This window comes from Zingiber officinale, chromosome 3B (genome assembly GCF_018446385.1).
Source record: "Zingiber officinale cultivar Zhangliang chromosome 3B, Zo_v1.1, whole genome shotgun sequence".
NCBI lineage: Eukaryota > Viridiplantae > Streptophyta > Magnoliopsida > Zingiberales > Zingiberaceae > Zingiber > Zingiber officinale.
Window position 1 is genome coordinate 36,694,843 of NC_055991.1, and position 144,179 is coordinate 36,839,021.

At 39.7% G+C, this 144,179-nt stretch overlaps 4 protein-coding genes across 5 annotated transcripts; 1 reads left to right on the forward strand and 3 right to left on the reverse strand.

Moving 5' to 3' along the window:
* The first annotated feature begins 65,805 nt into the window (after positions 1-65,805).
* LOC121968210 lies at positions 65,806-66,926 on the forward strand. Its single transcript, XM_042518677.1, has 2 exons — positions 65,806-65,982; positions 66,061-66,926. Exons 1-2 carry the CDS (start codon positions 65,890-65,892, stop codon positions 66,751-66,753), a joined length of 786 nt encoding a protein of 261 aa, XP_042374611.1. The 5' UTR covers positions 65,806-65,889; the 3' UTR covers positions 66,754-66,926.
* Positions 66,927-100,581: 33,655 nt separating this feature from the next.
* On the reverse strand, positions 100,582-105,303 carry LOC122056377 (NADH--cytochrome b5 reductase 1-like). Its single transcript, XM_042618300.1, has 9 exons — positions 104,691-105,303; positions 104,018-104,159; positions 103,854-103,944; positions 103,241-103,318; positions 101,894-101,974; positions 101,720-101,809; positions 101,482-101,547; positions 101,229-101,315; positions 100,582-100,911 (listed from the first exon to the last, which is right to left on the reverse strand). The coding sequence occupies exons 1-9, from the start codon at positions 104,794-104,796 to the stop codon at positions 100,819-100,821; spliced, it is 834 nt and encodes a 277-aa protein (XP_042474234.1). The 5' UTR covers positions 104,797-105,303; the 3' UTR covers positions 100,582-100,818.
* Positions 105,304-106,174: 871 nt separating this feature from the next.
* LOC122056378 (phospholipid-transporting ATPase 1-like) lies at positions 106,175-111,906 on the reverse strand. Of its 2 annotated transcripts, none has more exons than XM_042618301.1 (6): positions 109,903-111,905; positions 107,776-108,481; positions 107,555-107,678; positions 107,246-107,465; positions 106,659-107,117; positions 106,175-106,593 (listed from the first exon to the last, which is right to left on the reverse strand). In XM_042618301.1, the coding sequence occupies exons 1-6, from the start codon at positions 111,738-111,740 to the stop codon at positions 106,383-106,385; spliced, it is 3,558 nt and encodes a 1,185-aa protein (XP_042474235.1). In that variant the 5' UTR covers positions 111,741-111,905; the 3' UTR covers positions 106,175-106,382. The 2 variants fall into 2 exon arrangements, with proteins under 2 accessions (XP_042474235.1, XP_042474236.1); XM_042618302.1 differs by lacking the exon at positions 106,175-106,593 and having other exon boundaries at positions 106,839-107,016; positions 107,090-107,117; positions 109,903-111,906.
* An 811-nt stretch (positions 111,907-112,717) lies between these two features.
* LOC122056379 (thioredoxin-like 1-2, chloroplastic) lies at positions 112,718-114,365 on the reverse strand. Its single transcript, XM_042618303.1, has 4 exons — positions 114,021-114,365; positions 113,661-113,837; positions 113,405-113,569; positions 112,718-113,318 (listed from the first exon to the last, which is right to left on the reverse strand). Exons 1-4 carry the CDS (start codon positions 114,258-114,260, stop codon positions 113,052-113,054), a joined length of 849 nt encoding a protein of 282 aa, XP_042474237.1. The 5' UTR covers positions 114,261-114,365; the 3' UTR covers positions 112,718-113,051.
* Between the last annotated feature and the right edge of the window lie 29,814 nt (positions 114,366-144,179).

Consider the following 144,179-nt stretch of genomic DNA (forward strand, 5'->3'; position numbering starts at 1 on the left):
CGTTCTAGTGAGTGAAGCTAGGTGGTGTAAGTCATAGTGAGTGAAGCTAGATGGTGGACATCCTGGTGAGTGAAGTTAGGCTGTGAAATCCCTAGTGAGTGAAGCTAGGTAGTGAAATCCCTAGTGAGTGAAGCTAGGTAATGGAAAACTCTAGGGGAAGATAACCTTAGGTAATGAGAAGTCTTGGAGAAAGTGAACTCTAAGCATGTGTGGTCGACTAAATCAACGAATCTTGAAAGCTACTAACATTGCTTTACCTTATTGTTTTATATCTATTATGTTAACTCAATATTGCAGGTAAATCTTAGTCGATTAGGTTGATCAAACACTTAGCAAGACCAAAAAAAGTCCAAATAGGTCTAGAGGATTAAATATTTAGTAGGTAAGGCCAAGTAAACAATTAGAGAAGAGAGACTCAATGAGGATGAGTTCCAGTGGGACTGTAGGCGTTGTTCCAATTTAGGTCCATTTTAGAAATCTAGGTTGAGATCAAGACTAGATCCTATTCTTGGTAAGACAAGATCTATCTCATAAATTTATTTTATTTTATGTGTTAACTCTATTTTGTAGGTTATTTTTTTGCTAGTTGAACTAACATATTTTTACAAGAGTTAAGTGCAAAAAATACCCTCGATGAACAGTGCTCGAGGCACCTCGAGCCTCAACTGAGGAGTTGAAGGCACCCTTGTGTAGATAAGTTTCATATATAAAGTTTTGGCTAATGGAGACATGTCGGAGGTGATTAGAGGTGCCTCAGATCTGATGGAGGCGCCTCTGAGCTGTTGGAGATGCCTTCAAGTTGATAGAAGTCGAAGTTTGCAAATCATATAAGCATCATTGGAGGTACCCTAAACTATTGGAGGTGCTTCCATTGGTATATAAAAGGAGGGTTTGGCCAAGAGCAATAAATAATTTTTCTACAAGCTTCCAAGTTGATTCAACTGCACTGTCTTTGTGCTACTACTCTGTTGTAACTCTGCTACACCCAATTGCTATAGTTAAAGTGACACCGACCTCAAGCTACGAACTACAACTATCACTACTATTGATAAAAGTGTATTTTGGATAATTATTATACTTGCATAGGAAAGTGTAAGTTGCTACACTTTCCTCTTTTATGTATTTGTCTTCTATGTCTGAAAGTTTTTCGAAGGAGATTTTAATGGATTGCCCAATCAACACGGTCCTACAAATCGTGGCTCTTGGAGTAGGAGCCATCAAAGACTTTGAACAAAGTAAAACCAACTTGCATACTTTCATTGTTTTTCTTATAATTGTTTCTGTTTCCGCTATGACTAGATAAGTTTTTAAAATCAAAAAAGAAAATTTTTTAAAAACGTGATTTACCCCCCAACCCCCCTTAACGTTCTTTTTGATCCTTCATATACTCTTGTAGACTTAGCAACTCATGATGTCTCACTTTTTAATCTTGGTTCAAGTTAATCTGACCACTCATTTCTGAGTAGTTTTGATAGTGATACTCCTCGTCATATGCTTTCTCTAAGAGATTTTTGCATGATGTTCACTAGTCTCCACCTCGTTATTCTCTTCCAGGTGCTTTAATTGCTTCTTCAAATTTTATTGAACCGACTTGCTTTACACAGATAGACAAAGACCCAAATTGACATGCTACAATAGCTACAAAGTTTGATGCTCTTCTTTGCAATGAAATATGGAATCTGGTTTCTCATACCTGGTTGATAAATATTGAACGCCTTATTAAGAAAGGCTCTAGTCAACAATTAGGTATTAACTTCAATGCTACTTTTAGTTCTGTTGTTAAAATTACAATTATATATTTGTTGCTATTAGCTCCAATTGGTTGATACGATAATTAGATGTCTCAAATGCTTTACTTCTCGTCAATGGTTTCATCATTTCCTCCTGTGTAGAAAAATTATACAATTTATATTTTATACACAATTACTAAAGCTAATTAATCATTATTAAAGATTAAATATAATAAAGTTAATACTTCAAACCCCAATGTTCTTAGATCGAACATTAACATATGTGTTATCCTTTCTCTGGTGAGTCTTGAGAAAGATCTCCAGACAAGTGGGTTATTTTTCTAAAGAACACTCCTGCATACACAAATAAGTTTGGCCAAAATTATGCACGTTTGTTAATAAATAAAAATTTGATTCATATAACTTTAAATTACACTCACCAGATTCATAGCGTGATCAACAATAGATCGGGATCTTGATGTATGCCGAGTGGATCCGGTACTCGGGCCACCTGGCTCTGTATTCCTATTTTCTCAAACTTTTTGAGACTTTGTCTGCCATCTTTATGTAGACAAGTGGTCGTCCATGCACCCCAGATCTCGTCAGATACATAACCTGGCCTTATGTCATCCTTTCTCACATAATATAATAGGTCTTTGTATAGCTCGACACAATAAATATTCCAGGTCACTACAAATTTTGTCTTGTACCCATCCTCCCACGTATATTTTTTCTGCAATTAAAAATTAAAAATTTAGTATATTAAAGGATAAATATATTGTACATATTCAATTTACTTATCACAAATTCTTTATAATAAAAATTCTGAGTCTCACTGTCTACATGTCTCCATGTAGTACTAGAAATACAGACTCTTTTTTTAAATTTCCTACTAATATATGTCGATACTCGATGACCATCAGGAGTAAACCTACATATACACAATATTAAGACATAAGATATATGTTATAAATAAAGAACTTGAATTACTAATAATAAAAAAAATACTTATGACTCTCGAACAACCCTAAGGACTGTAGATCCACGGAGTGGTGCTGGATGATCTGCCATGATATATGATATCTACAAAATAATATTACAGCACATCATAATAAAGTTTACTAACATGATAAATAAGCAACAAAATATGATTGAAGATAACTAACTTGATGAATAATAATGCTAAAATTTAATCAATGCTAGACTCTGGAAGCATTTCTACTCAACATTAATAGTTTATAAGACGTCGTCACTAGACTTTGTTAGTTCAGGAAAATCCTCACTGATGGATATCTCTCCATCATCTATCTCCTCGTTAGTGGCATTAACATCTACAAGTAATTGTGATATAGATTGGAGTTGTGAATCAACTGAATGTCTCTCTAGTCCGTCATTCTGAAATGCATCATAGTTTTGAGCAGTAATGGTGTTCGTCATTTCTATGGTTGAACGAGGCTTCATTCGACAAACAGACAACCATTCACTAGCTCTTCTTCTCTTCGAAGGATATTCAAGATAAAAAACTTGACTTGCTTGTATTGCAAAAATAAAAGGTTCAAACTTATTGAACCTTCCGTTTGCATTAACCTCAACTAAATTATAATTTGGATGTATTTTAATATCTGTTCTTGGGGTCAGATCATACCTTGAACATTTGAACAACACACACCTTTTTATAGGTAATGCAAGATATTCAACCTCTATAATTTCCTCAAGTCTACCATAGTAATTAAACTTAGTGTTATTGGTGTTGATAGATCCTTTAACGCAAACACCAGAATTATAAGTTAATCTTTGTGAATCTCGTTGTGTCACATGAAATTTGAGACCATTAACATAGTAACCAGAATAGACCATTATTTGGCGAAGGGGTCCTGATGCAAGATTTAATATTTTATCATCTTGCACATTTGATATTCTACGGTCTTTCAGCTATCAAAATAGTGATGATATAAATTAGGACCAAACTTAATTTAATGAAGAATTATGAAAATTTCTCTAACTTACATATATTTAAAATTATAATGCAAATTCGGTGTCTAACTTTTCAGCAACCTCACTTGCACTCATTAATGAATTTTGTAGATATAATTATTGTTCATACAAGCTGTGAAAGAGGGTAATTTTAAGACAACTAGGATATTAAGCAAACAAATACAATGAAATAAAAGTTTGATTAGAAAAGTTAATTTACTCTATGTATGGTTTGCCCTCATCATAGTTTAAGAGTATGTATGTTCTTGCAGCATGGTATTCTTGTTGAGTTAACCATCTAGAAATAGATGCACCCATTGGTTTACTAGAAAATTTGAAAATAGAAAACATCGATGGATCTATATTCTGAGTATCATCGAAATTTCTAGGACATTGTGATGTTTAGTTTTAACATTATCAGCAAAATAATAAGAGCAGAAGGAAGATGCTTCCTCAACCAAATAACCATTACATATTGACCCTTCAACTCTTGCTTTATTACTAACATTATTCTTTAATTTTCTCAAAACCCGTTCAAATGGATACATCCATCTGTACTACATAGGACCAGCTATTTGTGCCTCATATAGTAAATGTACTGGTAGATATTCCATTCAATCAAAAAAACTAATTGGAAATATGCGCTCCAGCTTACAAAGTATAAGAGGAATGTCAATTTCTAACCGAAGCATATTGACCGTCATAATACACCTCACTGTCAAATCTCTGAAAAAAAGACTCAACTCTGTAAGTGCTTGCCAACATTATTAAGAAGTAAATCATGAAAAGCTATTGGAATAAGTTTTTGCATGAACACATGACAATCATGACTCTTCATTCCAAATATCTTTAACTTGTTCATATTAACGCATCGAGCTATATTCGAAGCATATCCATCTGGGAATTTGATTGCTTTTAACCAACTACATAAAGCTAGTTTACCATATTTGTCCAATGTATAACAAGCTTTTGGAAACTTATTAGTTGTTTCATTCTGATGTAACTCTGGTCTGTTGACTAGTTCTTTTAATTTCTCACGTGATTTTGCAGTGCCCCTAGTTCTTCTAGGTACATTCATCACAGTGTTGAAGATATTATCAAAGAAATTTTTCTCAATATGCATCACATCTATATTATGTCGAATGAGTAGATACTTCCAATAAGGAAGCTCCCAAAAAATACTCATTTTCTTCCAACTACACTTGCACTTCCTAACAAGATATTTATTTATCTCATTAGAATTAGGCTGAGATATTGGTGTTGATGTAGGAAGCATCCGACGATTGAACCTATGTTTTGATTATGTCAAAGGGTTTAAGTTAAATTGTTTTATTATTTAACGAGCTTGAATGAGCTTTGCAGGAAAGTCCAAAGTGTTCTTAGACAAAAGTCCTAGCTGCGGTTAGGCAGGTGAAAAATCCTAGGGGGTGGTAACCCTAGGTTCTAGGGGATGATAACCCTAGGTGGTGGAAATCCCTAAGGGGTGATGTAACCTTAAGTCCTAGGGGGTGGTAACCCTAGGTGGAAGAAAATCCTAAGGGGTGGCAACCTTAGTTCCTATGGGGTGATAACCCTAGGTGGAAGAAAATCCTAAGGGGTGGCAACCTTAGGTCCTATGGGGTGATAACCCTAGGTGGAGGAAAATCCTAAGGGGGGGGTAACCTTAGGTCTTAGGGGGAGGTAACCCTAGATGGTGAAAAACCATAGGGGGTGGTAACCCTAGGTCTCAGGGGGTGGTAACCCTAGGCAAAAAGTCCAGTCGCTCTGGAGGACTGGACTGACATCAGGTATGCTCTCCTGAGTGGAGTAGATGAGGACACGTTCCCCGCGGAGGGAATAGTAGGCGTCGGTTTGACCTAAGGTTTCCGGTCGGAAATCCGAAGTCAGAACCGGACAGTCCGGTGATTGTCAAATGTTCTTGTTCATGTTATTTATGTGCTAACTTTGTTTTGTAGGATATATTGTTATTTTGTGGACTAACCTATCTTGCAGGGAGAGCACATTATGCCTCAGATGAATAGTACCCGAGGCGCCCTCCATGGAGCTTGGAGGCGCCTCGGGTGCAAGGCAGAAGCTGCGCAGGAAGCCACATTGGAGGCGCCCTCATGGAGGCTTGAGGTGCCTCGGACGGCAAGCTGGAGGCACCCTCATGGTGGCTTGAGGCACCTCAGACAGCATTGGAGGCGCCTTCAAGGTGTATGGAGGTGCCTTCAAGAGGATAGGCGAAGACTTCTTCTCAGCTTATCCACGCACGGCTAACTTGGCGAATGGAGGCACCCTCAAGGGACTTTGAGGCACCTCCAACAGCCTTTATATGAAGGTTTCGACCAGCAGCTTAGATAATTCAATACCAAGCGATTCTTCTTTCGTGTGTTGCTCAAGAAACGATCCAGAAGTGCTGTAGCAACACCCCGATGACCAGGAGCTTCAAATCTAGTATTTCTGTTGCCGGTATAATTTAGTTATTGTTGTACTTATACTTCATACTTGTTACTGTTGGTTGCTACTCGGAAAACCTATAGGTTCCACTGTACAAAAATTTTGTACAAAGGTCTGAACCTTTTCCTAGCTACCATGTGTTCTTTTAAATTAAATTTTGGATCGCCTGCGGAACTTAACACGTTTGATCCAAAACTTAATCTATTTGTTCTTTTAGGTTTTGACTTGGATCTCCTGCGGAACTTAACACGTTCGACCCAAGTCTCCTTAAGTTATTAATTCCATTAAATATTAATTTCCATAAAAGGTTCCCAGTACTGACGTGGCGAGGCACATGGCCTTCTTGGATATGGGAGCAACCACCACCGACTAGACAAAACCTTTAATAGAAAGCTAATATTTAATTTCCTAAAATAACTTTAGGTTAACCAAAGAGAACAATCAAATCACAAGGAAAAGAAAGAAACAAAAGAACACAACTTCGAAAAAACATATTCGAAATTCTAGAACGTAAGCCTCTTGTATTTGGTATTATTTCCATAAATAACTAGCATGATGCGGAAATAAAATTTACTAGTTATACCTTGTAGAAAAACCTCTTGATCTTCTACCGTATTCCTCTTCTAACCTCGGACGTTGTGTGGGCAACGATCTTCCGAGATGAGAAACCACCAAGCACCTTCTTCTTCTCCTAGCTAGGTTCGGCCAATCACAAAGAAGCTTCACCAAGGACGAAGAACAAAACACCAACCAAACTCCAAGGGATACAAGCTTTCTCTCCTTCTTCTTCTTCTTCTCCAAGTAGTATCCGGCCACCAACAAGAACTCCAACAAGAAGATAGGTTTCGGCCAACAAGAGGAGAAGAGAGAAAGGGAAGGGCCGGCCACCACACCAAGGAAAAGAGGGAGGAAAAATAATAGAGGTTGTTCCCATGAAGGCACCCTCACCTCTTCTTTTATATTCCTTGGCCTAGGCAAATTAGGAAATTTATTTACAAAATTTCCTTAATTCTTTTGCCATGTAAAGAAAAATTATTTTAATTAAAACAATTTTCTTCTTTTAAACACAATGGCCGGCCACTTTAAAAAACAAAACAAGGAGAGTTTTAATTAATTAAAACTTCCTAATTTGTCTCCAGAAATTTTATAAAAAATTTCTCCAATAATTTTTATCCCTTTTATGATTGGTTTATAAAAAGAAATTTCTATAATTTTAATTTTTCAACATGTGAATAATTTATAAAGAAGAGAAATAAAATATCCTTTCTAATCTACAAATAAGGAAAGAGATTTAATCTCTTTCTTTAATCTTTTGTAGAGACTTATAAAAGAGATATTTTAATTTTTAATCTCTTCAATAAATTATATCTTTCACATAAGAAAATTTTAAAATTAAAATTCTTTTTAAATTAAATAGGGCCGGCCACCTAAGCTTGGGTTTAAGCTAGGGCCGGCCACCCATGAACCAATGGTTTGGCCGGCCCTAGCTTGATCCTCAAGCTAGCTTGGTCTGCCCCTATAACATGGGTATGAAGGTGGGTATAGGTGGGTATAGTACTCTATAAATAAGAGGCTACGATAGGGACCGAGAGGAGGAATTGGTTTTGGTCTCCCGATAAAATTAAGCATCCCGTGTTCGCCCCGAACACACAACTTAATTTTATCAATAATAATTCATTCCACTAGAGAACTATTATTGAACTACCGCACCAATCCCAAATTACATTTTGGGCTCCTTCTTATTATGAGCGTGTTAGTCTCCCTATGTTTAAGATATCGAATGTCCACTAATTAAGTGAGTTACTGACAACTCATTTAATTAATATCTAAGTCCAAGAGTAGTACCACTCATCCTTATTATCATGTCGGACTAAGTCCACCTGCAGGGTTTAACATGACAATCTTTATGAGCTCCTCTTGAGGACATTATCAACCTAGTATCTCTAGGACACAGTTTCCTTCTATAATCAACAACACACACTATAAGTGATATCATTTCCCAACTTATCGGGCTTATTGATTTATCGAACTAAATCTCACCCATTGATAAATTAAAGAAATAAATATCAAATATATGTGCTTGTTATTATATTAGGATTAAGAGTACACACTTCCATAATAACCGAGGTCTTTGTTTCCATATAAAGCCAGTATAAAAGAAACGACCTCAAATGGTCCTACTCAATACACTCTAAGTGTACTAGTGTAATTATATAGTTAAGATAAACTAATACCTAATTACACTACGACCTTCCAATGGTTTGTTCCTTTCCATTATGGTCGTGAGTTACTGTTTATAATTTATAAGGTACTGATAACATGATCCTCTGTGTGTGACACCACACACCATGTTATCTACAATATAAATTAATTGAACAACTACATTTATCATAAATGTAGATATTTGACCAATGTGATTCTTATTTCTAGATAAATGTTTATACCAAAAGCTAGGCTTTTAGTATACACTCTAACAATCTCCCACTTATACTAAAAGACTAAGCTGCCATATCTGCTGCCATACATCTGATTCCCAACCCTTCAACATGTCCATCAAAAGCTCTCGCCTTAAGGACCTTAGTGAAAAGATCTATAGGTCATCATCTGATGCATTCTAGGCAGCAACAACTTCTCCTCGTTTATACGATTTCTCGTATTGGGTGGTACTTGCGCTCTATTGTGTTTACTTGCCTTTATAGACTTATGGTTTCTTCGAGTTTGCTACTGCACCAATATTATTACAATAAATTGTAATAATCTTTGGACAAACCAGAAATCATATCTAAGTCTATCTTGAGGTTATTGAGTCATTCAGCTTTTATGGCTACCTCAGAGGCTTGCCATATACTAAACTTCTATGGTGGAGTCCAGAAAAACACCTATGCTTATCACTCTTCCATAGTTATGACTTTACCTCCTAAAGTAAACACAAAACCCCGAGGTTGACTTATTATTGTCCCTATCCGATTGGAAGTCAAAATCCATGCAACCCACAAGGACCAAATTAACTGCCTTGTAAGCTATCATATATTCTCTAGTGCCTCTAAGGTACTTCAATATATGCTTTACTACAATCCACTGTCCTTGTCTAGGGTTATTTTGATATCTGCTAACTATGCCCTTGGCAAAACAGATTTCTGATCTCGTGCATAGCATACATTAGGCTTCTGACAGTCGAAGCATAAAGAACTGCCTTTATTTCCTTTATCTCCTTTGATGTCTACAGAGACATATCTTTAGATAAAGTTACTCCATCCTGAAAAGTTATGAAACCTTTCTTGGAGTTTTGCATGCTTAAAACGAGCAAGGATTTTTCTGATATATGAAGCTTGGGATAAGTAAAATATTCTTTTCTTACGATCACTTATTACTTTGATCTCAAGAATATATACATTTTCCCAAGTCCTTTATATCGAATTATTTGGACAACCATACCCCTACTTCTGACAACATTTTGATATTGTTTCCAACTACCAAAAATGTTATCTACGTATAGTACAAGAAATACCACCACGTTTCCATCACATCTTTTGTTATCCGTTTACTCAATAAATCCATAGGTGTGGATTACTTTGATAAACTAGATGTTCCAAGACCTTGAAGCTTTGTATCAGTCCATAGACTGATTGAGCTTGCACACAAGATGCTCTTAGCACTTTGTAATGAACCCTTCTGGTTGCTTTATATGGATGCTTTCTTCAAGACTTCCATTAAGGAATGCTGTCTTGACATCCACTTGCCAAATAGATAAAAGAATCCGGATAGACTTAAGCATGGCTACCAGTGAAAAAAGTTTCCTTTTTCATCAAGCCTTGCTTTGAAGGTTTCAACCTTCCTGTCTATCCCTCTTTTCCTATTACAGACCTTTTACACCCAAAGGCTTTTACACCACTTGGTGGTTCTATAAGCTTCCAGATTTTATTAGAATACATATATTCTAATTCTATTATTCATTACTCTTTGCCAAGATGCTGCATATTTATCTTGGAGTGCTTCGTCATATGTCCGGAGATCAGGTTTATGTCCTTCAGGGATCGAGTCCAAAAACTCTCCCAAAACATGAACCTATTTAGGTTGCCTAACAACCCTCCCACTATGACAAGACACTTTATGCAATTGTGTATCATTTGTGATACGTGTTGCAGTTTTCTTGTGGTATCTCATCTTGTACAGTTGGTACTAATTTAGACATGTCCTTTATTATTTCCTTAAGAACAAATTTACTTATGAGCACGTGGTTCATTATATAGTCCTTTTCTAAAAATCAGTCATTGATGCTAACAATGACCTTCTGATTTTTAAGACTATAAACCTACTTTTGTTTATCTAGGATAACTTACAAACAAGTGAACTCCTATCCAACTTATCATTGTCTCTCTTTAACATATGTGCTGGATTACCCGAATCCGAATATGCTTCAAAATAGGTTTTCACCTATTCAGCAATTCTATATGAGTAGAGAGTTCTAACTTGGAAGGTACTATGTTCACTTTCGTTTTCAGAGTTTATCCTTAAAATAAATTTGGTAATTTTCTGAATAACTCATCATCTATCTAATTATTCCATAAGAGTCTTTTACCTTCTTTCTACTACACCATTCTGTTGGGGTGTACCAGATGCAGTTAGTTGGGATTGAAATCCAACTTCTGATAAGTGACTCCTAAAATCTCTCAAGAGGTACTTGCCACTACGATCTTCCATAGTGACTTTTTACTTTAACATTTCTCCGCATCAACCTTGTACTCTTTGAACTAATCAAAGTACTTAGTCTTGCGGTACATTAAGTAAATTTATTTGTATCTTGAATAGTTGTCTATTAAATAGACAAAATATTCAATACTACCTCTTGTCTGGATAGTCATAGGATCACACAAATCAGAATGAACAATTTTCAACATATCTTTGACTCCATACCCCTTAGACTTAAAAGCTTCTTGGTTATTTTCCTTCCAAGTAAGACTCGTAGGTTGGAAAGATTTCCACTACCAATGAACCCAAAAGTTCATCAGCTACCAATGAATCCTACTCAAGTATAACCTAGCTTTAGATGCCAAAGATATAATTGGTTCATTTCCGAAGGTTGCTTTCTCTTAAAATTAGAAGATGTGTTACTAATTTCCATTTGTTGCATCGTGGAAGTTTATTGGATTATAAATTGTCAACCATCATACCAGAATAGATAACTTTCCTATTTTTCTTGATAACAACTTTGTTATCAAAATAGACATAATATCTATAATAGTTTAGAAACTGAAATCAGGTTCTTTCTAAACTTGGTACGTAAAGACAATTACTTAAAATCCATATTTTATTCTTATCAAAGGATAAACATCTCCCATTGCAACAGTTACCACTTTTACAGTAGTGCCCATGTGGATGGTGATTTACCTTTCATTTAGTTGTCGGGTTTCCTGGAACCCTGCAATGAATTGCAGACATGATTAATGGCATCTTGTATCTACACTCCAGGTTCTGGTAGATAACACCACTAGACATGTTTCAACTAATGAATTAAATACACCTAAATTGTTCTTAGTTCTAAGAAGACAGTCTACCTTAATGTCCAAGTCCTATTTCCAATCATTGCAATTGGGACTACTAAGTCTTTTTCTATAGTATGACTACTAGGGATTGACAAACATCCTAAGAATCACAAAAACATTTGGTCAAGATCAACTCCTTAAAATCTCCATGAATTTTGTGTATACAAAATCGAAGAGGAGATTTTATTCATTAATTTTATTATCTCGTCAACTTTACTTTATGACGAATAAAATTAATAGTTGATCTATCTTTGATCAAATATTTGGTCAAAACTCTTTGAATTTAAAATAACATTGATTCCTCAAACAATATTATTTAAATTTACCAACACCTCAAACACCGTGAATTTTGCATGCCACGTTAGTGTGGACGTATACAAATTCAACATTTGTAAAAGGAGGGTTTTACCCATTAACTATCTTGTCAACGTATCTTTATGACAAATAAAATTATCTCAAACACCGTTAATTTTGTATGCCACGTTAGTGTGGACGTATACAAAATCAATCATTTGTAAGAGGGGTTTTAACCCTTTAATTTTATTATCTTGTCAACCTAGTTTTATGACAAATTAATAGTTGGTTTCATTTGGTCACACAAATAATAGCAGTGACTCCGATGGGGAGGATACTATTAGATATGTCTAAGTGTATACCATTACTTGACACTAAGTCCATTAATAAGATTATGCCCCTTCCGTTGGGGAAGATCACACGCTCTTAATTAACTTCCTATAGTCATCCAAAAATGGAAGTCTGTTCTAGTGATCCACAAACAAGCTCATCCGTTATGGAGGAAGGCACTCAGAGCCAACGCGCAAGCTTGTTTGCATCACTTACAAACCAGTAATGGAGACCATGGGATTTACTTAAAAATCCCTCTCCCACTTAGTTATTTATAAATGAGGAATTTTAACTATGCTAGCCTACTAAATATGTAAACCAACATGCACACAATATAAAAGCAATAAATAGAAAATCTAATTTTCAACTATTATGGCTTTTATCTCTAGTTGTCCTCCGTGTGTTGTCATCCCAAGCTGCTGCCATATTTGGCCACCGCTACCGGGTCTAGCTGTCGCATCCATCTTGCTCCTAGTTCCGCTGCGCCTCTGGTCCTCAGAAGGTTCCATGCTTTGCAAGATTAGATCCGCGACATAAATAGAATTTTACATTTTTGATCCTATATTCCATAAAAGGAATGTACATGTATCTAGATCAAAAATAAAATCCTAATAAAACTAAATACAGCTCCTGCTGTATTTTATAATACAATCATGCACACACAATAAAATGCCCTTGACATGTCCAAGGGTCCAATCACACACATAATAACTATAAGCCATAATAGTTGGATCCTGCATCCACAAAGTTAGCACATCCTACTATTAACCTGCCTAAATTATGTATGACATGTGCATAATTAAACTAATACCAAATACACAGAGGCAAAACCCTAGCTCTGATACCAATTGTTGTACTTATACTTCATACTTGTTACTTTGCGCTATTATAGTTGTTTCCCAAAGTAAACGCTCAACGAGCGTGGACCTTGGAGTATGAGTCGCCTTAGGCTCCGAACCAAGTAAATATTGGTGTGCTTCTGCGTGTGTGTGTTTTGTTTTAGTTTTCGCTGCTTAACTCGATATGTTTTCGAATACGATAAGTGAAAACCACGAGCGCTATTCACCTCCCCCCCCTCCTCTAGCGCTTCTCGATCCAACAATTGAGAGAAATCCATAACTATCTATTTGTTTAATGATTTCTTCACCTGAAACATGGACTATTGGGGGAGGTTTTCTGACTACAACATTCTTTAGAAAATTTCCTTATTTAGCCTAAAAGGGTGATCAACTGGTAAAAATTTACGGTGATTATCAAACCAAGATACCTTCCCACTAAAAGGTAATGAAAATGCATCAAACTTTATCATGCAATGTGGGCATGCTAATTTACTAGCCATGCTCCATCCCGACAACAATGATTATGCTGAAAAATCACTGATTGTTCATAATAAGGCTGCATGCAATGTAAAATTAGTTTTACTTGCAACATCATAAGTTACCGACCCTACATTCCATAATTCATTCAGCTCGGCAATTAGAGGTTGCAAGAAAACATCTATCTTATCTTTGGGATTGGTCGGATCATGAATAAGCACAGTAAGGAATATAAATTCTTCTTTCATGCACACCTATGGCGATAAGTTGTACGATGTTAATATAACTGACCAAGATGAATATTATTGCCCCGACTGACCAAATGATTGAAATCTATCTACAGAAAGTCTCAATCTCATATTACGTGGTTCCATTGCAAAAGAGAGAAACACAATATCAAGATGTTTCCATGCAGGAGAATCACAAGGATGACACATTAGACCTCCTTCGTGGTCATGCTCATGATGTCACATCATGTGGCAAGCTGTAGCTGCAGATGCATACAAGCGTTGAAGTCTAGCAGTTAATGGAAAATAATACATCACTTCCCAAGCAATATTTTTCCTCTTCTTCCTTGGTATGCGAGTACGATACTTAAAATGAGAGTGAATACAGATTTTACATTCATTCAGATCGCTGTCTTCATTCTAAAATATCATGCAATTGTTTATACAATAATCAATCTTCTCTACAGGTAAATCTAACCTCTGATCAATTTCTTTATTTCATAGAAGCTATCAGTCATTATGTTATCAACAGGGAACAACTCTGACATTAATTGACAGATGTCATCGTAACATCTATCAGAAAAATGATGTTCTGCTTTCATATTCAATAACCTTGCAGTAACTGATAGTTGAGAATGACTAGAAGGAATGCCTTCCCACAATTATCTTTCACTAGCTTTTAACATTTCATATAGTTGCTGATATTCAAGTGTTGATATTTAATCTATATTGAAATAATCAACTGCATTCATCGCATCATGAACCATTGATTGCATTGAAATATTAATATTATTTGATGCTTCAGGAGCAGTAATAGTAGTCCCAGAAGACGAACCACCAGAAGGCCCAATTGGTTCATATAAATAAGGCTCTCCGTGACAATATCAATTGTAGTAATTTGGTACAAAATCATTTCTACATATATGTATTTTTACAGTATCCTCATCACGGAAAGCTCTATTTCGATATTTTTTATGATTGCACGGATACCGTAACTCAGCACCATTCATACTTTCTGGATGACTTTTAGAAAAGTTCACAAACTGTTCAACTTCAGCAATAAAATCATCTCTGATAAATCCATTTTCTAATCGATTGTACATCCAAGTTTTGTTCATATACATTGTTACCTAATGAGAATATAATTTGAAACATTATTAAACTTGTATCACTTGAAATAAGCTTAAATAAAACATTATGAGATCAATTCATGTCACGATCTTCGTATCATATTATCGAAAATCTCCTCTACACTAAAGCAAAGGAATGATAAACTTAAAATATCATGGTATAATTATAAACTTAGAATATAATGGTATTGCTTAGGGAATTATTATAAATTTAGACTTTCTAATAAACACATGTTGTTGCTTAGAGCATCATTAAATGAAATAACAATACATATAATGAAACTAGCTATAATAAACAAAAGATAATGCAAGTAAAACAAATCTAATTTATAGAACAATGGACATGCAAACTATCAAATCCACCTGAACATCACATCTAAGTTTTGTTTATCTCAGATATTTGAGATCCTCTGCATGAGTTTAAATAGGTTCAAACAAATAGATATTAGCCACAAATATGGAATGAAACAATTAAGAATTTTTACGACTGAGCAAGCGCCTACAACTGGTCGTGAGCAACCCCTGCGGTGGTCAGTCGTGGCCACGAGCTGACTCCTGCGGTAGCTGGCATAAGACGTGAGCAGGCCCCTGCGGCCAACCGCGAGCAGGCGCCTAAAGCGGTCCGTCAGCCACGAGTAGGCATCTAGGCCGACCGGCTGGCCCCGAGCAGGTGCCTGGGGTGGTCAACCGACCACGACCAGGACCCTGCGGGGGCCGCGAGCATGCCCTTGCGGCCAGCTACGAGTAGGACGCGAGCAGGCACTTGCTGCGGCGGGCTTGCGACGGCTGGCCTACCGCAAGAAAACGCCTACGGCAACTGGCCGACCTGCCACGAGCAAGCGCCTACAGCGACCGACCTGTCGTGAGAAGCCGCCTGGGGCTGGCAGCTGGCCACGAGTAGGCCGCGGCGGGCGTCGTGCGCGTGAAACGGAAGAGACGAGGGAGGAGAGGAGCATACTTAAGTCGCCGGTTGCCGATCGCGGAGAACGGGAGAGAACACGAGGCTGTTGGACGCAGAGAGGAGAGGAGATAGCCGAGAGAGAAAGCCGAGAAAATCACCGAGAGAGAAAGCAAAGTTCGTGCGGAGAGGAGAGGGAGGTCGCGTACCCTAATTCTCATCGGGGTGACCGATGAAATTAATATTCCATCGGTAATTACCGACGGAATTCTATTTCCGTCGATAATTACCGATGGAATTCTATTTTCGTCGGTAGATGCCGATGGAATCTAAAAAATTCCGTCAGTAAACTATTCAGCCCAAACCCGTTAACTTCAAAACCCGTAAACCAAAGGTAGTTATTGACGGAATCAATTTTCCATCGGTAATTACAGACGGAAAATTAATTCCGTCGGTAATATCCTAAACCCGTTAACCCGAAGCTTCTAGACCCGTTGACCCAAAGGGTCGATTTGCCGATTGAATAACCATTTCCGTCGATATCTTCTGACTGAATTTGTTTCAGTCGGTATTTTCCGACTGATATTTTAAAATCGTCGATAATTACTGACAGAAATGGTTATTGTGGGGATTCCCGACTGAAACAAATTCAGTCGGTAAATACCGATTGAATTAAAATCTCTTGGTAATTACCGACTGAATGTTATTCAGTTGGGGATTCCGTCGTTATTTGCAAGATATTTTTTAGTGATTATTTTTCTCTTATTTTCTCATTAATTTCTTAGAAATAGAATAATTTATATTATGCTCGGCATCATAAACTTAATGCGAAAAGCATTTGCAATTTTTAATTCGTGAGCGCGTACAGATATTAACTTAACAATCCAAAAATATCGATAAGAAAAGATTCAAAATCCACTTTCTTGGAGAGGCCCATTGTAAGAAGCGTCAGTTTAATTGGATGCAACCCTAAAATGAATTGAGTTTCACATTCACAAGCTGTAATGAAAAAACACTTTAGAGAGCAGACGAGAATAACAAAAGAAACAAGAAAACGAACGGATCTGAAATGTTATGTGGCTGGACAACAATTTTATGTAAAATAATTAGTATATGAAGTAATTAGATATTAAATTATGACAACATAATATGATGAACTAGTATGGCATACCGTAGGCCCTTTCACTGACATGTAGTCACCAGCTTTCATTTCACGGAAATGATGAGATATTCTTCCTTGAGGATACATTCGTAATTGTGCAAATTAATGGACCATTTACACACTCAGGTAAAAGATTATATGGTTCATTTAGCATGTATCACAAAATCACGGACAATCGGTTTGTGAAATCAAAACCAATTCAATGAGCCAACTCACTTGAGGCCACAACTAAAACCCAAAATCCACTTCTAGTGCAAATTGATGGAAGATGCCCCCTATGACCTAACTCTTCATCTTCCTATTTCTACACCACTTATAGCAAGCCCGTGATTTGAGAAACTCAATAAGGTCATCTTGTAAATATTTCCTTCCTAAAAATATTTAATAATTTTGAATAATAATGTTTTGAAGCGAAGTGATGAGAGGTAAAATCAAGCAATAACGTCGAGTTCAATTTGTGTAAACTTGTTAATTTAAATTGTATTTTACTTTTTATTTTATCTTTGTATTTGTGTGTATCTTGATCATGAATCAGTTGTAAGAAACTTCTCCATCTCCAAAAGGTATCCGAGAATGAGAAGATAGTGGTGATAGTCGTTAGGATTAAGCCTTGGACGTAGGTGCCTAGGGAGGCGGTGAACCAAGTAAAACCAACGATGTTGTGCATGTGACGTTATGTTTGATTCAAATTTTTCATTGCATATTCAAACGACGAGCATGCAATTAAGACGAAGCGATCAAAGTTATTCACCCCTCTAACTCATATTGGTCCTAACAATTCTCAGCAAGTATAAAATGTCTTATTAGATATCTAACCTCCCTGGTATAAAAGATTGATATACTAAGGTAAAATATTTTTCATAATTTATCTGACTATATTTAACCGGGAGATCCATAATACTGAACCGCACATTATGACCTTTTAATCCAATAATCCATTAGAGTTTCTAAATTTGATTCCTTATAATGGACTGTATTGTATGAAACTCTAACCTTATTCTTTTATTATTATCCTCGGAACGAATGCTAATATATTTTAAAAAATATATCAAAGGTTCAACGAAGTGACAAATTTTTGCCACACTAAATATACTTGGGTAAAATATGGTACCCCAAATATAAATTAAATAATAAAGTTAAATAGATGAATAACCTTAAAGGAATTTTCTAGAATTTTTAGAAATTTTATGGAAATTTTTCGGAGGCCGTATGATGTAGGTTATGGGGATAAATATTAGGGGTAGGGGGAAATCTGTTTAAGCTACCCCATTTATGCGAGGAAAAGTTTAATTTTTCCTTTTGCTTTTTCTCTCCTCACATGCCCTAGCCGACGTCGTTTCCTTCTCCTCTTCCTCTTCCCCTCGTGCCGACTTCCTCTCCCGATCCTCACCCATCTTCTCCTCTTCTTCTCACGTGATCGACGCAGACACCACCCCGTGCCCTTCATCTTCCCCCAATCGACGCCGCCCTCCCGATCCTCTCCTCCCTCTCTCTCTCTCTCTCACACCTCTATGCCTCTTCGTCTTGCAAGACACCAGTGTCAGCACAACTCGCTGGCCTTGGGGGATCTGTCACCGACCGATTTTCCTTCCTCGCGTCTTCATCACCGCTGGCATCTGAGTATCACCCGAGCCTTCGCCCCTTCCTCGCGATCTCATTAGAAGCCAAGCACCTCCCCTCTGCCTAGCGTCGATTCCCTAGCTCCTGATCCACCGCCGATTGATCGTCGTCCTTGTCGCAGCACCTGGGCGCCACACGCCTCCGACTATTCGACTACCCTAGGACCAGTGCTGGACATTCCTCCCGTGCGCCGGCCACGAGGAAGACACAAATCCGAAGCAGAAAGCTCCCCTTTCTCATAGTTGGGTTGGGGATCTTCTAACCATCACAGTAGCGATCGGATTTGGGTGAGTTTTTGGATTGGTCTTGGTATATCCGAAATCTAAAGCTATGTTTAGGTTTTAATACTTTTGGTGCTTGATGGAATTCTCTGTTTTCATAGCTTTGGTTGACAGTGTTGTTTCCGTCCATCTTCCCGACAATAAGGGATTTTCTAGAAATGGGTTGATTCAAAAGCAAACGGATAAGGGTAAGTTTAGTGGTGATTATTGAATAAGCTAAATTGAATTTAGTTGTACAATGGTTGGGATTTATCATAATTCATTATAGTGGCGATATGTTACTAGATGAATTAAACATGGTTATTTAATCGGAATAGGATTAGGATTTTTGTTTAGTTATTTTATTTATAATAAAATTTAGCTATATTGTGCATAATATATGCAAGACGTTGATTCGAGACGGGCGTCTCGACGTAGGATTTCTGGATACGATCTCCATTTTTGAGACGGGTACCTTGACTTATCTTTAGATATTGTCATTTGATATGAATAGTAGATTTTAACGAGTAATAATGATTATGTTCATATCTGTGTCGGTATGTCACTACTTGTTACCTGTTACATGCTTGATTTTGCTTATCTATTTTGCATTTATTACCCTCTTGATTATTTATGGTCATAGTAGTAGTGACATACCATGCCTTATGATATATCGGACTAGACATTTACCATATCTGATACGTGTACCTAGACTTTCTTATTTGAGTCATTTATTTTGGTACATGTTTTATGGAGGTAGATATGGTCAGGATTTTCATATTTAGTATCATGTACCATCTTGCATAATTGCATGCTGAGCGATTGGTAGCCCCATTATTGTTGAGCTCATCGCTAGTTACATGGATCTGCACACACAACCACTCATGGGTTAGTGGTATATCAGGCAGGGTGTGTGACAGTTTTGCATTGTCAGTGCTCCGCTGGTCCACTCATGGGTAGCGTGACGCAGCGTGGTAACACGTCAGGGATCCCTCCTCTGGATTGTCTCAGGGAGATGAGAGCATTGTGCTCCCCCCACTTATGATTTTGGGTAGGAGGATAGGTGTACTCTGATAGCATCCTGTCCACTCGGTCACTCATCAGGAGTAGTGATGGCAGAGTGCACAGTTGTCATAGCCCTACCCACTCGGTCTTGCTATCGTGTGTGAGATGGCTGACTGACGTCAGGGGTGACCATGTCATATGCATGATTGCATTTATTGCTTGTCTTTGCTGCACTTTATTTGCTGCATATTGGATGGATGCATATAATTGACATACATACAGGGACATGTTATTTACGGTCTGACGACCTTATTATCTTGATAGGAGGTCCCGGTGAGTACAACTTCTCCCTTTTCTTTCAGTTTTACATTTTTCATTACTTCAGGAGACTGTACACATATTTGTTACTGTTGGTTATTATTTACTATGCATGTCAGCCCGGTATCCGCTGAGTTCTTGGACTCACCCCATGGTTTTATTTTTTTTATTTCAGGTTGAGGCCATCAGGAGGTTCCAGTCGCTAGTCCCCGACCACTTGTCACGACGAATTTCAGATATTTGGGCTTTTTGATTTACTTGTTATGTATTTTTATATACTTGTGATGTAGGATTGTACTCGAGGATTTTTATTGAGTTTTGGTCTACTGCCTTTATTTTCCGTTGCGTTGGTTTTTCTATTTTGGGTTTAGTTTTCCGTCGTTGTAGTGGAGTATGGCTTATTTAAATAAACTGTGTGGTTATGTCAGCCAGAGGCTGAGTTAATATAAACTGCGTGAATTGTTTGTTTATCTTTATTATTATTGTTCTGACCGTGTTGGCTGAGGTTTGTGTGGCCCAGAGGGCTTGTGGTAATGTTCAGATTGTCACCGGTATAGGAGAGTATTGCCAAAATTTCTTCGATAGGGACTATCCTGGGACGTGACAACTTGAATGACTAAAGACTAAAGGATGTCGTCGCAGCCGCCTAGATGAGATGCCATGGCAAATGTAAAAATGAACCAGGCGGGCAGTTGAGTTTTCAAATTCTATATATTGCGAGTCATTTGTAGTAATTCTCTACAACTTGCATGGAATCAACAAGACGAGGAGTTTTTGGTTAGAATATTAATTGTATGCATGTCGACGACGAAGTCCGTGGAACTTGTCCTCCATAATGGTCAGACGGCGACAGAGCCCATTCCATTCTTCGATCATGATTGATGCATGATAGTAGGGTCGGATAGCAGACGTGGTTGGAAGTCAAGCCCACGGGGCGGTTAGAAGTCAAGCCCACGAGGCGGTCAAAAGTCAAGCCCATGTGACGGTCAGAAGTCAAGACTACGTGGTGGTCAAAGATCCAGCCTACGTGGTGGTCAGAAGTCCAGATTACAGGACGGTCCAGGTTGGACATAAGTGACATTTAGGGGTTAGGCCTACATGGTGAGTAGGTAAGATGTACGATCCAGGACTTACGGGATACATGTCAGGACTTACAGACATGCAGAACATGATATACAGACCAGGACGTACAAGTCGGGATATACGGACCAGGTCGTACAGGTCGGGATATGCGGATTAAGACTTACAGGTCAGGATTTACAAGACGAGACAGGCAGAACAGAAAATGTGGGCCAAGATTTACGATTCAGGACTTACGGGATACAGGTCAGGACTTACAGACATGCAGAACAGGATATATGGATCAGGACGTACAGGTCGGGATATACGAACCAGGTCGTACAAGTCAGGATATGCGGACTAAGGCTTATAGGTCAGGATTTACAGGACGAGATAGGCAGAACAGGAAATGAGGGTCAAGACATACGATTCAGGACGTACAAGATAAAATACGGAGCAGGGCTGTGCATATGGGACGAGACTTGAGGAGTGACAAGCGAAGGCCTCCATTGGCAAGGTGGTAGGCGTAGGTCTGGATCTACCAGGATAGACCGAATGACAAATACAGGGCGAGACATACAGATCTGGATTTACGGGACAACAAACACAAGCCAGGGAATGCGCCAGGGAATGCAGGTCTGTGCCTACAGGTCAAGATTTGTAGGTACGAGGACCCAGTCTAAGGTCAATAGACCGGCGCGGACATGCACTATACGACTTAACAGACCGGGGCGAGCATACACTATACGACTTAACAGACCGGGGCAAGCATACACTATACGACAATCAAGCCAGGGAATCGTAACAACCCGTCATAGAATAATCACTGCATGTCAGGGAATATGCTAATGGTTTAGGGCTCATTGCCCGCCAATTCCTCCTTAAACCTATAGGAAGATGCCATGTGTCATTCACTGCCAGACAAATCCTGACACCCGACATTCCCTGACACTCGTCAGACTCCAGAAGTACCCACTGCCATATAAAAAGGGAGGTTTTGTCTCTACGCAGGTACGCTCACTCATCTTTTCACACTCGTCTTTTACTTTTCATCCTTTCACTGTACTTTTGGGGAAAAAGTACCTGACTTGAGCATCGGAGGGCCTGGCCTGGGGACTTTTTCCCTGGTTCTTGGTCTCTAACGACCTGGGTGCTTGTTTGAGTGTGTGCAGAACCCTCGGCTCATCGTCCCAGTCATCACCCCCCGTCATCCACCTGTGGGAACCCTTCCCGTAGGTACCAGATCAACTAGGCGTCACCACGACTTTCCGTCAACAGTGAGGACAATGCGGCCAGCCTCTGTCCGACTCAGCTTCCGCATGTGATCAAATTTGGCGTCATCTGTGGGAACACATTTACCTGTTCCGGAACGTGAAAATGGAGGACTCTGTTCGAATCAACGTAACCATGACAGCTGGAGAATATGGACTATTCAAAGAAGCCAAAAGACGGGCGGCCTCTGAAAAGTAAACTATCGCGTCCTGATTGCGAAAGTTGCCGAAAGCTTCCAAAGAGCCGACCCATGCCTCGGATCGAGGTTCTAAGAGGAAGCAACCCATGGAATTTCCCCCGACCTTCTACATGGAGCTCGACCAAGGTTATTATCAGCCAGAGCCGGGATGCTACAACCACAAGGAGCAACCACAAGTTTCTATGGCAGAAAGCTCTCTGCCTAAGGATTCGAAAAGGGGAAAGGCTACCATCCTCTGCGAAGAACGTCGGGTGGAGCTAGAAGAAAAAGTGTCCTTCTCCGCTAAAATATTGGAGGAAAAGCTTCCAAAAGGATACAGGCCCCAGCTTTTGGGGAATATGATGGCAACAAAGATCCTGAAGATCACCTCCGCAAGTTTAGAAACGCGACCCTGCTACACCAGTATAGTGATGTCGTTAAATGCCGGTTATTCTTGAATACCCTATCGGGTTCTGCCCAGAAGTGGTTCGAGGACTACCGCACGGGTCTATCACTTGTTTCTTAGATTTCAAGACTGCATTCCTGCGCCACTTCGCCTGCAATAGGAAATATCAAAAGACTGACCACTGCCTGTTCGCTCTCAAAGAGGGGCCCTCTGAGCCGTTAAGAAGGTATATCAAACACTTCAACCAAGTGGCCCAGGATGCCCCCGCAGCCACATCAGAAATACTTATGAGCGTCTTCTCTCATGGTCTGACAAAAGGAGAATTCTTTAGAGACCTCATCAGAAATCCCGTAAGGAATTTTGATGAGATGCTGGAGAAAGCCGCTAGCTACATCAATGTGGAAGAAGTGCAGGCGGCTCGAAGGAAGGCAGACAAACCGCCCTCCTCTGCCAATAAGCCGGAGAGAAGAGTACCCCAATCGCCTGCTCAACCTCTCCCACACACTAGGGAAGCCCGACCTACCTTCCACCCCGGTCAGGATGTTCGTTTGATCCCGCGCGTAGCTGCAGTCCATGCCCGCGACCTGGGCCTTGGGGGTCACGCTATTGCACTTATCATCGGTCACATACGCATGCCACCAGCGATTATTTTAAATTCGCCCAAGATTCTCGTTGTGGCTCCTCAAGTCCAAAGAATGATGGAGGAGCGGTGTGAGGCAGCGGGACAGGCGAGCAGACTTAGGGCAGATCAGGGGGGCCTGGCGTGTAGCAACAAGGACGCGCCGGGGAGCAAGGAGAAGCTCGCGAAGCTGAGAATAGGGGCAATGCAGCCATCCGGGACATAGGCATGATCTCTGGAGGGCCTACTGATGGAGATTTGGGCAGGGCGCGCAAATCCCACGAACACCGGTTGGAGATTCACGCTGTTGGATGCAAACAGGAGGAGGCTGTTGGCCCTGTCATCAGCTTCAGACCACAAGACTTGGAGGGACTGGAGCTACCTCATGATGATGCCCTCATCATCAAAGTTGTCATAGCCAATAGCCGCGTGGCCAGGGTCTTCGTTGACACCGGGAGCTCTGTCAACGTATTGTTTAGGACTGCTTTTGAAAAAATGCAGATCGACGCCAGCGAGCTCCAACCGGTGGCTACTTCTTTATATGGTTTTACTGGTAACGAGGTAAAACCCATGGGCCAGATCAAGTTGGTCATATCTTTGGGAAGCAAACCATTAGTAAGAACCAGGAGGAGCACCTTCATTGTGGTAGATTCACCCTCTTCTTATAACGTCATTTTGGGTCGGCCAACTCTGCATGAATTTCGAGCTGCTGTCTCTACCTTCCACTAGAAAATCAAGTTCCCTATGGGAGAGTAGGTCGGGGAAGTTAAAGGAGAACAACGAGTTTCTCGATGATGTTATATTGACATGGTTAAAGTGGAGGCTCACAAGGCGCAAAGGACTCAGGACGGGGTCGTTCATGCTATTCAAGAAGAACCTATGCCTATGGCAGAAGAGCCCATCCCCTGGGAGGAAGTCCAGCTATATCCTGAGCGCCCGGAGAGTCTCACTCGTATAGCCGGTGACCTATCACCCGAGCTTAAAGAAGAATTGATCCCGTGCTTGACCCTCTACAGGGATGTCTTTGCCTGGTCTGCGGCAGAATTACCAGGGGTTAGGCCCGAAATAGCAGAGCATAAGTTACATCTCTTGCCTGACACCCGACTAGTCAAGCAGAAGAAGTGGAATTTCTCGACCAATCAAAATAAAATTATCCGAGCTGAAGTGAATCAGCTCAGGAAAGTGGGCCACGTTAGAGATGTACAATTCCTGTCCTGGCTCTCCAATGTGGTCCTGGTGACGAACCCCAATAATAAGTGGAGAGTGTGCATAGACTTCCGGGGTCTCAACTACGCCAGCCCTAAAGATTGTTATCCTCTTCCCAGAATTGACCAGCTGGTAGATTCAACCACCGACTGTGAGAGGATATGCATGCTGGATGCTTATCAGGGGCACTATCTGTTGGAACCCTAAGGTTATTTTGGTGTGATCAACAAGTTAAGTTAAGTCCTGTTTGTTTCTAACTTTGTGTTTAAGTGTGCAGGAGCTTAGGAGCACAGGTAGTCGAGCGGAAGACGCAGCTAGCGAGAAGGACGGCAGTCCGAGGGACGAGGTGTTGCAGAAGAGTACACCGGTGGACGAGAAGGAAGCGTGCGGTGGTTCCGAGGGACGAAAGATGGAGTAGAAGATTGCTCGGGGAGCAAGAAACGCAGCTAGCGAGAAGGACGTCACGCGGTGCGTCTGAGGGACGAAGACTGCGGATGAGTACGCCGGCGGATGAGAAGGAAACACACGGCGATTCAGAGGGACTGGAAGCCGGAGGGAAGCTCGCTCGAGAAGACCGGAAGTTGGGCTCGGGTGAGCCCTTTTCCGGATGGCATAGATCACCCAAGCGAGCGGAACCTGAGTTGAAGACCCGGACCGAGGTGAAAAAAGTCAACCGGAGTTGACTTAGGGTCCGAGGCGTCCGGAACTGTCCGGGGCGCCCGGATCAGCCCGAGGCGCCCGGAACCCTTCCGGGCGCCCGGAGATTGAATTTTGACCAGATTGAGTCAAATCTCGATCTAAATGTTGGGGGATAAAATTTATCCCCCCAAGGCGCCCAGAACCCTTCCAGGCGCCCCGACCAAGGCTATAAATATAGACTTGGTCCAGAAGCTTAGAATTAGTTCAGAAATTGTAACAACGCTTGTGCTCTTTCCACTGTTTAGATTAGCTTCTTTCTTTTTGTGCTTCAACGCTGTAAGAGGCTTCTCCGCCTGAAGGAGATTGATAGTGCGCTTCATCCTTTCCTTGGATTAACAACCTCCCCGATTGTAACCAAGTAAACAATTGTGCCTCTTTCTTTTCTGCTTTTAATTTACTGCTTTGATTATTTTACAAGTGTTGGTTTGAAAAGTCGGGAAGGATTTTTGTTTATTTTTTACAGGGCTATTCAACCCCCTCCCCCTTCTTGCCGGCCCAACGGTCCTACAAGTGGTATCAGAGCTGAGGCGCTTAAGGAGGACTAACCCCCGAACGAAGCAATGAGATGGCCGGACCAAGCATCCACCCGCCGAAATACGAAGGGGACTTCGCCACCTGGAAAAAATTGATGCAGGTATTTTTTACAACAGATTTTGAATTAGTTTTAACAATGGAATCTGGCTTTGTAGCTCCAGAAGATAAGGAAAAATGTCAATGGAGGAAAAAGGAGCAGGCTGAATACGTGGTGAACGGCAAAGCAGAATACCATCTGCTAAGCGTTCTTCCACCTCAAGAAGTCAACAGGATCGGGCACTACAACTCGGCAAAGGAACTTTGGGAGAAGTTCCTCGAGCTACACGAAGGGACGTCCGAAGCCAAGCTCGCCAGAAGAGATCTGCTTCGCAATCAGCTGACCAGCCTGCGACTTGGGGAAGATGAGACAGTCGCGTATCTGCACTCGAGAATAAAAGAAATCATTACCGGACTTTCGAATCTCGGAGAAAAGGTAAGTAACCGAGATTCGCTCAGGTACGCACTGAATTCATTTCCTAGAAATACCAAATGGGCATCATTAGTAGATACATTTTACATTTCTAAGGATTTAGAAAAAATTTCGTTAGAAGATTTCTTTTCAACATTTGAAGTGCATGAGTCAAGATGTGCAGGAATGAAGGAGCCCAAGAACAACGTCGCCCTCAAAGCTTCGAGAGACGAACCAGAGTCGGAATCTTCTCTCGGCGACGAGGAAATGGTAATGATGGTAAGAAGATTCAAGAAACTTTGTAAATCCAGATCTACTAGCCATCCGCAGGGGAAGAAGAAAAGGATGATCCGCTGCTACCACTACGATGAAGAAGGGCACGTCAAGGACAACTGCCCCAAGCTGAAGATCAAGGAAAAGGAGAAGGGTAAGAAGCCTATCCAAAAGCGAAAGGCCCTAAAGGCGACGTGGGACGATACGTCGTCTGAATCGGAAGTCGAAGCATTCTCCGGACTCGCACTGATGGCGAGTCATCAAGACGACGATTGCGATTCAAGCTCTTCCGAGATGAGCATCGATGAAGGGGGAGCTTCGTCAGAAGAAAGCAGCAGTTCAGGGGGAAACACGGACAACGAACTCGACATGGTAAGGCAGGTACGTTCTCTTCCTCTCGATAAACTTTTTAAGTTCGTTAAGTTATTAACTAAAGACTGCTGTAAATTAGAAAAGGAAAAAAAAAATTTAAAAATAATTTTGGCTAAATCTTGTCCCTTAGAAGAATTAGACAAATCAAAATTGGAAAGTGAAAAATTGAAATTTGAAAATCAAAATTTGAAACTTCAAATAGATAACTTGAAAAATTATGCATGTTCATCTAAAACCAATCTTAGAAGATCCAATAAGTTAAATTGGTACTTTAGATATCACCCAGGACAAATTAGGAACATTTCAAGAAAGTATGTCCCTAAAAACTTGTTAGTTAATCCAGTAGGATGGAACCTTTATTGGGTTCCTAAATCTTGCTTAGTCTAAATTTTAAAATTAAAATTAGCGCTTTCCAGTAAGAAAATTAAACAATGAATTTCTCTATGAGGCTTTATCTAAGGAAGTGGTTGTTACTCCAATAACCAAGAAGGCATAGTATCTCGCCACGACCTGAAAGTCAAAATATTGAAATAAATATTTAATTAACCTTCTGTCAAAGCATTAAAATTAGAATTAATTAATGCTTTCAAAGTTTTTCAAACATTTTTTTCTCTCAAAATTTTTTTATACTTAGAAAAATGCTTTTTGAAATTGACTTAGAAATTTAATTACTTAGAAAAATTTTCAAAGATTTAAGAAAATCTTTTGTCAAAAATATTTATAAAAAATATTTTTGCAAAACTGTTTAAGTTCTTATAATTTCACTTAGAAAATTTTATTAATTTTTTTTGAGACTGTTTATGTGGAAATTATTGCAAATTTTTAAAGATCTCAAAATTTTCTTAGTCTTTGACCCGTAGATTTTTTGAAACTCCATTTTTTTGTGATCAAAGGGGGAGAAGGATTAGTATAAGTCTAGGGGAGGTAGACCAAAATTTAACTTGCTTTATTTTTTGCACTTAAATAAAAATTTAGTTAAGGATATTTAATGTCTATTTTTACCCTAGCTTAACTTGGGTTGCTCACACCAAAAAGGGGGAGATTGTTGGAACCCCAAGGTTGTTTTGGTGTGATCAAAAAGTTAAGATAGGTCCTGTTTGTTTCTAACCTTGTGTCTAAATGTGCAGGAGTTTAGGAGCACAGGTAGTCGAGCGGAAGACGCAGCTAGCGAGAAGGATGGTAGTCCGAGGGACGAGGTGCTGCGGAAGAGTATACCGGCGGACGAGAAGGAAGTGTGCGATGGTTCCGAGGGACGAAAGCCGGAGTGGAAGATTGCTCGGGGAGCAAGAGACGCAGCTAGCGAGAAGGACGTCACACGGTGCGTCCGAGGGACGAAGACTACGGATGAGTACGCCGACTGACGAGAAGGAAACACGCGGCGATTCCGAGGGACGAGAAGCCGGAGGGAAGCCCGCTCGAGAAGACCGGAAGTTAGGTTCGGGTGAGCCCTTTTCTGGATGACAGAGATCACCCAAGCGAACAAACTGGAGTTGAAGACCCGGACCGAGGTGCAAAAAGTCAACCGAAGTTGACTTAGGGTCCGGGGCACCAGAAACAGCCCGGGGCGCCCGAACCAGCCCGGGGCGCCCGGAACCCTTCCGAGCGCCCGGAGATTGAATTTTGACCAGATCTAGTCAAATCTCGATCTGAACGTTGGGGGATTAAATTTATCCCCGAGGGCGCCCGGAACCCTTCCAGGCGCCTCGACCAAGGCTATAAATATAGTCTTGGTCCAGAAGCTTAGAATCAGTTCAGAAATTGTAACAACGCTTGTGCACTTTCCACTATTTAGATTAACTTCTTTCTTTTTGTGCTTCAACGTTGTAAGAGGTTTCTCCGCCTGAAGGAGATTGATAGTGCGCTTCATCTTTCCTTGGATTAACAACCTCCCCGATTATAACCAAGTAAACAATTGTGCCTCTTTCTTTTATGCTTTTATAGAAGGGTTTTTGTTTATTTTTTATAGGGCTATTCAACCCCCCTTCTAGCCGGTCCAACGGTCCTACACCATCAAATCCCCTTGGCCATAGAAGATCAAGAGAATGTCAGTGTAAGATATCAGAAAATTAAAATAAATAGGGTTATTTGAGAAATAGCTTTATAATATTTTTCCAGAATTTTTAGAAATTTTTAAGAATTTTTCGGAACTTGTACAACGGGTTTCGAGAGGACGAATTTACGGGTCCAGATAAAGCCTGTTTGGGAAACCCGTTTAAGTGAGAAAAAGTTTTAAATATAAATACTTTTCTTTTTCTTATTCTTCCCCTAAACCTATCGTCGAACCCAAACTGCTCTTCCCCGACTCTTCTCTCTTCTTCTCTCGCGGACGAATCGAAGCTGACGGATCTTCGGCGATCGTCAACGTCGCCGGAGGAGCACGTCGTCGGAGCTTGCCGGAGATCAATCAAGGAGGCCTGGATCATCTTGATCTCCTCTTCGCAACCCTCCCCCATGCATTTCTTCCACAGTTGCCGACTCCTCTTCCCCGACGCCGACACCAAGGGAGATGATCGCCGGCATGAAGAGGCAATTAGGACTCCAAGTGTAAGATAGCTTTGATTCCTCTTCTTTGGATTTTCTCCGATTTGTGCCCTAGAACGGTCTGTAATTCCCCCATCGACGCCAATGGATTGAGCCGTGCCATCCGATCGCAGACGTGGAAGAGCAATTAGGGCTTCAAGGGTAAGCAACCGAACCTTATTCCTTCTATTTCTCTGATTTGTGCCCTAGCTTCGAGCCTTACTCTTCAATTCTTCCTATTGACGTCGCTGGATCAGATCTTCGACTTTCCCTTCCTTGCTGTGATTGAGGTCACGATTGAAGGTAAGATTGGGTTTTCAGAATTAGGTTGTTGATTGAATTAGTGATCTCCACTTCTTGATGTTGTCTTAATCCGGTCCAGTTAGGAGGAATTCCAAAGAGGTCTTGCTGTGGTGTTCTTTGATCCAGTAACAGTACCTTGTGTGGATCAACAGAAGGGAGGGCTGAGCTTGAGGTATGGTGTAGGGTTTTTGATCTTGTTGTAGAACGGTTAATTTAGGTTTATGTGTTGAATTGGAGATGATATGGATTACAAGATGGTTAGTATATCATTAGTTGATACATGTTGTAATTAGTTGCTAAATTGTGTGTAGATTTATTTGCTTAGATTAATCTAATGGAATGATTAGGGTTAAGATAATTAATCCTAGTCAACTATTAGATTTAATTTAAGTTTAGATTACTAATCTAATTGGTGATTAGGGATTATGTAACTAACCCTAATTTACCGTTAGATTTAATTAGGTAGGTTGTGATTGTGTTTGATTAGGGTTTTGCCTTAATTTAGCTTTTAGGGATTTTATTTAGCTATTCACTTGGATTTAGCTAAATAATATATATATATATATTGTTTAACGTAGGACTTTGATTCGAGACGAGCGTTTCGACGTCGGATTTGGATTGCTTGATTGTATTTTCTATTTGAGGTGTGTACCCTTTGACTTATCTCTTGATAGTGTTTTATGATATGCGTAGTTTACATATAACTAATAGTAATTGGTAGATTAAGCACTTCCCTGGTTTTAGCTTAGATGATACCTAATACATGCTTCTACTGTTATATGCTACACATTAGTCTGGTATACTTTTATTTCTTGCCATGCGTATCTGTGTTCATAGAGATAGATGTATTTATAGTGCTTCACTATACTGGATTAGTTGTTTTACACGTTTGATATATGTCCATGGATTCATGATACTTATATCATTGTTATATGTGATGTTCTTGGATTTATGCTGCTTATATCATGGTTATATATATATGCGTTTACCTTTTTGGCACACACGTATATGGAGGAGGCTATGTTCAGGTATGACATGCTGTAGCCGCTTGCACCATCTCGCATGATTGCATGCTGGGTGATTGACGATTCCATTATTGTTGAGCTCGTCGGCCGGTTACATGGGCCTGCACACAACGTGGCCACTGCATTGTTAGAGTGTATACTAAAAGCCTAGCTTTTGTATAAACATTTATAAGAATCACATTGGTCAAGTGTCTACATTTATATATACCAAATGTAGATGTTCAATTAATTTATATTGTAGATAACATAGTGTGTGGTGTCACACACAGAAGATAGTGTTATCGGTTCTTTATAAATTAAAAACAGTAGCTCACGACCAAGATGGAAAGGAACAAACCATTGGAAGGTCATAGTGTAATTAGATATTAGTTTATCTTAACTATATAATTACACTAGTATACTTAGAGTGTATTGAGCAGGACCATTTAGAGGTCGTTTCTTTTATACTGACATTGTAAAGGAACAAAGACATCAGTTATTATGGAAGTGTGTGCTCTTAATCCTAATATAATAACAAGACATATATTTGATATTTATTTCTTTAATTTATCAATGGGTGAGATTTAGTTCGATAAATCAATAAGCTCGATAAGTTGGGAAATGATATCACTTATAGTGTGTGTTGTTAATTATAGAAGGAAGCTGTGTCCTAGTGATCTAGGTTGATAATGTCTCCAAGAGGAGCTCATAAGGATTGTCATGTTAAACCCTGCAGGTGGACTTAGTCCGACATGATGATAAGGTTGAGTGGTACTACTCTTGGACTAAGATATTAATTAAATGAGTTGTCAGTAACTCACTTAATTAGTGGACATTTGACATCTTAAACACAGGGAGACTAACACACTCATAATAAGAAGGAGCCCAAAATGTAATTTGGGATTGGTGCGGTAGTTCAATAATAGTTCTTTAGTGGAATGAATTATTATTGATGAAATTAAGTTATGTGTTCGGGGCGAACACGGGATGCTTAATTTCATCGGGAGACCAAAACCAATTCCTCTTCTCGGTCCCTATCGTAGCCTCTTGTATATAGAGATTTATACCCACCATATACCCACCTTCTTACCCAACCAATAGGGGCCGGCCAAGCTAAGCTTGAAGCTCAAGCTTATGGCCGACCAAGCCTAAAGGTTGAGCCTTAAGGTGGCCGGCCAATAGCTTGGAGCCCAAGCTTAGGTGGCCGGCCACATCATATTAAAAAGGTTTTTTTATTAAAATTATTTCTTATGTGGATATCATGGTTTTAAAAGAGAGTTTGAAATTTAAATCTTTCCTTTTATAGCTTTCTACAAAAGATTAAGAAAAGATTTGAAATCTTTCCTTATTTGTAGATTGATAGGTAGATTTTAATTTTGAGAAAACTTTCCTTTTTTAACCGTATTCATGATTTAAAAGAGAGTTTAAAAATTATATATTCTCTTTTATAAGTTTCTACAAAAGATTAAGAAAAGATTTGATATCTTTCCTTATTTGTAGATTAAAAAGAGATTTTAATTTTTAGAGATAACTTTCCTTTTTGGAAATCATCCACATGTTTAAAAGAAAGATTTTAATTTATAAAATTTCTTTTTTATAATCCACCATGAAGGGAAAATTTATTGGAGAAATTTTAGAAATTTCCGGAGACAAATTAGGAAGTTTTAATTCTTGTGTTAATTAAAACTTTCCTTATTTTGGAGATTAGTGGCCGGCCATTATTTTAATGAGAATAAAATTGGTTTTTAATTAAAATAAATTTTCCTTTTCATGGCAAAAGAATTAAGGAAGTTTTATTAAAATTTCCTTATTTGCCAAGACCAAGGATTATAAAAGAGGGGGTAGAGGTGCCTTCATAGTTAATAACTCTATTATTCTTTTCCTTCCTCTCTTCCTTGGTGTGGTGGCAGACCTCTTCCTCTTCTCTCTTCTCCTTCTTGTGGCCGAACTATCTTGTTCTCTTGGAGTCCTTGTGGTGGCCGGATCTAGCTTGGAGAAAAGGAGAGAAAGGAAGTTTCGTTCTTGCATCCCTTGGAGCTTGGTGGTGGTGGCCGAACCTCATCCTCTCTTGGAGTCTTATGGTGGCCGAACCTTGCAAAGAAGAAGAAGGTGCTTGGTGGTTCTCATCTCAGAAAATCGTTGCCCACACAACGTCCGAGGTTAGAAGAGGAATACGGTAGAAGATCAAGAGGTTAATTTTGCTTACAAAGAAAGGTATAATTAGTAATTGTTTTCCGCATCATACTAGTTTTCTTTGTATTGTTATTTTTGGAAATACCAAACACAAGAGGCATATGATTCTAGAGTTTTCGAAATAGTATTTTTTTGAGTTTGTGTTTTCTTCTTTTTCGAATTTGTGATTCGATTGTTCTTTTTGGTTAACCTAAAGTTATTTAAGGAAATAAATATTAGCTTTCCTTAAAAGGCTTTGCCTAGGCGGTGGTGGTTGCTCCCATATCCAAGAAGGCCATGTGCCTCGCCATGCAGTCCTGGAAGCCAATTTTGGAAATTAATATTTATGGAATTAATAATTTAGGTAGATTTGAATCAATAGTGTTAAGTTCCGCTTGCGATTAAAATCTAAACCATTAAGAACAGATAAGTTAAATTTGGAATCAAAGATATTAAGTTCCGTCTACGATTCCTGATTTAATTTCTAAAGAACACAATAGGTTATTTAAGGAAAGGTTTGACACTTGTACAAAAATTTTTTTACAGTGGAACCGGTACGTTTTCTTAGGATTAACCAACAATTGGTATCAGAGCTAGGATTTGCCTCTGTGTATTTTTAGAATTCAAATAGGTTATGCACATATCATGCATAATTTAGGCAGGAAAATAGTAGGATGTGCTAACTCTTTGGTTGCAGGCTCCAACTATTATGACTTATTGATATTGTGTGTGATTGGATCCTTGGACATGTCAAGGGCATTATTTGTGTGCATGATTGTATGTATAAAATATAGCAGGAGCTGTATTATTTTTAGAATTTTATTTTTGTTTGATCTAGAATACATGTGCATTCCCTCGTGGAATATAGGATCGACATATGTAAAATTCTATTTTTGTTGCGGATCGGATTCTTGCGAGGCGAGGTACTTTCGGAGCACCAGAGGCGCAGCGGAATAAGAAGCAAGAAGGATGCGACAACTCGACCCGATGGCGGTGGCTAAAGATGGCAGCAGCTAAGGTTGGAGCATACTGAAGACAGTGATGGAAAAGGCCATAATAATTGAAAAATTAATTTCCAAATTTATTGCTTTTATTTAATAGTGATGGAATTTGTGATTCGATTGTTCTTTTTGGTTAATCTAGAGTTATTTAAGGAAATAAATATTAGCTTTCCTTAAAAGGCTTTGCCTAGGCGGTGGTGGTTGCTCCCATATCCAAGAAAGCCATGTGCCTCGCCATGCAGTCCTGGAAGCCAATTTTGGAAATTAATATTTATGGAATTAATAACTTAGGTGGATTTGAATCAATAGTGTTAAGTTCCGCTTGTGATTCAAATCTAAACCATTAAGAACAGATAAGTTAAATTTGGAATCAATGATGTTAAGTTCCATCTGCGATTCCTAATTTAACTTCTAAAGAACATAATAGGTTATTTAAGAAAAGATTCGACACTTGTACAAAATTTTTGTACAGTGGAGCCGGTACGATTTTCCTAGGACTAACCAACATGCATGGGTAGTGGCACAACACTCAGGGTGTGTATGGTAGGTTGCTCGGTGGTGCTCCGCTGGGATGCTCATGGGTAGTGTGACTGCAGCGTGGTAGCAAGCCGGGATCCCTCCCAGTCATTACGTACAGGGAGATGAGAGTATTGCGCTCCCTCACTAAGTTTGAGGTAGGAGGATAGCTGTACTCCGACAGCATCCTGTCCACTCGGTCACTCTTCAGGGGTAGTGATGGCAGAGTGCACGGTGTCACAACCCTACCCATTCGGTCTCACCATCGTGTGTGAGATGGCTGACTGGCGACAGGGGTGACCAGGACATGTCATTTGTATCATATGCACAGTTACATTTATTGTGATTGTTGCATATTGGATGATGTATTTGGGTGACTTCATACGATTGACATGCATACAGGATACATGCTTATTTACTCTGACTATTTTTATCTGTGTATGTTCACAGTCATATGCTCAAGCCTCGCAGGTGAGTACAGTTTATTTCAGTTATGCAGTTCTTATTATTCTTATTGTAGACTGTATTACATGCTTACTATTAGTTACTACAGTTTATTCAGCTATGCATACCTGTTATACTGTTAGGAGACTGTACTATAGGTTCTATAATTTAGGAGATTGAACCATAGGTTATTACTGGTGGTTATATGTTGTTGTACATATCTATTGGTTACCTACTGAGTTCTTAGACTCACACCATTATATTACTACTTTTCAGGTTGAGGCCGTCGGGAGATTCCAGTCGCTAGCCCCCATTGTTGCGACGACTTTCGGTTGTAGATGTTTTGTATTTGTTCTATGTTGTTATATACCGGTGATGTGGGTTCTTGTATTGTGGACTTTATATCGACTATTTGGGTTTGCTACTCTTATTTTCCACTGCGGATATTTCATTAGTTCGTGGATTTCATTCTTCGTTGGAGTGGAGTAGGATTTACATATATCTGTGATGATTTCTAGATTGTCTTTCCTTTTTATAAATTTTGTTGACAGCCGAAGGCTGTATATTATACTACGTGGATTGTTATAGTACTTGTATTGTATTGTTCCGGCCGTGTGGCATGATGGATTGATATATGTATTCTGAGATTCATATTGTCACCCGTACAGGAGAGATGCTGCCGAAATTTCTTCTGGCAGGGACTACCTGGGGCATGACAGTCAGTTTTATCATGGCGGATGGTACTTTCTGTTACACTGTCATGCCTTTTGGTCTCAGGAATGCTGGAGCCACTTACCAAAGGATGATGGATAAAATCTTCCGGGAGCAGGCCGGGCGTAATGTGGAAGTCTATGTAGATGATATACTCATCAAATCCCCTTCAGCCGCAAACCTGATAGCTGATGTGGAGGAGACTTGTGGCACCCTTCGACAGTACGGGTTAAAATTGAATCCCTTGAAGTGTTTGTTCGGAGCCAAAGGAGGGAAATTCTTGGGATACTTGGTGACGGAGCGGGGAATTGAAGCCAACCCTGAGAAGGTCCAAGCACTCCGGGACATGAAGGCTCCCCAAAACTTGAAGGAGACTCAGAAGTTGGTGGGTAGGATAATAGCCTTGTCCAGATTTATCTCCTGATCAGTAGACAAAGCAGCACCCTTCTTTAAAGTGCTCAGGAAAGCTTCCAAATTCCAGTGGGGCGAGGAATGCACATGGGCTTTTGAAGAGCTAAAAAAGTATTTGGAGACTTTACCTTCTTTATTCAAGCCTATTACAGGAGAGCCGCTCTGGGTCTACCTGTCAACCACCCCTGAGGCCGTGGGGGTAGTGCTGGTAAAAGAACAAGACAATGTACAGCGGCTAGTGTACTTTTTTAGTCATCTACTGAAGGGGGTTGAATCTAGATACACAACTTTGGAAAAGTTGGTTTACGGACTGGTGCTCATGGCCCGATGTCTAAGGCCTTATTTTCTGGCATATCCCATCATGGTCTTGACCAATAGAACCATGGGTAAAGCCCTTACCAATGTGGAGGTTGTTGGTCGGCTTATCAAGTGGGCGATAGAATTCGGAGAGTATAATATAGTTTATCAACCTCGTACGATTATTAAAGCGCAGGCCTTGGCTGATTTCTTGGCCGAGATTCATCAAACTGATTCCGAAGAAACTTGGAAGGTATATGTGGATGGATCGGCCACACAGCAGGGAAATGGCGTCAGAGTTCTTCTGATATCCCCTCAAGAAGACATCTTGCAGCTAGTCGTGCGGTTGAACTTCAGAGCCACTAATAACGAGGCAGAGTAGGAGGCTTTATTGGCAGGGCTGCAGACAACCCGGCATGTGGGAGCTGCCCGAGTAATCATCTACTCGGATTCTCAATTAGTAACCCAGTAGGTAGCAGGCAACTTCGAGGTCAATAGTGATAAGCTGCAGGTATACCGAGAGGCTTATGAGAAAATGAAAGAAGAGTTCAAGGAGGTCACGGTGAGCAAGATTCCCAAAACAGAGAATGGCCAAGCTGACAAGTTAGCCAAAATGGCCAATTCTCTGACCACATGGGTCTTGGATAGGTCAATAGCATAGACGTTTCTCATAGCCCAGATAAATCTTCAAAATAACGTAGAGGAGCTTATTGATTGGAGAACCCCAATGATTAGTTATCTTCAACAAGGTATCCTACCAACCGACCTGGAGGAAGCGCGACTGGTTAGGAAAAAAGCTCACGCCTACACCATGATAGGGGATCAGTTATATAAGCAGGCACTTTCCAGGCATTTACTCAAGTGTTTAAGCATGGAAGAGGCAGAGCATGCCTTACAAGAAATACATCGAGGGTGTTGCGGTAGTCATGCTGGAGGCAGAACATTAGCTCGCAGGGTGTTGTTGGCCGGCTATTTCTGGTCTACTTTATAGAAGGATGCTCAGCAGTTGGTGAACACTTGCTTATCTTGCTAGAAACATCAGAATTTGACACATATACCTCCCTCAATCCTAAAGACGTCCATAGTTTCTTGCCCCTTTGATCAGTGGGGTATGGATATTGTAGGACCATTCCCTATGGCGCTCAGTCAAAAGTGATTTCTGCTTGTGGCAGTGGACTACTTTTCCAAATGGGTAGAAGTCGAAGCCTTGGCCAGAATTACAGAGGCAGCAGTTATTAAGTTTTTGTGGAAAAACATCCTGTGCAGATTCGGCATACCCCATAAACTGGTATCGGATAACGGAAGACAGTTTCAAGGCCGGAAGATCTAGGCCTAGAGTCAAGGGTTCGACATTATACAAGCTTTCACATCCGTGGCATACCCACAAAGTAATGGTCAAACAGAAGTTATTAACCGAGAAATTATACTGGGACTGAAGGTTAAGTTGGATCATGTTGGAGGAGATTGGGTGGAAGAATTGCAAAGTATTCTCTGGACCTACCATACAATGCCCCGGGAGAGCACAGGCCTTACCCGGTTTCATCTAGTCTACGACAATGAGGCAGTGGTACCTATAGAGATCAGGGTGCCTTCAACTAGGAGAATGCTATACGATGAGGAGAATTTCGAGCGACGACTTGCAGAGCTAGACTTTATTAGTGAAACTCGCGAGCAGACGACAGCTAGGCTAGCGGCTTACCGACAAAGGATGAGGCAGAATTATGATAGAAGGATGGTTCCTCGTTTCTTCAGAGAAGGGGACCTGGTCTGAAAGCAAGCAAAGCCTGTCGGGGATGTAGCCAAACTAGCACCCCAATGGAATGTGCCTTATACAATTGTTAAAAAGTTGGCATCCGGTGCCTATTACCTGTAGGACGGTTGGGGTAAGAAGCTAAACCGACCTTGGAGTGCTAACTATCTACGACCTTATCACACATAGATAACTTTATTTTTTTACAAAGTTTAAACCCGATAAGTGTGGATCTGATGGAGGCAAGATAAGTCAGGTCGAGAATACTGGCCCGATAAGTCAGGTTAGGAATAATGGCCCGACCAGTTAGTAAAAATGTTTGCCTGGTCAGGATTGTTATGTCCATACTCTTCGTAAATTATCAGACTCATTCAAGATAGATAACAATAGACGGGATGGAAAATTAAGCATAGAATTGTTTGGTTTACATAGTTTACAAACACAAATTACTTAAAGGCGGAGAAGACTTCATCAGGTATTTTTTTTTAAAAATATGACTGTGATCTAAGAAGTCTTCGGGGGGAGCGGAATTAAGGTATCCTTGTTCATATAGTTGCCGCAAGGCCCCTGCCGCACCGTAAGCTATGGAGGTCACGAAGTGATCCCCTACTTGGGCACCAAACTCCCTGGAATGGAGGTAGGCCTCTCGGCTCAACCTACAGCGCTCATTTTCTCCTGCCCGATATATTTCCAGAGCTGTGGTGACTCCAGAAGAAGCAGAGCGGGCTTGGGCTAATTCAGCCTGCATCGCGCGCAATTCTGCTGCTTGAGATTCTAGAGTTTTGCTCTGCTCCTGTAATAACGCCTCCTTGGATTGCAGCTCCTTATTCAATTGGTCCATGATCTGCTGATGAAGAATCCCGGCCTGGCTCTTTTCCGCCTGAAGACCCTTGATTTCCTGATCTGCTTCCCTCAGGGATTGTCTATGGAGGGCATTCGCTCTCTTTTGGGTTTCTATCTCAGCCCTCAGGATGTGGTTAGCTGTCGTTGGGTCATTTAATTGGAGTTCCACCTCAACTACCCTGTCCTTCATAGCTTTATTCTCTTGATATAGGGCGGACAGGGTTTAACTCATGGTCAAGGATTCGGCATGGCTCTACAGAGAGACAGGTATAAGGGATGATAGGAATTAGGGCAGAAAATAATAAAGGAAGCTTACAGCTATAGCTCCTTCCGCGATTAGGTCCAACTGGGCTGGTACTTGAAAGAAATGTATCTTCTCCATATGTTATTGCCAGCTGTCTGATAGTAGTCCTCTTAAAGTGATGCGGCTGGTAGGGGCATCTTCTTGACGCTGCAGGTGTTGCTCTGAAGGTAAAGTGGCTCTGAAATATGAGTAGGTTGGACGTCGTGAGCTAGAAGGTCCGGCTTCACCTCCAGTCGCAGGACCATGAGTTGAAGGTCCTGCAGCCGCATTGGGGGCCTCTGGAGGATCGGGCGTATAGGACGAAGATGCCGGAGGAGATGCAGGCGTCGAAGCAGGACCCATGGGAGGTAGGTGAGATGCGCTTCGGACTTCTTAAGAGATAATCGGGGGCATCCCTCGAGGAGTTCTCTCTGGGATCTCTAAAGGAGGCACATAGGTACTCGGGAATCCTGATCTTGAGGCGGCCGTCGGAGATGAGGAGGAAGGTTGAGCAGCAAGTGGATCAGTAGATACAGGGTCAATAACTCTATGTCATAATCGGAGTATCAAGGGTTGATCGTCCGAATCTAAATCTTCATGCGAAGGTCGAGATCGACGAGCAGAAAGAGGTGCAGCATTTCGACTTGTGGGATCAACAGCAGAACGCGCCTGCTGGGCTGCACGAGAAGCCGCTCGGAAAGAGGGACTGGCAGGAGGTATAACCGACCTGGAGGGTGGTCGGGGAGCTGGTTGGAAAGCAAGTTCAGGAGCCGCTCGGGGGGCAGATAGGGGAGTTGTTTGAGGGGTCGACTGAGGAATTGCAATTGTAGCCGCTCTTAACTAGGTAGGGGCAGAATATGAAAGGGGTCTTCTTTCTAATATGATTCTGTCTCTATGCATTATTTCCTGGTCGCTAAAGGGGAGAGGTTGGACGTCTGAGGCACAGAGCAGGGTGTTGGCTGCACGGGGAAACTAGAGTTGTAGTAACAATACCAAAAAACCAGGGTGAAGTAATTCAAGGTCAGGTAAAACTCACCCAGGGAGCAAGGCAGCTCGGCAGAAGAAATTCGGCTCAGCCAGAAAAAGGATAGCACACCCTCGGATAGCAGTCTCGTTAAGTCTAGTCTCCAGCATCTTAGTTGAGCTAGAGCTTCTGTGAAAAGGGGATCAGTACTAAAGTCCCCCACATAAGGTGCTACAGGAAGCACTCGTTGCCACCTAGTGGGCCATTCCACAGCGGAGGAAAACTTAAGGAAAAAATATTTATCCTTCCAATTAGGTTCGGAGGAGGGAATAGGACAAAAGAAAGTAGTACGGGTGCAGGTCTGGAAACGAAACAAGCCCTCACTTTGCTGGTGAGGAGTAAAGAAATAATGGAACAAGCGAGCAGACCAGGATATGTCATAAACTTCACACAGACCACGAATCCGCATAGGATCCTTATAGAATTGGGAGTAAGTTGGCCCAGAGAAATCCTGAAGTAGCAGCTTACGTCAGAGAATAGGGGCTGAATGGGGAAACGAAGCCCCGCGACAAATTGCTCCTCATAAAAAGTGACATATCCTTCTGGAGGAGAGGAGGCCCGGTACAACAAGTTAGAGATAATGATATGTGATACGATGCATGATAGTAGGGTCGGATAGATGACGTGGTCAAAAGTCAAGCCCACAAGGCGGTCAGAAGTCAAGCCCACGTGAGAGTCAGAAGTCATGCCTACATGGTGGTCAAAAGTCTGGCCTTTGTGGTGGTCAGAGGTTTAGGTTATAGGATGGTCCCGGTCAGGCATAAGTGGCATTCAGGGGTTAGGCCTACATGGCGAGTAGGAACTCGGAAGGTAGGACATACAGGTCAGGATACGCGGACCAAAGACGTACAGGTCGGGATACGCGGGCCAAAGACGTACAGGTCAGGATATGTGGACCAAGGCTTACAGGTCGGGATTTACAGGATGAGATACGCAGAACAGGATACGCTGACCAAAGACGTACAGGTCAGGATATGCGGACTAAGGCTTACAGGTCGAGATTTACAGGACGAGATAGGCAGAACAGGATGCGCGGACCAAGACATACAGGTCAGGATATGCGGACTAAGGCTTACAAGTCAGGATTTACAGGATAAGATGTGTAGAACAAGATATACGGATCAAGACGTACAGGTCCGGATATGCGGACTAAGGCTTACAGGTTGGACTTACGGGATAAGACTCGTAGAACAAGATACGCGGACCAAGACATACAGGTCAGGATAAAATATAGAACAGGGCTGTGCATACTGGACGAGACTTAAGGAACAATAAGCGAAGGTCTTGACTAGCAGGGCGGTAAGCGTTGTAGGTGGAGCGGAGGCCGGCAAGAGGGGGGGGTGAATTGCTTCTGAAAAATTAAAACAACCCTCCTCGGATCTTTCAACTCAAAAATAGAAACACTAAAATAAAACAATTTAGCAAAAAGAAATAGAGAAGACCCGGAATTAACTTGGTTACAACCAAGACGGTTGTTAATCCAAGGCGATGAAAAGCACAGTAAGAAAACTCCTTCTCTGAAGGCGGAGAAGCTTTTTACACACTTAGAAAGCTCAACAGTTGCTAGGAAATCTAATACTGAGTTGAATGAATATTTCCTAGGTCCAGGGGCCTTTATATAGCTCCTAGAAGTTCTATCCCGAGGGTCCAAGGCGCCTCCAACAAGGTTTAATGCGCCTCCAGCTTGGTCAGCGGATAAAATTTTATCCGCAATGCAAACGGTCAAATCTGACCTGTTGAAGGCGCCTTCATCAAGCTTGAAGGCGCCTTCATGTTGAGGGTGCCTTCATGCTTCATGAAGGCACCTTCAAGCTGGATTTCCAGCTAGTGCTTCTTTTCCAGCTCCATTGCGTTGGCTTCCGATGCTCCGATAGTTTGGGTGATTCGGCCAACCGAAATAGGGCTCACCCGAACCCAATTTCCGACCTTCCTCGAGCAGCCTTCCTCCCCGGCTTAACGTTCCTCGAATGTCGCGCACGTTCTTCTCGTCGACTGGTGTACTCTTCCGCAACTCTCTCGTCCTTCGGACGCACCGAGCTCGTCGTCTCCCTTCCCGTGTCGTCCTTCTCGCTAGCTGCGTCTTCCGCTCAACTTCCTACGCTCCTAAGCTCCTACACACTCAGACACAGGGATCAAACATAATGCAAGACCTAACCAACTTAGTTAATTACATCAAAACACCCACGGGGTCCAATAATCTCCCCCTTTTTGTTGTATATCGACCCAAGTTCAAGTTAGGGTTAAAATAGACAAAAAGTAATTTTAAAGAAAACTACTAAACTAACATGTTAAGCATAAATTTGCAATTAATAAAATTGCAACTCTGTTTAGAAAAAATATTTTAAAAATTTTAATTTTCCATTTTCCTAACTCCCCCTAAACTTGTACCTTTTTCTCTCCCTTTTGATCACAACAAAAACGGGGTAACAATAATATTTAGCAAATTCTTAAGTCAAAAAAAATTTCTGAATAACAAAAAAATTTCTAAGTAAACTGTAGAAATTTTTTAAAAAATTCTAAGTGAACTGACTTTTTGAAAAAAAAAATTCTAATCAAGAATGAATTTTTAGAATTTTCCAAGAAAATGTTTAAAACCAACTTTCAAAGCATAATTTCTATTCTAACTTTAATTCTTTTACCAGAAAGTTAATTAAACCTTTCATTTCTATATTTGGCTTACAGTTAGTGGCGAGGCACTAGACCTTCTTGGTTATTGGAGCAACAACCACTTTCTAGTCAAAGCCGCATAAGGAAATTTTCTGTTTAATTTTCTTCTCTGAAAAGCACTAAGTCTAATTAACATTTCAATTTAAATCAAAATTCTCTATGGTTTTTAAATTTCTATTTTAGCTTCTCATAATTTCTCAAATCACAGTTTTTTATAATTGTAGCGAAAAATATTGAGCATGCAAAAAATTGTATATATTCTATTGTTAGTTTATCGAAATCTCTTAATTGACAAATTGTGTCTTTTAACTCAATATTCTTTAATAGTTTTTCAGTTTTTAATTCAAAATATTCTTTCGACAAAATAATTCGTAATTCACGAAAATCTTTCGGTAATATTTCAATTGAATCAATTAATTTGCCAAGAGGTGTAGACCATACCTGACTTACCTTGTCGGTGGTTGATTCTCCCCCTGTTGAGTTATTTTCTTCCGCAGATTCTCCCCCTTCATCGATGCTCATTTGTGATGAGCATTCTAGGTCTTCAAGTTCGAGTTCGGTTGCTTGTTCTGTCTCGGCACTTACCTCAATTTCGGACTCTTCTGACGTCGGATCAGTGTCCATCGAGGGGTCGGATTCAACTTCAATTGGTTCTTCGTGGAGTTTTAAGAACTTTTCCCAAAGTTCTTTTGCACTTCGGTAGTCGCCAATTCTGTCGAAGTCTTTATCTGGCAGTATGCTTAGGAGGTGAAATTCAGCTCAAGCGTTTGTCATAGACTCGTCACTTTGCTTATTGTTCCAGAAGTGTATCTCGAGTTCTTCTCCATTCATTGTCTTTGGTGCTTCATATCCAAATTTCATTATTGATAAAATATTAAATTCTGTGTTAAGATATACCTCCATTTGTTGTTTCCACGTCGCGAAGTCTCCATCAAACTTCAGGGGATCAATGCTTGTTTCGACCATCGTCTTGATCTTCGTGCTTCAGTTGGCGGTTAGTCCTTCTGAGGCAGTCAGGCTCTGATACCAATTGTAGGTGGAGCGGAGGCCGACAAGAGGGGGGTGAATTGCTTCTGAAAAATTAAAACAACCCTCCTCGGATCTTTCAACTCAAAAATAGCAACACTAAAATATAACAATTAAGCAGAAAGAAACAGAGAAGACCCGGAATTAACTTGGTTACAACCAAGACGGTTGTTAATCAAAGGTGATGAAAAGCGCAGTAAGAAAACTCCTTCTCTGAAGGCGGAGAAGCCTTTTACACACTTAGAAAGCTCAACAGTTGCTAGGAAATCTAATACTGAGTTGAATGAATATTTCCTAGGTCCAGGGGCCTTTATATAGCTCATGGAAGTTCTATCCCGAGGGTTCAAGGTGCCTCCAACAAGGTTTAAGGCGCCTCCAGCTCGGTCAGTGGATAAAATTTTATCCGCAGCGCAAACGGTCAAATCTGACCTATTGAAGGAGCCTTCATCAAGCTTGAAGGCACCTTCATGTTGAGGGCGCCTTCATGCTTCATGAAGGCGCCTTCAAGTTGGTTTTCCAGCTAGTGCTTCTTTTCCAGCTCCATTGCGTTGGCTTCCGATGCTCCGATAGTCTGGGTGATTTGGCCAACCGAAATAGGGCTCATCCGAACCCAATTTTTGGCCTTCCTCGAGCAGCCTTCCTCTCCAGCTTAACGTCCCTCAAGCGCCGCGCACGTTCTTTTCACCCACCGATGTACTCTTCCGCAGCTCTCTCGTCCTTCGGACGCACCGAGCACGTCGTCTCCCTTCCCGTGCCGTCCTTCTCGCTAGCTGCGTCTTCCGCTCGACTTCCTATGCTCCTAAGCTCCTGCACACTCAGACACAGGGATCAAACACAAAGCAGGACCTAACCAACTTAGTTGATCACATCAAAACACCCATGGGGTCTAACAAGCGCAGGTCAGGATTTGCTGGAATCTATTGAATGGCAAATGGAGGGCTGGATGTACAGATCTGGATTTATGGGGCGATAAACATAAGCAAGGGAATGTGCCAGGAAATGTGCCAGGGAATGCAGGTCTGTGCCCACAGGTCAAGATTTGCATGTATAAGGATCCAGTCCAGGGTTAACAAACTGGGGCAGGTGCACACTATACGACAATCAAGCTAGGGAATCGTAACAACCTGTTAGAGAATAATTACCGCATGTCAGGAAATATGCTAACGGTCTAGGGCTCATTGCACACCAATCCCTCCTTAGACCTATAAGAAGATGTCATGTGTCATTCACCGCCAGACAAATCCTGACACCCGACATTCCCTAACACTTGTCAGACTCCAAAAGTACCCACTGCCATATAAAAAGGGAGGCTTTGTCTCTACACAAGGATGCTCATGTTGGAACCCCAAGATGTTTTGATGTGATCAAACAAATTAAGTTAGGTCCTATTTTATCTAACCCTTGTGTCTAAGTGTGCAGGAACTTAGGAGCACAGAAAGTCGAGCGGAAGACGTGGCTAGCGAGAAGGACGACATGGGGAGAGAGCCGACGGGCGCGGTGCGTCCGAGAGACGAGGTGACCACGGAAGAGTACACCGGTGGATGAGAAGAACGTATGCGACATTCGAGGGATGAGAAACCGGGAAGGAAGGCTGCTTGAGGAGTAGGCCGGAACTTGGGTTCGGGTGAGCCCTATTCCGATTGGCCGAGATCACCCAAGCTAGTGGAGCCGAAGTTGAAGACCCGGACCGAGACGAGCTGAACCGAAGCAGAGCTACCGGACAGAAAAAGTCAACAAGAGTTGACTTTTGGGTCGGGGCGCCCAGAGCTGACCGGGGCGCCTGGAGCCCTCCGGGGCGCCCGGAACGTACCAAGGCGCCCGAAACGTACCGGGGCGCCCGTACCGAAGATTTTAACCAGATCGAGTTTTGACTCGATCTAAATGTTGGGGGATAAAATTTTATCTCCCCTAGGGCGCCCAAATCCTTCAGGGCGCCCCGAACAATGCTTTAAATATAACACTGATCTGCATAGTCTAATCATTCAACTTGTAATCAATTTCTCTGTGCTTTACTTCTCTGTTTGTGCTATCAACGCTGTAAGAGGCTACTCCGCCCAGAGGAGATCATCAGATAGTGCATCGTCTTTTTCTTAGATTAGCAATTCTCTGATTGCAAACCAAGTAAACCCTCTGTGTCTGATTTCTTTAATTAGTCTCTTCTTTTTATGATTACAAGTGTTTGTAATTAGGTGAAAATCCGAGAAAGGTTAGATTTATTTTTGTAGAGAAATTCACCCCTCTCCTCTTGCTGGCCTCTAAAGGGATCAACAAGTGGTATTAGAGCAAAGCGCTTCAGGAGGACTAACCGCCGATTGAAGCAACGAGATGGCCTGACCAAGCATTGTTCCACCAAAATTCGAGGGGGACTTCGCACACTGGAAGCGTCATATGGAGGTATTCCTGAAAACTGATTTCGAAATTCAGTTAATTATAAAGTATGACTTTGTAACTTTGACGAATCAGAATGGAGAAGAAAAAGAAGAAAGTCAATGGACAAAGAAGGAGCAGAGTGATTCCGTAGTGAACAACCGTGCGGAATATCACCTGCTGAGCGTATTGCTGCCTCAAGAAGTCAACCGCATCGGAAGCTACTCGTCGGCCAAAGAACTCTGGGAGAAGTTCCTGGAGCTCCATGAAGGAACATCCGAAGCCAAGCTAGCAAGAAGAGACATCCTCCGGAATAGACTGACGAACATCCGTCTGGAAAAAGGTGAGAAGGTAGTCGATCTACATGCGAAGGTAAAGGAATTGATATCTGGTCTCGAGAACCTTGGTGAAACGGTAACAAACCGGAACACCATACGCTACACACTCAATGCATTTCCTAGAACTCCAGAATGGACATCAATCGTCGACACCTACTATATTTCAAAAGACCGGGAGGTAAGTACTTTAGAAGAATTGTTCTCTACTCTTGAATTACATGAAACCAGGTGTGCAGGGACAACAAAGGAATCAAGCCAGATGATCGAACTAAACGCAACCAAGAAGGATGAACCCGAGTCAGATTCAGAAGAGGATCAGGAAGCATATATGGTAAGAAATTTAAAAAAAAAATAGATCTAATAAATTTAAAGAAATGAAGAATAAAAAGAATCAAAGAAATAGAAGAAGGATGCCTTGCTACCAGTGTCAAAAAGAAGGACATTTAAAAGAAGACTGCCTAGAACTAAAGAAGGACAAAATCAAGATACCAAGAAGCACAAGAATCTAAAAGTAACTTGGGACAATAATGATAGATCGGAAACTTGCGATAGAGGGGGGGGGGGTGAATATCACTTTTTAAAACTCTTCTTTTACTTTTAAATCAGAATCATGCAGCGGAAATAATAAACGAGACAAGGTTATTTACTTCGTTTGGAGCCTAGCTCGACTCCTACTTGAAGGCCCGCGGTCCTTGACCGCACCGATGGACAAAGCACTATAATCCTTCTTTCTGAAACCCTCGGAAAGAAGCAGATCGTACAGATACAAAGATGTTTAAGATAGTAACACTCCTACTATCTTAAATGAATTTAAGTGCAATACAAAATAAAAGATACTGACAATAGATTTAAAAGTTGAACCTCGGTCGGCACTATCGGAATGACTTGCAGAGTTGATGAAGCACGAATAGCTTACAGAATAGAACTTGAGTTGATCAGAAAGTCTTGTCGTAGCCTTTGACTTCGAGCACTTTTTATAAGTTCCTTGAGCGTTCGGTCGACCGATCCCTCTGTTCTGTCGACTGAACCCCGCTCCATTCCTTCCTCGTCGAAAATAGAAGCTGGCTTGATCTTTTGTGGTAAATGCTCATAAATGGTTCGGTCGACCGGACCTATTTTTCGGTCGACCGAACAGTCTATTTCCCTGTTCGTCGAAATCAGCCGAGATCTTTATTAATGGTGCAATTAATTCTAATTGGATCGGTCGACCGGTCCTCCGGTTCGGTCGACCGATCAACCCTTTTTCCCTTTTCTGCTGATCGTTGCTGATGAGTTGTCCAGTACTGAGTCTCCATGGTTCGGTCGACCGATCCTCTGGTTCGGTCGACCGATCAAGCTTTGACCGGACTAAACTCTATTTTGCTTGATCTAAACTGATCTCTGGTTTGAGTCAAGCTGGTTTATGTTGGAGTGTATACTGAAAGCCTAAGCTTTTGTAAACATTTATATTAAATAAAGAATCACATTTGGTCAAATTGTCTAAATTTAGTTGTAGTTGTTCAATTAATTTATACTGTAGATAACATAGTATGTGGTGCCACATGCAGAAGATAATGTTATCAGTACCTTATAAATTATAAACAGTAGCTCACGACCAAAATGGAAAGGAACAAACCATCAGAAGGTTGTAGTGTAATTAGGTATCAGTTTATCTTGACTGTATAATTACACTAGTACACTTAGAGTGTATTGAGTAGGACCATTTGAGGTTGTTTCTTTTATACTGACTTTATAAAGGAACAAATACCTCAGTTATTATGGAAGTGTGTGCTCTTAATCCTAATATAATAACAAGCATATATATTTGATATTTATTTCTTTAATTTATCAATGGGTGAGATTTAGCTCGATGAATCAATAAACCCGATAAGTTGGGAAATGGTATCACTTATAGTGTGTGTTGTTGATTATAGAAGGAAACTGTGTCCTAGAGATACTAGGTTGATAATGTCCTCAAGAGGAGCTCATAAGGATTGTCATGTTAAACCCTGCAGGTGGACTTAGTCCGACATGATGATAAGGTTGAGTGGTACTACTCTTGGATTAAGATATTAATTAAATGAGTTGTCAGTAACTCACTTAATTGGTGGACATTCGATATCTTAAACACAGGGAGACTAACACACTCATAATAAGAAGGAGCCCAAAAATGTAATTTGGGATTGGTGCGGTAGTTCAATAATGGTTCTCTAGTGGAATTAATTATTATTGATAAAATTAAGTTGTGTGTTCGGGGCGAACACGGGATGATTAATTTTATCGGGAGACCAAAACTAATTCCTCCTATCGGTCCCTATCGTAGCCTCTTATTTATAGAGTACTATGCCCACCTTCTATACTCACCTAAAGGGGGCCGGCCAAGCTAGCTTGGAATCAAGCTAGGGTCGGCCTAAGCATGGTTAAGGTGGCCGGCCCTAGCTTGAACCCAAGCTAGAGGTGCCGGCTATATTAAATTAAAAAGGATTTTAATTTTAATTTTTATTATGTGAAAGATATAATTTATTAAAGAGAATTAAAATTAAAAATATCTCTCTAGTAAAAGATCTACAAAAGATTAAAGAAAGAGATTAGATCTCTTTCCTTATTTGTAGATTGGTGAGATATTTTATTTTCTCTTTAAAAATTATTAACATATTATTAAATTAAAATTATAGAAATTTCTTTTTATTAACCATGAAGAGATTTTTGAAGAGAAATTTTATTTTTAAAATTTCCGGAAATAAATTAGGAAGTTTTAATTTGTTGATTAAAACTTGTCTAATTTATTTCTTTTGATGTGGCCGGCCAATATTGTTTTAATTGGAAATTTTATTTTATTTTTCTCAATTAAATTATGTCAAGGAAATTAAGGAAATTTTATTGTAATTAAATTTCCTAATTTGCCTAGGCCAAGGAATATAAAAGAAGGGGTGGGGGTGCCTTCATTCTAAACAACTTCTATTATTTCTCTCCCTCTTTTGTTCCTTGGTGTGGCCGGCCATCATCATCCTCTCCCTCTCTTCCTCTTGTGGTGGCCGAAACTCTCTCTCCCCTTGGAGCTCTCGTGGTGGCCGGATACTACTTGGAGAAGAAGAAGAAGAAGGAGAGAAAGCTAGCATCTCTTGGAGCTTGGTTGGTGTTTTGATTTTCTTCCTTGGTGAAGCTTCCTTATTGTGGCCGAACCTAGCTTGGAGGAGAAGAAGGTGGTTGGTGGTTTCTCATCTCGGAAGATCGTTGTCCACACAACGTCTGAGGTTAGAAGAGGAATACGGTAGAAAATCAAGAGGTCTTTCTAGAAGGTATAACTAGTAGTTTTTCCTTTTCCGCATCATACTAGTTATTTATGGAAATAATACCAAATACAAGAGGCTTACGTTCTAGTATTTCGAATATGTTTTTCGAAGTTGTGTTCTTTTGTTTTATTTTTCCTTGTGATTTGATTGTTCTTTTCGGTTAACCTAAAGTTATTTTAGAAAATTAAATATTAGATTTCTATAAAAGGTTTTGTCTAGTCGGTGGTGGTTGCTCCCATATCCAAGAAGGCCATGTGCCTCGCCACGTCAGTACTGGGAACCAATTATGGAAATTAATATTTAATGGAATTAATAACTTAAGGTGATTTGGGTCGAACGTGTTAAGTTCCGCAGGAGATCCAAGTCAAAACCTAAAAGAACAAATAGATTAAGTTTTGGATCAAACGTGTTAAGTTCCGCAGGCGATCCAAAATTTAATTTAAAAGAACACATGGTAGCTAGGAAAAGGTTCAGACCTTTGTACAAAATTTTTGTACAGTGGAACCTCTAGGTTTTCCGAGTAGCAACCAACAGTTTGGTCGACCGTTCCTCCTGTTCGGTCGATCGATCAGGCCAAACCTGTAAAATAGAGTTAAACAATATTCCTGCAAAACAAAGGTTAGAACAGTAATAATATATTATGCATGAGTAATATTAGACAGTAGAACTGTCTTGATCTCAACTTAGAAACCTTCCCGGTTTCTTCAGTTGGATCAGCGATCTTAGGTTGTTCCCTTCGGGAACTCGACCCCATTGTCGCTCCTCCAGTTGCTTACGTCAACTTACCTGCCAAACATTGTCCTCCAGACCTGTTTAGACTTTTGCCTTCTCAGTGTATGATCGCTCAATCCACTAAGATTTTTCCTACAATACTACATTAGCCAACAGTAATAATAGTAATACAGAATACAATGATAAACCTAAACCTAGATTTACCGAGATCCGCTGGTCCGGTCGACCGCGCGCGGTCGACCGGAAACCATCCAATCAACCTTTCTTAGAGTTCACTCCTCCAAGACTTCTGGTTACCTAAGGTTACCACCTCCTAGGATTTTCTCCACTTGGCTTCACTCACCAAGACTCAGTATTCGGCTACCCAGGGATCAAGTCCTCCAGACCTATCCACCTAGCTTCCACGATATACTGAGATTTCCCTTACCTAGCCTACAACTAGGACTCAGTATTCGGCTACCCAGGGATCAAGTCCTCCAGACCTATCCACCTAGCTTCCACAATATACAGAGATTTCTCTCCTTACCTAGCCTCCAACTAGGACTTCCCTTGCCTAGCCTACAACTAGGACTTCCCTAGATCAAGCTCCATACTTAAACATACTTAAACATATTTGTTTGACATTAAAACCTTGGAGGTCGATTGCACCAATAGATAGTTCATCATCTAAGTCCGAGATTCAAGAATATGCCGAGATAGCACTGATGGCAAGCTATGAAGGGCAAAGTACATCAGAACCCAACATCGATGAAGGGGGAGCGACTTCAGATGAAAGCAGCGAAGCAGGGGGAGATTCAGGCTTCAAGTCTGATATGGTAAGTGGGGTATGTCTCTTACCCCCTGATCAACTTTATTTCGGTATTAAGGTTATGGCAAAATCCATGTTTAAGTTAGAAAGTAAAAAAACTAAATTAAAAAAAATAAAAACTTAGAAATAAAAAGAACTTTAGCAAAATCTTGTCTAATAAAAGACTTTGATAAAATAAAGTCTGAAAATGATAAATTAAAAGAAGAAATAGAAAATTTGAAAAAGTCTACCTGTTCAAATATTTTTGCTTTTAAAAATGATAGAGGATTAAACTAGTACTATAGGTTTCACCAAAGTCAAATTAGAAAAATATCAAAAGCCTATGTGCCTAGAAAATACTTGATTAACCCTGTAGGAAGGAACTTCTATTGGGTTCCAAAACCCTGTTTAATTTAAATTCAAAATTAAAACTTAGCATTTTCAGCGAGAAAAATTAAATAGATAGTTTCTTTATGAGACTTTGACTAAAAAGTGGTTGCTGCTCCAATAACCAAGAAGGCCTAGTGCCTCGCCACTGACTGGAAGCCAAGTACTGAAATGAAAAGTTAATTGACTAACTGAAAAAATATTAATTCAAAAAATAATGCTTTAAAGGGTTATTTAATTTATTTTAGAAAATATTTACAAAAATATTCATGTTTGCGAAAACTTAGAAAATTAATTGTTAGGAAAATTTTTAGTTGCAAATTTAACAAATTAAAAAAAAATTTAAAAAAAATGTTCAATTTTTTTTTAACTTAGAAAAACTTCTAAGTTTTCTTACGTAGAAATTTATTTCAGATACTTAAATTTTTTTAAAAAAATGTTCAAATTTTTTTCTCTAAATTTTTTTTGAAAACTACAATTTCTATTAGAAAGTTAATTCTGTTGCACACTTTTTTATAGTTCGAAATTGTCTTAATTAGAAATTTTTTTCAGATCCTTAGAAATTTATATTAGGAAAGTGTTTAAACTTTTATTACTTAGAAACCTTTTAACAAAGTTAAATTTTTTCACCTTAGACTTGTTTAGGAACCCCAATTTTTTATGTGATCAAAGGGGGAGAAGTATGTTAAGTCGAGGGGGAGGTATAATAATTTTTGACAATTATTATTAGCAAATTAATTATTTTTATTGCATTTGTTTACCCTAACTTAACTTGGGTTGCTCACATCAAAAAGGGGGAGATTGTTGGAACCCCAAGATGTTTTGATGTGATCAAACAAGTTAAGTTTGGTCCTGTTTTGTCTAACCCTTGTGTCTAAGTGTGCAGGAGCTTAGGAACACAGGAAGTCGAGTGGAAGACGCGGCTAGGGAGAAGGACGGCACGGGGAGAGAGTCGACGGGCTCAGTGCGTTCGAGGGACGAGGTGACTGCGGAAGAGTGCACCGGTGGATGAGAAGAACGTACGCGACGTTCGAGGGACGAGAAACCGGGAAGGAAGACTGCTCGAGGAGAAGGTCGGAACTTGGGTTCGGGTGAGCCCTATTCCGGATGGCCAAGATCACCCAAGCTAGCGGAGCCAGAGTTGAAGACCTGGACCGAGACGAGCTGAACTGAAGCAGAGCTACCGGACGAAAAAAGTCAACCAGAGTTGACTTTTGGGTCTGGGGCGCCCGAAACATACCGGGGCACCCGGACTAAAGATTTTGACCAGATCTTATTTTGACTCGATTTGAACGTTGGGGGATAAAATTTTATCCCCCTAGGGTGCTCGAACCCTTCAGGGCGCCCCGAACAGTGCTATAAATATAGCATTGATCTACACAGTCTAATCATTCAACTTGTAATCAATTTCTCTGTGCTTTACTTCTCTGTTTGTGCTATCAGCACTGTAAGAGGCTACTCCGACCAGAGGAGATCATCAGATAGTGCGCCGTCTTTTTCTTAGATTAGTAATCCTCTGATTGCAAACCAAGTAAACTCTCTGTGTCTGATTTCTTTAATTAATCTCTTCTTTTTATGATTACAAGTGTTTGTTAATTAGGTGAAAATCCGAGAAAGGTTAGATTTATTTTTGTAGGGCAATTCACCCCTCCCCTCTTGTCGGCCTCTAAAGGGACCAATAGCTCACTCATCTTTTCACATTTCATCCTTTACTTTTCGTCATTTCACTGTGTTTCTGGGGAAAAAGTACCTGACTTGAGCGTCGGAGGGCCTGGCCTGGAAACTTTTTCCCTGGTTCTTGGTCTCTAATGACCTGAGTGCTTGTCTGAGTGTGTGCAGAACCCTCGCCTCATCATCCCAGTCATCACCCCCCATCATCCACCCGTGGGAACCCTTCTTGTAGGTACCAAATCAATCAGGCGTCCCTGTGACTTTCCATCAACAGCAAGGACAACACGGTCAGCCTCTGTCCGACTCAGCTTCCGAATGGGATCAAATTTGACGCCATTTGTGGGAACACATTTACCTGTTCCGGAATGTGAAGATGGAGGACTCTGGTCGAATCAACGTAACCATGATGGTTGGAGAATACGAACTATTCAAAGAAGCCAAAAGGCGGGCGGCCTCTGAAAAGCAAACTACCGCCTCCCGATCGTGAAAGTTGCCGGAAGCTTCCAAAGAGACGGCCCATGCCTTGGATCGAGGTTCTAAGAGGAAGAAACCCATGGAATTTCCCCTGGCCTTCTACTGGGAGCCCGGCCAAGGTTATTATCAACCAGAACTAGGATGCTACAGCCACAAGGAGCAACCACAAGTTTCTATGGCAGAAATCTCTCTGCCTAAAGACTCGAAAAGGGGAAAGGCTATCGTCCTCTGCGAAGAACGTCGGGGGGAGCTAGAAGAAAAAGTGCCCTTCTCCTCTAAGATATTGGAGGAAAAGCTGCCAAAAGGATACATTTCCCCAGCTATTGGGGAATATGATGGCAGTAAAGATCCTGAACATCACCTCTGGAAGTTAGAAATGCGGCTCTGCTACACCAATATAGCGACGCCGTTAAGTGTCGAGTATTCTTGAATACTCTATCAGGCTCTGACCAGAAGTGGTTCGACAAACTGCCGCATGGGTCCATCACTTGTTTCTTAGATTTCAAGAATGCGTTCCTACGCCACTTCACCAGCAGCAGGAAATATCAAAAAGACTGACCACTGCCTGTTCACTCTCAAGCAGGGGCCCTCTGAGCCATTAAGAAGTTATATCAAACGCTTCAACTAAGTGGCCCAGGACGTCCCCGCAGCCACATCAGAAATACTTATGAGCGCCTTCTCTCATAGTCTGACAGAGGGAGAATTCTTTAGAGACCTCATCAGAAATCCTGTAAGAAATTTTGATGAGATGCTGGAGAAAGCCGTCAGCTACATCAATGTGGAAGAAGCGCAGGCGGCTCGAAGGAAGGCAGACAAACCTCCCTCCTCTACCAATAAGCCGGAGAGAAGAGTACCCCAACCGCCTGCTCAACCCCTCCCGCGTGCTAGGGAAGCCCGACCTACCTTCCACCCCGTTCAGGATGTTCGGCCGATCCCGCACGTAGTTGTAGTCCATGCCCCCCGACCTGGGCCTTGGGGGCCACGCTATTGCACTTATCATCGGTCACACACGCATGCCACCAACGATTTTTTTCAATTCGCCCAGGATTCTCATCGTGCTGCTGAGTTGGGCCTGCCACCCCACGAGCTGGCTCCTCAGGTCCAAAGAATGATGGAGGAGCGACACGAGGTAGCGGGACAGGCAAGCAGACCCAGGGCAGATCAGGGGGGGCCTGGCGTGTAGCAATAAGGACGCGTCGGGGAGTAAGGAGTGTTGGTCCCCGTGGGTGTTTTGATGTGATCAACCAAGTTGGTTAGGTCCTGCTGTGTTTGATCCCTGTGTCTGAGTGTGCAGGAGCTTAGGAGCGCAGGAAGTCGAGCGGAAGACGCAGCTAGCGAGAAGGACTGCACAGGAAAGGGAGCTGATGGGCTCGGTACGTCCGAAGGACGAGAGAGCTGCGGAAGAGTACACCTGTGGGTGAGAAGAACGTGCGCGGCGTTCGAGTGACGTTAAGCCGGGGAGGAAGGTTGCTCGAGGAGAAGGCCAGAAATTAAGTTCGGGCGAGCCCTATTTCGGTTGGCCGAAATCACCCAAAAGAACGGAGAGTCGGAAGCTGAAGAATGCAAGTTGGAATTCGAGCTGCCAGCTTGGAGGCGCCTCCATCAGGCTTGGAGGCGCCTCCAGCTTGAAGGCGCCTTCAGGCTTGTTGAAGGCACCTTCAACAGGTCAAACTGACCGTTTCGAGCTGCAGATAAAGTTTTATCCGCTCACCCCTTGGAGGCGCCTAGGACCCCTATTGGAGGCACCTTGGACCCTCGAGATCAGATTTCTAGAGGCTATTTAAAGGCCCCTGGAGCTAGGAATTGAAGACAACTCAAGCAATCAATTGTGTAGCCATTCCTAGCAATAGTTCTAAGCTTCCAAAGTGTAAAAGGCTTCTCCACCTTCAGTAAAGGAGATTCTTTTTAGTGCGCTTCTCATTGCCCTGGATTAACAACCTCCTTGGTTGTAACCAGGTTAAATTCCTGTTTCTTTTCTGTTTACTGCTTTATTACTTTACTGCTTTATTTACTATTGCACTAATTGAGTTGAAAGCACGAGGAGGGTATAGTTTATTTTTATATTCAGCAATTCATCCCCCTCTTGCCGGCCTCCGCTGCACCTACAATTGGTATCAGAGCTTGATCGCCTCAGAAGGACTAACCGCCAACTGAAGCACTACGATCAAGACGATGGCCGGAGCGAACATCCATCCCCCAAAGTTCGACGGAGACTTCGCCACATGGAAGCGCAAAATGGAGGTATTTTTTAAAACTAAATTTGACATTCTTTTAATAATGAAATATGGCTATGCAGTTCCGAAAGATAAGGAGGAAAACACCTGGACGAAAAAGGAGCAAGCAGATTTCGTCGCCAACGGAAAAGCTGAGTTCCACCTACTCAGCGTTCTGCCGCCTCAGGAGGTAAATCAGATCGGAAGCTACGACTCCACGAAAGATCTCTAGGAAAAATTCCTGGAGCTTCATGAAGGTACCTCCGAAGTAAAGCTAGCGAGGTGCGACCTCCTCCGGACCCAGTTGACAAACCTCCGGATAAACCAAGGCGAGAAGGTAGCGCAACTCCAAGCGAGGATCAAAGAGCTGATAACTCACCTCAACAACCTTGGAGAAGAAGTAACGAACCGGGACTCGATCCGGTACGCGCTCAACGCTTTCCCGAGAACTCCCGATTGTGCCTCCTTAGTAGATGCGTACTACATCTCTAAGGACTTCAAGGTAAGTACTTTAGAACAATTGTTTTCTACTTTTGAACTTCACGAATCTCGAGTTGCAGAGCCCAATGGAGTGGAGAAGACCAGTCAGAACATTGCCTTAAAGGCAAAAATAAACAGTTCTGACTCAGAAGCCTCGGTCGATGAATCCGAAGCGGTACTACTGGTAAAACACTTCAATAAATTTTTTAATACTAACAAATTTAGATCACAGAGGCATGAGAGAAAAAGAAGAACGACTCGTTGCTACAAGTGCAACGAAGAAGGGCACATCAAGGATGACTGCCCGAAATTGAAGAGCAAGCAAAAGGAGAAGGCAAAGACCAAGTACAAGAAACCAGATTCCTCTAAACACAAGAACCTAAAAGCCACTTGGTCAGACTCATCCTCCGAATCAGACGTCGAAGAATTCTCGGAGATAGCTCTAATAGCTAACCATCAGCTGGAAGAAGAGTCAAGTTCAGAGATGAGTATCGATGAAGGGGGAGGAACATCAGAAGAGGAAAGCTGCAGTGAAGGGGGAGCCTCATCGATTCAGGTAAGTCAGGTACGAAATCTAACCCCGACTCAGTCATTTCGCTTCATTAAACTCTTTCTAAAGACTTATTCGAATTAAAAAAAGAAAATAAAGAATTGAAAATGAAATTAGCAAAAGCATGTCCACTTGAGATGTACGATAGCATAAAATCAGAAAATAATAAATTAAAATTTGAAATGGAAAATTTGAAATTTGATGCATGTTTAAATACAAATAAATTTCCAAACTCAAAATTAAAAATTTATGAAAAATTGAATTGGTACATTAGAAACCATCAGGGTCAACTTAAAAGAGTACCCAAGAACTATGTACCCCCGAAATTTTTGAATAACCCTGTAGGAAGGAACCTCTATTGGGTTCCGAAATCTATGCTAAATTAATTCATTTAAAAGCTTACAGTAAGAAAATTAAACTTTGAATTTCTTTATGGAAGTTTTGTCTAAGGAAGTGATTGTTGCTCCAATAACCAAGAAGGCCTAGTGCCTTGTCACGACCTGGAAGCCGAAATATCGAAATGAAAATGTTTAATTCACTTTCTGATAAAAGCATTAAAATTAGAATTAAATAATGCTTTGAAAAGTTTTTAAACATTTCCTTAGAAATTCATTTTTTTAGAAAAATATCTCTTGAAAGCTTTGCTTAGAATTTCTTTTCTAAAAATCAATTTTTTTTACTTAGAAATCATTTTGAAAAATCCAAACAAATTATTGTGGTTAGAATTTTTTTTACTTAGAAATTTTACTTAGAATTTTTTCCAAAAAATTTCATTTTACTTAGAAATATTTTTTCTTAGAAATTTTCTAACTTAAAAATTTATGTTAAATTTTTTTTCTATTACCCCATTTTTGCTGTGATCAAAGGGGGAGAGAAAGGTACAAGCTTAGAGAAGTACATATTTAGGGGGAGAGAATTTTTTAAATTAAAAATATTCTTTTTGTAGTTGCAATTTTATTTATTGCAAACTAATGCTTAATATGTGAGTTTAGTAATTTTCTTTTAAAATTATTTTTCTGTCTATTTTTACCCTAACTTGAACTTGGGTCGATGCACATAAAAAAGGGGGAGATTGTTGGTCCCCGTGGGTGTTTTGATGTGATCAACTAAGTTGGTTAGGTCCTGCTGTGTTTGATCCCTGTGTCTGAGTGTGCAGGAGCTTAGGAGCGCAGGAAGTCGAGCAGAAGACGCAGCTAGCGAGAAGGACGGCACAGGAAAGGGAGCCGACGGGCTCGGTGCATCCGAAGGACGAGAGAGCTGCGAAAGAGTACACCGGTGGGTGAGAATAACGTGCGTGGCGTTCGAGGGACGTTAAGCCGGGGAGGAAGGCTGCTCGAGGAGAAGGCCGGAAATTGGGTTCGGGTGAGCCCTATTTCGGTTGGCCGAAATCACCCAAAAGAACAGAGCGTCGAAAGCTGAAGAAAGTAAGCTGGAATTCGAGCTGCCAGCTTGGAGGCGCCTCCATCAGGCTTGGAGGCGCCTCCAGCTTGAAGGCGCTTCAGGCTTGTTGAAGGCGCCTTCAACAGGTCAAACTAACCGTTTCGAGCTGCGAATAATGTTTTATCCGCTCACCCCTTGGAGGCACCTTAGACACCTATTGGAGACGCCTTGGACCCTCGAAATCAGATTTCCAGAGGCTATTAAAAGGCCCCTGGAGCTAGGAATTGAAGACAACTCAAGCAATCAATTGTGTAGTCATTCCTAGCAATAGTTCTAAGCTTCCAAAGTGTAAAAGGCTTCTCCGCCTTCAGTAAAGGAGATTCTTTTTAGTGTGCTTCTCATTGCCCTGGATTAACAACCTCCTTAGTTGTAACCAGGTTAAATTCATGTTTCTTTTTTATTTACTGCTTTATTACTCCGGGATCTCAATCATGTCAGTCCTAAAGATTGTTATCCTCTTCCCAGAATTGACCAGCTGGTAGATTCAACCACCGGCTGTGAGAGGATATGCATGCTAGATGCTTATCAGGGATACTACCAAATCCTCCTTGCCATAGAAGATAAAGAGAAGGTCAGTTTTATCACGGTGGATGATACTTTTTGTTACACTGTCATGCCTTTTGGTCTTAGGAATGCTGGAGCCACTTACCAAAGGATGATGGATAAAATCTTCCGGGAGCAGGCCGAGCGTAACGTGGAAGTCTATGTAGACAATATACTCATCAAATACCCTTCAGCCGCAAACCTGATAGTTGATGTGGAGGATACCTGTGGCACCCTCGACAGTACAGGTTAAAATTAAATCCCTTGAAGTGTTTGTTCGGAGACAAAGGAGGGAAATTCTTGGGATAATTGGTAATGGAGTGTGGAATTGAAGTCAACCCTGAGAAGGTCCAAGCACTCCGGGACATGAAGGCTCCCCAAAACCTGAAGGAGGCTCAGAAGTTGGTGGGTAGGGTAACAGCCTTGTCCAGATTTATCTCCCGATCAGCAGACAAAGTGGCACCCTTCTTTAAACTGCTCAGGAAAGCTTCCAAATTCCAGTGGGGCAAGGAATGCACGCGGGCTTTTGAAGAGCTAAAAAAGTATTTAGAGACTTTACCTTCTTTATTCAAGCCTATTACAGGAAAGCCGCTCTGGGTCTACCTGTCAGCCACCCCTGAGGCCGTGGGGGTAGTGCTGATAAAAGAACAAGACAATGTACAACGACCAGTATACTTTTTAGTTATCTAATGAAGGAGACTAAATCTAGATACACAGCTCTGAAAAAGTTGGTTTACAGACTGGTGCTCATGGTCCGGCGTCTAAGGCCTTATTTTCTGGCACATCCCATCACAGTCTTGACCAATAGTACCATGGGTAAAGCCCTTACCAATGTGGAGGTTGCTGGCCGGCTTATCAAGTGAGCGACAGAATTGGGAGAGTATAATATAGTTTATCAACCTCGCATGGTTATTAAAGCACAAGCCTTGGCTAATTTCTTGGCCGAGATTCATCAAACTGATTCCGAAGAAACTTGGAAGTTATATGTGGATGGATCGGCCACACAGCAGGGAAGTGGCGTCGAAGTTCTTCTGATATCCCCTTAAGAAGACATCTTGTAGCTAGTCGTGCGATTGAACTTCAGAGCCACTAACAACGAGGCAGAGTATGAGGCTTTATTGGCAGGGCTGCAGGCAGCCCGGCATGTGGGAGCTGCCCGAGTAATCATCTACTCGGATTCTCAATTAGTAACCCAGCAAGTAGTAGGCAACTTTGAGGTCAATAGTGGTAAGCTGCAGGTATACCGAGAGGCTTATGAGAAAATGAAAGAAGAGTTCAAGAAGGTCACGGTGAGCAAGATTCCTAGAACAGAGAATTGCCGAGCTGACGAGTTAGCTAAAATGACCAGTTCTCTGACCACATGGGTCTTGGACAGGTCAATAGCGCAGACGTTTCTCATAGCCAGACAGATCTTCAGAATAACGTAGAGGAGCTTATTTATTGGAGAGCCCCAATGATTAGTTATCTTCAACAAGGTATCCTACCAACCGACCTGGAGGAAGCACGGCTGGTCAGGAAAAAGGTTCACGCCTACACCATGATAGGAGATCAGTTATATAAGCGGACATTTTCCAAACATTTACTCAAGTGTTTAAGCATGGAAGAGGCGGAGCATGCCTTACAAGAAATACATCGAGGGTGTTGCGGCAGTCACGCTAGAGGCAGAACATTAGCTCGCAGGGTGTTGCTGGCCAGCTATTTCTGGCCTACCTTACAAAAGGATGCTCAACAGTTGGTGAACACTTGTTTATCTTGCCAAAAACATCAGAATCTGACACATATGCCCACCTCAATGCTAAAGGCGTCCATAGTTTCTTGCCCCTTTGATCAATGGGGTATGGATATTGTAGGACCATTCCCTATGGCGCTCGGTCAAAAGCGATTTCTGCTTGTGGCAGTGGACTACTTTTCCAAATGGGTAGAAGCCGAAGCCCTGGCAAGAATTACAGAGGGAGCAGTTATTAAGTTTTTGTGGAAAAATATTATGTGCAGATTCGACATACCCCATAAACTGGTATAGGATAACGGAAGACAGTTGTAGGACCGTTGTCGGGTTGGATAGCCTGCAAACATAAAAACTAAACCAACCATTCTCGAACTCTTAAACTGACACTTATAAAATAAAGTAAGCAGAAAATATATCATAAAAACAAGGCACAAGTATTTACTTGGTTACAATCGATGTAGTTGTTAATCCAAGGAAGTTGAAACACTAAATACTCCTTCAGGCGGAGAAGCCTCTTACAATGTTGAAGCGCAGAAAACAGAAGATTAACTCTAAATTACAGCACACAAGTGTTGAAAGTGAATTTCTGAGTTCGTTAAAAAGCTTCTGGACCAAGGCTATATTTATAGCCTTGGCCGGGGCGCTTTGAAGGGTTCCGCGGGGATAAAACTTTATCCCCCAACGTTCAGATCGCGAAAGACTTGATCTGGTCAAAGATGGACTTCCGGGCGCCCCGGTACGTTCCTGGCGCCCCGGTCAACTCCGGGCGCCTCGGACCCAAAAGTCAACTTCGGTTGACTTTTTCGGTCCGGGTCCTCTGCTCCGGGTCCTCTGCTCCGGCTCTGGTCGCCTCGGTCCGGGTCTTCAACTCCGGATCCGCTTGCTTGGGTGATCTCAGCCATCCGGAAAAGGGCTCACCCGAACCCAACTTCCGGTCTTCTCGACTGGGCTTCCACTCCGGCTTCTCGTCACTCAGAATCGCCGTGTGTCTCCTTCTCGTCCGCCGGCGTACTCATCCGCAGTCTTCGTCCCTCGGACGCACCGCGTGCCATCCTTCTCACTAGCTGCGTCTCTTGCTCCTCGAGCAGTCTTCCGCTCTGGTTTTCGTCCCTCGGAACCACCGTACACTTCCTTCTCGTTCGCCGGTGTACTCTTCCGCAGCGCATCATCCCTCGGATGCACCGCATGCCGTCCTTCTCGCTAGCTGCGTCTTCCACTCGACTACCTGTGCTTCTAAGCTCCTGCACACTTAGACACAAGGTTAGAAACACACAAGACCTTACTTAACTTATTGATCACACCAAAACAACCTTGGGGCTCCAACAACAGTTTCAAGGCTGGAAGATCTAGGCCTGGTGTCAAGGGTTCGACATTATACAAGTCTTCACATCCGTGGCATACCCGCAAAGTAATGGTCAAACAGAAGTTATTAACTGAGAAATTGTGCGAGGACTGAAGGTTAATTTGGATCACGTTGGAGGAGATTGGGTTGAAGAATTGCAAAGTATTCTCTGGACCTACCGTACAACGGCCCGAGAGAGCACAGGCCTTACCCCGTTTCATCTAGTTTACGACAATGAGGCAGTGGTACCTATAGAGATCGAGGTGCCTTCAAATAAGAGAATGTTATACGATGAGGAGAATGCCGAGCGACGACTTGCAGAGCTGGACTTTATTAGTGAAACTCGCGAGCGGATGGCAGCTAGGCTAGCGGCTTACCGACAAAGGATGAGGCAGAATTATGATAGAAAGGTGGTTCCTCATTTCTTCGTAGAAGGGGACATGGTCTGGAAGCAAGCAAAGCCTGTCGGGGATGTAGCCAAAATAGCATCCCAATGGGATGGGCCTTATACAGTTGTTAAAAAGTTGGCATCCGGTGCCTATTACCTGTAGGACAGTTGGGGTAAGAAACTAAACCGACCTTGGAGCGCTAACTATCTACGGCCTTATCACACATAGATAACTTTATTTTTTACAAAGTTTAAACCCAATAAGTGTGGATCTGATGGAGGCAGGATAAGTCAGGTCGAGAATACTGGCCCGATAAGTCAGATCAGGAATAATGGCCCGACCAGTCAGTAAAAATGTTTACCTAGTTAGGATTGTTATGTCCATACTCTTCGTAAATTATCAGACTCATTCAAGATAGATAACAATAGACGGGATGGAAAATTAAGCATAGAATTGTTCAGTTTACATAGTTTACAAACACAAATTACTTAAAGGCGGAGAAGACTTCGTCAGGTATTTTTTCTAAAATACGACGGTGATCTAAGAAGTCTTCGGGGGGAGCGGAATTAAGGTATCCTTGTTCATATAGTTGTCGCAAGGCCCCTGCCACACCATAAGCTATGGAGGTCACGAAGCGATCCCCTACTTGGACACCAAACTCCCTGGAATGGAGGTAGGCCTCTTGGCTCAACCTATAGTGCTCATTTTCTCCTGCCCAATATATTTCCAGCGCTGTGGTGACTCCAGAAGAAGCAGAGCGGGCTTAGGCTAATTCAGTCTGCATCGCACGCAATTCTGCTGCGACAAAGCCCATTCCATTCTTCGATCATGATATGGTGCATGATAGTAGGTTCGGATAGCTGATGTGGTTGGAAGTCAAGCCCACGGGGCGGTCAGAAGTCAAGCCCACAAGACGGTCAGAAGTCAAGCTCACGTGACGGTCAGAAGTCAAGGCTACGTGGCGGTCAAAAGTCAAGTCTACGTGGTGGTCAAAGGTCCGACCTACGTGATGGTCAGAAGTCCAAATTACAGGATGATCCAGGTTGGACATAAGTGACATTCAGGGGTTAGGCCTACATGGTGAGTAGGTAAGATGTACGATTCAGGACTTACGGGATACAGGTCAGGACTTACAGACATGTAGAACAGGATATACGGACCAGGACGTACAGGTCGGGATATGTGGACTAAGGCTTATAGGTCAGGATTTACAAGATGAGACAGACAGAACAGAAAATGTGGGCCAAGACATACGATTCAGGACTTACGGGATATAGGTTAGGACTTACAGACATGCAGAACAGGATATACGGACCAAGACGTACAGGTCGGGATATACGGACCAGGTCGTACAGGTGGGATATGAGGACTAAGGCTTACAGGTCAGGATTTAAATGATGAGACAGGCAGAATAGGAAATGAGGGTCAAGCTAGACATACGATTCAGGACGTACATGATAAAATACGGAGCAGGGTTGTGCATACGGGACGAGACTTGAGGAGCGACAAGCGAAGGCCTCGATTGGCAGGGCGGTAGGCGCAGGTCTAGATCTACCGGGATAGATCGAATGGCAAATGCAGGGCGGGACGTACAGATCTGGATTTACGGGACAACAAATAGGGAATGCGCTAGGGAATGCAGGTCTGTGCCTATAGGTCAAGATTTGCTAGTACGAGGACCCAGTCTAAGGTCAACAGACCGGGGGCGGACATACACTATATGATTTAACAGACCGAAGCAAGCATACACTATACAACTTAACAGGCTGGTGCAAGCATACACTATACGACAATCAAGCCAGGGAATTGTAAAAACGTCAGAGAATAATCACCGCATGTCAGGGAATATGCTAATGGTCTAGGGCTCATTGCCCGTCGATTCCTCCTTAAACCTATAAGAAGATGTCATGTGTCATTTACCGCCAGACAAATCCTGACACCCGATATTCCCTGACACACGTCAGACTCCAGAAGTACCTACTACCATATAAAAAGGGAGACTTTGTCTCTACGCAGGTACGCTCACTCGTCTTTCACACTTGTCTTTTACTTTTCGTCCTTTCACTGTGCTTCTGAGGAAAAAGTATCTGACTTGAGCGTCGGAGGGCCTGACCCGGAGACTTTTTCCCTAGTTCTTGGTCTTTAACGACCTGAGTGCTTGTCTGAATGTGTGCAAAACCCTCGCCTCATTGTCCCAGTCATTCCATAGGTACCAGATCAACTAGGCGTCACCGCAACTTTCCGTCAACAGCGAGGACAACTCGATTAACATCTGTCCGACTCAGCTTCCGGATGAGATCAGATCATGATGAGCAATCGACAAAAGATCAGCCTCGGGTGCATAACCTCTGCTAGTTTCACCAGACAAAAGCTCAAGAAATCAAAGGTTCCAAGAAAGGTGTCTAGGAAAAGTGGTGGCAACAGTTAAGGCGTTTCTCCCTTTTTCTCGCTTTCTTTGGACCGATTCAATTGGTCCGGTTGAAATAATTGTAGTGTATCCATTGATATATTTAATTAACCGCAAAAACACAATAACTAGTCGATAGGTTTAGTCAGGTCGGTGATTGGAATTAAACACTGCATGTCCCTAGAGAGGAAGGTATAAGCTTTGACAAAGACCCATATGTCAGACACGGCAAGGTTAGATTGACGATGAAACATGACCTTTCTTTATGCAAAGTGAAGAAGAAGTCAAGTGATAGAGTCCTACAATTTCTATTCTTTCTTTGTGAATAATTTAAGAATTTGATTCACTTCTTGCTTTAATTTATCGATGCCTCTTTACTCGCCATTGCGGTGGTTTCATCATTGTAAGCATCTGAAGCTAACTTTATCGAATTCTATATATAGTGAGTTAGGTTTAGTAATTCTCTACAGCTTGGAATCAACGAAACATGTCGACGACAAACTGCGTGGAACTTGTCCTCCATAATGGTCAGACGGCGAAGGAGCCCATTCCTGTCTTCGATCGTGATGAGCAGATTCAGGTACTGCTTCATTTATACTTTCTCTTCTGGTTCATCGTGTATTCGTGTTAATTTATGGGTTACAACTGGGATCAACAGCCACCGCCACCGCCAGCATCAGAAGAAGAAGAAAACAAGATCATGAAAGATAAAGAGATCAATCATCAGGGGCCCGAACAGGATAGCACCCACTCGTCTGACTTCATCACCCAGCAGATCAAGGAGATGCGCGGCATGCTCATGATCGTCGCCACCCTCCTCCTGCAAATGTCGTACCAAGCGGGCCTAAACCCTCCCGGTGGTTTCTGGCAGGACGACCCGTCGCCCACCGCCGCCCGGTCCAGCACCATGACCGCCTCATCGTTTGCCCCGGCTCCTCTCGGAGGAGAAAATGGCGGCGATGCCGTGGTGCCGCTGCCGTACCAGGCAGGGGATCCCATCATGCGGTTCAAGAACCATAGACGATACCGCGAATTCGAGATCCTGAACTCGATGTCCCTGGCGTATTCCTCGGTGCTGATTCTGATCCTGCTGGTTCTGTCGTTGGTCCCGGACTCGAAGGCGAGCAGGCTTGGCTTGGTGGTGGCGGTGGGCATCATGTACTTGGATCTGCTAACCATCCTGGCTGCGTACAACACTGGAGCGGTCACCCCCGAGAATCGCATCATCTCGCTGATACCTTATATTGCGACGGTGGTGGTGTTCGTGGTAGCGTATACTATAGTTTTGGGAGTTTTGAAGACGAAGATGCAGTTTCTATTCCTGATGAATCACTTTTTCAAAAGAGCATAACTTTGAACTCTGAGCCTAAGAATAATGCTAGCTAACGTCGTTGAGTTATATTTTTTTTTTCCTTTTTTGGTAAGAAAAATGTATTACTAGTTTAAGGAGGATCCTCTTGTCCGACGTCACAAAATAACTAATTACTGAATTCAAAGAATTAAGAAAGGATGAGGTGTCGAGCGAGAAAACGAAATCTTTTAAAAAGGTAAACAGTCGAGAGGATTGTAGACTTATCAATTTAATCTTCTGCGTATGAATAATATAACATTAGATTAAATTGTTTGTGCTCTTTATTCGTTATAGACCGTATTTTAACTGAAGGGTAAGTATTTGGCCCTACTGAATACTCAAATTTTCAATGGTGAAGGTAGCACTTTTTTGTTTAGTTTCCGCATCAAAAGATTAGTTACATCAAATTCAAGTCGAACCAATCGAATTAGGAAATTTGATTCAAATGATTCAGAAATTTATTTATTTATTTTTTAAAATCTTAATTATTTCAGTTTTTTTTGGATTCTGTCTAGATTTTAAAATTCAAAAATTGATTAAATCGAATATCCTCAATCGACTCATATTATATATATATATATAATTAGGTAATTAAATATATTAAGAAGTATTATAATCTTAGATGGTGAGCAATCAAAAATCTAAAAACATAGTCATGAAAAACTTTCATCGCTAATTAGTAACAAAATTTAAAACAAACAAAGTAATCGTCACAAATTAGCAACGAAAATTATGACAAAATAAATTTTATCCTTAAATTAGCAACAAATCTAATTCGTCATAGAATTCCTCCCTAAAATAAATTTGTCACAAAATTCATCATCAAACTTAGAGTTTTATGTTATTTTTCATGTTCATATTTTGGTCGGGATCTCAAATTTGACGACTAATTTGACGATGAATCCTAGATTCATTTCCAATTTGATGACAAATCTAGGATTCATTACCAAATTGACCACAAATTATGGATTTATAGCCAAAGTGGCAACAAATTTAGGATTCGTCACTAAGTTTAATGTTATTTATCATGTTCCTATTTTGGTCGGTATCTCATATTTGGTTAAGTCAATGAATCAAGTATTCATTGTAAATTTTGCAACGAATTATGGATTCGTTGCTAAATTTAAAGATTTTTGCCTAGTTTTGTTGGGATATCAAATTTTGATTCATCATCAAATTTGCAACGAATCTATGATTAGTTGCTAAATTGGCAACAAATTCTAGATTAATTGTCCATTTGGCGACGAATTACTATTCATTGTCAAATACTAGCTTAACAAATTTTTGCGATCCCCTTCAACCCCCAAATCTACTCGATTCCCCCTACTCCCCCGATCCCCCAACTCCCTTGATCAGGAGCGAAAACGACGACGACGAACGTGAGCTTGGAGAGGTGTAGCAGTAAGCGTCCTTTCCTCTCTCCACTCCTCCAATCTCATTGAGAGCTGCTTTTCCCCCTCTCCCGGGTCAACGCACACCCCCTCCACCTTCCCCTCTCTCCCTGCCAAAAGACGCATGTAGCCTTCTCTATATTTTTTTTTTATTTTTTTTATTTCATTTAATTCCGATTTAGTTTTAATTTTTTAATTAATTTTATTTAAAAATAACTCTCATATAATTATATTTTTAATTTTATTTTTTAATTAATTTAATTTATTATTTTTTATCAATACTTTATTTTTCAATTTTATATAAATTTTATTTAGTTTTTATTTTTTAATTAATTTAATTAATTATTTTTTATCAATACTTTATTTTTCAATTTTATATAAATTTTATTTAGTTTTTATTTTTTAATTAATTTAATTTATTATTTTTTTCATAATACTTATATTTTTTCAATTGATTTTTTTAAATTTTATTTTTTTATTAATTTTTTTAATCAATTTCTTTATCAATTTTTTATCAGTTTTATTTTTTTCAATAATTTTTTTATATGTTTATAATCTTTTATTTATTTTTAGTTTATATTTAAAACTAAAAAAATACTATCAATTAATAATGAACACATTCATAACTTAGGAACAAACATATTTTTTTCAAATGAAGAGTACATGTAATAATACAAAAAAAACATAAAAACATATAAAAATAGAAATCTTAATCAATATTGCCTCCAAATTCTGCTCTCGATGCGTTTAGTGGTGGTGCACCTATTACTTCGTACCACAAATGAGCGCGTGTTTTGTAACGAGTGACCCATTTAAAGGGAGAGAAGATTATGACATGTGTTAATAGTTGGATGCGGGTAATTTAAGTGTCAAATTAGGAATGTAATTTAAAGAAAGGGAGTAATTTAAAATTATATAAAATTAAAAAAATTAAAAATTTTGATAAAAAAAATAATAAACAAAATTGATTAAAGAAATAAAACTAAATAAATATTAAAAAATTTAAAAAATAATAAATTAATTAATTAAAAATAAAACTAAATAAAAATTAAATAAAATTAAAAAAATATAAGTATTAATGAAAAAATAATAAACAAAATTAATTAAAAAATAAAATTAAATAAAATTAAAAATATATATAAGTATTAATGAAAAATAATAAATAAAATTGATTAAAACTTTAAACTAAATAAAAATTTTAAAATATATAAACTAAATAAAAATTTTAAAATATATAAGTATGAATGAAAAAAATTAAAAATAAAATTAATTTTAAAACTAAATAAAATTAAACTAAATAAAAATTTAAAAATATATAAGTATGAATAAAAATTAATTAATTAAAAATAAAAAATAAAAATTAATTTAAAATTAAAAATTAAAAATATGTAAGTATGAATACATAAGTATGAATTAAAAAAATTTAAAATAAAATTTTTAAAAAAAAAACAAAAAAATAAACAAGAGGTTACATGCGTCTTTTGGCGGGGGAGAGAGGGGAGGTTGAGGGGGTGTGAGTTGAGGCCGCCACACCCTCGAGGCTGGCTATGCTGAGGCTAGCCGGCCGATTCCCTACCTAGGATATGCCACAACAACTCAATGAGAACTGGTTGTTCCTGAGCTATAATTTTTTACATCCGGACAACAGCTTCATCCTCTGATTTCGGATAGCTTGAGTTGATTTCATTTGTGTTGGGATTGATTGTTTCATGTATGATTGTGTCTTCGATGCATTGGTTGTTTGAATGAGTTTATGTTGATTAATTGTGGTAGATCCAATGTTTCATGCTTAAGGGTTCTTGTATTTGATTCGAATATGTTGATGCTTGTTAAGTGTTTGATGGAATTCCCCTTTCATTCCCTTTGATTTGGTTAATGTAATTTAGATGTTAAAAATTCTACATTGTTAGTTAGTTCTTAGGGAGTGCTTGGTTGGAGGGAATGGAAATGAGGAATGGGAAAGGGATTGAAAGTTTGTGTTTGGAATGTTAATATTTGGAATGGGAATGGTGGGGCCCACGGATTCAAACCCCCAAATATGGGATTTGGCCATTACCAAGTAAAATGGGGGGAATGGGAATGGTGGGGTCCACGGATTCAAAACTCCTCATTCCCATTCTTACTTCAATGAATCCCATTCCTAATCTCATTCCCTTCCACAAACCAAGCACCCCCTTAGTTGCTTATTATGTTTCTATTTTGTTCAATCATTGAATGCTTGTAGGTTAGTTTAGAATAGTTTGCTTATCATTTAATTCAGATTATTTAATGCCTAATGTATTTTAATTGATGTTATTAATTTTTGTTACATATTTTAATTGGATTGAAAATAGTTTAAATTAGAATAGAAAAGTTTTGAGGTATAAAAAGAATTTATTTAAGCGTCGGGATTTAACTGATGAGTTTAAAGTTAGGTTGGAATAATTTTTGAATTTTGTGACTAGTAATGTTGAGATTATGGATAAGGATAAGATAAGATGTTTGTGTAAAAAATGTCACAATGGTAAATCTGTTAGGATCGATTTGTAGCTAGAGGGGAGGGTGAATAGCTCGCCGCGTTCGTTGTCTTGATTCTTCGTGATGATGTGCAGCGAAAAAGAACTCGAAGCAAACACTCACAATGCTAACAAGAGGATTTACTTGGTATCCACCTCAAGAAGAGGTGACTAATCCAAGGATCCACACATGATGCACTCTCCACTAAAAAAACATCTTTCTCGATAACTACCGGAGGTGGAGAAACCTCATACAAACTCACACAAGCATACAACTCGAAACAAGAAGTAAATACAAGATAATACAAATGAAAAACTTTCTTGCTTGAACCCTTGTAGCTTGTAGATGCCTCTGGACCCTTTGAAAAGTGCAACAACACTTCTCTTCCAAGCTCTTAGTTCGGCGATGAGTCGTAGTGAAGAATCGTGTAAGCACTGCGGAGAAGAAAGCTTGCCACAACTTTATACCCGTTGCTTCTAGGGCTCTCAATTGATTGAGCTTGCTCTCAATCGATTGCCATGTAAGATCCTAGCGATCTCAACCATCCAAAACCTATATACTGCACAACGGTTGTTTCCCAATCGATTGACCAATTGATTGGGGAGGCTTGAATCGATCGGCTCATCAATTGGGGAGAAGCTTTCTGTGCTCGCGACATTTGCTCCCAATTGATCGACCGATCGATTAGGCCGTTGCTTGTCGCAGCACTCTCTCAATCGATCGGCTGATCTATTGGGCTTAGGTCAATCGATTAGCTGATCAATTACCCCAACCTTGACTTGCCTAAACTCAAGTCCAAGGTTCCCAATTCCAACATCCGGTCAACCGTGACCTGTTAAAACTCCTCATGCATAGCATCTGGTCAACCTTGACCTGTCGGGATTTCTTCGCCAAGTGTTCGGTTAATCTTTTTACCCACTTGGACTTTTCTCCTCATGCCAAGTGTTCGTTCAACCTTGTCCCACTTGGACTTACCATCTTATGGTAAGTGTCCGGTCCTCCATGACCCACTTGGACTTTTCTCCTCGCGCCAAATGTCCGGTCAACCTTGACCCACTTGGACTTACCGTCTCGTGCCAAGTGTCTGATCTTTCATGACCTACTTTGACTTCCACCAGATGTCCGTGTTAGGATCTTCGGATGGCTAGATAGGGGGGTGTGAATAGCCTCCTCTAAACGCTTAAGGAATTTCTTCCTACAAATCGTTAGCGCAGCGGAAATGTGCAAACAAAAATGTAATACACGAAAAAGAAAGACAAGCACCACTAACACCAGTATGTACGAGGTTCGGGGATAACTTGCCCCTACTCCTCGGCGTGTTCGTAAGGTGGACGATTCCTTGATCTTTCGGTAGATCACACCCCGGATAGATTCCGGCTAAAGATTTCCTCCTTATCGGTGGAGTAACCTCTCCACAAAGTCTTCAGAGATATGTAAATGAAGCACGAGACTTACAGCAATCAGTGGCTAGAAAGAATGAAGAATACGCTCACAGCCACACGAAGACGACAGCAGAGCGCAAGAAGGAAAACAACAGCTTCTCAGCCAAGAGCTCGAAAAAACCTTTTTACTTGCTTGATCGATTCTTGTTCTTCTATCATCTTCCTTCTTCTTATGCCTCTGTTTTTCCACTACGTTCAACCTGTACAGAATCACTGTCAACCTGCACCGAATCGCTGCTGCAAGCTAAGGCGTCGCCAATCACTCTTCCTCCTCATCTGATTCTATGAACTCACACCAATAGAACCCATGTTCTTCACAGGTGTCTCTGAGCTCTAACCAATAAGCAAGAGTCAAGCTGACTGTCAACTGATCGCAGCCAGATCGTAGCCAGTGAACGTTGATACTCCAATTGCACCATTTGCAGCGAAACACAGTAGAAAGAAACCTTTGTTTTATTCTCCTGATGGAGTTTAATTTGAATATAAGCATTGTCATGATACCTGCAACCTGCAAATTAAAAAGCTCACAGCAGATGGTTAAATCAGACGAATCAGAAGTTGCAGAGAAACAGCAGAAACTACAGACATTATCGTGGATCGGTCAGCAGACCGATCCACAACCTTTCTGACCGATCAGGCCATAACCTGATCGGTCCAGGAAGGCTCTGATCGGTCTGTGGACCGATCAGGCTATAGGTGGATCAGTCCACAGACCGATCCCCTATCCTTTCTCCCGAAATTCGTTGCCTCCTGATCGGTCACCAGATCGATCAGTAATTCTCACAGAGAGTTATTGATTGGTTACTGATCGGTCACCAGACCGATCAATAATTCTCACAGAGAGTTACTGATTGATTACTGATCGGTCTGGTGACCGATCAGATAACCATAGTATCACTGGATCGGTCAACAGACCGATCCAATGCCTATGTAGGTTTAGAGCTTCCCAGCCCTAAACCTAAAGCCTTCCTGGTTTAGAGAACGAGCTACCGAGCCCTCTCTGACCTAGTCCGGAGAACGAGCTACCGAGCCCTCTCCGACTTCCAGGTCCAGTCCAGAGAACGAGCTGCCGAGCCCTCTCCGACTCCGTCCGGTCCAGAGAACGAGCTGCCGAGCCCTCTCCGACTCCGTCCGGTCCAGAGAACGAGCTACCGAGCCCTCTCTGACCTAGTCCAGAGAACGAGCTACCGAGCCCTCTCCGACTCCGTCCGGTCCAGAGAACGAGCTACCAAGCCCTCTCTGACCTAGTCCAGAGAACGAGCTACCGAGCTCTCTCCGACTCCTCGTGCCAAGTTTCCATACTTGGACTTTTCCTTTCCATCTGATCAACCTTGATCAGTAATCAATCTGAGTTTAATTAATATCTGATACAAACTTAAATCAGTGTCAACATCAAAACAACAGTCAGGTCAGACTGTATCAACAATCTCCCCCTTTTTGTTGTTTGACAACACGATTTAAGTTTAGATCAGAAATGTTCATCTTCCATAATTTTAGGGGAATCAAGATCCTCCCCCTAAGACGGATACAACACTATGTAAGGAAGTCAATAATCCTTAAGGTTATCCTCTCCCCTAAAATCAAAACTTCATTCATCTCTAAACTTAGTTATCTTCTCCCCCTTTGTCAAACACCGAAAAGGTGCAAATTAGGTAATAGGACTTAAAGGACTCCCCCTTAACTCATACTGTCTCTTTCTTAATCCACATAGAATTCTTTCTAAGTGTACAATCAAGATATGGCATATGAAAAGTATATAAATAGCCAATAAGAACTAAAACATAAAGAGAAGCAAGTAATAGAAAAACGAGTAGCATAAATATATGAAAACAGCTAATATCCAAGTCAGACACATGTACCTATCAAACAGTATCCGAAACATAGACAATCAAAATGACCAACATAAAACAAAGTGTATTAATCAACATCCTCAATATGAGGAGCATCATCATCATCAGCTAGAGGAATGAGTCCCTGAGGCGGCAAGCTGCTGCTCGAGGGTGGATAGCACGAGAAATACTGCGGAGGTGGGTAGCTGGCCATCCATCCTAGAAGCACCTGCTGCGTCGCCAACTGCTGACTGCGTAGATCATCGTAACGCTGGTCAATCCGAACGCGCAGCCCATGGAGCTCAGCAGCCAGCAGCTCATCGTGCTGATCGATGCGGCTCTCCAGCTCAGCGATCTGCCAGCGCAGATCAGGATCTGCCTCTCCATACTCAGCAGCAGCAGCAGGAGGAGCAGCAATAGGAGCAGCATCAACCTGTCGTGGAGGTGCCCGTGGTAACTCACCCAGTGCTCTCCCGTCCTTCCAACGAACCTCCTCATATTGTCCTATGATGCCAGACTTGGAAAATGCACGTTTTCCAAGCCTGCAGTCCTGCCTCACCATCTTGACTATCCTTCCCTTGGAGACATCAATATGTAGGGTCTCGAGCCAATCCGTAATTATATGCCCATAAGACATATAAACGGTGAAGCTGTTAGGCTCACTATAGGAGATGATAGACGAATAAATGCTCGACATGATGTCAAAATCAAAACTCCGACGCAATCCATAAAGCATCAAGCAGTGATATGGTCATATCTCTGACAAGGGTTTAGATGTGATTGGTAGAAGGCAATTTTGTGACAACCTTAAAGAGAATGTAATCTGGGGCAGATAATCTCAAGGCTGCAAAGGTAGGAAAATCAACATCTAACTCATCTTGTCCACCCGGTCTTGGATGGCCGAAGAAATACTCATAAATGGAGTCAGATGAGACATCAAAAGGAGAAGGTAAGGGATCTGGTAAATCAGGGTATATGGAAAAGACATTTCCTGAACACCTCCGGTAAGCTAGATAATCAAAGAAGGTTGAGAAATTGAAATCAATAGTCTACTTAGCAACTCTAGTTTTATAATTAACATCATTAGTTTGATGAAGATTATTATAAAACTCAGATACTAAGTCATAATTGATGTCCCGTTCTAAATAGACTAGAGAATCAAGTTTGTAATAGGCAAGTATTTCCGACACAGATGGATAAAATTCATCCATAAATTTTTGATCCACAGACCTACACGGAAGCAGTTTGAAGGTTCTTTGTTGAAAGGCTTGTTCAAAGTGATGGTTTGGAAATCTTCCAGAAACAGATGGTTGAGGTTGGGAGGGAGCCTTAGGTTTAGATTTCTCAGTTGATGACTTAGAAGGTCCCTCACCAACTTGTTTCTTTCTAAAAGTTAAAAATGGGACACGGACGGGGGTAAGTAGGTGAGCACGGAAGCCACCAACAACCGAGAACCAAGCCAAATTACACAGATCTGGTGAGAAATGAAAATGAAGTGCCAAAATGAGTAGAGCTTGGGGAGAATGAAGTTACCTTGGTGCCATCTATGTATCTTTCGAAGAACGGAGAGAAGAGTTGAGTCGTAGGAGGGTGTCGGCTAGGGCTTCGGCGTGTAATGGGAAGAGAAGGGATCGGGAAGAGTTAAGAGGGATGGGTGATCATGATCGGACAGCCGTCTGATCATAAGAGATCCTGACCGATCAGGGAACCTCCTGATCGGTCAGGGAATACCCTGATCGGTCGGCGGATCGATCAGGGAACCTCCTGATCGGTCCCTGGACCGATCAGGAAGCCTCCTTGTGTGTCAGAATAACCTGATCGGTCTCTGGACCGATCAGTAAACAAACAGAGAGTTCTGGATCAGTCGATAGACTGATCCAGCCTCTCCTGATCGGGCTGTGGACCGATCAATGTCTGACAAATTGAAATTTCAGTAACTGAATTTCGTAGAAATTTTCTATCGAAAATTCTGAAGATTCAGAACTGAAAAAGTTCAGAAACTTCCAAATTCAGAACCTCGAACCTGAAGAATCTACAAACATAAATATTTCCGAAAGATGAGCTCTTACGGTCTGAAATTGTTCAGAACCGGAAAGTTCCAAACATTTAAAAACTCAGACCAACTCCAAACGCATAGAGTTCAGACGTTTTGAACCTTAAGGTTTCAAAACCAGAGAAACTTCTGAAACTATGATCTATAGTGAACCAAGGTATTAATCAAAACTCATCTTTTTATTACCTGGTTCAAAACACATCCTTGCTATGATCAGTTTCAAGTTTGTCAAAGTATATCCAAATTGCTATCATTACCTCAATAGCTTGTCTTATTTTCAATCAAAATCATGAAAGGTATCGATCAAAAATATCAATCAACATATTAACCAAAGTTAGATAAATTCTAGGTAAAGGTCCAACCAAGTTTCCTTGGTTGGAATATATGAGTAAGATCTAGGAACCAACTACACATGAATTATGTAATGGTCTTCCCCATACTCAATTTATGTCTCTTCAACCTAATTATTCAAGGGATGCATGATACATTTTGAATAATTTGGCTGATCCTAGCATCTCACCCCATTTCTAGCAAACAAAAATAATTTGTTAAACCTTATAGTTTGTGTGAGATGTCCCCAAGTTGCCCAAATTAATTTCCCAATTTCTCTTGTCGTGCTAATTGTCCTTATTGATCATGATGAAGTCCAAATGACCTATTGAGCCAAACACATCCCCAATTCTCTTCTTAAATGACTAAATTCATTTTTCGGAAAAGGTTTGGTGAAAATATCGGCTAGGTTTGACTTTGACTCAACATATGTGAGCGCAATGTCTCCCCAAGCTACGTGATCTCTAATGAAGTGATGACGCACTTCAATGTGTTTGGTCCTTGAATGATGGACTGGATTTTTCGTTAGGTTTATTGTGCTAATGTTGTCACATAACACTTGCACTCCCTTATACGAAAGCTCATAATCTTCTAGGGTGTGGATCATCCACAACAATTGTGATACACTCTCTCCCATGGCAATGTATTCAGCATCGGTCGTGGAGAGAGCAACACAATGTTGCTTCCGACTTGACCAACTAACTAATGATGAACCTAAAAATTGGCAACCCCCACTAGTGCTTTTCCGATCCAATTTGCACCCAGCATAATCGGAGTCGGTATAACCTATCAAATCAAAAGACTCAGTACGAGGGTACCAGAGACCTACTCTAATTGTGCCCTTAAGGTATCTCAGGATTCTCTTAACTGCAATTAAATGAGATTCCTTGGCACGGACTTGATATCTAGCGCACATGCCCACAGCAAAAAGTATGTCCGGTCGACTAGCTGTGAGATATAGAAGACTACCGATCATGCTTCTATATTGCGTTAGATCAACTGGTTTTCCATTCTCATCATTGTCAAGGCGAGTGTTTGACGCCATTGGAGTGGATACTTCCTTAGAGTCACTCATTTTGAATTTCTTGAGCATCTCTTGAGTGTATTTTGTCTGATGGACATAAATGTCATCTCGAGTTTGTTTGATTTCAAGTCCAAGGAAGAATGTCAATTCTCCCACCAGACTCATCTCAAACTCACTTTCCATGTGAGTGATAAATTCATTCAAATAGTCCTTGTTATTTGAGCCACAAATTATGTCATCGACATACACCTGGGCTACAAATATGTTTTCACCATCTCTACGCAGAAATAGTGTTGGATCTATTTGACCTCTTACAAAGCCCTTCTCTAGTAGGTAAGTTGACAACCTTTCGTACCAAGCTCGAGGTGCTTGTTTAAGCCCATAAAGAGCTTTCTTGAGCTTGTACACGTGGTTTGGAGCTTCGGTATTCACAAACCCCGGTGGTTGTTCAACAAAGACCTCTTCTTTAATGAAACCGTTTAAGAAGGCTGATTTAACATCCATTTGATAGAGCTTGAAGCCTCTATGTGCAGCAAAAGCTAGCATTAAATGAATGGACTCTAATCGGGCCACGGGAGCATAAGTCTCATCATAATCGAGGCCTTCGACTTGACTATAGCCCTTGGCTACAAGTCTTGCCTTGTTTCTTACGACTTCTCCCTTTTGGTTTAACTTATTTTTGAAGACCCATTTGGTTCCAATAATGGTGGTCTTCTTAGGTCTAGGAACTAAGTCCCACACTTGGCTCCTTTCAAATTGACCTAACTCATCTTGCATAGCTATGATCCAGTCAGGATCGTGTAATGCCTCATCAACTAATTTTGGTTCGATTTCTGAGATCAAGGCGACCTCATTAGACTCATTTCTAAAGAATGATCTGGTCCTAACCCCTTGTTGGATGTCTCCAACAATCTGGTCTTGGGGATGACTAGATGCTATCCTAGATTGCCTTGGTGTTGGCGGTGTCTCATGAGTGGTCTCACTGGACACAGGCAAGGACTCAGTATCAGGCAAAGGATCAGCCTGAGCCCTTTGTTGCCTTTGTTCATCATCATCGGAGTTAACTTCGACTCTTTCTATGTTTTGATCATTCAAACTTAGACTTCTAAGTTCAAATTGAATTTCTCCTACATCCCTCGATTGATCATTTGATTTAGGGATTTCTTCAAATGCTACATCCGAGGACTCTTCAATCAATTTAGTCCTATTGTTGTAGACTCGATAGGCTTTGCTGGTGAGAGAGTACCCGACCAGTATCCCTTCATCAGCCTTAGCCGTGAACTTTCCAAGATGATCCTTGGTGTTCAAGATAAACACCTTACAACCAAACACCTTAAGATGTTTAATTGTAGGGGGTTTCCCAAACCAAAGTTCATGGGGAGTCTTTCCTAAAAACCTATGTATCAAGACTCGATTTTGCACTTAGCAAACTGTATTTACAGCTTCAGCCCATAAGTAGCTCGGTAGTGAGTACTCATTGAGCATGCTTCGTGCAACCTCTTGCAAGACTCGGTTCTTTCTCTCCACAACCCCATTTTGCTGTGGGGTCCTTGAAGTAGAGAACTCATGCCTATATCCTTTTCCTTGACAAAATTCTAAAAATCTATGGTTTTGAAATTCTCCACCATGATCACTTCTAATTGTTTTAATTGTTGTTGATTTTTCATTTTCAGTTCTTCTACAAAAAGAAACAAAAATATCTATGGTTTGATCCTTATTTTTCAGAAAGAAAGTCCATGTATATCTAGTAAAATCATCAATGATCACTAAACAGTATCTACTTCCATTCAATGAAATGTCATTACTGCAATCAAATAAATCCATACGCAATAAATCTAAAGCAGTACATGTGCTTACAGCGCTTTTACCTTTATGAGACGCTTTTGTTTGCTTACCCTTTTGACATGCATCACATAATTTTGTCTTTTGGTACTTGATGCTTGGTAGGCCTCGCACTAATCCTTTGTTGGCCAGCTTTCGAATATTCTTCATGTTCACATGGGCCAACCTCCTATGCCAAAGCCATGATTCTTCTTCTTTTGACATGAAATACTTAGCAGAGGCATTAGTAGCACTTTTAAAAGATACTTGATAAATGTTATCTACCCTTGTGCCTACTAGTACCGTGTCAAGTGTGTCAATGTGTTTGACTAGACATTGACTTGAATGAAACTCAATTGTGTAACCCGTATCACACAATTAGCTGACACTTAGGAGATTAAAGGTCATCCCCTTGACTAGAAGGACATTCTTGATTTGGAGACATTAGGATATATGAATGTCTTCCACTCCTATAACCTTAAGACTACCATTATTACCAAATGACACATTACCTCTATTTTTGTTTTGAAGGGTAGTAAAGAGTGACTTGTCCCTGGTCATGTGCTTGGAGCATCCACTATCAACAAACCAAGTTGATAGATGCTCCCCCTTGACCAATGCCTACAAGACACGAAAGATAGACGTTTTAGGTACCCAAATCTTGGGACCTAATGCATCTACAATGAAAGACCTAGGAACCCATGCCTTGGTCACAACCTTCCTAGTCTCATGAACCCTAGAAGTATGTGATCTATGAAATTGGGTTCTAGACACAAGTGAAATGAAACTAGACTCCTTAGGTTGATATCCTAACCCAGCCTTGTTGTAGACTGCCCTTTGGACATTTAGAATCATATATAAGGTCTTAGAGCTAGTTGAGAATTTTTCAAGCATTTTCTTGAGTTTCTCAACTTCACCCTTTAAGGCTTTGTTTTCATCCTCAAGGGCCTCTTGATGTAGGTCATCAACCTCATCTTCCCTAAGGGCCCTCAAGAGCTCTACTTCATCTTTTAATGATTTAATTTGAGTTTTTGATTTCTTAAGCAAAGTAGATAAATGTGCAATGGTTTTATAAAATTTTTCTAAATGAGGAGAAGTTACCTCTTCATCATCCGAAGATGATGAACCCGCGGCTGAGGTATCACTCGTGTCACCATCACTCCCGGAATCCGGTTCCTCCCTTGCCATGAACGCTAATTGGCGTGTGCTTTTCTCCTTCTTTTCTTCCTTCGATGAGCTTGAGGAGGATTCATCCCAAGTAGCTTTGAGAGCTTTCTTCTTCTTGGTCCTTTCCTCCTTCTTCTTGAGTTTTGGACACTCGCTCCGATAGTGTCCTTTCTTGCTACACTCAAAACAAGTGACATTAGTTTTATCAACATTTTGATCGATAGATTTGCCTTTCCCTTTGTATCTCCGGCTCCTTCTCATGATTCTCCTTACAAAGTTGGCCATCTCGCTTGATAATGATCCACCTTCATCATCGGACTCGGAGGAGGATGAGGATGAAGGAATCTCTTTTTCCTTCTTCTTTTCTTTCTTCCTTCTTCCATCTTTGCTCTTTTCTCCTGCAACTAAGGCAATACCTTTCTCTTTTTGACCCTTGTTAGCAAATTCATGGAGTTCCATTTCACAAAAAAATTCATCTAATTTAACAATTGAAAGGTCTTTGGAGACCTTGTAGGCATCTACCATAGATGACCACAAGGCATTCCTCGGAAAGGCTTTGAGAATATACCTTACAAGATCGCGATTCTCTACGCGTTCATCTACGGAATGAAGACCATTGATAATTTCTTTGAACCTTCCGTGTAGTTCACTTACTGTCTCGTTCTCCTTCATGGTGAGGTTTTGTAATTGATTTAAGAACAAATCTCTCTTGGCAATCCGAGAGTCTCGAGTTCCTTCTTGGAGTTCGATGAGCTTGTTCCACAAGTATTTTGCGCTCATGAATGGACCTACCTTGACGAGTTGGTCCTTGGCTATCCCACATTGTAGAGTGACCACTGCCTTGGCATCGGCTTGTCCTTTGCGAGTTTGCTCTACGGACCACCTTGATGAGTCTAGTTCCTTACCTTCTTCGTCCTTTGGAGGTGTAAACCCTTCCTTGACAGAGAACCACATTGAGATGTCGGTCTTGAGACAATATTCCATGCGGCTCTTCCAATATTGAAAGTCCGCTCCGTCGAAGTAGGGTGGACGATTGGTGCTAAACCCTTCCTTCATAGCCATCTTCTTGCTCTTTAGGGTGTTAATCCGGATGAAGAGAACCTTGCTCTGATACCACTTGTTAGGATCTTCGGATGGCTAGAGAGGGGGGGTGTGAATAGCCTCCTCTAAACGCTTAAGGAATTTCTTCCTACAAATCGTTAGCGCAGCGGAAATGTGCAAACAAAAATGTAATACACGAAAAAGAAAGACAAGCACCACTAACACCAGTATGTACGAGGTTCGGGGATAACTTGCCCTACTCCTCGGCGTGTCCGTAAGGTGGACGATTCCTTGATCTTTCGGTAGATCACACCCCGGATAGATTCAGGCTAAAGATTTCCTCCTTCTCGGTGGAGTAACCTCTCCACAAAGTCTTCAGAGATATGTAAATGAAGCACAAGACTTACAGCAATCAGTGGCTAGAAAGAATGAAGAATACGCTCACAGCCACACGAAGACGACAGCAGAGCGCAAGAAGGAAAACAACAGCTTCTCAGCCAAGAGCTCGAAAAAACCTTTTTACTTGCTTGATCGATTCTTGTTCTTCTATCATCTTCCTTCTTCTTATGCCTCTGTTTTTCCACTGCGTTCAACCTGTACAGAATCACTGTCAACCTGCACTGAATCGCTGCTGCAAGCTAAGGCGTCGCCAATCACTCTTCCTCCTCATCTGATTCTCTGAACTCACACCAATAAAACCCATGTTCTTCACAGGTGTCTCTGAGCTCTAACCAATAAGCAAGAGTCAAGCTGACTGTTAACTGATCGCAGCCAGATCGCAGCCAGTGAACGTTGATGCTCCAATTGCACCATTTGCAGCGAAACACAGTAGAAAGAAACCTTTGTTTTATTCTCCTGATGGAGTTTAATTTGAATTTAAGCATTGGCATGATACCTGCAACCTGCAAATTAAAAAGCTCACAGCAGATGGTTAAATCAAACGAATCAGAAGTTGCAGAGAAACAGCAGAAACTACAGACATTATCGTGGATCGGTCAGCAGACCGATCCACAACCTTTCTGACCGATCAGGCCATAGCCTGATCAGTCCAGGAAGGCTCTGATCGGTCTGTGGACCGATCAGGCTATAGGTAGATCGGTCCATAGACCGATCCCCTATCCTTTCTCCCGAAATCCGTTGCCTCTTGATCGATCACCAGACCGATCAGTAATTCTCACAGAGAGTTACTGATTGGTTACTGATCGGTCACCAGACCGATCAATAATTCTCACAGAGAGTTACTAATTGATTACTGATCGGTCTGGTGACCGATCAGATAGCCATAGTATCACTGGATCGGTCAATAGACCGATCCAATGCCTATGTAGGTTTAGAGCTTCCCAGCCCTAAACCCTAAAGCATTCCTGGTCTAGAGAACGAGCTACCGAGCCCTCTCTGACCTAGTCCGGAGAACGAGCTACCGAGCCCTCTCCGACTTCCACGTCCAGTCCAGAGAATGAGCTACCGAGCCCTCTCTGACCTAGTCCGGAGAACGAGCTGCCGAGCCCTCTCCGACTCCATCCGGTCCAGAGAACGAGCTACCGAGCCCTCTCTGACCTAGTCCAGAGAACGAGCTACCGAGCCCTCTCCGACTCCGTCCGGTCCAGATAACGAGCTACCAAGCCCTCTCTGACCTAGTCCAGAGAACGAGCTACCGAGCCCTCTCCGACTCCACGTGTCAAGTTTCCATACTTAGACTTTTCCCTTCCATCTGATCAACCTTGATCAGTAATCAATCTGAGTTTAATTAATATCTGATACAAATTTAAATCAGTGTCAACATCAAAACAACAGCCAGGTCAGACTGTATCAACAGTCCGGTCACCCTTGACCCATCTAGATTTCCTTGTGCCAAGTATCCGGTTAATCCTTTAACCTACTTGGGCTTCCCAACACCAGGTATCCGATCAACCTTGACCCACCTGGATTTCCACGTGTCTGGCTTCACTCACCAGGTCTTTCTTTCTGCCTAGCTTCACTCACTAGGACTTTTCTGTTGAGATGTATACTATAAGCCTAGATTTTGTATAAACATCTGTTTTGAAATATTTTGAAATGAGAATCGCTTTGATCAAATGTTTACATTTTATATTTATATATATGTCAATTCAGTTGTCCATTTAATTTATATTGTAGATAACATGGTGTGTAGTGTCACACAGAATATCATATTATCAGTTTCTTATAAATTATAAATAGTAGCTCACAACCAAGATGGATTGGGATAAATCATTGGAACGGTTGTAGTTTAATTTGGTATTAGTCTGTCTTGACTATAAAATTACACTAGTACACTATGTGTATATTGAGTAGGACCGTTTGAGGTTGTTTGATTTGTACTGACTACATAAAAGAACAAAACCTCTGTTATTATGGATGTGCGTCCTCTTAATCCCTATATAATAACAAGCACGTATACTTAGTATTTATTTCTTTAACTTATCAATGGGTGAAATTTATTCGTTAAATTAATAGACCCGATGAGTTGGGAAATAGTATTGTTTATATGGTGTGTTGTTGATTATAGAAGGAATCTGTGTCCTAATTATTTAGGCTAATGATGTCCCCTTGAGGAGCTCATAAGGATTATCATGTAAACCCTGCAGGTGGACTTAGTCCGACATGATAATAAAGTTGAGTGGTACTACTCTTAGAATCATATGTTAATTAATTGAGTTGTCAGTAACTCATTTAATTAACGGGCATACGATATCTTAAACACAGGGAGATTAACGCACTCATGATAAGAAGGAGCCCATATTGTAATATGGGATTGGTGCGGTAGTTCAATAATAACCCTTTAGTGGTATGAGTTATTATTGATGGACTTGAGTTGAGTGTTCGGGCTGAATATAGAAAGCCCAAGCCCATCAGGAGGCCTAAACCAATTCCTCCTCTAGGTCCCTGTTGTAGCCTCTATATAAAGCCTCGCATCCACCCATCCATGTTGGTTTTTGGTTAATCTCCTCCTTCCTAGGGTCGACGCCTCTTCTCCTTGCTAGGGTCGACGCCTCCCCTCCTTTGCTAGGGTCGGGGCCTCTTCCTTGCTAGGGTTGGCGCCCCTTGATTAGCATCCTTTGTGGATGGCGGCTTGGAAAAGAAGAAGAAGAGTAGAAGGCGTCTCATGCTAGAGCTTCTCTTGGTGGTCGGCGGTTTGTAAACAAAGAAGGGAAGGGTGTTTGTTATCTTGGTAGATCATCATTCACACGACGTCCAAGAAGAGGAGAGAAATACAACAGAAGATCAAGAGAACTTTGACTACAAAAGAAAGGTACAACTGGTTCTTTGATTTCGCTGTGTAATTAGTTTAGTTTTCTTTGTATCGATCCTGAATACCAATACAAGAAGCCAGTGATCTTGTATTTCAATCAAGGTGTTCTTTGATCCGTCAAGAACTTACTTGATTGATCAAACACATATTTGATCGAATATGCAGGTTGCTAGGAAAAGTTCTGTACTTGTACAAGGAAAATTGGAACAGAACGGAATTTCAGTGCCTTCAAGTGGTATCAGAGCAAGGTTTTCTAGCTCTGTGTGATTGGTTTTCGGTTAAATTATGCACTGCTCATATATAAGTTTTGGCAGGATAATAGTAGGATGTGCAAGAAAAATTAACTCTGTGGTTGCAGGAATCCTAGGTCCAACTATTATGACTTTTTGTGTTTATGTATGATTTGAACCCTCGGGCATGTTGAGATTATTTTGTGTTGTACATGATTGTAATAATTAAATACAGTCGGTTGCTGTATTATTTTTTACATTCTGTTCGATCTAGATTACATGTAAATTCCCTTGTGGAATATAGGATCGATAAATGTAAATTTTTATTTCTTTTTGTTGCGGCTTGTATCCTTGCTATGCGTAGTGCTATTTTGAGGACCATAGGTGCGGCGAAGAAGGAAGCAAGATAGATACAACGACTTGATCCATTGGCGGCATATTGGAGGGCAGCGATGGATGATGTCATAATAGTTGGAAATTTTATTTTCATATTTATTGCCTTTGTATGTTGTTTTTATGTGATGTGATGTGTGTGCATGTTAAAATTCCTCAATTTAAATAACTAAGTAGAAGAGTGATTATTTAAATAAATTTCACGGTCTTCATTAATGGTTTGTAAGTGATGCATTAAAACTTGCGCGTTGGCTTTAAGTGTCTTTCTCCATATCGGATGAGTTTGTTTGCGGATCACTAGATCAAACTTCCTCTATGGATGATTATAGGAAATTATTTAGGTATGTGTGATCTTCTCCATCTGAAGGGGCACAATCCTAATTAATGGACTAAGTATCAAGTAATGGTATATATTTATGCGCATTTAATAGTATCCTCCCCATCGGAGTCACTACTATTATTTGTGTGGCTAAAGATGAACCAACTATTAATTTTATGTGTCATAAAGTTAGGTTGACAAGATAATAAAATTAATGGGTAAAACCTCCTCTTACAAATGTTTGAATTAGTATACGCTCATACTATCGTGACATACGAAATTCACGGTGTTTTGAGGTGTTGGTGAATTTAAATTATATTGTTTAAGGAATCAATATTATTTTAAATTCTAAAGTTTTGATCAAATATTTTATTTTGTGATTCTCAGGATTTCAAAATGATTTTCAATCCTCTTGCTGTTATTTTAAAAGAAAATAAACTTACTAGTCCAAATTATATTGATTGGAAACAAAACTTAGACATTGTCTTAACTACTAAAGAATACAAGTTTGTACTTTTTGAGGTATGTCCTAGCGTGCCTGATAAGGATTCTAGTGAAGTGGAGATAGAGAGATATAGGAAATGGATCAAGGCAGATGAGATGGCGCGGTGTTACATTTTGGCTTCTATGTCAAATGTGCTGCAACATCAGCATCAGGTCATACCCACTGCCTATGATATGATGCTCAATCTCAATGAACTCTTTGGACACCAGAATCGGGCTGCCTGGCAGGAGGCCATGAGAAACTTAATGACGACCACCATGACTGAGGGGACACCCGTAAGGGATCATATCCTCAAGATGATGGCTCATTTGAATGAGATGGAAGTCCTTGGAGCTGAAATCGATGGGGAAACCTAGGTCGATATCATTCTTCAAACACTGCCTAAGAGTTTTGAGCAATTCCGCCTGAACTACAGCATGAACAAAAGGGTTTATTCGATGGCGAAAATTCTGACAGAACTCCAAGCGACAGAAGGGCTATTTCGTCAAAGTTCTCAAGTTCACATTGTTGAAAACGTTTCTGCCTCTAAGCCGAAAGGCGGAAAGAAGAAGAAGAAACAAGTTGGTTCGGGAAAGAAAATGATTCAACCTCAAGGGACAGGGCCGCAGGCAGGTGTAAAGAAGCCGAAGGGCAAGTGCTTCACATGCAAGCAGTCTGGACATTGGAAGGTGAACTGTCCTCACAAAAGGGAGAACAATAAAGGTATATCTTATTCATTAGTTGTTGAAATATATTTAGCGGTGTTATCTACCGGTACCTGGTGTGTAGATACAGGAGTCACTGATCATGTCTGCAATTCATTACAGGGGTTCCAAGAAACCAGACGACTATATGAGGAGAGATCACTATCTACATGGACAATGCTACGAGAGTGGCGGTTGTTGTAGTGAGAGATGTTTATTTATCTTTTGATAGGAATACAACTTTGATTTTGAAAAATTATCTTTACGTTCCATGTTTTAAAAAGAACTTGATTTTAGTTTCTAAATTATTTATGGATGAATATTCTATTTCTTTTGATGACAAAGTGGTTGTCAAGAAAAATAGGGTGGTTATCTGTTCTAATGCGTTGGTTGGCAATTTGTATACTCTTAATCCAATAACTCCCACAATGCAATAAATATAAATTAATAACATATCTTCTAATTTTAATAAGAGAAAGCAACCTTCGGAAATGAACCAAACATATCTTTGGCATCTAAGGTTGGGTCATATTAACTTGAGTAGGATTCAAAGGTTAATAGACGATGGACCTTTGAGTTCATTGGTGGTGGAAAACTTTCCAACCTGCGAGTCTTGCTTAGAAGGAAAAACGGCCAAGAGGCCTTATAAGGCAAAGGGGTATAGAGCCAAAGAAGTGTTGGAATTGGTTCATTCTGATTTGTGTGGGCCTATGACTATCCAGGCAAGAGGTGATTTCGAATATTTTATCTCTTTTTTAGATGACTATTCGAGATATGGGTATACTTACATGATGCGTCGTAAGTCTGAGTGCTTTGATAAGTTTAAAGAGTACAAGGCTGATGTGGAGAAACGTCATGGTAAAAGTATCACAACACTACGGTCTGATCGTGGTGGAGAGTACCTCTTAGGAGAGTTTAGGAGTTACTTATCAGAGGTCGGGATTCAATCTCAATTGTCTGCACCTGGTATACCCTAACAGAATAGTGTGGCGAAACGAAGGAATATAACTCTTATAAAAATAGTTAGATCAATGATGAGTTATTTAGAATTACCAAATTCGTTTTGGGGATATGCTCTGGAAACGGAGGCGTACATTCTGAACTTGGTACCTTCTAAGTCAGTACCCTCTACACCCACAGAATTGTGGAATGGGCATAAGCCTAGTTTGAAACACATTCGGATTTGGGATATCCTAGAGGAACGAAAGGTGGTTTGTTTTATAGTCCTAAAGATCAGAAGGTCATTGTTAGCACCAATGCCCGATTTTTAGAAGAGGACTATGTAATGAACCACAAGTCCATGAGTAAAATTATTCTTGAGGAAATAAGAGAGGACACTTCTAATTTAGTACCAACGGTACAAGATGAGATACCACAAGTAACTATAACACGTGTCACAAATGATCCACAATTACAAGTAGTGTCTCGTCGTAGTGGGAGGGTTGTTAGACAACCTGAAAGATTCACGTTTTTGGGAGAGTCTTCGGACTTGATCCTGATGAACATGAAGTTGATCCCTGGACATATGATGAAGCACTCCAAGATAAAGATGCAGCATCTTGGCAAAGTGCAATGAACTCTGAAATAGAATCTATGCATTCTAATCAGGTCTGGGAGCTTGTAGAACCACCAAGTGGTGTAAAAGTCATTGGATGTAAATGGGTCTACAAAAGGAAAAAAGGAATAGACGAGAAGGTGAAAACCTTTAAAGCGAGGCTTGTTGCGAAGGGGTATACTCAGAAAGAGAGAATCAATTATGAGGAAACTTTTTTATCGGTAGTCATGCTTAAGTCTATCCGGATTCTTTTATCTATTGCTGCTCATATAGATTATGAGGTTTGGCAAATGGATGTCAAGACAACTTTCCTTAATGGAAGTCTTGAAGAAAACATCTATATGAAGCAACCAAAGGGATTCATTGCGAAGGACAAAGAGAATCTTGTATGTAAGCTCAATCGGTTCATTTATGGACTGAAGCAAGCTTCGAGATCTTGGAACATCCGATTTGATGAAGTGATCCAGTCTCATGGATTCATTCAGTGTCTGGATGAGTCTTGTGTATACAAGAAAAGTGACGGAAATGTGGTGGTATTTTTTGTACTATACGTAGATGACATTTTGCTCATTGACAACAATGTCAAAGTGTTGTCAGACGTAAGGGTATGGATGTCCAAGCAGTTTGATATGAAGGATTTGGGAGAATGTGGACATATTCTTGGAATCAAAGTAATAAGGAATCGCAAGAAAAGGATGTTGTGCTTATCCCAAGCTTCATACATCGATATTATCCTAGCTTGTTTTAGCATGCAAAACGCCAAGAAAGGTTTTCTACATTTTAGGCATGGAGTACCTTTATCTAAAAGTATGTGTCCTAAGACACCAAAGGAGATAGAGGAGATGAAGGCAGTTCCTTATGCTTCGACTGTAAGAAACCTAATGTATGTGATGCTATGTACGAGACTGGATAACTATTTTGCCGTGGGCATGGTTAGCATATATCAAAGTAACCCAGGACAAGGGCATTGGACTGTCGTAAAGTATATATTAAAGTACCTGAAAAGGACTAGAGATTATATGCTGGTTTACCAGGAAGATGATTTGCTCCCTATGAGTTACACGGATTCGGACTTCCAATCAGATAGGGATAATAGTAAATCAACCTTAGGGTATGTGTTTACTTTGGGAGGTGGAGCCATAGCATGGAGGAGTGTTAAGAAGAAATGCGTTTCAGACTCCACCATGGAAGCTGAGTATGTGACAGCTTCTGAGGCAGCCAAAGAAGTTGTATGGCTCAGAAACTTCTTGATGGACTTAGATGTAATTCCTAGTTTGCCCAAAGTTAGCACAATTTATTGTGACATATTACTCCAAATACAAGATATACCTATTAAATAGAGTTAGCACAATAAAATATGAAATAATAAATTATTTTGACAACCTCCAGATTGTCCGATTCTGACTTCGAGTTTTGCTGAAACTCTAGGTCGAACCGACACCTACTGTTCCCTCGTCGAGGAACGCATCCTTACCTACTCCTCTCAGAAGAGTTTACCTTTTGCCAGACCGATTGGACTTTTGCTCAGTGTCCGAGTCTTCAGGATATTTCTGCTGGGCATCCGATCCCCGACCCATCCAGTCTTCCACCTAGTTCGCGACCACCAGGATTTTTACCTAGAGTCCCTGACTCTAGGGTTTCGCCCAAAGTGCTCGACCCACCAAGACTTTCCACTTAGGATTACCACCCCCTAGGACCTAGGGTTACCACCTCCTTGGGTTTTCCTCTTGCCTAGAATCACTAGGACTTTTGTCTAAGTACACTTAGGACTTTCCTGCACACTTAGTTCAATACTTATTAGATCACAAGATAACTTAACTTTGAACCTTTTGTCATTATCAAAACACTGGTTCGATTGTTTGATGCTACCCGCACCAACAGGCTTTCCCTTATGATCATGAGTTTTGTCTATCTAGATTGCATATCTTGTAAATAGATATTATTCCTAAGTTAGATACATTGTTGTGTATCTATAATTGGGATTGTACATGAACCTAAATTTTTGTTGACTAGATGCATGGATCGTTGTCTCATTTGAGTGTACGTTCCAATATAGCTCAGTATGGCCTTAAGGTATTTCTTTGGAGTTGAGTATCTAAGGAAACTATCCTTCTATATGGAACGTAACCTCCTAAGGAAGAATGATTCTATATATGGGCGAGTCTATCACTCGAGCTAATGGGCTTTTCCTAATCATACGCTACGCAAGTGACCTACGTAATCTAGAGACATACACCTGGGGGAGACCTTGTGACAGGAGGTACTCTACTGAAAACCCGGACTCTCTAAGTTACTTCTTCACTTGATGACGTATTTGGTTACTGCAGGGAAAGCACTTCGATATACCATCGCGGGGTGGTATTCGATAGTAACTTAGACTGTCCTACAAATGTATGAGTAGAGAACTAGGAATGGGCTAATTTGTAGCACAACATCCACCATTGTAATGAAACCAACGGCCTTGAACACTTTCATAATTAAGGACTTCCTCAAATTTTTGTTTCTATTTAATCTTACCTTGTAGAAAAACATAAATCAAACCTTTATCAATTTTTGTCTAGTCTAATTCAAAGTGTAAAGCAAACTAGAATTTAATCTTCAGCCCTCATGGGATCAACTTATAAATTTTATTACTTGACGACGCCCATTCGCTTGTGGGTACAACAAATCAAGCATCTCTCAACTTCGTACTCCCCTTCTTCTTGATCCAAAGAGTTACCCTCTCTTGATTTGTCTTGATTTGGTGTAGTGGAGGGGGCCTCATGAATCTTTGCCAACTTGCTCTAAAGCTCCTTGGCATCTTCAAATTCTCCTATCTTGTTCAAGATGTTACTAGGCAATAAATTGACCAAAATCTTGGTCACTTTATCATTGGCTTCACATCTTTAGATTTGCTCTTGACTCCATTTGCTCCTTTTGAAGCTCTTGCCCATGTCATTTATTGGAGCTTAAAATCCATTCATTAGAGAAAATCATTGCTCTATCTCTATCATGAAGAAGTTTTTGATTCTTGATTTCCAAGAATTGGAGCTCATTGATGTGAATGGTGGAGGCACCCTTGTGTGAAATCCGAGTCCATCTCAGAATTTTATTTTGAAGTTGAGCTCCTCTTGATGAAGTCTTTGACTTATTGAAATTTGGGCTTCAAATTCTTCTTCCTCTAGCTCATTGCCCTTCCGGCGATGAGTCTGGTAAAGAGCAGCCTCGCTCTGATACCACTTGTTGGGTCACTTTGGAGCTAGAGGGGGTTGAATAGCTTGTCACGCTTTGATGATGATGATTTACAGCGGAATAAACTCGAAGCAAGCTCCCAATGCTAACGCCAATGATTTACTTGGTATCCACCTTAGACGAGGTGACTAATCCAAGGATCTAGCCCTCTCTCACACATCCACTATTAAATAAACTCCTACTCGGCAACAACCAAAGGTGGAGAAACCTCGTACAAGTTCTCTCACAAAGAAATACAAGAGGAGGAAAATACAAGCTAATACAAAATGAAATCTTTCAAGATTACAATCAATAAAACCCTAGCTTGCTTCTTCTTGTTTGAAGTGCCTCTTGACCTTGGAAGTGCAGCAACACTTGTCTCCAAGAAACCTTAATAACTAGCGGTGATTACCTGAGAGAATCGTAAGAAGAGGAAAAGAGCGATGCCAAGAGAATCAATGCAAACGTCTTTTATCAGACTGATAACGGCTAGTTTTTTGAGCTTAATCAATTACCGTAATCAATTAAACCTTCCTAATCGATTTCCATAATCGATTAGGAAGTTTTCTGTTCATGCGATAAACCCCATAAGCGATTAAGCCTTCCTGCTTAATCGCTTACCGCACTCTCTGTGCATTTCATGAAAATAGCTTTAATCGATCACCCTAATCGATTAAGCTATGGTAATCGACTAACTTAGTCGATTACCAAATCCTAACTTCCCTAATCAAAGTTTAGGGTGTTGGTGCAGGTTACACTAATAATCTAGCTTTGATGTATGACAAATAGGTTAAAGTTAGATGTAATGTTTGTCTAATGGCCTTACCGAGTGTGCAGGAATTAATGGATCCAAAGGACTGGATATCTAGCAAGAAGTCTAGATAGGTCGATGAGTCGACCGGATATCTGGCTAGAAGTCCAAATACGTCGACGAGCCGACCGGATATCTGGCGAGAAGTCCAAATAAGTCAACGGGTCGACTGGATATCTGGTGTTAAGTCTAGCTAGGTCAACAGGTCGACCGGATAGCTAGTGCAAAGTCCAGCTAAGTCAACGGACTGACCGGATAGCTGGTGCGAAGTCCAGATAGGTCGACGGGCCGACCGGATATTTGGCAGGAACTCCAGTTGGGTATGTAGACCGGACAACTAGCAAACTGGTAAGTAAAGGTAAGTCACTGGAGGAGAGTAACTCGATGAGGACGCATCTCGTTTGAGGGGACAATAGGCGTCGGTCCAATTTAGGTTCATTCCAAAAATCTAATTGAAACCCTGACTAGATTCTGGTCTCGAGAAGACAGGATCTAACTCATAAATCTTTATAAAATATTTATGAATATATTTTTCTAACTCCATGTTGTAGATAAAAATATAGACCTTCAAATTTTACATGCATAGCAATAGACAGAGCTTGATTCTGAGTTCGGAGTCAAAAGTTATGACTTTCGAAAGATTGTTGTGTCAGACCAGCAGTTGGAGGCACCGTCAAGCAGTGGAAGGCATCTTGAGCTTGATTTGAAGGCGCCTTGAAGTGTTTTGAAGGCGTCTTCTAGAGAATAAAACTTACAATTTGTAGATTTTATCATCATCAAAGATAAGGGATAATATTTGCTTGTGGAGGCACTTTGGAGGAGGTTGAAGGCGCCTCCACAACCTATATAAGCCCTGTTTGTGCATGATTCAATATACAACTAGCATACAAGATTGTACACATCCTATTGAGGTTTTGATTGCTTCAGCCTACTGCTGTGACTCTTCTACGACACTGTTGCACCCGACTACTGCTGAGGAACCGACCAACACTGAGCCTAATCTGACAATCTTCAAAAGTGTTGGGTAACGAGCTGTAATTTGTGTATTTAAGTATTTACAATAGGACAAGTGCAGAGTGTTGCACTTGTTCCATCTTTTTGTACTCGATTCTCTTTTCTGGAGGTACCAAAAAAGATATTTTAGTGGATTGCTCATTGATAGGTCCGCAGGACCTGAGTCTTAGAGTAGGAGTCGTCAAATGCTCTAAACCAAGTAAAACCGAACGCGTGTTATTTTACTTGCTTTTCTATTTCCATCTTTTCTCGTAGTTTTCCACTGCGTACTAAGTTTTTTTTAAAATAAATTGGTATAACCACCAATCAAGCAAAGAAGGGGTTTTTTTTTTTTAAATTACATATTATTTCTGTTTAAAAATTATTCTTACACCTTTCATTTTTTTCTTCCAAATCTTTTTAGAAAAATTCACTTTCATTTTTTCACTATTAGTTAGAATTAGTGAAATAAACCTTTTAACCAAATTTGTCATAATATTTTTATTTTTATTATTATTATTATTTTATTTTATTTGAAATTAGTGAAACACCTTTATTTCTTTATCTCCCACACTACTTGTCCCAAGACAAAGTCTTGGAAATTGCTTCTTGTCTATATATTTTTTGCAAGTATACCAATGTCTCATCAAGAAGGACAGAGGATCCATGAACCACCACCATATAAGAGGTGCGAGAGGCACGCATTCAATCTGTGGAGGATGCAGAAGAAAAAATTCATCCTTATGAACGACTTCGATGGCGGCATGGCACTGAGGCGATCAACCCAAAGCACAGAAGCCAACAGAAAGATAATAAAATTAATTTCAGACTTATTACCTAACAAAGTTACATGCAGGATAAGAAAGATCAAAGATACCTACGAGTTTTGGATCCATCTGACCAAGCTTCATTAGGAGTCGTTGAAGCTAGAGGAGCAAATAAAAAGTGAATCTAGACTCAAGTCCAATCCAACGGAGAAGCCTACTGAATTAGGGGGTGCGCTTAAGGTTAGTATAATTTACCAAAATACCTCTATCAGTAGTAGTTTAAATAATTTGCATTATAATTTAGATAAATATGAACTTATCCCAAGTATGAGAGTTGAGATCCTCTGTCCACAAAATAGTGTGTCTCCATGCCCCCTCGTCGATTGGACGGGTTAAATCATATCTCAAGGATGTAGTGCACATCACGAGGCCATCATGACCGTCCGATGGGGACACACCATTTTGGGGACAGAGGATCTCAACTAAGTATGGTGTATAATAATTTAGATTCTGATCAAGTCAATCAATACTTTGATCAAACTAGCATCAACCATGACTTGGTCAAACAGAACATTGACCAAATCAATTCAGAAATAATTAATTCAAATATTAAAATAAATTTGAATTTTAAAAATGAGAAAATATATCAAATCAATAAATACCTTAATAAATTATTTAATAACCTAGACAATATAAATCTAAAAATTTCTATCTAAAATCAAAATAATTTAATTAACACAAAATTAAATTTTAAAGATAACATCTTAAATAAAGATAATCCAGAAAATTTAAAGTCAATAATTAATAAAGAGTTAAACATTAAAGATAAACCTTTAAAGAAATATAATTCAAATAATTTAACTAATTCAAAATTAAACATTAATAAAAATTAAATATAAAATATAATATTTTAAACAATGATAATAATTTAATATATTCAAAATTAAAAGAAAACCTAAATCTTAATTACACTCCTTAAAAAAAAAGATAATTTAACCAATTTAATTAATTCAAAATTAAAAACACGAACTTACATTACAATTAATTAAACCTTAACTAAAAATTTGATTAACCTTAATTAAACAAAACAAAAGTTCAATAATTTAGGGGGAGGTATCAAACTACTTGGCACCTCCAAAATAATAAATTATCTTGCTGGGTAATTAGGATTAGTGAAAAAGGGACAAAAGTTTAACTTGATCAACGGTACTAATAACGTTTTGGATGATAGTAGGTTAGGGAAACTCTGTCTATACATGTCTAGAAAGATATGGCTTTGACCTGGTGCATTTGGCTTAGTGGAACTAACTGAAGGTACTCCTTATGAATCCTAACTAGTTAGACCAAAATTCTATTATTAAGTTCAATGGATAAAGACTATTTGAAAAACTTCAAAGGTATGGTTACTCTAATGATGTCCTCCATAGCTCAGAAGTTTATCCGGATAATACCTATTTGTTGAACCCAAAGCTAAACTTGAATCTAACACAATTTTAAACTCAATCCTAAAATTCAACCTAAACTCATCTCACAAAATTATAAGCAATCCTGATTGAAAACATATATCATGTGAGATAACTAAGGATCATAAATTAATATTAATTTAATTTAAATTAAATTAAACTAAATTAAATCAAATTTAAATATATTTAAATACAAATTAAATTAAATCAAATTAAATAAAACTAAATTAAATAAAATTTAAACTAAATTAAATTAAATTAAATACTAATATTAATTTAACACCAAAATCAAAATTAAATTAAATATATTTTAATTAACGTATCATACATAAATTATTTTTAAAAAAATTAAAAATTATTATTGTAAAAATCTTTTTAAAATTATTTTTAAAAAATATTTTAAAAATTCTTTTAAAATTTATTTTAAAAAATTGTTTTCAAAAGCTTTTAAAAACCCGTTTTAGAAAAATACTAAAAAATTATATTATTTTATAAAATCTTTTAAAAATTATTTTAAAAATCCTTTTAAATATTATTTTAAAATCCTTTTTAAAAATTATTTTAAAAATATTTTTAAAAATTATTTTAATATATTTTAAAAATTGTTTTAAAATTATTTTAAAAATATTTTTAAAAATTATTTTAAAAAATATTTTAAAAATTATTGTAAAAATCTTTGAAAAATTATTTTAAAATCCTTTTGAAAAATATTTAAAAATCATTTTAAAATTATTTTTTAAATAATTTTAAAAATCATATTAAAAATCCTTTTAAAAATTCATTAAAAAAATTATTTTCAAAATCTTTTAAAAATCTTTTGAAAATCCTTTTAAAAATTATTTTAAAATTATTTTAAAAATATTTTAAAAAATTATTTAAAACTTAGACACAAATTATTGCATTTAACTTGAAACCTAATTAATTACATCTAAGGTTAATCTTTGATGATTAATTTAAATAATCTTATTAAACAAATATAAATGAATAATTATAATAAGTTTACAGAAATACTAATGAAAATAATATACTCGTTGAATATAAGTGTTACTAATACTAAATTTCCTAAACACTTAGATAGAACTTCTTATAGTTAACAAAGATAATCAGAATGTGCTAAGGACTTGAAATTTAATATACCTAAACCCTAGTACAAATTAAGGAGGAGTTTTAAATTAAGGAGGAGTGTCAAATTAAGGGGGAGTGTTAAATTAAGGGAGAGTCTTAACTTAAGAGTAAGAAAGTTAATTATTACTTTAAGGGTACGAATTAAGTTACCTTTTTTTATTTCTTAAAATTATTTTGACAACTTTTCTAAGAAGAATTTTCTTCAAACATACTTTTAAACTATTGAAATATTTACTTAGAAAGTTTTCAAAAAGGATTTTTAGAATATTTTGAAAAAATATTGTTTTGGGAAACGTCTACCTAAAAATTTGTAAAACTATTTTTTTACTTTAAATTTTTCTTTAAATTATTTTGAAAATATTTCTTTGATAAATCTTTCTTTGAAAAGTACTTTGAAAGTTCGTCTTAAAAAGTTATTTCGTTAAAAGTACTTTGGAGATTTTTCTTAGAAAATTCTTCTTTAAATTACTTTGAAAATTTTAGAAAATTTTTTCTTTACAATTATCTTTGAAAAATATTTTTTTATTTTAACATTTAAAAATTATTTACAAAAATCTCTTTACAATTTCTAGTCTCGGGAAGACAGGATCTAACTCATAAATCTTTATAAAATATTCATGAATACATTTTTTTAACTCCATGTTGTAGAGAAAAATGTAGACCTTTGAATTCTACACGCATAGCAATTGACAGTGCTTGATTCCGAGTTTGGAGTCAAAAGTTATGGGCTTCAAAAAATTGCTATGTCAGACCAGCAGTTGGAGGTGTCTTCAAGCAGTGGAAGGCGCCTTGAGCTTACTTTGAAGGCGCCTTGAAGTTCTTTGAAGGTGTCTTCTAGAGAATAAAATTTGCAGTTTGCAAATTTTATCATCATCGAAGATAGGGGATAATATTTGCTTGTGGAAGCGCCTTGGAGGAGGTTGAAGACGTCTTCCACAGCTTATATAAGCCCTGTTTGTGCATGATTCAATATATAACTAACATACAAGCTTCTACGTATCCGATTGAGGTTTCGACTGTTTTAGCTTACTACTGTGACTCTGCTACGACACTGTTGCACCTAACTACTGTCGAGGAACCGACCAACATCGAGCCTAATCTGACAATCTTCAAAGGTATTGGATAATGAGTTGTAATTGGTGTATAGTATTTACAATAGGACAAGTGCAGGGTGTTACACTTGTTCCATCTTTTTGTACTCGATTCCCTTTTCTGAAGGTACCGGAAAGGTATTTTAGTGGATTTTCCATCGATAGGTTCGCGAGACCTGGGTCTTAGAGTAGGAGTCGCCAAAGGCTCCGAACCAAATAAAACCAAACGTGTGTTATTTTACTTGCTTTTCTATTTCCGTCTTTTCTCGTAGTTTTCCGCTGCATACTGAGTTCTTAAAAACAAAAAAGATGAGTTTTTAAAAACCACGTGATTCACTTCCTCTCATGTGTGTATCGATCCAACATAGGGTTCTTTACCCAATATTCGATCAACCTTATCCTGTTGGGACTCCTCATTGCTTGACTTCTGGTCAATCTTGACCTACTAGAACTTCTTCACCAAGTATCCGGTCAATCCTTTGACCCCACTTAGACTTTTCTCCTTGTGCTAAGTATCAGGTCAAACCTTTGACCTACTTGGACTTCCAATCACTAGGTGTTCGGGCAACCTTGACCCACTTAGATTTCCACATATCTAGCTTCACTCACTAGGACTTTTACCTGGTTTTACTCACCAGGATTTTCAACTGCTTGGCTTCACTCACCAGGACTTTCACCTAGTTTCACTCATCGGAATTTTCAATCTGCCTAGGTTCACTCACTAGGGTTTTCACCTGGCTTCACTTACCAAGATTTTCCATCTACCTAGCTTCACTCACTAAGTCTTTCACCTACCTTTACTCACTAGGATTTTCCTTTTGCCTAGCTTCACTCACTAGGGCTTTCACCTAGCTTCACTCACCAGGACTTTCCTTCTGCCTATCTTTACTCACTAAGGCTTTTGTCTGACTTTACTCACCAGGACCTTCCGGTCAAGTATCCGGTCAGTTTTGACCTACTCAACTCTTCTTCACATCAAACTGGTCAACCTTGACCAATCTCCCCAAACGGACGATTGCTCCTGAAATTTTCATACATTGTCAAAATATTTTTTATATATTGTCAAATATCGAAACTCACATATTATGACTCAAGCTTGATTTAATTCAAACTTAGTCAACCTAGTCAACTTTGACTTGGAGAAATTACACCAACATAAAGGAGAAGAAAGTGTTGGCACTTAAAGAAGATGATGATTTATTGATATGATTGTGTATGGGGATATTTCATTTGGATTGACTTATGGAAGAATGTTAGATAGTTTTGGATACGATGGCTTGACGGCTTGTATGAATTTGATATGTTTGTTTTGACTTTCAGTTATTAATCTATTGCTCATTTCTAATTTCTTCTAATAAATTTGAATCTCCATATGAACTTATTTTTTAAAACAAATTTTACATTCAATTAAGATTTTCTCGAGATGTAGAAATATTGTCAGCCCAAAATATTTCCACTTAAAAATTCTTGAGGGTGGTACAATTCTTCTATGCAATTACATGAATGATCAATTTACACGCCTGATTTCCATTTTTGAAAAGGTGAATTCACACCATTCAGTTCCAACGTAAACTTCCCAGGAAATAGGCATAGAAACTCAATCATGCAGAAGCATGCATGCATGTTACAGAAGCCTAGCAAACACTTTCTGATCACATTATTTTAGAACTTGAGAGATGTTTTATTAAAATATAAAAGGATGATTATCTTTAAAATTTAAAAATATATGTATATATAATGATTATTAAATTTATTATATTAAATGAAATTAAATATTGAGTTATAACTCGAACATGTGAGTAAAAGATGAGCAATAAAAATATTAAAGTTGATGTATAGATAAATAAGAATGAATAAAATAAAAAATAAAAATATTAAAGAAAAAATCGTTAATCGATAGTTTTTTTTAGCGCCCACATCTTACAGAAAAATTAATTTGGTTGCCCACGTCTTAATGCTCATGTTACCCAAATTCTTCGAGAGTGACAGCTATGTTACTCACATTTTTTTGAGAAAAATGGTATGGTAAATCACATAAGATGTAGGTCTCCGTTGAGGATGACCAATCTGACGGAGTCTAGTAAATTGAGTCGGAGAGGTCAAATGACCAAGCTAAATCGAAGTAATCGGTTGACTTAGCTGGAGTAAGTGGTTGACCGAGTTGATGTAGTCAGTTGACCAAGCTAGAGTAGTCGTATGATCGAGTTAGAGTCATATGATTGAGCTGGAGTAGTCGGGTTGGCTGAATCAATGGAGTAGTCGTATGAAGTAGTCGGGTTGGCTGAATCAATTGATTAGTCGCATGACTAAGTCAAAATAATCATATGGCCAAGTCGAAAGAGTCTGATGGACCATTTTAACTTCCACCTCTACTTGCCTTTTAACCAATTGACTTGACTTTCATCTTGACCCTACCACATGTGGCCTCCAATATCTACCACATCAATGAATTTATAGAGGAATTGAAAGATGTCTTATGTAAAATATATAAAAAATGATTAAAATGAAAAAAAAATGTTAAATATTCTTTGTGATCATAAAATATCTTTAAATTTAAAAAGAAAATATACAAAATGACAATTAAATATATTATATTATGTGAAGTTGAATGTTGAATTATGAGAGAAATATATTTATCAAAGGAAGAAAATCAAAAAAATTTAATTAATGATAAAATAAAATTTATTTAAATATAAATAGAGAAATACCCTACTTAGTATAATAAAATTTTATTATTATTGTTTGAATCTCGCAACAGAACAAAAAATGAAACTCTTGTAGGGCCATTTCTCACACAGAAGATTGCTGCTAATTGAAATAGGCATACAAATAGTAATGCTTTCTATTATCCATGCTCAATTTAGAACACAATAAATGTTGCTTTCGGAAAAGCAAAGGCAATCTCACAGAGAAGTTCACTAGGAAGAGTAGAAGGTTTTAGTTGGTCGAGACACTTTCAAATTAAATGATTAACAGGTTTGGGCATCGCTTCTACAGAAACAAAGCAGAGAAATTGAGGAAAATCTTAATCTTATTTTTGCCTTTTTCAATCTTATTAGAATTGGAACTGCATCTCCTTTGTATAACCAAGGTCATCTAGGTGTGCTGCCATGGCTTTGTTCATGGGAGGCGGACCACATCTCAGGACCTGTGTCAAAAGAAAGCTCCGGTTACCATAAACTATGCAAATATACATTAATATGAATACACACTTATGCACGTGAGTCATGAATCAGAGAATCGACATTGTCTTCAAGGATTTCATATCTATCACTAGTGACGACTGACAATTTAGTCTTATAATAACTACAGTTCAGGTCTATGCTCATTAGGGTTGGCATTGTTTTAACTGACTATTCGATCATAATGAAACTTTCTAACTTTTTTTTATCTGGGTTGAGGACCAAAATTGTGATGATTTATGCATATATAATGATAGATGACTCTGTAGTCTGTCATGTCTACCTGGATGTCTTGTGCCGGTGCAGGACAGTGAGTTTTGATCATATCTTTTGACACAAAGCCAACACCAGCATCCCAACTCTCAGGGGGCTGCAGGAAAAAGAGATATAACAATGTTCAGAAAATAATAGAGATATTATATCAGAATTTGATTATCAAGAAACCATCACATCAGCTGCTTCAGATATGAATCAGAGGTAATACTGCAAGTGACACCATATAATAGAACTTCAAATGACCATCAACAGTATTTCACCTGATTAAGCACATAAAAAATTTGAAAACGATCAGGATAATTCCTAGCCAAGCCGTCCAACTCTTCCTGCATACGCCACAAACTTTCTCATAATTGTAACAGATGGGCAAACACTAGTAATTCAAACTTCAAAAAATAATATGGTGCCCAACGAGCAATCCTACCATTGACCTATTAAGTTATCTAGTACTTGGTGTATAATCTATTATGAAAGAAGTATCATAAGTTGTGAATTTACCTTCAGAAGAATGTCTTCGTAAGTGACATTAGCGTAGATAAGTTGAACCTTAGTTTTATCCTTTGGGTTTTCCAGTATGGCCCTTGTAACCTAAGATGAAAATTGGTATTAGAATTACAGGTTTGGCCATTTTCAGTCATACCAAAGACACGATGACTAAATCATTCTATATACCTGAAACATTGGAGTAATGCCGGATCCACCGGCAATCATTCCAAAAGCTCTGACTTGCCCAACCTGATACTTGAAGCGTCCCTGGAAGTATAGAAGGGCTGATTAGAAGTCATATGGAGTAACCATTTACTAAAAAAATGCAGTTGTGAAGGACACATTGTAAATGAGAGTTACTCGGGCAGGACAAGCAAACCAAATATTTGACTTCAAATACTGAAGAGATATGTTCAACCTTTCTATTGGAAACTAGATGTTTATTTTTCTCATTGTTAGAAACCTCATTTTTGAGGCACGATCCATACCATGCAGTGAGAAAAAAAAAAGGTGAATGATGGTGAAGGAGCACCAAGGGAATATAAACTTTGAGCTTAACGTAAAAGTACTTAGATAAAAACCTACTAACAACTATACTTACTGTGAAAAGCATTTGCAATTTTTAATTGGTGAGTGTGTATAAATATTAACTCAACAATCCAAGAAAATATCGATACAACAACAACAACAATCAAGCCTTATTCCACTAGATGGGGTCAACTATATGGATCCTTCACGCTCTTTCCCCTACTATATCATCATCTATACTTAAATAAATTGTATCTTATTTTATTGTCTTCCTCTTCTTCATTTGATGTGTGTATTTGTCATAGTTTTACATCACCTAAGTAGAGCATTTATTGGGCGTCTAAGTACATATCCATACTATATTAAACATGTCTCTCAGAGTTTTTCCTCACTAGATGCAACTCCAACTTTCTCTCTAATGCTCTCATTTCTTATTATGTTCATCCTTATATGTCCACAGATATACCTTAACATTCTCATCTCTGCAACTCTCATCTTTTACTTATGTGCTCAAGTCATAGCCCAACATTCAGCATCATATAATATAGCAGATCTAACCATTTTATAAAACTTCATTTTAAATTTTAGAAGTACTTTACGATCACATAAAACATCCAACGCTCTCCTCCATTTCAACAATCATATTTATATTCTATATAAGATATCTCTTGTTCCCTCGGGACAATCTAGTGACTAGCGCATGAGGTGCTGCCAACTTGAGATTTGGGGTTCAAATCTTAGCATAGCCAAGGTAAATGTCTCCCTCATGCGTCAGTCACTATTCCAAAAGATAGTAGTCACCCGTGATTTTCCTCCTCCGTGTCAACCCGGGGATAGGTTGGCGGGGGCGCTAAGGGCAAGCACAGTCGCCAACTATATAAGATATCTCTCTCAATCCCTCCATTGTTTTGTAAAAATGATTCAAAAAAATACCGATAAGAAAAGAAATATAATCTAGTATAGGCTTATTATGACAACATAATAAGATGAACTAGTATGACATACCTTAGGCCCTTTCACTGACATGTAGTCACCAACTTCCATTTCACGGAAATGATGAGACATTCTTCCTTGAGGATACATCTGTATTACAGGCACAAAGTTCACAACATAATTAGGTTCAGAGCTTTGTATATGCTATATGCATCATAATTGTGCAAATGGACCATTTACACAAAGTTCCATTTTCCTATTTCTTTACCACTTGTAGCAAACCCATGATTTGAGAAACTCAATCAGGTCATCTTGTAAATATTTCCTTCCTACAAAGCATTTAACAATTTTGAATAACAATGTTTGAATCTTATGGAACTACCACTGTATAAGAACCAATATTCCTTTTGCAGTTTGGTTATTTATTATATCATAGAAGTCAATGATATTGTATACTATGTTCATATTGATTAATTACTAAAACTATTTAATGTTTTTTATTCCATTAAGGACCATATGTGCACCCGCATACGGCATGCTGCATGTGCTGTGAGGTTATCCAACTACATGCCACATGCATCTGTCTATGGTTTTCAAGAGATAGATGTACACCGAGCAAGAATTCATGCTTCACTGTATGCATATAGATTTTCTCTCATTTACATGGAACAAGTCTCTGTATTACCTTTATAACAAGTTCAAAGTATCCAATATCAGAGTCCAGAGTAGTTGGTGTATACGGTTTAATAACTTCTTCACCAAGATTGTCTTTTCCCCTGCCAATGCAAACAAAAATGCCATTAGATAGATATAAGAGCATTCACTACATGTGGACAAAGATTAACCAACCTGCAGCTGATATGCTGACCAATTGGAAGACCTAGCACAGAAGTGGGAGTAGGAAGAGCAAATCGGAATTTAGCAACATTGTGGCTAAGTTGTTTTTTCTGAACAAGTTTGAAATTCCTGAAATTCTCTGGATCCAAGGAACCTGTGAAAGCAAAGAATGAAACCTTAAAGAGCTTACTGGATTCAAAACATTTTTCATCAAAGAAATCCGAATTCACTCGCCAATCAAATTATATTCTTAAATCAATTAGCATAACTCAAGGAAAAAGATTGCACGTTCTGTAATAGAAGCTCAAGTAAAAGAGACTACAAATTCTAGAACCTATTATCCAGAAGTATTTACAGCAAAATCAATTGAAGAAAAAAGAGAAAGGGTATAACTCTGAATCACCATCTAATCATCCTCTAATTTCGAATCATCAGACCAACTTAACGAAAATCTACATGATGTGATCTGATATTTACAGACGGAAGAAAAAAAAAAATACCAAAATCGTAATCTTTTAAGGACGAGAGAAGGAAAAATATCCAGTAGAACAAAATCGAGTAATCGCCTAATACAAAGAAGAAGGCAGCCAGATCCACAACACAAGCGACAGCGAAGTCAAATCGATCCAAACACATCGAGGCTCAGCTCTAAAAAAAAAGATAAATCAGATACCCAAAGTCTCACCTTTCGATTTCCTGCCCAAGTAGAAGTAAGCGGCGCCTGCAGCGACGGCGACCACGGCGACGGCTATCCCGACAGCCTCGATGCCACAGGACCCAAACAAATCCATGGATTGCAGAAAAGGAGACTCCTTTGCGCTCCGAACCCCACGCTCTATCTCTCTCTTCTGCTCTCTCCCTAAACCTACCGATGCTTATATGAAGAACCTCCTCGCCAACAGCTCACCTACCCGCCTCTTATAGGAAACCAGCCCTTCTCCAACAACCCGGTTTTCAACGAAACTGGGGGGCTTTGCGTTGTCAAGATTTTTAATTTAGGGCTTATCGTTGTAATTGGTTCACAAATTAGTGCTTTTGAATCCGTGCCGGGATTGAATCGTATTTGACTGCAATTTCACTGATGGGTCGATCAAATTCAATCCAAAACTGAAGAGAATAGATAACAATGATCAATAAATAGGATCGAGATTCAAATTATTTAGACGGATCTCAATAAAAAAGATCGGAATGGAGGAAACTGGCCACTTTCTTTGTTTGCCAGTGAAGATTAATTATGGCACACGACTATTATCCAAATTCTACCATGGATTCCATCGCTGACGGCGATCGATCATACTCCCGTTTTGTTCAGGCATTTGATTTGACTTGCTTACAGGTGCCAAGAATTCACGCCGTTGACCGGATTCAATATGAGGAGCTGAAATTAATAGAAGCAACAAAGAATTTAATATTGCATAATATTTATAGAATAAAAATAAATGATGCATGTAAGGATACTCGTATTTTCTTTTTTTATAAATAAATTATTTTTATATAAAAAATAAGTAAAAAATTAGAAGAGCCTAGAGTTGTCCTCAAATATAATAATAATAATAATAATAATAATAATAATAATATCATCAGTGTCTACAAATTTAATTTATTCAATAATTTTTATATATTATAACAATTATAAATTCACAATTATTATAATTTTTTAACAGCTACAATTTTACTTTTATATTTATTCAATAACAATTACGTTTTCTCAGTATGAATTTTTATAATTGTTACAATATAAACTTTCTTATTTAACAACATTCATATGAATAGCACACCAGTTATGAAATTATAATTGTTATATTATTATAACAACTATAATTCCTAACTATTATAACAAGGAGTTATTTATAAAATTGTTTGATGAAAATGAGTGACAAAGATAATAACGCATAAAGTGTATGTTAGAGCCATTTTGATTACAAATTAAAAAGGAGCGCCCTTTTAATTAAAAATATAAAAAAAATCCTAAAAAAATGAAACACCCTTTTTATTTTTGTCCTACAAAAAATATCTCTATCACAGCTTTCAAAAGCACTCCAACTATATTGAAAAACATCTAATAACCGAAAATGGAGAGTCATGACAATAACTACACCAAAAGGTATACCAATTCCTTGCCAAATCTTAAACAAATACAAGTGTAAAACTAAACAATAAAAAGGGATATTTGTAAAAGAAATAGACTAAACAAAGCAAGTAGACATTCAACTAAATACACAACACAAATCCAGATCCTTAAGGATAAGGATTGGTGACCCTCTAGCATTCGGCCAATGATCCGATTGCCAGCTAAAAGAATAAATATACACAAAGTAGAAATCAAAAGTGAACAAAATTGGAAGGTAAAGAAAAGAAAAAACTTAATACATGAGCATTAGAGTTGTGAGAATGTGCTCAATGGAATCTCTGATGAATTGGATAGATTTGTCTCCTCAGACTTCTCCAGCTCTCTAGCAAGTTGTACATCACTCGGCATGAGATACTCTGTCAAAGCCTTGGTTGTAAAGCGAGGAACCATCGATGCCACTAAAATTCCGAAAAGGCAAGCCCAAAATAGTCTCGTCCCCATGATATGAAATATTGCCCTACAAGAATGAGGCATTGTTAGGTTAGAAATTATGGATCCAAAGGTTGGCAAGACAGGACATACCAGTAACCAGGAAACATCCATATGCAATCGATGATAATGACACAAATTATTGTTGCGACAATGCAGCCCCATAACGATGCATGTGTGATCCAATTCCACTGAAACACATCCATGGCCAAGTGAATATTGACTACAAAGACCACTGCAAGGATCAACAAATCCCCTAGGCTTGGACCATCAATGGTGCTGCGTCTGTATGCAAGATAAGGGATGTAGAATACAGTGAGACTCTGCCAAAGGGAGTCCATCATCGTAAGGACAAACAATTTCATGTTGTATCGTTCGTTGTTTTGGCCTACTCGGTACAGTTTCGGGTACTTTAGCAATGTCTTCCTGCTAACATCCTTATCAAGGACACCTACGATGATAGTTGGCAACGCAGTGTAAATTACTGAATATAAGACACTGCTCCATTCGGTTATTGCGCTTACCAAGCTGTATGAAGTGTAGAGCACATTCCTATGATTGAGAAACCATCTGTTAGATATTAACTTGAGGAGAGACTATAAAGTGAGAATTCATGATGTTGAAGATAGGGAAAAGTGGCCCCAACAAACTGAAACTGAAACTGAAATGGTAATACTTACCAGAATAGGAGGAAAACAAATACTGAATTTCTATAGAAATTGTACATGATCATGTAGGCCATCCTTTGGTAATTCCAATGGCCATGTACCAACAAAAGTGGCACCAAGAATCTGAACTGTCCCATAGCAAAATCTGAGGCCATAACAGCCTGCCGACCCTCTTGCCCACTTATGCCAATCCCAACATCAGCCATTTGGATCATCGAGACATCATTTGCACCTGATATTACAATTTACAAACCAAGTCATAACAATGTGATATTTTTTTTTGTCACAACATAAAGTGAGTATTGATATTAACCACATTACCATCTCCAATTGCAAGAGTCATATCATCGGTTCGGTTCTTTATAAGAGTGACTATTCCAGCCTTTTGCATTGGAGCAACGCGACAGCACAATACAACGTCACATACAGTGGCCACTTCGAACAGCTACGCCAGCAAGAACAAGAAGCAAACTAACATGAATCGAATCTGGTGAAATCATCAAACAACAAATCCGAAGACATGATACACTGCGAACCCTTACCTCATCTTCCAATTCAGTATCCAAGATGTGAACAAGGCTGGTGCCATCAATGATCAAAGCCAGAGGAGTCTGCATGGATCCTGTGCCCGAAAATGTACTTTCAGAGTCAGGTGCTGCTTTGAGACGTCTGGCCGTAGAAGCTGCATCTTGTAGGCTTTTTTTACAGGCTTCTTTTGAGTTGCTGTTTATCACAATCTGAGTCATTTCTCTTGTTAGAAGCTTACACGAAAACCCAATAGATATCGCTGTTTCTTGCTTATCCCCTGTCAAAACCCAGACCTTGATCCCAGCTTGCCTCAGAGACTCTATGGCTTCAGGCACACCCTGTTGCAGCTTGTCCTCGATCCCAGAAGCCCCCAATATGTTCAGATCTCTTTCGACATTGGCTGCAACAGCTCGCAGTAACTTTGCCCTACCAATTAAGGACTGACTTGCTTTCTCATAGGCAGAATGCCACTCCTCAAACACATCTATACTAAATTCTCTCATGCCAATAACCAATGTCCTCAGACCCATTGATGAATATGCATGCAGATTTGTCTCAGTTTCCCTAATGATATCCAAGTCTATGTTCTTTCGTATAACCCCAAACATTGAATTATCTGCACCTTTCACAAATAGTTTTATAGTCTTGTCCGGGAAGCCAATCACAACTGACATCCTCTTCCGATCGCTATCAAATTCATGAAGGCCCAAAACATTGAATCTGCATTTACAGTATCACAGAAATATTTTAAAAAATTAGTTCATTTACATCTGAAATGTCTCAAGTGAGAAACAGTAGCAAACACTGGAAAATCAATTCATTAATGTTTTACTGTATAGATTAGTATCAATGATTGACCACCATTCTTTGTTTATTGTGGTGTGATACCCGCCAAGGACCAACAATGTTTTAATATGGACAATATTCCAATTCATACTTAATGCATGATATCCACATTATTCCAATTTAATTTCTAGGTTGAACCAATGAGCTAAGCCACATGTTCTTTGGATTCTACAACCAAAATTTGGACGCCACGAAACACCCAATATATTATGACTAATCAAACATTAAGCATTAATCACGAAACTTAATCTTGCAAAATTTGATCGGTTAGGGATACCAAATTGCTCCTATGGGTAGATCAAATTCTCATTCACAAAAATTTTGATAGATAAATGTAACTTCACTAAGAAATAACCAGAAGGTGAAGTGTGAGATAAGTTCAACAAGTATTTATTGCGGAATCAACTAAATTCAATACTCAATTGTTATCTAGAAAATCAGTGAAATTTTTGTATTTGGCCAATAAAAAAACAAGAGTATCTTTTGAGAAAAATGACTTTGCTTAAGGTAAGTAAAGTCATTTCTCCTATTCATCTATGAGCTCGCTGCGCTCATCTCTCATCCATAAGTCTCCCCTTACACCTTGACCGCAAGTGCTACTTTCTTTAGGCAACCCTTTCGCCCTTATCAACAAACACTTTTCACCTTATGGCGAAGCTCCCCTCCACTCTTCACCTTGTTTGTGAGCAATCTGCCCCCATTGATGAGCTCCCACCCCGCTCTCATCCGTGAGCCTCTATGCACATTGGTGAATTCCTTCATTCCTTATTTATGAATACTCATCTGTCTGTGAGTCCTTTGCCCTCATCCTACTAATTGTTGACACTAAATGGTCTATAGAACTAAGAACATGATGGCAGCTACATCATTTTGCGCAAGTTTCAACATTAGCAGTCTAGCACTTCAAATCCACAATCCTATTGTCAAGTGCATCCATTTGAACGCCGTAGGATGTAAGGCAAGCAACAAGCTACAGAAGACTCAGAAATGCCCTTTCCAGACATGAAATTATTCAACTCATTGGACTAATTGAGGAGAAGGCACTACCACCATGGATGAAGAATATCAACCTCCAGTAAAGCAAGCAAAAGGGACAATCATTAAACATCCAATTGGCCAAGTATTCAACAACCTTTCCAATTGGCATGTCTTTTTCATGTTGGTTAAAAATTAGCCAAATTTTTTTGGATAAGCATGCTTTTAACCAGAACAACTTGAAATCACTATCTAATACAACTTTTACAACTACTTTGATGTTGACTCTGGTTAAGTAATTGACGGGAAATGAAGAGTACCTCTGTCTCTCGCCGAGGACGTCGACGACAATGTGGCCGGAGGTCCGTTCCACGAGCATGAAACCGTAGGCGGCGGCGGCGTACACCAACGCCTGCTCGTCCGGCGACTCGCCTTGGTAATCGATGAGCTTCACCGATGGATCCGGAGTCTCCACTAGTACCGGCACGACGGTGTTACACGTCGCTAACGCGAGGAAGAAGTCGCGAGCAAGATTAGCCTTTTCGATTCCCTGGCCGCCTTTTATTGCATCCATCAGCTCAGGGTCGATCTTAACGCTCGTTTTTGGTTTCCGTGTCTCGCCACTACTCACTGAAATGAAGAGACTTTCCTCCTCGCCGTGACTGTAGTCAACGCCGCGGACGCTAGCGCATCGGAACTCCATCTTGTTTTCGGTCAGGGTTCCAGTTTTATCAGAGAACACGTATTTGATTTGCCCTAAATCTTCATTTATGTTGAGCGCGCGACATTGGAATCTTGTCTTGGTCGCTTCGTCGAACATGTTCTTGTCTTGAATCATGAAGAAGGCCTGTCCTAATCTCACCAATTCCATTGAGATGTAAAGAGCGATCGGAATCATGACCTGGAAAAGGATCACGGACATGAGAAAGGCGAAGACGGTCTCCGCCCCGATGCCGTAGTAGTTGTACTTCCCAACTTGGGGTTCTGAGAGATCCTGCTTTCGATAGTAGGGCAGGGTGTCGAGCTCGTGGCGGTGATCGACGAGCCATACGCCTGCGAGGATCGCGACGATGGAGCAGAGTGCGAACAGCGTGGCGGCCAGGAGGATCACCTCCCTGTTCATCTGCGACTCGAGACGGCTGCGCTTGGAGGGAGCGCCGGAGCTGTTGAGCATCACCTTCGTGTCCTGCCCCGTGTACACCGCCACTCCCACCACCCAGCTAGTGTTCTTAAGCTCGCACCCGCGGAGGATGATGTTGGATTGGCCGAGCGACACGGGTTTGGTGGCGGCGGTGCCGGTTGGGAAGTCCACGTTGACGCTGGCGAGGAAGCCGTAGATGTTGCGGTTGGGCTTCTCGCAGCGGATGAGGCCGGAAAGGGCTTCGGGAGCTGTTGACTGCATCTCCTGCTTCGCGTACCTGGTCTTGAGATTGGACTCGCCGTCGAGGTTTATTGTCTGCACGTAGGCAACACCGGCTGGGTCGCTGGTAGCGAGCAGGACCATATCGCAGGGAATTGACTCGTCGGCAGCGACTTTGATGACCTCGCCAACGCGTACGTACTTCCAGGGCTTGGGGCGGAACTCGCTGTCGCCGGGCACGAGGACCAAGGCAACGCGATTATTCTCGTTGCGGTCAGAGCGGCTGCGCCGCCAGTCCTCGTACCCATCCTTGACGGCGGTGACTCCGAGCACGAAGGCGAGCGGGAGGATAGAGGCGGCGGGGCTGAAGACGCCCAGCTGTGGGACCTGGTTCAGCCCCGCGAGGATCAGGAAGTAGATGTAGGCGACGCGGTGGAACTGCTCGAACAGGTTGCGGGGCAGGAAGGTGAGGATGGTGTACTTGGTCGTCTTGATCGCGTTGTTCGGTAACCGGGCGGCCAGGTTGCTCCGCTCCGGGTCGTTGATGTACACGAACCGTGCCTCGTCGTCGTCAATCTCCCGCTGCGAGCCGAGCTTGTCGGAGTCGGAGCGCTTGGAGGGGTACGACGCCATGGGCCTCGACCTCGACCGCTCCATAATCTCGACCGACAACGTCTCCGACGAGCTCCTCTCTGCTCGAGACCGGAACGACAAGCTCCTCCGCCGAGGAGGAACCGTGTTCGGCGCGGCCTCCGCCGCCGCCGAATCCTCGGGCGGATTTACGCTATGACTAGCCATAAACAGGCAATCTCAGAGCATGAACGGCAATCAGCGAAGAGAATCGAAGAGCGAAAGGGGGAAATAAGCTGGTACCCAGCAAGAGAAGAATGGGATCGGTTTCCGAAAGTCTTCGATTTGGGGTTCTAGAGAAGAAGACGAGGAAGGTGTGTTGGTCTCGGAAGCTCGCTCCCGGGTTCGTGGTCCAGGACATAGCCTCTCGTTCGTCTCGATCTCTACAGGGTCTCAATGACGTCATTTCTTATGTCATCTTAAACCAGAAGCCTAATTATTATAATCATGATGGTATTTTTTTGAAAGAGAAAACAACTTTTAAAATACGTCCTACAACATCATTATCTAGAAGTATTCTGATAATAAAAATAAAAATAGTATGAAGCATTTTTAACATTAAAATGAAAAGAAAGAAAATAAAATAAATAATGGAATATGAATACTAAAATGAAAATTTTCTATAAAATTCCTCTTAGGTTCAGTTTTTTTTCCAAGAAGATTCATGTTTTTTTCAAACTGTCTTTCTGGAATTGGAGTGGATGACACTTGATGACGTTCTAGATGGTCAATGCAGAGGACCACTGCGTGGCACCGCATCTATCTCATCTGAAGAAATTGCACGCCGTCTCATAAAAGAAGAGCACGTCTCCGTCTCTGTTGGCAAGCGGTTGTTCGGCCAATCCGGGAAAAAATTTGTTGGGCCAATTTGGCTCTCCGCACTCTTGAGAAAATAGTTTCAATTTTTTTTTTCTAAAATAAAAAATAAATAAATACTTAGAATATTTTAATTTTTACGCATTAAAATTTAGTAAAATTAATAGGAAAAAGTTAATTATTTTATTTTAATCAACATTATTATATATATATATAATATTAGTATATTAAAACATTTTTACCAACTCAATTAAAATTATTTAAATTTTATCAAAATTATTATAAATTAATTAAATAACATACTGCACAATTATACTTTAAAATAATTATACTAAGGCACATCCCGTGCGTACCTGGTATAACAGAAACTGTACAATATTACAATAATATTGTATTCCAACACTGTAACAGCTATAATAATATTAGAAGTAAGTTACAACATTGTAAGAACTACTCTATAACTGTTATATAGTATAACAGCTACTCCGTAGCTACTTCACGTTGTAACAACGCTGTTAATATGCCTTTTCCTTTCTCCTCTTCCATCTCCATTCTCCCACCGCCAATGGTACGCACAAACAAGTGAAAGTGGTGTCTGAACTTGAATAAAACCCTTTACAGCTACAACAAGCATGGAGATGGCGATCCCATCGTCTACCATTTTCATCCCCCTGCCGAGACAAACCGGGCCTTCCCTTCCGAGTCTTCGCCGGTTCCATTGATTGTGGGCACAAGAGTCGTCGGGCTTGTTGAATCTCCCCCCGCGACGTCATCAGGATTGGGGAAAGGAACTGGCTTTTTAGCGTAAGTAAAGGAGAGATCTTTGTTTGCAGACAGAGCCATTAGCTCTGATTCCTCCAATCCCTTTGCTGGCCCAAGACTGCACCTGTCTGTGTTGTGCTTCGCCAATGCATCTTTAAATTTCTTAATCTGCTTGATGAACAAATCGGCGGTTAAAAAAATGGTGAAGAGACAACGATCGAATGGAAATTAGCTTCTGGGATTTCGGATCTCACGGTTGCATTGGTGCAGCTAAAGTTGCAGAGTCGACCATGTGCTCCGCGGTAAAACCTAAAGAAGGGGAGGACATGGACGTTCAAGGTGTAACACATGGGCTTGTGCTTCTCGTAGTTTATTTGAAGAAATTGGACATCGGGATTCGTCTCTGCAATCTGGCAGATCTGCGTCAAGAAAGACAGGCTGAACTTCCAAATTACATGCAATTGGTGATATAAAGCAGTTGATGGGACAAATTTCGTTGAAAGACCATACCTTTGGATGAAGGGCCCTGCAGCCTCCACATCCAGGGGAGAAGAAATCTACGATGACAAGTTTGTCGCCGGCGTTCAATAAGGATTCAGCGAGATCCTGTGCCGACTCGATCTCCTTCATGTTGGACTGGAGACCCCTTTCCCACCATTTCTGAGATTTCCCGATGGTAAGAGTCATCTGGATGCAATTCGCCCAAAGTTCCAAAATCAATTTTAACCAAGATAAATAAACCCTAACAATGTCCCTTTTTGTTTAGAATGATATGGCTTTCGAGCATAATTAGAACTTGGATCATAAGAGATCGAGCATTCAAGAACAATTACCATCGTGAAGAATTAGGTCCCAGAAGCATGTACCCACCTGTACAGGAATCGCCGAGAAGAAACCCCGTGAGTTCTTCCACCGCAGCGCCCCAACATGGAGTATCCGGAGATGCAAGCCGCCGCTCCGTGAAGCCGACCTCAAGGTTTCAATCTTCAGAGAAGAAACGCGGCGAAGGGCCACAAAGCCCGGGCTTTTCCTCCTGGCCGAAGAACACGACAAGGGACGGCGGCCGCCGCACGGCGAAAGGAAGCTCCTCTGGGACAACACCTGCGCCATGGAAGCCCCAGATCGAGGATTCACCTCCCTGTCGCCGAGATTGCGAAACCAAAACGACGAGATAGAGATCGGCACACGGCGATCTGGCGAAGGAACGGGAGGCTTCGAATAGAAATAGAATAAAATAAAATAAAATCGACGCGGGGCAAATGGTCCAATTTCGTCTGCTTCTTTCCATTTAGAAGGCTAATCTTAACGATCAACTGACCAAACTGGACGGTGGATTTGACTCAAATTTATAATAAATGAGTCATTAGACCCGTTCTGGTATTCTTGAAAATGGATAGGATTTGGATAAAGCCCAAAAAGAAAAAAAAAGAAAAAATGAAAACGACTTGTCATATCTTAGCCCCAACACATACCCAAAAAATTGAGCCGCATAATGGAAACATGCTATTTTCTCTGTTATTCCATTTTTAGTCTGAGCAAGCTGCCGATCTGCGTTAATAAGGTGGGAACAAGGTTTTTTTCTTTCTAATTTTAGGGTAAGCAAGCTGTCAATTTCACTCTTGCAACATTATAAGTTCTTAATTTTTTAGGTATATATGTATCAAATCTTAATTTGGGTAAATTAAAAGATGAATTTTTTTATAAGAACTCTAAGTTGATAAGGTCGTTCGTTGTAAGTATTTTTTTGGTTTATTTCGGTGGTTGATAAAAAATTTTTGTGAAGTTAGTCTAGTTACTTCCAAAATTAGTCAACTTAAGCCAGAATCTAGTACCAACTAAAAAAAATAAAATAAATAAAGGTTTGATTGATTTTCTTCAATGGGATGACAACTCTAACAACGCTAGCCGCTTAGATGGACCTCTACAAATGCTTCTCAATTTACCTTAGTGATTGATAGGAAACTTTTGTGGGGCTTGATCGATCACCTCCAAGATTAATTAGTTCGAAAAATTGAATACTTGGATTATAAAAAAAGTTTGATTACGACCCCAACCGTTGGTACAACGGTTAGGTATTTCAGCGATTAATTAGGCATCAGGGTTCGAATCTCAGCAACGTTACACTGCAAGGCATTTTCCTTCAATGAGATGATGAAACAAGGAAGTTGGTCGTTCCATACAGACAATTACGGGCACTTTCTGATTTACTTGGTAGGCAGAATATAAAATTGGGTCATCCATCTTAGGATTAGTCAGTTCGTAAGAATTGAATACCAAATAAAAAAAAAAATTAATAAAATAAAGGTTTGATTGAGAGAGACAGAAGAATCAGCCTAAATATAGAAGAGATGTCAGCTATTCATATAGACTCCTAGTACCTTGCTTCAAATCCGAGTAAATAATGTTAATCTTCTCTTCTCATTTTGATATTCTTCATCGTTGGACCCCGTGGTAATTTTGATGTAATCAACCAAGTTAAGTTAGGTTCTGTTATGTTTTAATCCTTGTGTCTAAGTGTGCAGGAGCTTAGGAACACAAGAAGTCGAGTGACAGACACAGCTAGTGAGAAGGATGGCACAAGAAGAGAGTCGACAATCTCGGTGCATCCAAGGGACGAGGTGCTGCGGAAGAGTATACCGATGGACGAGAAGAACGTGCGCGACGTTCCAAGGGACGAGAAGCCGAAGCGGAAGCTTGCTTGAGGAGAAGGCCGGAAATTAGGTTCGGGTGAGCCCTATTTCAGTTGGCCGACATCACCCAAGCGATCAGAGCAGCAGGAGAGCAAAACAAGGTTGAAGATGTTGTTAGAGGCGCCTTCAAAGGGAATTGAAGGCCCCTCCGTGGCACCTCTTCGCCTCACTGTGGAAGGCGCCTTCCATGGCTAAAAGGCACCTTCGATAAATAGTACAAATGCGTCTTCCAGCTCTATTGAAGGCGCCTTCAACCAGGCTGATGTTACTGTTGCCTAGGGATAAAGCTTTATCCCTTGGCGCCTCGCTGAAGGCACCTCCCACCTTATTGAAGGCGCCTTCCAGCTCCGGATAAGATTTCCTAGAGGTTATAAAAGGACCCATAAACCTACGAAATAGACAATTAACTCTAGTAATCATTTCCTAGCAACTATCTGAGCTCTTTAACGAGTGTAAGAGACTTCTCCGCCTTTAACGAAGGATATTTTCTTTTAATGCTTTTATTGGTCTTGGATTAACAACCACCTAGGTTGTAACCAAGTAAATATAGTGCCTCGTCTTTAAGTTGTTATTTTCATTTATTATTATAGTTACTTTCAATTAGAGTTGAAAGAATGGGAAAGGTTTTTTCTTTTTCAGACAATTCACCCCTTCTTGCTGGCCCCACTGAATCAACAAGTAGTATCAGAGCCTAACAGCCTTAGAAGGACTAACCACCGACTGAAGCACCGAGATGATGGTTGAACCAATAATCTTCCCATCAAAGTTCGAGGGAGAATTTGCATCTTGGAAGAAATGCATAGATATATTCTTCAAAACTGATTTTAAAATACTATTAATAATTAAATATGATTTTGTAGCTCCTAAAAAGTCCCAAAGAAATGAAAAGGAAGAACATCAATAGACCAAGAAGGAGCAAGCCGACTTTGTAGTAAACAGACAAACCAAATTCCACCTACTTAGCGTACTTCCACCCCAGGAAGTAAATAGGATCAGTGAGTATGAATCAGCAAAGGAACTTTGGGAGAAGTTCCTAGAGCTCAACAAAGAAACTTCCGAAACAAAGCTTGCGAGACGGGATCTGCTCCAGAACCAACTGACGAACCTCTGGATGGATGAAGGAGAGTCAGTAGCACATCTACATGGAAGAATCAAGGAGTTTATTACCAAATTAACAAATCTTGGAAAATCGGTAACTAATCGGAATGCACAAAAGTATGCATTAAATGTGTTCCCAATAATACTAGAATGGGCATCCATAGTAGACTCCTACTATACATCCAAAGATCTCGAGGTGAATACTTTAGAAAATCTCTTTTCCATTTTTGAATTACATGAATCTCGTTATGCAGGACAAAGAAAGGGACCGAGTCAGGACATTGCCCTAAAGGCAAGAACGGAAGATCAAGACTCCGAAGCATCAATTGATGAAGCCGAAGTGGCCCTAATGATAAGAAAATTTAATAAGTTTATCCGATCTAATAGGTTTAAATCGCAGATGAAAAAGGATTATCAAAACAAAAAGAAGATCTGATGCTACAACTGCTACGGAAAAAGGCACATCAAAGACGATTACCCAGAACTAAAGAAAAAGGAGAAGGTTAAAAGCACATGACTAACAAGATCTAAGCACAAAAATCTGAAGGTCACATGGGATGAATCATCATCCTCTGAGTCTAAGGTCGAATCTTTCTCCAAATTAGCCCTGATGGCTAACCATCATAAAGAAGATAAAAGCAGCTCAGAGATGAGCATCAATGAAGGGGGAGGATCATCAAAAGAAAGTTACGATGAAGGAGGAGCATCAGATCACAAGGTAAGTGTGGTACGTGTACTATCTCCCGAGCAGTCTTTTAATTTTATCAAAATACTTTCTAAAAATTTATACAAATTAGAAAAAGAAAGTATTGATTTAAAAAGATAATTAGCTAATGCATGCCCTCTAGAATTGTATGATAATCTAAAATTAGAAAACGAAAGATTAAAGATAGAAATTGAAAAATTGAAAAATTGAAAAATAGCCACACATACTTGAATTTAAATAATTGTCAAAAATCAAAAATTAGAAATCATAATAGGATAAACTAATATTTACTATTTCACAGGGGTCAAATTAAAAAGATCCCTAGAAATTATATACCTCCAAAATTTATAATTAATCCAGTAGATAGGAACCTATATTGGATTCTAAAGTCATGCTTAGACTGAAATTTAAAATATTAATTTATTTAAAAGGCTTTGTCTAAAAAAGTGATTGATATTCCAATATCTAAGAAGGCCTAGAGCCTAGCCATAGCTTGGAAGCCTATTATTGAAACAAATATTTAGTTGACTAACTATTAAAATGATTTACTGCTATAATCTTTTAATAAGTTAGAATTTTTTTAAAATATTAGTCAAATTTTTACAATTGACGAAGTGTTTTTGTTAACTCTTTTATTTTGACTTTATGAAATTTTTTTAAAAAATTGTTAACCATTCTGTTTACTATTTTTTTAAGTACCTCTTAAAATTAATTTCAAAATATTCTAACTTTTTATGTTATTGTTTCATTTTTTTTTTATGTGATCAAAGGGGGAGGAATAGGTACAAATTTAGGGGGAGTTAGGATGTTTATCAATTTAAAATTTTGAGATTTAGATTTTTTAAAATTTTGCTAACTCAATTACAACATTATAATGTTAATTTTTATAATGTTATTATTGCAATTTCATTACAACTTGCAATTTGGTTTGTTTATTTTTTTCCTAACTTAAACTTGAGTTGATGCATATCAAAAAAGGAGAGATTGTTGGACCCCATAATAGTTTTGATGTGATCAACCAAGTTAAGTTAGGTCCTGTTATGTTTTGATCCTTGTGTCTAAGTGCGCAGGAGCTTAGGAACATAAAAAGTTGAGCGGAATATGCAACTAGCGAGAAGGATGGTACGGGAAGGGAGTCGACGGGCTCAGTGCATCCGAGGGACGAGGTGCTGCGAAAGAGTACACCACTGGACAAGAAGGGCGTGCGCTACGTTCTGAGAGACGAGAAGATGGAGCGGAAGTCTGCTCGAGGAGAAGGTTAGAAATTGAGTTCGGATGAGCCCAATTTCGGTTAACCGACATCACCCAGGCCATCAGAGCAGCGGGATAGAAAAAGAAGGTTGAAGATGCTGCTGGAGGTGCCTTCAAAGGGAATGGAAGGCGCCTTCGCGGCACCTCTTCGCCTCACTGTGGAAGGCGCCTTCCATGGTTAGAAGGCTCCTTCGATTAACAGTACGAAGGTTCTTTCCATCCTTATTGAAGGCGCCTTCGACTAGGCTGATGTTACCGCTGCCAAGGGATAAACCTTTATCCCTTGATTCCTCGCTAGAGGTGCCTTCCACCTTATTGAAGGTATCTTCCAACTCCGGATAAGATTTCCCAGGGGCTATAAAAAGACCCCTGAACCTAAGAAATAGACAATCAACTCTGGTAATCATTTTCTAGCAACTGTCTGAGCTCTTCAATGAGTGTAAGAGGCTTCTCTGCCTTCAATGAAGGAGATTTTCTTTTAGTGCTTTCATTGGTATTGGATTAACAACCACTAGGTTGTAACCAAGTAAATCTGGTGCCTCGTCTTTAAATTGTTATTTTTATTTATTATTATAGTTACTTGTAATTAGAGTTGAAAGAATGGGAAAGGTTTTTTTCTTTTTCAAGCAATTCACCCCCTCTTGTCGGCCCCGCTGAACCAACACATCGTTGACTCCACAACGAGATGAAAGGAGAAAATTTAAGGTACCAAATGACCTCCTAGATAAGAGAGCATTTAATTCTTAGGGAAATTAATCTCATAGGATTCAATCCTTCCCCAACAATTCTACCACCTGAATACCAACTCGGTTATAGCTTCAGTCTTTGGCAATTCCAAGTTAGTTATTCACCTCAAGTTGCTTGAAAAATAAATTAAGAGTTGGAAAGTGATGGCATATTAGGGATGTCCTAGGATTAGCTAGGCATGAGGCAACAGTTGGTTAAAGATCTAATGGTACAGGAAATGAAGTATCATAGTGAGTGTTCCTTATTGAGATCATTAATGAACAAGCCACTGGTGAGCTGTATAAGATGTTGATGAAGTCACCTATTATTAGGGGGAGGAAGGAGTCATCTAGGATGCTCGCTAGTCTTGAGAGGGAAAGAAAGGGAAAGAGAGGGTTAAAATGGAGACCAGGGGTGTCATGGTTCACCCACTCCGACTCTCAAATTAGTCTCTTATGGGAGAAAAATAGAGAAGATGAATAATAGTAGATTAATAAAAATGAATGTGTCCAAATAAATATGTGTACTTGTGCCCAGAGAAGTAGATCTTTTTATATGTATCACCGGTGTAAGAGAAAAGTATGATACCTCTCTTAAGGTATTAATTGTTAAAATGTCGCATTGTATCAGAAGGTCATGTTGCTCATTTTTTTCACGGTAGCAAATTGCATGGGATCACGCTATATCAATCACATTACTCCAGGTGTTCTGACAATCCATATGTTGTCCCACATGCTATTGACCAACTAGATGAATGGGCCAGAGGGTTTGACTTGTGAAAGGGCGTCAGATCTGAGTGAACGTGAGTCAGAGCATTCAAACGGTAGGACGGATCAGAGATAAGCTAGGTGTTTGGTCGGAAGGGTCGAGTGGAGAGGAGTTGAGCTTCCTGATGGCAATGGGGGTCGAGTGGAGAGTAGCGGAGCGTCCAATGGGGAAGTGGTGAAGATGGCTGAAGGAGATGACTTGTGGGTGGAGAGCTTTTCCAATTGATTGAGAGCTCCAACAATCCCACCCAAATCTAGGAGGGAACTTTGATGGAAGTGGTTGCATGAGATTCAACGATCGGTCGAAATTACTTGTGGATGGAGAGCTCTTCCGATCGGATGAGAGCTTTGACCATAATGCCTCTCCCGATTGAGAAAGAATAAGGAATGATCCCTCTCGAATAAGGGAGGGAACTTCAATGGAGGTGGTTGTGAGAGATCCGACGGTAGGTGAAGATAGCAAGGGAGCTTGCTCCGTGGTCTACCATTGAGAAGGAGAGGGGCACCCCATCAAGTCCATGAGTGAATGAGGAAAACCTACGGTTGTTTCTCCTCCTTAGTGACATCCAATGATACAAATCATCCTAGATCTAGATGGAAAGTCCAGATCACTCAGATCTGGATGGAGGGTCTAGATCGCTCCCAGTCTAGATCGTTCCACTAGATACCCACATTACAAATATCTCCCTCAAGTCTAGTCGAAGGAGGCATGAATTCAACTGACTAGATTATTATGTTATGGTAGGATGGGTTTGTCACATTGGCAGACCTTCAGAATTTATCTATCCTGTATCAAGTGTTGAACCTCCGCATGAGGGAGTAAAGGGTTTTTGGTTAAGCGTGCCATAAATTTTTGATTGAGGGGTCATTGAGGGAGTTTCCAACTAAGGAGTAGGTGAAAGAGTTTCCAAGCCTATTGTAAGGCGGAATAGCACAGGGCTAGGAGTTCCATGTCTATCGTAAGGCAGAGTCTCTTCTGACTAAGGAGTTGGAGAAGAGTTTTTGAACCTGTCGTAAGGTTGATTCACTAGCACGAAGCTAGGAATTCTATGTTGGCCGTAAGGCAAAGTCACTTTCTACTAAGAAGCAGGAGAAGAGTTTATGAACCTATCATAAAGTCAATTTGCTAGCGTGGGGAGTTTCGTCTTTGTCATAAAGCTGAGTTGCTCCCGACTAAGGAGTCGAAAAAGGAGTCTCCGAGCCTGTCATAAGGCTGGATTGCTCCCGACTAAGGAAACAGGAAAGAGCTGTCAAGCTTGTTGAAAGATTGAGTTGCTCCTGACTAAGGAGTCGAGGAAAGAGTCGTCCAACCTATCATAAGGCTAAGTTACTCTAAACTAAGGAGTTGGAGAAGATTTTATGGACCTATCGTAAGGTCCATTCGTTAGCAAGGGGCTAGGTGATCTTTATCTATCGTAAGGTGTGTCGATGAAGGTTGAGTCGCTAGCACGGGACTAAGTGTTCTGTGCTTGTTATAAGGTGTGTCGACGAAGGTCAAGTCGCTAGCATCAGGCTAGGTGCTCTGTGCTTATTGTAAGGCATCTCGGTGAAGGGCGAATCACTAGTGCAGGGCTATGTGTTCCATGCCTATCATAAGCCGTGTCTGTGAAAGCCAAGTCGCTAGCATGGGGATAGGTGCTCCATGCTTGTCTAAGACGTGTTGGTGAAGGTGGTGTTGATGTAGTAAGCACCAATGATCAAACTTAGGTTTTAATGAATGATAAATGGATTAAACTTAGATGTTGTGCTATCTAATCTTGTTACTAAGTGTGCAGGACTTGACGAGTCTAGAGGATCTGACACCGAGATAAAACTCAGCTAAGTCTGTTGGACCTGATAGCTAATGGGAAGTCTATATAGGTCAAGTAGTGACATGATATCTGACGGGAAGTCTGACTGGATTCACGGGACCTGACAGTTGACCGAACTCTAGTTGGGTTTGCCAAACTGACTGTTGGTCTCGGTGTGATCGGCAATAGGGGGTGAATTGCTTAAAATTACAAATGCACCCTTCTCAGAAATTTGGACTTTAATTATAAACACTTGTTATAAAAATAAAACTAAATTGCATAAAATGAACTGGAGCTATCAGATTTACTTGGTTTGCAACCGAGAAGGTTGGTTATCCAAAACAAATGAAGTGCACAAGTAGAACTCCTTCTTCAAGCAAACTCTCGGAGGTTGAGAAGTCTTGTATAGTGATGTACAGCTCAGAACAATGAAAATAAAAAGAAATGATTCTAGTATAAGTGTTTTGTAAAATCTCAAGCACTAGAGCTCCTTTTATAGTCTCATTGGTTAGAGTGATTATTTGATGACGTGGCATGATTCAAGCGCTCGAACTCGATCCGGGTGCCCCCCAGCTTGTCGCCTAGCTGGCCGTCTCAATCCGTTTCTCAACGACAAAGGAATAAGTATTTATCCACTCTCGGGCACTCGGACCGAAGCTGACATAGACCCAAAGTTGATCCACTGTAATGAGGTGCTCGTTGGACACCAAAGTGGTCTGGGCACCCAAACAGTCTGGGCGATAAGACTAGTTGGTCCGGGCGCTCGGATCTGTCAGCTACGCACTGACCGTCTAGCGTCTTCTCCAATCGCTGACTTCTTCTTCTGTCGCTTGGGTGATCCTCCGACTTTCTAGAGTTGAGTTCACCCGAATCTAACTCTGACCTTCTCTCCTCGAGCAATCTTCTGCTCTGGCTTCTCATCCCTTGGAAGCACCGTGTGCGTCCTTCTCGCTCCATCGGTGTACTCTTCCGTAACTTCTTGTCCCTCGGATACACGGAGCTCGTTGACTCGATTCCCGTGTCATCCTTCTCGTCCGCTGCATCTTCCGCTTGACTTCTTGTGTTCCTAAGTTCCTACACACTTACACACAAGAATCAAAATACCATAAGACCTAACTTAACAAGGTTGATCACATCAAAACTTATCTGAGGTACTTACAATCTCCCCCCTTTTTGATGTGCATCAACCCCAGTTAAAGTTAGGATAAAATAGACATAAAAAAATTATTTAACAGAAATAAATTGACATAAATAAAGCAATTAAGTTCAACTTAACATTTTGCAAATAAGTTCTAACTTTACCCCTCCAATTTCTCTCCCTTTGATCACATTAAAAATAGGGATAAATATCAAAAAAAAATTTGGAAAAAAAATTCTAAGGGATACATAAATAGTTACTAATACTTAAAAAAATTCTGGGAATTATTTTTTGAAAATCTGAATTTTCATGACATAAAAAACCAGTTTTTGAAAAAAAAATAATTTTAAAATTATTTTTAATCTTTAAAAACATCTAAAATTTTTTTATCACTATTAAACACAATAATCTAGAATTGTGATAAAATTTTCACGAGTAAACAAGATTAATATCAGAAATTATAAATTATTTTATTTAGAGAGATATAATTTTTCTAAAAAAAATTTAAAATAGATTTTGAATTCTAAAAATCTTGTAACTTTTTCTACATATATATAAAACAGAGAGTGTATCTATAAAAGAAATATAATTTTTAAATATTGAATTTTTGAGAATTTTTAATATTAAAATTAATATTTTGATAAAAAATTCATAGAAAATAAATTAACAGTAAAAAAATTTTGAAAAAATTTATTTTGATAGAGGACATAATATTTTAACACATAAAAATAAATATTTTAAAAAATAAATATAATAAATAATTTTAATTTTTAAAATATGATCTTTTTTGAAAAATTCATAAAAAATAATATGGCAATCAACAAATTTTAAAAAATTTTATTTTAGTATATAATGTTTATATGTTTCACATATAAAATTATGAGTAAAATATATGATAAGAAAGTTGATAAAATAATTGATTTTATCAAAAACAATAAATTAAATAAATTTTTTAGCATGTATATGAAATTAATTTATTGAGCTAAGTATAATTTTGGTATCCAAAATAAATTATTTCCTACTAGAATTTTTAGAAATTAATTTTTGTGAAACATTTATAATTTGACCCTTATGGTATCTAAGGTACCAATTAAGTCTACCATAATTTCTAAACTTTGAATTTTGAAAAGAATTAGGATTTAGGCGTGCATCATTTCTTTTCAATATTTATATTTGTTCTTTTAATTTTTTAATTTTTTAATTTTTTATTTTTTATTTTTAACTTGTCGAAATCTTCTAATCGACAAGATTTTATTAAATTCACTTTTAGTTCTAAGTTTTCCTTTATTAATTTTTTATTTTCTATTTCTAACTGATAATAATCTTTAGAAAGCAATTTAACGAATTTGTATAGTTTGTCAGAAGGTAAAGATCGTACCTGACTTACCTTATCGATCTCAGTATTTGATGCTCCCCCTTCATTACTACTTCCCTCTAACATAGTTCCCCCTTTATCGATACTCTCAATGCTCATTTCGGATGAACATGTCATCTTCTTGGTAACTTGCTGATGTGGAGTATGTCACACTCGTAAAACAAATTAACAATGTATAATTCCATGAACTCCTTAACTACACAATAATGTTGTAATAACAAGTCCAGAATCGAATCTCGAGGAACCAATGATAGGATGTAATATAGGATTGTGTTTTATTCCTATTTCTGGGGTTTTTAATATGGAATTGGGGGTTTGAACTTTGACTCGAAGCTAAATAAATGAAAAGCAAACAATAAGGAACTAACCTAATGCATAAATGAAATCTACCTAAGTGTCACCGATTAGTCCAATACGCATTGTCACACTACGTAATGAATTCATCTTCAACACAATTAACTACTAATGAAATAGCAAGACTCAAATAAAATCTAATCTAAACATTGAATTAAATTGGGAATGAAATAAAAAGAAGCATTTAAATCTGATCTAAACAGAAATTAAACTCTAGCTTAAAACTTAAACACTCAACAATTAATCAAACATCAAATAAGACTTAAACTAAGCTTCAACAAGGTAATGAAATGCTAACTACTTGCTAAAAACATAACAAACATAAAAGGAAATCTGTTCTAAGCTATAAAAAACAGTAACAAAGCTAAATAAACCCTAACCAATCCAACTCACAACCAATCCATACAAAAAACACATTCTTACCATCACACAAGAATGCCAAAGTCGATTTCCAGCATTTCTCTGGATCTGGGATTGTAGATTTCCAGCATTTTCGGCACTTGAGTGGGTTTAGGGTTGTTCTAGCTCGCCAGAGGTGGTCCGCCGGTGTTGTTGAGCATACCTAGAACTGAGACGCAGCTGAGATTCTACATTGAGGTCCAGAGTTGGGTATTCTCGACTTTGGCATTCTTGTGTGACGGCAAGAATGTGTTGTTTGTATGGATTGGTTGTGAGTTGGATTAGTTAGGGTTTATTTAGCTTTGTTACTGTTTTTTATAGCTTAGAGCATATTTCCTTTTATGTTTGTTATGTTTTTAGCAAGTAGTTAGCATTTCATTACCTTGTTGAAGCTTAGTTTAAGTCTTATTTGATGTTTGGTTAATTGTTGAGTGTTTAAGTTTTAAGCTAGAGTTTAATTTCTGTTTAGATCAGATTTAAATGCTTCTTGTTATTTCATTCCCAATTTAATTCAATGCTTAGATTAGATTTTATTTGAGTCTTGCTATTTCATTAGTAGTTAATTGTGTTGAAGATGAATTCATTACGTAGTGTGACAATGCGTATTGGACTAATCGGTGACACCTAGGTAGATTTCATTTATGCATTAGGTTAGTTTATTATTATTTGCTTTTCATTTATTTAGCTTCGAGTCAAAGTTCAAGCCCCCAATTCCATATTAAAACCCCCAGAAATAGGAATAAAACACAATCCTAGATTACATCCTACCTTTGTTTCCTCGAGGTTCGATCCTGGGCTCGTTATTACAACATTATTGTGGTGTTAAGGGGTTCATGGAATTATACATTGTTAATTTATTTTACGAGTGTGACAAACTCCACATCAAATCTTGGCGTCGTTGTAGTATAATGTTGAGTATTCCCGCCTGTCAAGGGTCTGGATCTTCATCAAGGGTCTGGATCTACTCTCCCTTAAGTCAGATCGACCAGATCTTCACTGGATGGTTCAAATCTGTCCAATCTTTGATGAACGACCCATAATGCTCCGCAGCTTGATCTTCTCGTTTGAACTTCGATTCGAGCACAATTTCGGTTCGAATAGATCCAAATCCAAGATCCTTTGATGCCTACAAAATAAGAATCAAATATTAGCATCAAATAACACAAAAATAAGATAATTTGTAATTAAGTCCAAAATCGATATAATGTATAAAATGTGATGTTACCATGATTTAAACCTATGAAATCAACATCAAACCATGCATATATAAATCACAATAATACAGTAAAATCATGGTTATCACTTGCCATCAGTGCAAGTTGGCATAGGCTTCAATCTTTGACTCTGATGACAACGTTTCATCCCACGTCGCCTTTAGGTTCTTGTACATTTTCTAGGGTCTTTTATTTTTGTCCTTGTCCTTTAGTTTTGGGCAGTTGTCTTTGATGTGTCCTTCTTCTTGGCAGTTATAGCATCACACATTTTGTTTGCTTCATGAAATTTTCTTGGCCTGCAACTAGTTAAACTTGTTAGACTTAAAAAGTTTATTGGATTTTCTTACCATAAAACCAGCTTTGTCTTCGTCAAGCGATGTGTCTGAATCTGGTTCACCCTTTTGGTTAGCCTTCAGTGCTAGGTTATGAGCTATATTTTCTTCTTTATTTTTTAAGCATGCACATCTCAATTTGTGTAGTTCAAAAGTAGAAAATAAATTTTCTAATGTACTCACCTCGAGATCCTTAGAGATGTAAAATGAGTCAACTATGGATATCCACTCGGGTATTCTAGAAATGTATTTAAAATGTACCTTAACGAATCTCAATTTGTTACTATTTCTCTGAGATTCGTGAGTCCGATGTTCAACTCCTTGACCCTTGAGTCTAGATGAGTGGTTGCTTCACCTTCTTCCATAAGGAGGTTGCTGATCTGGTTCCGGAGCAGATCTAGAGCAGATCCCATCTTGTGAGTTTTTCCTCTGAGGTCCCTTCGTGCAGCTCTAAGAACTTCTCCTAGAGATCTTTGGATGGCTTGTAGGTTCCGATCCAGTTGACTTCTTGTGGTGGTAAAATGCTCAGCAAATCGAATTCTGCCTTACCATTTATCACAAAGTTCACTTTCTCTTTCTTTGTCCACAGATATTCTCCTTTGTCAGTTCCTTGTTGATCTTTAGATGTTACAAAATAGTTTTTCATTATTAATTATTAATAATTCAAAATATGTTTTGAAGAATACCTTCATCTTCTTTTTCCAAGTCGCGAACTCCCCCTCGAACTTAGATGGGTAGATGCTTGGTCCAGTCATTTCTTATGTGTTTCGGTCGACGGTTACTCCTTCTAAATCATCCTCGCTTTAATACCAATTGTTGGTCTCAGTATGGTCGGTAAGAGGGGGTAAATTTCTTAAAATTATAAATGCACCCTTCTCGAAACTTTGGACTTTAATTAGAAATATTTGTTAGAAAAATAAAACTAAATTGCATAAAATGAAATGAGACTACCGGATTTACTTGGTTTGCAACCAGGAAAGTTGCTAATCCAAGACAAATGAAGTATACTAGCAGAACTCCTTCTTCGAGCAAACTCTCAGAGGTAGAGAAGTCTCATACAATGATTTACAGCTCAGAACAATGAAAATAGAAAGAAATGATTCGAATGCAAGTGTTGTATAAAATTTCAAGCACCAGGGCTCCTTTTATAGGCTCACTGGTTGAAGTGACCATTTGATGATGTGGCACGATCCAAGCATCTGGACCCAATCCGGGCACCCCTAACTGGTCGCCTAAATGATTGTCTCAATCCACTTCACAATGGTAAAGGGATAAGTATTTTATCCACTCCAGGGTGCCCAAACCATCTCCAGGTGCCCGGACTGAAGCTGACGTGGATCTGGAGTTGATCAACTTCGACGAGGCGCCCGTTGGGCACCAAAGTGGTTTGGGCGCCTGAACGGTTCGGGCGTCAGGACCAGTTGGTCCGGGCCCCCGGATCTATCAGCTACGTGCTGACCGTCCGACGCCTTCTCTAATCGCTGACTTCTTCTCCTATCACTTGGGTGATCCTCCGGCCTTCCAGAGTTGAACTCACCTGAACCCAACTTCTGCCTTCTCTCCTCTAGCAGTCTTCCACTCTAGCTTCTCATCCCTCAGGAGAGTCACGTGCATCCTTCTCGCTCCACCGGTGTACTCTTCTGCAGCTTCTCGTCCATCGGATACACCCAGCCTGTCGACTCGATTCCCGTATCATCCTTCTCATCCGCTATGTCTTTCACTCAACTTCTTGTGTTCTTAAGTTCTTGCACACTTAGACACAAGGATCAAAATACCACAGGACCTAACTTAATCCGGTTGATTACATCAAAACTTATCAGGAGTACTTACATTGACAACTGTCAAGAAGACCTGATGGGTCAAAGGAGTCAAGTGATTCTGCATGGTAAGTGAGGTAAATCACTGGAGGAGAGTGATTCAATAAGGATGAGTCGCAGTTAGGGACTTTAGATACTGGTCCAACTCAGATCTATTTTGGAAGTATAAGCTGAGACCATGACTAGATCCAGATCTCAAGAAAATGGGATCTAATTAATAATCATTTTTATTTCAATTGCACTAACTCTATTTACAGGTTATTTTTTATATTGGACTAACAAGTGTTTTGCAGGTTAAACATATGCTTTACTTCGGATGAACAGTGATCTAAGGCTCCTCCATGGTAAGGGATGTGCCTCGGCTTGGCCAGCTGAGCCTCTGCGTTCTGAGGCACGGAGGCGACTCCAGCGGAAAGAAGGTGATTTAGTGCAAAAGGTGAGGAGGCACCTCCAGTGGAAAGAAGGTGCCTCAGCTCGATGGATAAGTTTCACGGATAAGAAGCGAGCTTCTCGTATCCGATCAACATTGATCAAAGGTGCCTCCATCATCCTATAAAAGAAGCTGCCAAGCAATTGTTTGAAGCAGAACTATTAACACACTTTCTTGACCGTTCGGCTACTCTGATTGTTCATTACTACTCTACCGCATTCAAGCCTCAACGATTTACATGACACCGCTACATGCTCAAATGAGACTAAAGTTTGGTAATGTGTAGTTGTTGCTTGTTATTACTTTTATCTTTTTACACATTATATTCTAAGGTTGGTAGTTTTGTTACTAACCAACCTTTTGTAAAGAAACAATTTGATAGTGAATTTCCTATCGAAAAGGTTCAAAAGGACCTGGGTCTTAGAGTAGGAGGCGCCAAAGGCTTCGAACCAAGTAAAATCAACTTATGTTCTTGTCTATCGATTACTCACATTTTATTTTTCACTGTGCACTTTCGTTTTAAAAAAACTTTTATCACGTGATTTACCCCCTGTCATGTGTGCTCAACGATGCTACAAGTGAGACTCTGAAAAGGGCAATTACTGATGGAGCTGGTCTAAGACCAAAAGAATAAACGAGCTTGATCCATGACTAGGGATGTAAACGAGCTTAACCGAGCCGAACAGTATTAGGCTCGAGCCTGGCTCGAGCTCGAATTGAACTTTTATTACAAGGCTCGAGCTCGGCTCGATTTGGTATTATCAAGCTCACGAACAGTTCGAGCTCATCTCGTTATTAGCTCGATTATCATAGTTAACGAGCCTAATTCGTTAAGCGAACTTGGGCTCGTTTTCGGGCTCATTTTAGAGCTCATTTTTTGGCTCGATTTAAGACTCATTTTAAGGCTCATGTTTTGGCTCGTGAGCCTACAAACGAACATGTTCGTGAGTTCACAAGCCAAATATCCTTAAGCTCAAGCTTGGCTCGATAAAACTGTTGAGCTCGAAATCGAGCTCGAGCTCGGCTCGAATTCGAGCTCGAGCTCGAGCTCGGCTCAATAAAATAAACGAACAAACTTGAACAAACTTTTTATTGAACCGAGCTCCAAATAACTCACGAACTGTTTGGTTCATTTACATCCTTATCCATGACTATGTTAGAGTTTGGAGAGAATAGCTCGATTCTACTAAGGGAGAGAATAGCTTGAGCTCATGACTCTCAAGTATCCATGGAGTCGAGGAGAAAGAACAGCTAAGCTCGATCTCTTAACTCCCAAGCACCCATAGAGTCAAGAAAAGATTAGTAAGCTCAATCTCTTGACTCTCAAGAGTCCACGGAGTCAAAGAGAGAATAGTAAACTTGATCCCTTGAGTCCCAACTATCCGCGGAGTTGGGGAGAAAAAAATGAAATAAGACTCATTCCCATTGAAGGAGAGAATAACTCAATCCTTCAACTTCCAAGCATCTACAAAGTTGTGGAGAGAAAGAATAATAAGATTGATCTCTCAAATCCCAAGTATCCATGGAGTCAGAAATAGAATAATAAGTTCGAGCCCTCGAGTCAAGCGTCCACGGAGTCGGAGAAAGAATAATAAGCTTGATCCCTCGACTCCCAAGTGTTTGAGGAGTTAGAGAGAGAGAATGCAATAAGACTCGATCCTACTAAGGTAGAGAATAGATTGATCCCTCGATTCCCAAATGTCCACGAAGTCAGGGAGAGAAAGAATAATGAATTTGATCCCTTGACTCACAAGCGTCCACGAAGTCGAGGAGAGAATAGTAAGCTCTATATCTCAACTCCTAAGTATCCATGGAGTCGGGCAAATAAGAGTAGTAATTTTGATCCCTCGACTTCCAAGCGTCCGCGAAGTCGGGGAGAGAATAATAAGTTCGATCCCTCAATTCCCAAGCTTTCGTGGAGTTAGAGAGTGAGAGAGAGAATGTAATAAGACTCAATCTCACTAAGAGAGATAATAGCTCGATTCCTCGACTCCTAAACGTCCACGAAGTCGGGGAGAGAAAAATAATAAGCTCAATTCCTTGACTCCTTAGTGTTCATAGAGTCGAGAAGAAAATAAGCGTTCACGGAGTCAGGGAGAGAATAATAAGTTTGATCCCTCAACTCCTAAGTATTCATAGAGTCAGGGAGAGAATAGTAGTAAGCTTGATCCCTTGACTCCCAAGCGTCCATGGAGTTGAGGAGAGAATAGAAAGTTAGATCCCTCGACTCCTAAGCATCCGCGGAGTCGAGAAGAGAATAGTAAGACTGATCCCTCGACTCTCAAGTGTTCTCATGTAGAAAACTAATAGATAAAGGAAAGAAATATAATAGAAAATAATTCTTTGATAAGTTGATTTACTAAAAACCAATAGGTTTATTTATACAAGTTGTCTAAATAATAATGGAAAAATTAAATATGACATACAATTATAAGCATAGTAATAAATATAATAGATTTAGAAATATTATTTTTACTATTTGATTCATGTCGATCTTGATTATGATACTGATCTTAATTATGATGTCAAATATAATAAATCTCAATTGATTGAAATTAATTCGAGATTATTTTTCATTATTATTATTATCCCTCAACAAACTTAATGGGACTGCCTAAACGTTGAGTTTTTGTGCTAACTTGATAAAGCATTGTCTGGATAATGGCTTGATAAATATATCAGTAATTTGATCTTCAGTAGAGATGTACGAAATTGAAAGTTGTCAAGTCGTCACACACTCACGAATAAAATGAAAATCAATCTCTACATACTTGGTACGAGCATGAAAAGAAGGATTTTCCACAAGATAAATAGCTCCAATATTATCACACCTGATTTTAGTCGTAATAGTTGGGGAAAAGTGTAATTCCAAAAGAAGAAATTGTAGCCAAATAATTTCTGACATCGCATTATCTATAGCTTTATATTCGGCTTCAATACTTGTGCGAGAGACTATAGATTGCTTATTTGAAAGCTAGGAAACAAGATTTCACCCAAAAAAATATGGCATATTCACTAGTAGAATGTCTATCTTTAAGAGATCCAACCCAATTTGCATCACTATAGGCAATCAACTCTCGTGAGGACTAACGATATAAAAGAAAATCATGTAGAATAGTGCTTTTGAGATATCAAAGAATTCTCTTAATATCTTCCCAATGGTGTTTAGTAGAAGCATCATAAATTGGCAGGCACGATTGATAGCAAAAGTAATATCAAGTCATGTAATGGTGATATTATAGGGCATCAATAATGCTTCGATAGATCTAGGGGTCAGCCATTAAAGAGGAGGATGAAGGTACAGTGAAACCACCTTCAATGATTGGTGTGGAGATAGGACACGCACCATTCATTTTAGCTCATTGTAGGAGTTCAGTAATATATTTACTTTGAGAGAGAAGACAATCTTTAGAATATGAGAGAAACTTTATACCAAGGAAAAAATGAGCATTGCCAAGATCCCGAATAGAAAAATCTTGACAAAGAAAATAAAGTAAAGTAGTAATGTTGTTTTGATTACTACCAGTTATTAAGATATCATCCACATAAATCAAAACAAATATTAAAAATTTCTCATTATATTTGTAAAAATAGGGAAGAGTCAATTTTTTAGCAAAAAAATCTCTGAGTATGAAGTCAGGTAGATATACAATGAAACCATGCATGAGGTGCTTGCCGAAGACCATATATAGATTTCTGAAGTTGACACACATGTGTTGGAAGTTGTGGATGGATGAATCCTAGTGGTTGCTTTATAAAAATAATTTCTTCAAGGTGTCCATGAAAGAAAGCATTGGAAATATCTAATTGATGTATCAGCCAATTGAAACAATTATAGATAGTAGTAATCTGATAGTTGTAATTTTGACGACTGAACTAAAAGTATCATTGAAGTCAATACCTGCTTGTTGATTAAAGTCTTTAGCAATAAGGCGAGCTTTGTAATGTTCAATAGATCCATCTGCATAATACATAATTCGGTAAACCCATTTAGAGCCCACAATATTCATAGATGGAGTACTAGAAACTAAACTCCAGGTTACATTGCAGAGAAGAGCATCAAACTATGTAGTCATCGCAGCTTGCCAATTTAGATCTTTGACTGCCTATGTAAAGCTAGAAGGTTCAACAAAATTTGAAGAAGCAATTAAAGCACATGGAAGAGGATAATGAGTGGAAACTGATTGACATCATGCATAAATATCATTTAAGGAAGCATTCACTGAGGAATATCATCATCAGAGCTACTCAGAGATGAGTGATCAGACGAATTAGAATTAGAACTAGAGAGTGAATCACCACTAGCTGCTGAGTCTACTATAATTTGTGGAGATGGAGCAAGATCCAAGATATCACCCCCCCTTGTACTTTTAATATATCCTGATGAAGCAATCTGTGAGGATTCTAATATATTATTCGGTGATATTAGATATGTTCCTTGATTATTTGAAGGAGGATTCGAGGTAGCAACTGCAGACGAGAAAAGAGATTCATCAAAAGTAATATGTCGAGAAATATATATCCACTAGGTCGAAATATGGAGACAACGATACCCATGATGCAAATTACCATAACTAAGGAAAACACATTGTTGAAAGCGAGGGTTTAACTTGTGTTTAAAGTAAGGTCTTAACCAAGGATAACATGTGCAATCAAAGCTTTAGAAGAAAAAGTAATCTGGAGGATGATTATAAAGTCTCTCCAAGGGACACTTATTTTGAAATACTGGAGTGGGTAAATGATTGATAAGGTAGACTACGGTTTGGATGGCGTCATCCCAAAATTTAAGTAAAATTAAGGCATGATTAAGAAGAGCTAAGGCAATTTTAACCATATGACGATGTTTTCTCTCGACGAATTCATTTTGCTCAGGAGTGTGGGAACAAGAGACTCAATGGAGGATGCCAGAGGAAGTAAGATGATGATGAATGACTTGATACTCTCTATCCCAATTAGAATGAAGGAAAAGTATTTTACGATCAAAATAAAGCTAAACATGCTTTTGAAAATGATAAAAAAATATTAAAGCGATCATATTTTCTTTTCATAGGAAAAATCCAAGTAAATTTGCTAAAGTTATCAATAAAAATAACATAGTAAAGAAAATCTTGATTAGAAAGAATAGGAGCAGAACCTCATACATCAGAGTGAATAATTTCTAAAGGAAAACTAGAGTTGTGAGTAGAGGATGCAAAAGGTAGTTTATGAGATTTTACTTTCATACAAGCTTTACATAAATGAGATAATGATGCTAAAGAAGTTGGTAAACCAAAATGATTAATAATATCCTGAACAAGACGTAGAGACAGATGACTAAGAAGTAGATGCCAAGAAAATTTGTTCGTGCATTCTCCAACAAAGATTTTGAGAGAGATGGGTTAAAGATGATAAAGACTGTTTTTAATGTCCTCTTGGAGTAGAATAGTTCATGCGCGGGATCCTTTACAAGACAATGATGAGAATGAAATTCAAAAAACACATTATTATCAAGAGCAAATTGACATACAAAAAGTAAAATTTTAGTGATAGAAGGAACATGAAGAGTGTTGCGCATGCGAAAAGTACGACCACATTAATGAAAGGATGTGTTTTTAATGTGAGCAATTTGCAAACCTAATGCATTACCTATTTGTACCATGTCGGGTCCATGATAAGGCGAAGCTTCTATAAGAATATCACACTCTGATTTTACTTTCATACAAACTTCACATAAATGAGATGATGATGCTAAAGAAGTTGGTAAACCAAAATGATTAATAATATCCTGAACAAGACGTAGAGACAGATAACTAAGAAGTGGATGCCAAGAAAATTTGTTCGTGCATTCTCCAACAAAGATTTTGAGAGAGATGGGTTAAAGATGAAAAAGACTGTTTTTAATGTCCTCTTGGAGTAGAATAGTTCATGCGCGAGATCCTTCACAAGACAATGATGAGAATGAAATTCAAAAAACACATTATTATCAAGAGCAAATTGACATACAAAAAGTAAAATTTTAGTGATAGAAGGAACATGAAGAGTGTTGCGCATACGAAAAGTACGACCACATTAATGAAAGGATGTGTTTTCAATGTGAGCAATTTGCAAACCTAATGCATTACCTATTTGTACCATGTTGGGTCCATGATAAGGCGAAGCTTCTATAAGAATATCATACTCCGATGTAACGTAATGAGTCACCCCAGAATCCGTATGTCATCCTGGGATTTCAAAAATTGATGACATTGCATCAGAAGGGATGGAGAGTGATAAGGCTCTAGAATGAGATGATTGAGTACTAGATTACCAAGATGAGGGAAGGGATTAATTTGATATTGCAGTTCCTCCTCGACAATTTGAATCATATCTTTTATAATAATTTTGAGCATAATGACCATAGTTGAAGCAAATCTGACAGTGCTTCCGATCTTAACCTCGGCCTCTGAAACCTCCAATCTGATTTTGATGACCATGTTGGGAAGGAGGCTGATTACGTTGATCAGGTTGTGGAGCTTTTCTAATCATGTGTGTCGATAAAGACAAAGAATCTAACATCCTTTGATATTGTATTTGTAGAAGTCGTTCATGAGAAGATAACATACCATGAAGAGTTTCGAGTAACACTTGATCCATACGAGTTATCACACTAAGAACAAAGCTATCATATTAAGCACCCAAACTTGCAAGAACATGCATTACTAGTTCTGGATCAGAGACCGGATATCTAATTACAACTAGGTGTTAGGACCTTCGGACGCGACTAGAGAGGGGGGCTGTGAATAGCCGACCCCAAATTCACATTTCTTCCTACAATTTTAGTTAGCGCAGCGGAAATAAAAGATAGAAACGAAACAGGAGAATATCAAACCTCAAACGCGACGATATAACGAGGTTCGGAGATGATACTCCTACTCCTCGGCGTGTCCGTAAGGTGGACGAATCCTATCAATCCGTCGGTGGATGAGACCCCAGAAAATCGGCTAATAAAAACTCCTTCTGGGTGGAGAAACCTCGCCACAATCTCTCTTGCAACAGCAAGATCGGAGTACAAAGATAAAGCAAGAAGCCAAGAACAATATGAATGTAAAAACACTAGTTTGCTTGCCTTCTCGTCGACTGGTGATGAAGCAACCACTTCACGGATGCCAACAACAACAGCAACTGATCAGTTGGAGTCCAGCCGAGGGAAGCTCACACGAAGCTTCAGCAGTGGAGAGCTCAATAAAGCTCAGATCGCAGGAGCAAGAAGAAGTCCACCTTCTATAGAGGCCCTCCACCTCTTGATTTATATGAACCTGCGAAGAAGAAGACACAGAAATCTAGCCGTTGTGACTCAACGGCTAGACCTGGACCGATCAGGCTCCACCCTGATCGATCCAGGACGGATCTGATCGGTCAGGGGACCGATCAGGCCCTAGGCTGATCGGTCCCCAGACCGATCCCAACTCTCACAGAGAGTTGGTTGCAGAGCCCTAATCGGTCTATGGACCGATCAGGCCCTAGGCTGATCGGTCCCCAGACCGATCCCAACTCTCACAGAGAGTTGGTTGCAGAGCCCTGATCGGTCTGTGGACCGATCAGGCCATAGGTGGATCGGTCCACAGACCGATCCCTCCTATTCCTTCTCCCAATCTGTTTGGTTACTGATCGGTCACCAGACCGATCAGATGACCCACAGTGAGAATCAGAGCATCACTGGATCGGTCAGCAGACCGATCCAAATACCCATACTGTCACTGGATCGGTCAGCAGACCGATCCAATTTCCTAGCCTTAAACCCTAAAGACTTCCTGATCTAGAGAACGAGCTACCGAGCCCTCTCTGACCTAGTCCGGAGAAGGAGCTACCGAGCCCTCTCCGACCTCCACGTCCGGTCCAGAGAACGAGCTACCAAGCCCTCTCTGACCTAGTCCGAAGAACGAGCTACCGAGCCCTCTCTAACCTAGTCCGGAGAACGAGCTACCGAGCCCTCTCCGACTTCCACGTCCGGTCCAGAGAACGAGCTACCGAGCCCTCTCTGACCTAGTCCGGAGAACGAGCTACCGAGCCCTCTCCGACTTCCACGTCCGGTCCAGAGAACGAGCTACCGAGCCCTCTCTGACCTAGTCCGGAGAATGAGCTACCGAGCACTCTCCGACTCCATCCAGTCCAGAGAACGATCTACCGAGCCCTCTCCGACCTCCCATGCCAAGCTTCCATACTTGGACTTTTCCCATGCCAAGCTCCCTGCTTGGACTTTTCTGTGCCAAGTCTTCATACTTGGACTTTTCCCTTGCCAAGCTCCCTGCTTGGACCTTTCCGTGCCAAGTCTCCATACTTGGACTTTTCACGAATCAGGTCAACTCAAGTCAGGTCAACCAGGTTAACCTTGACCAAAGGTTGCACCCACAATCCCCCAAGTTCCTATTCTTTTCAAACATCAAAATATACCTCGAGTCAGGTCAACTTGAGTCGGGTCACCCAGGTCAACCTTGACCTAAGGTTGCACCAACAATCTCCCCCTTTTTGATGTTTGACAAAAACCATAATCAAGTTAGGTTAACCCGATAACCTAACTTAGGTTTTCCAATAGTTCTCCAATGTTCTTCCTTGAACATTCTCTGAACATTCTCCCCAAACTCCAATGTTCTTCCTTGAACATTCTCTGGACATTCTCCCCCTTTTTGACACACATCAAAAGGAGTGAATCAAGGTCAAGAGTTTCTTCCTAATGAAAGTCCCATACCTTTCATTGAAACCCTTAATTTCCCCCTTGATACTAAAATCAACAATCAACTTAGTGATAATCACTTATATAAAAAAAAACTTGACGAGCAAAAATTTCCCCTAAAAGTCAACTCCCCCTTGACCATTAGGTAAAACTCTCCCTAAAGGTCAACTCCTCCTTGACCATTGCACCAACAATGTCTTGGAGAGTTTCAACCCTTTAGAAATCTAAAGCACCAACTTCCATAGCTGAAATTTCAGACAACAGTCGAAAATCAACATTTTGGCACGCTCTGATCGGTCACCAGACCGATCATGACTCCACTGGATCGGTCACCAGACCGATCCACACTGCCCTGGATCGGTCCAGTGACCGATCCAGACTTCCCTGGACCGATCAGAATCTTCTCTGATCGGTCCACAATTCTCTGATAAGAATTTCTGATTTTTCTCCCGAAATTCAGAAACCCCTAAAAAATTACAAAAAATTCCAAAAATTATAAAATTTTGAGGATACATTCCTCATAACATATATTATCATGGGAAAATAGTTTTCTATGAAAATAACTCTCATTTTTTAATCTTGATACAAAGTTCGAAAGACTTTGAAATAGCTCAAGGTTAATCCATCTTTGTATCAACTTGCTCAATGATGAATGCTATCACTAGAAAAGCTTCATCAAGGTTTTTCAAATAAATTTTGAAATGATCTTAAACCATTCAATTTAGGACCACAATCTTAGGGCTAAATGTACATGCCTTGTACACAAGTTTTCCCTATGATCCTCAAATTCGAATTAGGCTCATCTAGGTACAAGAACTATGCACCTTGATCCTAACTCATAATCCTAATATCTCACATACATCTAAGGTGTATCAAACACATCCAAGTCAATTTTGATGTGAGATATGGGTTTAGGTCATCTTAAGCTAAGTTCTCATGCATTTTCTAAACAACAATTTGATCTCCATATCAAATTGTGTTTCTATCCTTAAATCAAATTAATTGATCATAAATGCAAGAGATGATGACATGGCATAAAATAATATCATAAGTGGAAACATGTGCCAATGTCATGATGTCATGTCATCAAGTATGAAACTTAAATAAGGCATGACATATAACTAACCTAAGCATTATCATGACATTTCAAATGATAATAAAATAAATATGATGTCATGACATGGCATGTGACAAACAATGTATGGCAAATAACATATAAAGGTATAGAAAATATCTAATTCTAGTCTTAGTTGTCATTTTGATAATTTTGATCATTTTACCATAAATTCTATATTCCTAAGTGTAATAGACCTAAAATCATATACTAAAGATTTTTAGATCACTATGTGCCAATTAGATTGATCCTAGAAAACTCCTCAAATGTGGTTGGCACATCCTAATCACCTTAGGAATAATTTTTTATTTCATTTTCAAGGCTTGAACACACCTTGAAAATTCCTAAAATACCACCTTTTGCCATGAGTAGGTTAACTACCTATCCAATTAAGGTTGGCACACCCTAAACCATCTAGCGTGAAGGAATCACGCTTCTAGGAACTCAATACCTATTTGAGCTCATTGGGTTCACTAAATATTCACTAGGGATGACTTCCCTAGCAACCCTCCTAATGACCCTCCTAGGCTTTAAAGCCTTGGTCATTTGGGACTCATCAAGATCAACTCTAGGGGTGACTCCCCTTGTGACGTTGGTGATGGTCTTCTTAGCCCTAGGTCTTGTTCCATAATCGAATGGAACATTATGATAAGTGGGCTTGACCACTTGAGACTTAGGTTTGTGACCCGAACCTCTCATGTCCTTGGGCTTTGATTTTTGACCCTTAGACCCTAGAGTTGACTTCTCCAAATTCTTAAGAGTCTTTTCTAAAGTGTCAAGTCTTGACCTCAAGACTTGATTTTCCTTCTTTAATACCTCAAGCTTTAATTTTCCATTTTTCTTTGAGGTATTCCTAGGCATATGTCTAGTTGTTTTGGGATTCCTATCTAGGTTTTCCTTAACCTTAGATGAGTTAACTCTAGGGTTGGTATTTCTAGCATTGTCCTTATCTAGGCTAACATGTTTGGCACCTAAGCACATGTATCGGTTTCTATGGTTATCATGCTTATCATTATTGACAATTGCAATAAAACTACTAGCATGTGTCTTATTAGAATTGTAAGAATGTGCCTTGAAGGATACCTTAGGGTTTGCCTTAGCTCCCCCCATAGATGTGCTTGGTCTCTTGTCCTTGTGAGGTTGCCTCCCCCTTGGACATTGACTCCTATAATGTCCCCTTTGCTTGCATTGGAAGCACACCACGTGCTCCTTGCCCTTACGTATCGGGACTCCCGCTTCCTTGACTTTTGGTGCCGGTGGAGTCTTCCTAATCCTCTTTGGACATTTACTTTTGTAATATCCATATTCCCTACACTCAAAGCACATTATATGTAATTTACTTGAAATTAAGTTGCTTGAGTTACCTAGGGTTGAGGATGGATATAAGCTCTCTCCTTCATCCCTTCCGGAGGTAGAGGCTTCTTCTTCTTGCTCCAGTCTTAAAGAAGAACTCTCCTCCTCTTCTTCCTTAGATGTTGAGTAGCCCTCAACTTCTAATTCCATACCTCCATGATGTGAGCTACTTGGCTCACTTGACTCCTCTTCATGACTTGAATTGGAACTCTCCTCATGGAACTTAGCCAAGTTGTTCCACAACTCCTTGGCATTGTTGTATCCACTTATCTTACACAAGATATCATTAGGTAATGAAAATTCAAATATTTTCGTTACATCGTCGTTGATTATGGATTGGTGGATTTGTTCCTTCGTCCACTTCTTCTTCTCGAGAGGTTCTCCTTCTTTATCCACCGGAGGAATAAAACCTATTTGTACACAATTCCAATTTACTAGGTTAGTCATAAGAAAATACTTCATTCTTACCTTCCAATACGCGAAGTCGTCGCGATCGTAGAAGGGTGGAATCGTGACGTCTTCTCCAAGTTGATCCATTCTCTAGCTCGTGCTCCCCCGGGTGTTAATCCGACGAAGAGCGACCTCGCTCTGATACCACTTGTTAGGACCTTCGGACGCGACTAGAGAGGGGGGGTGTGAATAGCCGACCCCAAATTCACATTTCTTCCTACAATTTTAGTTAGCGCAGCGGAAATAAAAGATAGAAACGAAACAGGAGAATATCAAACCTCAAACGCGACGATATAACGAGGTTCGGAGATGATACTCCTACTCCTCGGCATGTCCGTAAGGTGGACGAATCCTATCAATCCGTCGGTGGATGAGACCCCAGAAAATCGGCTAATAAAAACTCCTTCTGGGTGGAGAAACCTCGCCACAATCTCTCTTGCAACAGCAAGATCGGAGTACAAAGATAAAGCAAGAAGCCAAGAACAATATGAATGTAAAAACACTAGTTTGCTTGCCTTCTCATCGACTGGTGATGAAGCAACCACTTCACGAATGCCAACAACAGCAGCAACTGATCAGTTGGAGTCCAGCCAAGGGAAGCTCACATGAAGCTTCAGCAGTGGAGAGCTCAATAAAGCTCAGATCGCAGGAGCAAGAAGAAGTCCACCTTCTATAGAGGCCCTCCACCTCTTGATTTATATGAACCTGCGAAGAAGAAGACACAGAAATCTAGCCGTTGTGACTCAACGGCTAGACCTGGACCGATCAGGCTCCACCCTGATCGATCCAGGACGGATCTGATCGGTCAGGGGACCGATCAGGCCCTAGGCTGATCGGTCCCCAGACCGATCCCAATGCTGGTTGCTACTCGGAAAGCCTAGAGGTTCCACTGTACAAAAATTTTGTACAAAGGTCTAAACCTTTTCCTAGCTACCATGTGTTCTTTTAAATTAAATTTTGGATCGCCTGCGGAACTTAACACGTTTGATCCAAAACTTAATCTATTTGTTCTTTTAGATTTTGACTTGGATCTCCTGCGGAACTTAACACGTTCGACCCAAACCACCTTAAGTTATTAATTCCATTAAATATTAATTTCCATAATTGGTTCCCAGTACTGACGTGGCGAGGCACATGGCCTTCTTGGATATGGGAGCAACCACCACCGACTAGACAAAACATTTTATAGAAATCTAATATTTAATTTCCTAAAATAACTTTAGGTTAACCGAAAAGAACAATCAAATCACAAGGAAAAATAAAACAAAAGAACACAACTTCGAAAAACATATTCGAAATACTAGAATCGTAAGCCTCTTGTATTTGGTATTATTTCCAAAATAACTAGTATGATGCGGAAAGAAAAATACTAGTTATACCTTTTAGAAAGACCTCTTGATCTTCTACCGTATTCTCTTTAACCTCGGAGTGTGGGCAACGATCTTCCGAGAGGAGAATCCACCAAAGCACCTTCTTCTCCTTTCTTCAAGTTTCGCCAAGCACAAAGCTTCCAAAGATGAAGATCTTTTCCACCAACCAAGCTCCAAGGGATACAAGCTTTCTCCTTCTTCTTCTTCTTCTCCAAGCGATCCGCCACCACAAGAGCTCCAAGCAAATAGAGAAGGTTCGCCACCACCAAGAGGAAGAGAGGAAGAGGGTGGGCCACAACACCAAGGAAAAGAGGAGAGAAATAATAGAGGTTGTTCACCATGAAGCCTTCTCTACCCCTCTTTATAATCCTTGGTCTTGGCAAATAAGGAAATTTAATTAAAACTTCCTTAATTCTTTTGCCATGAAAAGGAAAATTTTATTTAATTAAAACAATTTTCCTTTTCTCAATTTACATGGCCACCATCAAGTTATAAACAAGGAGAGTTTTAATTAATTAAAACTTCCTAATTTGTCTCCAGAAATTTATAAAATTTCTCCAATAATTTAATCCTTCATGATTGGTTTATAAAAAGGAAATTTAATAAATTAAAATCTTTCTTTTAAACATGTGGATAAAAAGAAAGTTATCTCTAAAAATTAAAATCTCTTTTGATCTACAAATAAGGAAAGATATCAAATCTTTTCTCAATCTTTTGTAGAAACTAATAAAAGAGAATTATTAATTTTTAAACTTTTCTTTTAAATCATGAACATGGTTAAAAAGGAAAGTTTTTTTAAAATCCTCCTTTAATCAACAAATAAGGAAAGATTTCAAATTTTAAACTCTCTTTTAAACATGTAGATGATTTACAAATAAGGAAAGTTTTTACCAAAAATTAAAACCATCCTTTTAAACTACAAATAAGGAAAGAGATTAATCTCTTCTCTTAATCTTTTGTAGAAAACTATAAAAGGAAATTTTTAATTTTTAAACTCTCTTTTAAAATCATGATATCCACATAAGAAATAATTTTAATAAAAATCCTTTTAATATTCTAGTGGCCGGCCACCTAAGCTTGGGACCCAAGCTTTGGCCGGCCACCTACATGACTCATCCACTTGGTCTTGGCCGGCCCTAGCTTGGGTTCCAAGCTAGCTTGGCCGGCCCCATTGGATGGGTAAGAAGGTGGGTATGCGGTGGGTATAAATCTCTATATACTAGAGGCTACGATAGGGACCGAGAGGAGGAATTGGTTTTGGTCTCTCGATAAAATTAGCATCCCGTGTTCGCCCAACACACAACTTAATTTTATCAATAATAATTCATTCCACTAGAGAACTATTATTGAACTATCGCACCAATCCCAAATTACATTTGGGCTCCTTCTTATTATGAGTGTGTTAGTCTCCCTGTGTTTAAGATAACAAATGTCCACTAATTAAGTAAGTTACTGACAACTCACTTAATTAATATCTAGCTCCAAGAGTAGTACCACTCAACTTCATCGTCATGTCGGATTAAGTCCACCTGCAGGGTTTAACATGACAATCCTTATGAGCTCCTCTTGGGGACATTCTCAACCTAGATCACTAGGACACAGTTTCCTTCTATAATCAACAACACACACTATAAGTGATATCATTTCCCAACTTATCGGGCTTATTGATTCATCGAACTAAATCTCACCCATTGATAAATTAAAGAAATAAATATCAAATATATGTGCTTGTTATTATATTAAGATTAAGAGCACATACTTCCATAATAACTGAGGTCTTTGTTTCTTTATAAAGTCAGTATAAAAGAAACGACCTCTAATGGTCCTACTCAATACACTCTAAGTGTACTAGTGTAATTATATAGTTAAGATAAACTAATACCTAATTACACTACGACCTTCCAATGGTTTGTTCCTTTCCATTATGGTCGTGAGCTACTGTTTATAATTTATACTGATAACATGA

Excerpts from the sequence above, each read along its gene's own strand:
- LOC121968210 (XM_042518677.1), top strand. The coding sequence starts at position 65,890 with ATGTCGACGACAAACTGCGTGGAACTTGTCCTCCATAATGGTCAGACG. Across the intron at positions 65,983-66,060 it reads ATCGTGATGAGCAGATTCAG|CCACCGCCACCGCCAGCATC; the intron begins GTACTGCTTCAT and ends TGGGATCAACAG.
- LOC122056377 (XM_042618300.1), bottom strand. The coding sequence starts at position 104,796 with ATGGATTTGTTTGGGTCCTGTGGCATCGAGGCTGTCGGGATAGCCGTC. Across the intron at positions 101,548-101,719 it reads ACGAAGACATTCTTCTGAAG|GAAGAGTTGGACGGCTTGGC; the intron begins GTAAATTCACAA and ends TGGCGTATGCAG. Across the intron at positions 101,316-101,481 it reads TTTTTTATGTGCTTAATCAG|CCCCCTGAGAGTTGGGATGC; the intron begins GTGAAATACTGT and ends TTTTTCCTGCAG.
- LOC122056378 (XM_042618301.1), bottom strand. The coding sequence starts at position 111,740 with ATGGCTAGTCATAGCGTAAATCCGCCCGAGGATTCGGCGGCGGCGGAG. Across the intron at positions 108,482-109,902 it reads GTCCTCGGCGAGAGACAGAG|ATTCAATGTTTTGGGCCTTC; the intron begins GTACTCTTCATT and ends CTGTAAATGCAG. Across the intron at positions 107,466-107,554 it reads GACTCTTGCAATTGGAGATG|GTGCAAATGATGTCTCGATG; the intron begins GTAATGTGGTTA and ends TTGTAATATCAG.
- LOC122056379 (XM_042618303.1), bottom strand. The coding sequence starts at position 114,260 with ATGGCGCAGGTGTTGTCCCAGAGGAGCTTCCTTTCGCCGTGCGGCGGC. Across the intron at positions 113,838-114,020 it reads TCTCGGCGATTCCTGTACAG|ATGACTCTTACCATCGGGAA; the intron begins GTGGGTACATGC and ends AATTGCATCCAG. Across the intron at positions 113,319-113,404 it reads TTAGCTGCACCAATGCAACC|ATTAAGAAATTTAAAGATGC; the intron begins GTGAGATCCGAA and ends TTCATCAAGCAG.